The sequence below is a fragment of the Phoxinus phoxinus genome (genome assembly GCF_949152265.1).
Source record: "Phoxinus phoxinus genome assembly, chromosome: 21".
Classification (NCBI taxonomy): Eukaryota; Metazoa; Chordata; class Actinopteri; order Cypriniformes; family Leuciscidae; genus Phoxinus; species Phoxinus phoxinus.
This window is the reverse complement of record NC_136896.1, coordinates 20,990,180-21,112,075: the sequence shown is the minus strand read 5'-3', so window position 1 is coordinate 21,112,075 and position 121,896 is coordinate 20,990,180. Positions and strand designations below refer to the sequence as shown.

At 40.0% G+C, this 121,896-nt stretch overlaps 3 protein-coding genes across 3 annotated transcripts in view; 1 reads left to right on the top strand and 2 right to left on the bottom strand.

Annotated features, from left to right (window-relative positions):
• The first annotated feature begins 1,926 nt into the window (after window positions 1–1,926).
• On the top strand, window positions 1,927–68,957 carry med1 (mediator complex subunit 1). Its single transcript, XM_079595183.1, has 16 exons — window positions 1,927–2,280; window positions 5,287–5,393; window positions 5,524–5,602; window positions 7,234–7,288; window positions 19,869–20,001; window positions 20,102–20,130; window positions 21,959–22,030; window positions 22,135–22,209; window positions 23,118–23,281; window positions 23,398–23,509; window positions 25,667–25,791; window positions 26,057–26,181; window positions 29,208–29,409; window positions 30,534–30,629; window positions 30,720–30,825; window positions 64,468–68,957. Exons 1-16 carry the CDS (start codon window positions 2,187–2,189, stop codon window positions 68,219–68,221), a joined length of 5,328 nt encoding a protein of 1,775 aa, XP_079451309.1. The 5' UTR covers window positions 1,927–2,186; the 3' UTR covers window positions 68,222–68,957.
• Window positions 68,958–74,293: 5,336 nt separating this feature from the next.
• On the bottom strand, window positions 74,294–80,632 carry LOC306989041 (uncharacterized protein; the record flags this gene model as incomplete). The annotated part of the gene is made up of 15 exons (XM_079594360.1): window positions 74,294–74,502; window positions 77,280–77,436; window positions 77,548–77,753; window positions 77,827–77,874; window positions 77,969–78,043; window positions 78,174–78,242; window positions 78,350–78,418; window positions 78,513–78,566; window positions 79,045–79,122; window positions 79,255–79,323; window positions 79,431–79,523; window positions 79,608–79,664; window positions 79,743–80,017; window positions 80,224–80,314; window positions 80,440–80,632. 15 exons carry the CDS (start codon window positions 80,630–80,632, stop codon window positions 74,399–74,401), a joined length of 1,638 nt encoding a protein of 545 aa, XP_079450486.1. The 3' UTR covers window positions 74,294–74,398.
• Window positions 80,633–109,842: 29,210 nt separating this feature from the next.
• Window positions 109,843–121,896, bottom strand: part of cox19 (cytochrome c oxidase assembly factor COX19) — a 24,754-nt gene continuing 12,700 nt past the window's right edge. Inside the window, exons 2-3 of the mRNA XM_079595215.1 lie at window positions 110,153–110,264; window positions 109,843–110,060 (exon numbers count right to left, since the gene is read on the bottom strand). Of these exons, the coding sequence (XP_079451341.1) occupies window positions 109,967–110,060; window positions 110,153–110,264 (206 nt within the window). The 3' untranslated portion in view covers window positions 109,843–109,966. The remainder of the gene's footprint in view (window positions 110,061–110,152; window positions 110,265–121,896) is intronic.

Sequence of the window (121,896 nt, the reverse complement as noted above, 5' to 3'; positions counted from 1 at the left end):
GCCTATGTCATCAAAAGAACCATTCCAGACCCGGAAGTAACTTTTCAGACTTTGATTAAAGGTAAACAATTTTTTTCCGTGTATTAACTTGCATGGATTAATTGTTCACCACAAGACTAGTAATATACGCTAACAAAGTAAATAGGGTCAATTTTGATTTCATGCCGACTTTAACATAAACATTTTTCATATACACGGGTTTCTGTGCAACGTCATCACGTAGATGCGCGCGCATCTAAGAGGCAGAAAGCAACAGTCTTTACGGCTATATCTAGCAGAAGCAGAGATGACGCGGAGCTAAACTTAGTTGGACAATTTCATACTAGTCAACTAACTAACTTTTTACATAATGTTATATTAATATGCAAATGAAACACAATCAAACAGATTCAACTCTGAAATTGCAGTTTATTATTGAGTCAACAAGAATTTACAAACAATGCGAAATCTACGTTAATTACAATGTTCTTTTACAGAACTCGGCATAACATATAGCGGTCTTGCCTCTTGGATGCGCGCGCATCCGGTATTGTTTGTATACAAGAAACCTGTGTATACAATTTAACACGTTTGTAGGTCTATATTATCTTATTTATCATTGTTGCCTTATTTAAGTTGATTTTCTTGTATATTTATTTTTGGACTGATAGTGATAAGTCCAATAAAGTTATGACAGAGTGTCAGTCATTGTGTTCCTATTGGTCAGTGTTGGAGAATCTGTGTAACAACTGAGGCTTAGCCTGACTAAAGCGTCACCATTGGTCCACTAGTTCTAGATTGACAGCTACTCCTCTAGCCAATCAATCGAAGAGGGGAGTTGACGTCACACCAATGCGACTTGTGGCTACTGATGCTTATGTAGGAGTACAAGCTGTTTATATTTGTACAATTTCTTCAATTCCATTATAATATACTAAAATGTTATTTTTCTAATACTTTTATATACTGTTCATTTTCTTATTTGTGCTTTGTTATGTGCATTTATTAAATTAATTATTTTCGCTTGGCATACCAGCGTGATGCACTTCATTCTGAGTAAATAAAACGGCCAGTAGATGGTGGCAAGTTACTGCTCGGAAAAGACCGACGCTCGCGGTGCCAGTCCAGTGCATTAGAGGTGAATGATGGATCATCAGACAGGCATAACTGTAAAAGGTCGTCGTTAGGATGATGAAGTTAACAATAACTTACCATATTGCCAGGTATACGTATACCGGCAACAGGTTGAGTTGCAGGCACACATGCAGTTTAAAGGTGTCCTGCCACAGAAAAATTATTTTGCCAACTGAGTTGATGCTGGTCGTCTTCTCCTGTAGCCTATAACAAGTAAGCATCAGTAGCCACGAGTCGCATTGGTGTGACGTCAACTCCCCTCTTCGATTGATTGGCTAGAGTAGTAGCTGTCAATCTAGAACTAGTGGACCAATGGTGACGCTTAAGCCCGCCCTAATTTACATGAAACTCGAACTGCAACATTTGGGAAAGCAAGCGCAGAACATAGAAAGAAGAGCGAAGAGAAAAACAGCACAAGCGTACAAAAGAGTAAAATATGAGCAGAAAATGCAAGAAAGCACAAAGTACACAGTAATAAAACCAAGGAAAACATACTTTTTAAGAAAGCATGACCATAAGTTTAAGTTTTGTGCAAAATAACTTTTAATGTGTTTAAAGTTTTTATTCATGCTTGTTATTTCTTGATTACCGCTTATTATATTTTGATCCGTGACCACGTTGTTTGCTATTCTGATCATTTTGCATTTTTTTTTTCAGTTTATGCAATATATTTTTACATGTGTTTTTACATTTTTTTATTCACGCTTATTTTTTTTTTTTTACGTGACCGCTATATATTTGGCGGGAATTTGATCCCATAGCAGCCTCCATATATTGAATTGCAGGCAAATAGCCTACAACTCATCGTGAGTAGGCTACCACTTGCAAGTAGGTGGCGATATGCAGACAGGATACAATGCGGCAATAAACAGAAGAAGAAGATGACGTCAGTGCATACTCTCTCTATTAGCCTAAATCTCCATTGTTGTACAGGTTTCCACTTTACTTGATTTGTTCGCGGTCTGTTTTGACTGGGGCTGAACTATTTTAATTCGACGGGGTCCTGATGTACTGTTGAGAGAGTCTTTGTGCTTTACTGGTATTGGGTCAACTCTTGTGTGCGAGTTCTGAAGATGGCGGCGATGCTGAGCAGCAGCCCGGGCGCAGACTCAACCCACAGCGGCATAGCCGCTGGCTCCGAGCGGGTCCGAGCGGAGGACGGATCCGGTACAGCACACATTTCCCTATTTACTTACAACACTCGTTTCACCGGTGTAGACCATTGTAGATTATGTATTACAGACCCAATGGTGCTGAGTAGAGTATCATATTGTTCCGTGTTTTAGACATGTGGCTATTTGAATTACTGTGATAACTTATGTGATCGGTGTTATATTTTATGAATATAGAAATCATTCATTACAATTGTACTATTATGTGGTTACCATGTGATACAATTACTGTACCCTATGGTATGTTAATGGTATACAAACTTATAATAATAAATAATAAAATAATCTATAATATAATCCCTGGTTTCACAGAAAAAAAGTATAAACCTTGTCCTAGATTAAAATGCCCGTGTGAGCTAACTGAAACAGCTTGCACTGGCACATCTTAAAATATGTCAGTGCCATTGTTTTGTCTCCTAATGTTTTTCTTTTCTTCTAAGGAGCGTTTATAAAAGCTATTTAAATGTCATAATTAAACTAAGACCTAATCCTGGCTTAATCTAAGTCCTGTCTGTGAAACATGTTATTTTTACATCATAGTTGCAGATTTTTTGACATTAAGTTGTTCAGTCTGCAGCATTCGTAGCATCAAATGTTTCAAATCAGCAACATTATGGGGTTTCATATATGTTCTGAAGCCGCACAATTTTAGACAGCCCCATTCTCAAATATTTTTTTTGGCCTTCATAGGCATTTCTGGCTGTTATACGTGATGTCCAAAATGCTTAAAGGGTCAGGTCACCCAAAATGAAAATTCTCTCATTAATTACCCTCATGTCGTTCCAAACCCTTTCTGTGCCTCCATTGCAATTACCACTTTCAAGGCCCAGAAAGCAGTGGTGTGCGGTGGTAAATGAGGAGGCAAAGTCCAAGACATTTTATATCAAATGTAAATTTATATCTGTTACACTTAATTTTCTTGGTTAAATAAATATCATAAATAATATAAAAAAGAGACCAAATACAATTCTATTTTGTATTTTTTTGCAATATCTATTCTAGGCTATGTAATGTTCTATTTATCAAAATCAGGTATAAATTGAATCAAGTTGGTGTTTTTATAAATTTTTACATTTATTCCAAAATAATAACTAAAGGCAGTAACAATGTAAACAAAATATTTTATTTGTGAACTAACGTTCAATATAAGTCAACATATTTTCTGTAGTCATTAAGCTTGTATACACTGGTCACAGACACAAAGATGTACTTTAATTTCATCAAGCTGATTGCTCACTAACCCCCCCCCCCCCCCCCCCCCCCCCCCCCTACAAATTTGTGGTGAGTTTTGCAGGGAGGTGGGTAACGTTAGTTAGCATTATCGTTCACTTTAGCTAGGCTACAGTAGCCTTTATTATGGTATGAGTCATATCAAGCATTTTATGATGCCACTGTCAAAACAATATTTAGCCTAGGCATACCTCTTCATTACAAGTGCCCAGCCATGTTGAGTGATTCCTTCAGAGTGAACATCTGACTGCAGTAGATGTGAAAGATATGAATAAAAATGATGTTATATCAGCCAGTGCACATACATGCATTTAGTTCCTGTTTTCGGTCGAAGTCCAAAGTAGTCGATTGTCGAGTTCACGCGCATAGGTTTAGTTACTTAGATCACGCGCGTGAACTCGACAATCGACTACTTTGGACTTCGACCGAAAACAGGAACTAAATGCAGGTATGTGCGCTTGCTGATATAACATCATTTTCATTCATATCTTTCACATCTACTGCAGTCAGATTCACTCGTGTTCACTCTGAAGGAATCACTCAACATGGCTGGGCACTTGTAATGACACATCAAGGATGATAAAGGAAATAAAAGCAGGTTTAAAACGTGCCCCATTCAAGTCAATAGGGTGCAAATTTTAAAAAGAGGATAACACGGTGTAGGCAACACCGGTTTTTGTCGTTGTTCTCTGTCTTGACAGCACTCCAAATATACTAAAAATTGAGCTCAATGTTAAAATTGACCGGAGTTCTCCTTTAAGAAAATACATTAAATGTTATTAAAATTAAGGATGAACTATAACTTCATGAATAAAATGAGCATGGACCTCAACCTGTCCTGTCAGCAGAGTGTTATGTGTCATAAAGGGCTTTGAAATAAACACTCAAACTACACAGTGAGTGACTGAACAGTGAACACGCATGCTAAACCATCTCATTCACTATAAAATTCACTGGAGGATAAAGTTTGTGTGGCCGTCGTCAGATTTGGAAGTCGCTCAAAATGCTCTTTCACGGTTGTGGGAGGCTTCAGTTGACTTCAGTGAGGCGCGGTGGTTTATGGGATGAGTAGTTCCTTCGCTCGGAAATGAAAACCGATTTTTTTTTGGATTTTTCCCTAAACCTAACTACGTATATGGGTCTCGTCTCCAAATCGAGAACGCGCTAGAAGTCTACTTTGGGCCAATCATAACGTTCTTATGGAGATGACGCGACTACTCCGCACTATTTACAGTAAGGCAAGCTGCTTTCTAATAGTTTTTCTATGTAAATATGAGCTAGGTGGACCTCTTCGACGTGTCTCGCAGCTTTTTCAGCATCGCCCTCGAGACCCTACCTTTTCCATTCATCAGCGCTGCGGGTCTGCTTTTGGATACTATTATGAGTTTTTAAGAGCAAAAATGCGTTCTGTTTGAACATCCCCTTATGCCTGTCACTCAGATGTTAAATAAAAAATAACAAATCTAATTCTACAGATAGTGAATGAAATTAAGACACAGGCGCATGCGTTTAGAGATAATTTCCGATTAATTGCATCACAGAATTTATGTGTGAATTCTGATAATTTTATGGGAATTTACTGGGATTAGTGTGTGAAAGTGGCTTGTGTCAGTTGTCACATATACAATAACGGGAAATAATCCCAAAGACATCTTGACTCCAATCAAAGAGAAAACTTGGTTGAAGAAAAACAGTCACACAGAGTCTTTTAAGATTACATTCCCACAATAATTGTCCTATTTTTTGTAATTTTGTTTGCATTTGTTGACAGAGTCAGAGAAACAGAGTCGTTTGACGGCACTACTGGAAAGGCTCCATGGCAAACACAATTCAACCCGGTCCTGGCAGGAGACCAGTAAAGTGGTGCGGCAGGCAATGGTAAGACCATCTGATAGAAGAGCTTTTTGGAGAATCATAGCATATCTATTCACAGTTTTTATAAATGTTGGTCATTTTTTAATAACACTTTGTTTTTTACATCCCTTTGTCTGTTTTATTGTCTGTTCAGGAAAAGCGTGGTGTCATTAATACAGCTGGAAACCCACTGCTGCTCAACTGTTTAGAGACACTGCAAAGGGCACAAAAAGGTGCATTTAATCAATACGTTTCTATGTAGATTTAGTGCACATATATTAATCACCAATACCGATTTGCAGGTTTTATGTGCTTTATAACTGAAATGCAGAACTGATATTTATTGTTTTGTTAGTTTTTTGACAATTAACTTAAAACAGCACTTAACTGAACAAACTGTTTTATTTAACACTTTTTATTTTATTTTATTCTTTTACTTTTTGTACTTGCTGTGAGTTCTGTAATATCACTCTTTCTGGCATACAAAACAATTTTCTACATCAATACATAGAGGAGTCTAAAAGAGTGCAAAAGAAGTGCATTGTCACTTATGTCTTTTTTAAATAAAAGTAAACAATCAGGTAACAAAAAGCATGTAAAAATTATTCTAACAAATAAAAATAAAAACGCATAAAACAATTTAAACCGCTGAATAAAAAACTATTGCTACTATAGTGTAGTTTAGTGCTCCCAGTTACATTCTTTTTATTTATAACAATACGCAAAATAAATTTACAAAGTCTAATGTTTTCAAAATGAAGAACATAAATAAATTATAGCTGCATGCAGCAATGGCGGGCCCAAGCCCCGGTGCCACCGCCACCCTGGTGGCTTTAGGGCAACTGTGCACGATGGGCTATATCAATTTAAACCCGGTAAATATAAAAGAACCATATCAAAGTTGTCTTAATACGCCACATTTACTGCAGCGGCTGGTGCCACTATGACCGTGAGTCATACAACAGCCACATCCATGAGATAATTTAAGTTTAGATGAATTTCATGTCATTGAATGACATAGGTCACTTTGAAATGCATGCAAAGTAATCTTTTGCTGCTCAGAATTTAAGTACAGTAGTTATCTTAACATCTTTTTGTATTTCTATCAAACTAATTATTAAACTAAGTATACAAAACTACATTGTTAGTGCCCTACAAATGAACTGGTTCTGTGCATTTATAAAAACAAAAAAAAAGACAAGGCCTAAGAGATGTCTTATCCTTTAATGCTGGCCAAAGCACACAGCAATGAAAGGGTTAAACTCTTGTCAGATTGTAATTCATCACACACACACCATAAACGCATTCAAACAAAAATAGCCGACTTCCTGTTGGTTGGAGCTGTAAATTAGAAAGTTGTCCGGCTCGATGAGAACAATAAATGTAAGTTTTGTGACTAGGTAAAACTAAAACTAAAACTTTTCGGCTCATATTTTCTGCTGGTTTTCAGCCGTTATGCTGTTTTCGGCACCTGAAATTTCAGTGCATTCCTTCTAAAGGAGCTACAGCAATTAACTAAAATCTGTATTTTAGTTTTAATAATAGTTTTGGTAAATGGATAATTTGGAAATTAAACTTTAATAATATAAAGTGGAAAAAAAAAACATTTATAAAAGTTTGATCTTCAGATTTAGAAGTATAATATTGTGATGCATTGAAAAAAAATCTCTTTTTGTCCACCCTTATTGTTGCTCACTGTTAGTTAGCTCACTCTTATGCATAAAATGTGTTAATGCCTTATTCTGTTAGGTTACTTTTTCTCTCACTACAAAAGGTGTTTTAAATATATCATGACTGTTTGATATAATTTTGAATATCAAATGATATCCTGAATCTCCTGTTTCTCTGTTTCACTCATCATCAGTATCTTCGTTGCCATCAATGACGGATCGTCTGGAGTCCATTGCTCGGCAGAACATGTGAGATGATATACTTTTTTTTGCTCCCCATCTTTTTGTATACACATTTACTATGCCAAAAGTACTCAACCTCCTAATTTTTCCATGTCTGGTAGGCTTGATCTTACTGCTGTTTACTATCACAGTGTTTCCCATAGGTTCAGAAGGTTTACTTGTGGTGGTGGGCAGGGCGAAGTGGCGCAGCGCTTATTGAGCAGGTTCAGAATAAACTAGTCAAACAAAGATTTATGAACTCTTTATTACAGAAAATACTCAATATCATTTAGAAATTCATATTATGCATAAATTCATATTCATAAAATTATACTACAAGGATGAATACACATTTTCATAATGAAATCTTTAGATTTCCAAAACTATTTCCAAAGTTGACAGTTTCTGTCTGAGACGTTCTATGGCCTGCCTATGGATGGGCTTCAAGGGCAGGTCCGTTTATACTAATCCTTAAGCGTGATCTCCTTGAAGTTTATTTTGCATGTCAGTTTTGATCTGAAATGGAAACAAACTTGCATAACCATTTTGGAAAATGGCACAAGAGAAAATTAACTGACAATTTTCTAATCGTGCTTTCTTGCATTATGGTTAAAAATCACTTGCCCTTTTCATTGCTGAGAAGTCTTGCAAACAATTTAATATTGTTTAAGGCCATATCTAGTATAGCCTACATCCCCAATAAGGTGCGAGTTTGGTCTTTTATATCACTGTATTAGTCCATTAAAGGGTTACTCCACTGTTTTTTCATATTAAACTATGCTCTAACATTTGTTGTTATTTGTGACATTTTCATGGTTAAAGTCTTATTACACTGTATTCGTTACAAACTCTGCTACAATAATATGTACCGTAATTTCCGGACTATAAGCCGCAACTTTTTTCCCACGCTTTGAACCTCGCGGCTTAAATAATGACACGGTTAATATATGGATTTTTCCCGCTTTCAATTTTTTTTCAAACACATTCTATGACGTGCTCAGTTTTTTGGCGGCATGAAGCTTTCATTAGACCAATGAAATTGCCGTTAAGGTCAAACAACTTTTTTGTTTACTGTTTAGATTAAATCGAGCGCGCTCAAACTTCCCATCATTCTGATCACGGTAGTCATTTTGTCACCCTCATCATGGCAAAGGCATGAATGCATATGAAATGCATATGATGCAGCTTTCAAGTTGAAGGCGATTGATCTGGCTGTTGGAAAAGGAAATAGAGCTGCTGCACGGGAGCTTGGTATTAATGAGTCGATGATTAGACGTTGGAAACAGCAGCGTGAGGAATTGACTCAGTGCAAAAAGACAACTAAAGCTTTCAGAGGGAAGAAAAGCAGGTGGCCCGAACTAGAAAATGAGCTCGAAGACTGGGTCAACACACAGAGAGCAGACGGCCGAGGTGTTTCAACTGTGCAGATCCGACTGAAAGCCAAAACAATCGCCACCGCAATGAAGTTTGAGGATTTTAGAGGTGGACCATCGTGGTGTCTCAGATTTATGAGACGTAAATTTATGAGAAGGCATTGCACGTTTTGGACAGCATGAGGGCCCAAATAACAGATTCAGTGAAAGAAGCCATCAAGAGGACAAACTCAATTCCAGCTGTGATTCCCGGGGGCACAACAAAGTATTTGCAGCCACTCGACATCAGTGTAAATCGTGCATTTCACGAGTTTACATGTTAATGAAATCTGATGTAATATTATAATGCGTATTTGGCTTGCTGTCCGGGGGGAGGGCTCCGAGCTCAGAATTCGGCCCGACTCCAGAGTACTCCCCCCATAACTTTAGAGATCATAGGTATCTATGAACGGACCCAGCCGAATGTGGGGTGAAGGGGTGGAGGTGGGATGCTGAGAAATTAGTCATGAGACAGGAGGTAAGGAAAGGCTTTATTTATACTGGCTCCTTCTTGTGCTGATTGGATGATTACCTGAACATGCTCCTCCCGAACTTTGTTACATAAAACTTCATTTAAGGTGGCGCTCCGTGTTCAGTGGGAGGCTTGGATGACAAGTGGGGAGAAATCCTTCACTAAAACGGGACGCATGCGAAGAGCAACTTATGGTCAAGTCTGCCAGTGGGTCCTGACAGCGTGGAGCATTGTCAAAAAATCCACGATCATCAACGGGTTTCGAAAGGCTGGACTGCTGCGTGTTGAAGAGGGCTCAGCGGGGGATTTGCCTCCGGATGAAAGTGACGAGAGCGACAATGAAAACGGTCCAATATCGGATGAAGCAATTCTGAGGCTATTCAACTCCGACACCGAAGGAGATGACTTCAATGGTTTCAGTGCACAGGAGGAGGAAGATAGTGACCAATGACTTTCGTGGTAGGCTAACGTTACTGTTTACTGATAATTGTTTCTATTTTATTACAAGCCGTGTTTCGTTAAAGCCTATTTATTTTTATTACAAGCCGTGTTTCGTTAAAGCCTATTTATTTTTATTACAAGCCGTGTTTCGTTAAAGCCTATTTTTATTTTTTTTACAAGCCGTGTTTCGTTAAAGCCTATTTTTTTTGTTACAAGCAGTGTTTCGTTAAATCCTATTTATTTTTGTTACAAGCAGTGTTTCGTTAAAGCCTGTGTAAAGTTCATTTGTTTCAATGTACCGGTAGGCACCTGCAGCTTATAGACATGCGCGGCTTATTTATGTTAAAAAAAAATTTTTTTTAATTCAGTGGGTGCGGCTTATATTCAGGTGCGCTCAATAGTCCGGAAATTACGGTAAGCAGCATGTATGTAAAATGTTGTAGTTTTGAGATAATAACATTTATGCGTGGTTTGTGAAAATGGCAAAAAAAATAAGTCACTGTATAAGGTCATGAAACCCAAACTGATTATTTCTTCACAAGACTTTTGAAAATTGTATTGATTTAAAATTTGTAAGACATGTCTTGTGTAAGAAAGCTTTATGCGAGTAGGCGTAAACCACCCCATGAATATTGAGTGTTTCACACCTGAGAGAGACAAAGACCCTCCCATAATGGCCCTATTAGGAGCTCTCAGGCACTATCATTACATTACCTTGCACAAAGAATGAGGAGATTTAAAAAAGAATTGCTTTTTGATTGTTTTGATTTATTTTCAACACAACATAATTCAAAGATACACAACAAATGCCAAAAAAATCACATTATTTAACACACTGAACTAAAGACAGAGACTTAACCAGTCACACACCTTTGTGCCATTCCTGAAACATAGTACATACCTGTCATTTCCAAGGTGTTTGATTTTTCACTTTACCATGTTCTGCTCATGTTGAAGTCAGCAGGACTGGTACCTAAAAAAAAAAAAAAAAAAAAAAAGCTGTGAACATGCTGGTATCAAGAGTAGAGGTCGACCGATTCATCGGTTTTGCCGATTAATCGGCACCGATTGTTGACTGGTGGAACTATCGTTATCGGCAAAAATATATACCGATAGTTTTTCCTGGTTGCGTCCATTGCTGGAGCGGCTGAGAAGCGCGCGCTGTCATTCATTACAGTGTAAGAGCTGAGAAGGGTCTGCTGGCATGATGCAGTACAAGAGCGGCCTCTAGAGGTGTAATAATAACTCATGCCTCGTGTTGTTTATTTCGACACGTGATTCTGCGTGCTGCACTGAGAGCACATGCTGCGTGGAGAGCGCTGACATCAGACGCGCGGTTAAAGCACCGACAGCTCAAATGTATGTATACAGTACATTGTCATATCATTATAAAGTGATAAATTTGTTGACTAAATGCTGCATTAGTAGAGAAAGAACAGCACTACAGTATGTTTGTTTGCCTTCGAGGCTGAGAGGACGTTAACATTAGTAGTACCTCAAGCGGTTAAAACACTGACAAACATAAACGTAAGTCCGACCCGAATGTTTAATGTCACAATTGTTACCTCTATATTTGCATTAGTTCATATCCAGCTGGTCACTTTTATGCATTAAATATGCAGAGAAGTTGCATATTTAAAGCTAGAGACGTAAGCAAACTGATATGTTCATACAGCCGACAGAAACATAAACGAATCAGAAAAGCATTCGATTTCGGTTATTTTTTTTTTCTTCATCTTCACTTTAATACAAATTTTGTTACTTTTTTATTAATTAAGTTGGCTTGAAAAGAACAGTTAAATAGTTAAATTTTGAATGTAACTGGTTTTATTTGTTATTTAGAGTATTACTTTTTGTTTCAGTTTGAATGAATGTCTTTTATTGACTTAAATATTTATTCACATTTATATATTTATTTCATTTAGCATGTTTTCATGGTTCAATACAGTTTTTTTTATTTTTATAATAAAGTTCAGCACTGTTTTACTTGGAGTGTTATGTTTGTTTTTATCCAGTATCAATTTTAAAAACTATCGGTTCATTAATCGGTTATCGGCAAGTATGGCCCAACCTAGCTATCGTTATCGGTAAAATCCACTATCGGTCGACCTCTAATCAAGAGAAACGAGGGCTGCGCGATTTTGGGAATAGCCTACATTTTAGATTTGTTCTGGTTAAAATTTCTTTTAAAAATGTACAAAATACACACACACACACACACACACACACACACACACACACACACACACACATATATATATATGTACATAATTTTTCTGCCCGGCCCGCGTCCGAAAGAGCAGGAGCCCGGCCCGCGTCCGACAGGCATAAAGATACTTATGTCCGAGACCGACAGTTAAAATCCCTCTTTTTTTTTTTCATACTAATGACACATGTTCGTTTGTTTGTGTGGAAAGGCCCCTTTTATTAAGCAACTGTAGGAAGGCATTCGGAAATGTCAACAGATGAGCGCATCTGCGCGCACGGAGCAACAAGCGCTCTTAACACAGGCGCGCATGCACGTGTTTCGTTGTCCCCGCTACATAAACAAATTTCCGCACACAGGAAGACAGATGTTATGGTAATATTTTAATCACAAAAATGAACGTTTGCATCAAGTGAAAGCATCAGGCACATTGGCTACCTACATAATAAGCTGTTTTAAATTTAAAATGTTCAATGCCTTATCGTGCTGATGTGGGGTCGGGTATCCATCCTCTATTTCAAACACACAGCGCGTGCAGAGAACATTCACTGAAGCATCGAGCAACAGTTCCACTGCAATGTGAAGTTTATGCAACAATAACACCAACTAATATAATTCAGAATTATTTCTTACCTTAAATGGGTTTATTTCATTTTTTTGTATGTCCTAATTTGGGGAACAGACACAGTCTCTATATGATGATATCTAGGTGAAAGAGTCTCTATGTGATGGGATTTATCTGACCTCAGTGACGCGAGACAGCTAGCAGACGGTTGGTTTATCCAAACTACACTCTAAAAAATAATTCAGGGGCTTAGTAAATATCACAGTAATAATTAACTTTATTAACTCAATAAAATCTCTGAATTTCATTTACTTTTTTTCACTAAAATAAATTAGTATTTGACTAACCAATTATTTATTTTAAATAAACTTAATATATTTGTAAAATTTCAATAAAAATATTTGAGAATGGAGAATTAAACTGATTTGTTTCAAGAACCCAAAATATTACTTAATTTAAATCAATATTATTAATATATTTAACACACACTTAAGAAATCGAGTAAGTTTACTCAATTAAAACAATGCACCCCTTCCCCACCCGCTGACATGACGACATCTCAACAGTTGAGTGAGCGCGGGCTGTTTAAACTCTTCAGTCTCCAGAACAGTTCTCTCTTCTCAGCGTTGCAGAATTGCTGCATTTCCTCTGTGAAATTCAGGTTTGTGTATGTTTTATTTTATCTATAAAATCATTACTGTGCTTTTAAATCATTTTATTGAATGCAAAACAACATACAGAGGCGTAATGTGACACCTAAATGAGTCGCGCCTGTCTTTTCGCGTGATTTAAATGCCTCGCATAAAACACACAACTTTATTCCTAATGATAATGAATATAATTCATTTGGATGATAAAATGTCCTCAGAACTGTGCACTGTTTTGTTTATTGGCAGGATATGGAGTCAGTCGCTCGCAGCATCTTTCGGCTATGAGTGAAACGCAGGACAGCGGTATGAAGTCCGCAGAGCGAGTCCATCTCCGGCACGAGAACCAGCGCTGATCCGGTGGATATTGGATAACAGACTGGTTGATTACACTTGAATTAGGCTACCTGAATGTTTAAATGTTTAATTTTTACTTCTAAAATATTTGTTAAATGTAGGCAATATTGTATACATGTTAAAACAGTGTAAAATATGCTGTATTGCTGTAGGCTACTCATCGACAATAAAGGCCAATGTCATGTATACCGGTGGTGGTTGTATGGACTACTATTTTACCAAGGTTTAGTGGAAATACAAAAGTTAATATTACTCATAAATAAAAACAGTTAATATTAGGCTACTCATTGTCTTTTAAAAGTTTAAATGTTAATGTACGAGATGCAGTTACTCAGTTCATACAGTATATTTCATTGATTTCACAGCAATTTTTGTTGAGTAAATCAAAGTTAAACTTTAGTGTATAGTGAAAACACTATTTATTAGCAAGGTAAAATAGATCAGCAGTTTAAGATGTATTTTAAAGAGAAGTGTTTTTTTCATTATGTGCTTACTAATTTAAACAATACTTTAATGATTACTCTAACATAAAACTAATATCTAACTAGGCATTTGTCGGTATCAAATTTTCATCCTGAGATTAATTGATTAATAGCTTTTATCACGGTATACGGTATTATCACGATATTTTAATTGCACAAGAAACAGGTTAAAAAGATAACTTCAGTCTATTAGGACTCCCTGGTAGAAGAGATATTGTATCTCAATGGGACCTTCCTGGTAAAAAAAAAAAAAAAAACTGTTGTCCACTTAGTAACTTAAATAACTTTTTAAATAACAAAAAGTACCTCACACAATTAAATAGAAATAAAACAATACACAATACTAATATATAAAGGGAGTAATTGTATCAAACAGAAAGTCCAAACCGCAAAAGAACTAGGCTACTTTAGTTTTAAGTAGATTTAAGAGCAAAATAACAACTGTAAAGAATCAATGAATGAGTCTGTAAAAACTTTAATAACTTTTTAAATAACAAAAATGAAATGCAACTAACTATAAATTACACAATATAAAAGTAAACTGAGCAATTATATCAAAGAGAATAATGTGCAAGCTGCAAATGAACAACATTGATTTCCTTGGCTTGGCCCGATGAGGGTCCAGATGAAGCCTGATGCTGGAATGCCTCTATGGCCTCGTTTACACTGTCAGTGAAATGAGTCAAGTCAAGTCACATTTATTTATATAGCGCTTTTTACAATACAGATTGTATCAAAGCAGCTTCACAGTGATAACATGAAAATAATACAAAAAAAAAAAACAATTTCATCATCGTCCACCTTTAAGGCAGATCTGTAATATTGTTGAATATTAAATGTCCCCAACTAAGCAAGCCAGAAGGCAAGGCAACAGCGGCAAGGAACCAAAACTCCATCAGGTGACAGAATGGAGAAAAAAACCTTGGGAGAACCCAGGCTCAGTCGGGGGCCAGTTCTCCTCTGGGCAATGAGTGAACAGTGTATGATTATGATTCAGGAGCATTACAATACTTTACAGCACATGTCTATATCTAACACAAACACATGCACACCCACATTCTTACGAATTGCAGCAGATACAAAAGAAAATGAGGAAAGAATGAGTTTCTAGCAATATTTGCACTTTATATCAATATATCAATGAATTATTTAACATTTCTATTGTTTCTTAGGCAGGGTTTTTTCTATTGTTTCTTAGGCAGCTAAAGTTTTTAGCTGGGGGTTCGTTAGTTAGCTTAGACGGGCTGGATCCCACTTCATTGATGGTCCTAGATTGTTGATTGGGGTCTGGAGTGTTGAGTTTTGTGTGGAATTATGTTTGAACGAATCATCTGGAAGATTCATTTGTGTTTGGTTCGCTCTCAAATCCTATATATTCCCCCCCTCGTTAAGCGATGTGTTGAGATGAAGACATCGGCGAAAGCTGGAAAAACACAGTTGTGACAGACTTTCTGACCTTCTGTGCTTTCTTTGGTTACAGTAGCACACACATGGTTCTTGAGTTTAGAGCTCATTTGGTGGTTTCTTGGCGAGTGATTGGTAACCAGGATGGTGTTGGCTATGAGAGACCCCTTTGTTCAGTGTTGTAGAACAGGTGGTCGTCATCTTCAGTAAAGGTGTACCAGATGATCATTGGACTTCTGTTCCATCGCTAGTCATAACGAGCATGATTCATCTTGTCGGTCATCCATGTTTAGCTTGTTTTCGATAAACACTTTCAGTTGCCTCATAAGTTTTTCCATGTCTTCTGAGGGTAAACGGTCTTGTTCTTGGGCGTACTCAGTGTTGTGCTTAACTGAGTGGTGCCGAGGTGTGTTTAGTTGTTGATTACTCACATTAACTGCTTTTGAATGTGTTGGCTTATGGCACCTGGATGTCCAGTTTGCTTTCTTATTTGTTTCCGTATTGCAGTTCTTTGGATAGGAGACTCTGTTCTGCTCAGCAGTGGTGATGCGGAGGGAGGTCTCTCCCTTCTTGGCTCTGGTTTCTGTTTGAGAACATGCTTGAGTTCATCTCTGACAGCGTAGAGATCGTCATTGGCGTCATCTCACTGTCGAGTCAGATGGTCCATTTCAGTACTGTACCTTTCCAGGTGGTCTTCCAGAGCATTGATTTTAGAGTTTTTGTCTTTCATGTCAGCTTTGGCTTTCTCTAGTATATGTTCAGCAGACTGGAGTTTGTTTACCAGGTGCTTCTGGATACGGATGTTAACCGATGACCGTTTGACCGATGGTTGATCGTATCAACGTTAACCGATCAAAGTTGTCTGTAGTCGGTAAAAAAAAAAAAAAGTGATCTCTAAATTAGGCTATTATAGACAGTGGACTAAACACTACTACAGTTAGCCATCTTATTCCAAGATCTTTTTGTGTGAAGTGAACAAATCCCTCACACTCAATTTTTCACAACTCGCCTGTTTGTACTTAATAAACCAATAAAAACATTTGGCGCGAGGTCACAGGGTTTGGGTTTGCACATTCACAAGGTTTTCTTAAAGTAAAGGCTACAGGCTAAAACACTCGAGGTTAGAGCCAAGGCAGACGACAGGATGAAGCGTGCAAAGAAAAGTAGTGTGTGGTACCATTTCACCAAACAGAATGACACCGATGTAAGTTGCAACTTGTGTGATACAGTGCTTAAATATGGAAATATATTACATCTACATTTCAGTGGTAACAGATAAGGTGATGATGATCATCATCTTTCTTTATTATTGTTAGCACTACCTCAAACTAAAGCGGCGTCTCTTCGGTTCAGAGCTGTCATTTTCTTAAATGAGCCGCGGCAATGTTTCAAATGAGCTTCTAACGCTAGACAAACGCCTTTATTTTCAACGCGATCGACATGTACCCAAACCATTTCGAAACTAAGGAGCTATTTGTCCTCCGATTACATACAAGCTCCTCGGTGTGTGTGTGAGCGGGAGGCTCAGCGAACAGAGTTGCGAGATTGCAGGCGCGGATCGAAATGGCTGTTATTTAAAATAGCGTAGCATATTTTAAACTAATTGGTTAACCGGTTTCAACCGGCTAATGAGGCTCGGTGGTCGGTCAAGAAATGTTTTAGTTTTCGCCCTCCCTACTTCTGGACAGTCTTTAATTCTTGTTTGTCACATTCAGTGACTGCAAGGGCTTCTTGGAGCTTGTCAACTTGTTTCTTTGTTTCTTGCTCCACTTCGTCGGGCACTTTGAGTTTGTCTTGAGCTTTCACTTTGAGCTGGTCTGTATAACATTGGTTGTGCATCAGCTTTCTCAGGAACTCAGTGGTCTGACGCTTGAAGTCATCCTGGAGTTTCACTGCCAGCTTGTCTATGCAGCTTTGTGCACGTGTCAGCTCCTCCTGAAGGTGGGTGATGGGCTTGTCGCTTAGTTTTAGCTGGGTTGTGAAGGTTATGCTCAGGGAACTGGTGATCTTGGCTAGTTCAACGTGATTGTGGTTCTGGCTTGAATCGTGTGTCAGGAATCTTCTCAGAATTATGATTATTATTAAAAATAATAGCAGTTCAATTGTCTTTCAATCTTTGTAGTGATGCAGTCTGTAATGCCTCTAAGGCAGGCGTCCACATCTTCCCTTTGTACAGTGGGGTTTGGCGTCTGCGGCTTTTTGGCAAGCAGGGGAGAAGAGACTGACACAGACGTGTGGGGTGTAAGCCTATATGTGGTGGAACAGCTAAGTGTCATTTCAGTGATTGTACACCAATTGTGAACTGTGGTGACGACTAAGTGTTGGTCTCAGTGTAGGCAGGTAGGCTAATTATGTGAAGACTTCCTTTTGTTTAAAATGGTTAAAACAAATCTCAATGGAAATAAACTTTTTTTTCAAAGAGAGAAATATGTTTTATAAATATTTTTTATCATTGAAAGCTGATTTCAACTAGTGATGTGAGTACTTTGTCACTCAACTGAGTAAGGGAAAAAGAGTGAAAGGTTTAAAACCAATTTCAATGAAAAGAATAATAAAAAAGAATAATTCTTAACTGGGAGAATTTTTTTTTTCTTCAGTAAATACTTCCTATCAATGAAAATCAGAAAATTTCCAAAAAAGGTAAACAATATTATTGTTTATGTTTGCAAGGAAATTAATAAAACATTTTACAATAAATTTAGCGCCATCACGCAAGGTTCCCGAAGTCTCCTCTGCACTGTCGAAGTTGACACTGGCATAGCTTTAGTTGCATTAAACTGTTCTGTGATTTCTGGTGCAGTTAGCTTTCTGTTACATAGGCTGGATATTCTTATAAACTTGTCCTCTGATTTTGTTGTTGATCGTGGTCTTCCAGTTCTTTTCCGGTCACCATTCTTCCCCGTTTCTGTATGCTTCTTATTGGTGTATGCTACAGTTGTGGGCAAGGAAATGCCTTCATTCTTCAATGTAACAATAGCTTGCCTATTCTCTCTTGTTAGTTCACATTTGCCTCCCATGGTTGCCACTGAATGTTATAAAAACCTGCAAATATGACCCTAACCTGGGGTAAAACACCCACTATTTGACAAACCATTAAGCCCTAATTCAATTCAGCTGGACACAGCACAGTCAGTCAACTGTGACTGAGACACTTCACTTTTATAGCATTATACCTGTATACAGGTACATAAGAACTTCACTCATTTACAAGCATAATTTAGGCCATCACTGGAAAAGTTCAAGAATTCATGTTCTTTCATTTCAAATAGCAGATCAAAACTATCAATCAACTATTTTCAGTAGTATCTTTTCACTCATCTGCATAATTTAGTAATATATATGAAAAACATGGGGTGTCCAAAAACTTTTGACTGGTAGTGTGTGTATATATATATATATATATATATATATATATATATATATATATATATATATATATATATATATATATAGTATAAGCTCAGACTTTATGAGAATCATGCAAACTTTATATTATTTCTTATAATCGCTAGCTATTAATAGTCTGACTCTGGTGGCCAATTTTTTTTTTAACACTATTTCTAAAGAAACACAACAATGTACGTTATGGCCCCGTAGAAGCAATTTTGTAAAAACAGGCTAACGATTGTGTCATAACCACTCGACTCTCTGTCGCACAGTCGAGAAATTACCGTTGACAGGCGGAGAAGCTCGCAAGCAATCGGGGGGACGTGGAGGCATAAAGTCCAATAAAGTCAAGGGAGAAGCCCATAGAGAGTCATAAAGTTGATCCTGCTGCTAGCTCATGGACAGCTAATACTCACGCTCTCAGTCTCTGCGAGATTCGGAAGGGAATTATTCAGATTTATCTTTGCACAGCTACTAGAAGACTTACAACTGTCAGACAGGTTGCTCACGTCACATCTACGTCGTCAAGCTCAGTTTGAGCCTGTGCAGTACGCTCAGCCATCAGGAAGTGAGTGCTTCTAATTGACTTCACTTTTCTCCGTTGAAACCTATGGGGTCGCTGTGTCCGTTTCTTTTACTGTCTATGCTCCCAATGGATTATTCAGATTGTCACACATTCACACATTATCAAAGATTCCAAGTACAAGGATTTAATGTGGTGAGCAGTTTTTTTCTGTTTAAAGATTATTTAAAGAGCATATGAAGGATTATTTTATCTGAATATTTGGTATCATCAGTGGGGTTTGGCATATTTGTTTGATTTATTGTATTTGTTTTATTTAATATAATAATTCAATAAAAGTTAGTACAAGTTCAAACTCATTCATCTATCTCTATTGGTTTTGTGACAACACACAGTCCATTTTAGCAGCATAAAGTTGGTTGGTTATATAACTAAAAGCGGACGTGGATATAGCATGCAAGTGATGGAACAGAGAGTGAGGCTTCGTTTGTTATTGTTCGAGTGATTTTCTGAAAACAAAACAATCCTCAATACAGGGCTTCTTATGAAATCACAATGATTACTAGATACATGTTTTGGAGCCTTGGTGTCTTGCATAACATTACTAGCATGTTCTGATTTATTTCTACTTGATTTTACTTGACCTAACTTCAGAACTTTGCTAAACGGTATGTTTGGTCTTTCTTGTGTTCTCGTGCTATGTGCCTGCAGGTTGGGATCTCACCTGAGCCCCTCACGTACTGAGTGCTATATCACCTCAGATATGTTTTATGTTGAGGTGCATTTGGATAAAGCAGGAAAGCTTGTGGATGTCAAAGTGGCCCACCATGGTGAAAACCCTGTGGTGAGAGGAAGACTTGTGGTTATTGTGAATAGAATAATAAAGCAGTTTGTCTATGCCCTGTGATCTTACTTTATTGTGATTTTGTCTCATTGTTATGTAGAGTTGTCCTGAGCTGATACAGCATTTACGGTAAGCAAACTATATAAGGGAAATTACATTTTTCAGCAAAGTGGAATATGTATTTATGCTTATGTAGCCTAGATTGTTTACTTGCTGCATAGTGACTCAAAAATCTCTTTAGTAAATGATTGCACCCAGTCAAACACACTGCACACCAAATCGTATATGCTTCGTCACAAACAGACCAGCCTAACAAAGAGGTTTTGATATCATAGCTATTTTTTGTCATTTACTGATGATGGATACTGTAGAATGCTTTGTCATTTGACAGCTAAAATGTTATCTGCTCTATTGCATTTCCTTAGTTTACTAATGTCCCCAAAGTAATGGATACTAATTGAGATTCAGATCTTGTGGTGCCATCTCAAAGAGGCACAACATCTCTTTCTCTGACCTCTTCCTGGTCTGTTCCATGCTGGTGGAATGATCTGCCTAACTCAACCAGAGCTGTATCCGTGGCCATTTTCAAAAAACGGCTGAAGACGCATCTTTTTTGGCAACACCTGATCCATTAATAAGAACACTTTGGGCCCTATCTTGCACCCAGCGCAATCGACTTTGTACACCGACGCATGTATCATTCCTATTTTGCACCCGCGCACAGTGGATTTTTCCCTCCTCAGACGCACGTCGGTAAATTAGGGAATGAACTTGCGCTCCCAGGTTCCCTGGTGCTATTTTACAGTTTAAAAAAACAATTCCGCCACTGACCAGGAAAAACCTAGTCTAAAGACAGTGGCGCGTTGCATGTTAGTCATATGCTATTTTAAGGGCGCGTGCTTGGCCATTATGTAGCGTGTGAACAACGCGCATGCACTTTAATTATCTAATCTAAACAGACGCAGCAATTTTCTTTTTTGCAAATCATACATTATTACAAGGAAAAATATTAACACACGAGGGAAATCATTGTTGTGTCCATAAAGATGTGAAAAAAATAGGCATAAATCTTACACAAAACCCAAATTTTGCCTGTTTAACCCGAAGCTAATTTGGGTGGGTTTCTCCTATTCCCATACAAAGTCACTTCTCTGTCTTTTACGGCCCTGACGAGAACGTCGGTCTCCTCGGTTGTGAACCGCTCCTGGCGTGCGCCTGGCAAATTTATATAATAGCGTTATAATAGCAATCCGCCATGGAACAAGCGCGCCTGCTCTTAAAGGGAATGTGAGATGACACTCTGATTGGTTTATTTCACGTTACGCCCAAACCACACCTATGAATAATGAAGCTACTTCAGACCAACCCATTTTAGATTTGTATTAGGCGCAAGAGTCATATATTCCACCGGTATAATAGCAACAGCGCCCGGGATCCGCCCACAAAGTTACTTGCGTTTTGCGTTTGCTGATTGCATTTCAGATCGTTAAAATAGGGCCCTTTATCTTCTATTCTATATATATTATCTTTAAAAAATACATTTTAAAAAGTACATGTACTGCGTTAGATTAAACTGGGAAGGGTCATAGCACTTGGATATCGTTGTCCTGTTGTTAGTTTCACTGCTTCTATTGTTATTATTTGTAAGTCACTATGCATATGGTGTTAGCACTTCTAAATGAATAAGTGTAAATGTAGATGTGAGAAATTTATTATGTCACTGAATAAATATTTTGCTTAGAAACAAACCAAGCTGCTGTTATTTTGAAAGTGCCCAGAAAGAATGTGCAACTGTAATGAGACAACTTGCCATCATAAAGTCATCTATGAGCCAGTCAGATTCAAGAATTCAACAAGTTATTTTATACAAGTTGCAACAACTGTAGTAAAGTTGTCACTGTACAAGCACACAAAGCAGTAAATGTATTTACCATAACATTAACCTTTATTTTTACAGAGACAAAAATTTTGATGAGTTTTCCAAACACCTGAAGGGTCTGGTTAACCTATATAAGCTCCCTGGAGACAAGTGCGTTCTCTTTTTTTTTTTTTTTTTTAAATGGATCTTTAAACACTTGTAGTTCCTGTTTCTGTTTGCATTTTAATACTTTTTTTTCTCATTTTATTCCACAGCAAACTAAAGACAAAGATGTATTTGGCGCTTCAGTCCCTGGAATTAGACCTCACCAAGATGATGCATATGTTCAGGCACATTTTTTTATATCTTTTTCTATTTGTCAAGAAAACGGTTTCCCCAGTATCGTACACTAGCAAAAAAAGTACAATGACCATTTTTGGACATGGTACAATTGTAATAATATAGACAATAATATTGTGATATTATTATATTATTCTTAAAGTTTAAAGTAACTATGTTAATACCATGGGACATTAATATGGTAATTATTGTATTTTTTTTACAGAAATTGTGCTGGTAGGTGCTAGAGACAGTGGCCAGTTGCAAATTGTTCTCAGAATAAGCCCACATTTTTACTTGTGACTTGAGAAATGAACAATGACATAACTATGAAATAGCTTGTAGAAACCTTGACAACAGATAACCATAGCTGCTTTGTTTTTTAACCATTAGAAGCTGTTATTAATAGCATCCATACAGTGTCAGTCACAAGTTTGTGAACCCTTTGAATATATCTGGATTTCTGCATTGATTACTCAAAAAATGTGAGAAATGTATAGAGAACATTGAGTGATCATGCAAAAATTAGTGGAGAAAGTAAGTAAACCCTTGATTTTAGTATCTTGATCATCCTTAAGCAGCAAGACCTCCACCAAATGTTTTATGTAGCTGCTTGTAAGACTTTTGACCAATTTGAACCATCACTCCCCATAAATTGGTTTGTTTATCTATATTTCTGGGTTGGTTATCTGTATTTAGCGCTCAAGGTCAGGACTCAGAAGGCACGCGCCGAAACGCGTTTGTGCAAATAAAAAGACTATTTATGCATAGTGCGGCCTCTCTCCTGTTCTAAATGTTTGTAAATAGTATCATTTTAGTATCCCTGTCAGTTGACATTCAGTACCATAGTGTACATAAGAAAAATACTGTACTCTTTGTTCTTAAAAGGTTATAATTACTCAAGCAATTTATATCATAGGATTGCCACCAATGCCAACACTGTGGAGACCATACTTCATGGTAGTGTGGGTCTGTTGACGGCGAGGAGCGGCGGTCATCTAGTATCTCTACAGTGTTACGTTTCTCCAAATGATATATTTGAAGAGGGAACAGGAGCCCAACTGAACTTCACTGATGTCAATAGTAAGAAAATGTTTTATTAATCATATCAACAAAATAGTTGAATGTTCATTTAAGTGTCAATCTAGTGTTTATTTACTTCAAGGTCATTGATTATTTTCTCCTCTTGTATTATGCAGTTCCCCGTACTTTAGGCGTGAGTGTGTCAGTGACTGTTGAGGGCACAACATCGGTTTACAAGCTTCCCATTGCTCCGCTTATCACAGGATCCCATCCAGTCGACAACAAAGGGTTAGATCTTTGGGGAATTAAAGGACAACAATGAAATCAACAATAATGACAATTCTGGTGTAACTACCATGGTGTAATCTTGTGTAATCTCTTCCATGCAGGGTTCCCACGCTTCTTGTAAGTACTTGAATTTCAGACACATCATGGATTCAAGGGCTGGAAAGTATGCATAAACAAACATGGGTCCTTGAAAGTCCTTGAAATAAACATGAACTAAATTTTGTTAGAGTAGCTTTGTGCTATTACAAAAATTGGCCTTTATGCGCTGCCAGAACGAAACGCCACTAGTGAGGGGGAGGGCTATTATACTTGTAGCTATTTAACTTGCTCAGTTTTAGGGAAATGCAAATTAAATGATGCTTGGCACATTATTGAGCTACATAAAAATTGGTTAAAGGTGGGGTATGTAATTCTCTTTTTTGGCCATTTTTTCAAAATCACTTAAAATCCTATTCCTAACCCACTTACAGCCACTGAGTTAGAAGCACTGAAATAAAAATTAAGCAATTTAATCATCTGTGGAACGGGCAGGACTCGAAAAACTTCAGCCAATCATTTCCAAGACCACCTAGAATCATTGGACAGTAAGTGCGTCAATCAATCGGTCGTACCATCCCCCCCTTCCCCCATCCATGTCCATGTTCTTTGAATGGGTGGAGTCAAAGGAAAGAAGGTAGGACCATTTGAGTTGTGTATTTTCAAAATCTGCCAGCCGTTTTGCAAATCACATACCCCACCTTTAATCAAGGTTCCAAAAAATATTGGCCCAGTTTCACAGACGGGGCTTAGATTAAGCCTGGATTATGCTTTAGTTTTTACATACCCCGGTCAGAGCACTTAGGTCCACTGACCAGTTGCTTTTAGACTGTCCAAGATCTAGACTGAAAACTAGAGGGGACAGAGCTTTTTCAGTAATCGGTCCTAAGCTCTGGAATTCTCTTACTCTTAATATTAAAGCAGTTAGCTCTTTCGAGAAATTTAAATCACTTTTAAAAACTCTTCTTTTTGCACTGGCTTTTAACTTAAGCTGAGCTGTGATATTCTTAATATTGTTTGTAATCATAGTTTATTTTTGGTATATTTTTATATATTCTTTTTTTCTTTCTTTCTTTCTTTTCTGTTAATTGTTATGCGTATGCGGTTTCCTCCCAGGTTAGTGACATCACTAAGTCTAAAATTTGCATAAACCCCGCCCCCGGAACACGATTTATAGATTATCAAGACAGATAATCAATGCTAATCAATGACTTGAAGATAACTACACATAAGCTACATAAATTCATCAGCTAACCAAATGTTGTCTACATGTTGTCACTTCTTGAGTCTCCATCTTTGTGACTCCGGTTTAACCATAAAAGGCTAAACGTTTTTGAAATTTCCAGTGCATGTCTGTGTGAGGTAATAGGAGCTATTGGAGCTCCGCCCTCTGTGCCGGGAGCAGCAGCTCATTTGCATTTAAAGGGACATTCGCAAAAATGGTGCGTTTTTGCTCACCCTCAAAAAGTGACAACTTTAACATGCTATATAAAACTAATCTGTGGGGTATTTTGAGCTAAAACTTCACATACACACTCTGGGGACATCAGAGATTTATTTTACATCTTGTGAAAAGGGCATTATACCACCCCTTTAACAGCAGGAATAAGAAAGCTGCAAACGGCATCTCTCGTTCACTCTACCAGCCTTCTCTCCTCAATGGATTTAAAAAGTCATATGCACCTTAAATTTGATTTTAGTTGTCAGTTTATGCCTTAACATTACTGCAGTAATGATAGACAGTCCAGGTTGGCAGTAACAAACCCATCTTTATTGTCTTTATTGTACTTGATATAAAACAAAAGGTGCTTTAAAAAGTCCTTGAATCTGATGTTCATGAAAGAGTGGGAACCTTGTCCATGGAACGCAGATGAGAAAAGCAGAATTTTGCTGCATACTTGACCACGAGCTATTTATATCATAAATATCATGTGAAATGTTTAAATAGAAGTTATTTAAAACACAGGATTTTACTGCTGTAAAATGTATTGATTTATAATAATTATTTACTGTTAAGTATTTATCCAAGTCTTTATTCTTGCAAGATATTTGAAAATCAATATAATGTGATGTTTGGAGTCATGTCATATAGTTATTTAATAACTGTTTTTTTTTCCCTAGGACTCCATCATTTTCTTCCGTAACAAACTCAAACTGTGTAGATTTACCAGCGTGTTTCTTCCTGAAGATGAATTGCTTGATGCCATTCTCTGCATTATATATTAAAAAAATGGGCAGTTCTACAGGTATGAATATAATATTGTCTGGATGATTAGCTGTATGATTGATCAAAAGTTAGTTGTTTTGAAACAAAACATGGATGACTGTTATTGACTTCTACATTAATGTAGTTATTATTAGTTATTATGCTTCTGATATTAACTGGTCAATCATATGATGTATCACAAATTTTGATTAAAATAAGAGTTAATAATATGAGAATGACTCATGTGTGTCTGTGAGACTGCATGACCTTAGCTCTACTTCACAATTTTTTTAAAATCTTTTTAGGCATCCCTGTTTTTGAGACTGCACCCACCTTGTCCCCACTATATGATCTCATCATTAAGAGCCAACTGCATGAGGATGGAGGGGCCAGTCCTCCTGCTTTGGCCCAAACAATGCGTTTTTATGCAGTGAGTATTAGACACCACTGGGGTTTTCGTTTGTATAGTTATTGTTTGTTTATTTCATATTAGGTCACTTTATATCTAGCAGTGTCTACCGGTATATTGACACAATATACTGTATTTAGACCTGGGGTCGTATGTATAAAGCCACTTGGAGTCAAATTTTAGCCTTAAGTGTGTCAAAATTTTAAGAATTATGTAACTTTACTCTTATTCCTAGTCTATAATAATTCTTGATTGAAGAAATTCTTGATTCATAAAGGTTACTATGGGTCAAGAAGACTATAGGTCTCATCTACTAAATTAATTAAAGGGGACCTATTATGAAAAAATCACTTTTATATTGTTTATTTATGTGTCTGCAGTCTGTGTGTGTACACAACCACCACATCGTAGTAAAATCCATCCACTCCGTTTATTTTTCCCATAAATTTGAAACAGTCTCTCAAAATGAGCCATTCAGGAATGTGCTCCAATGTAGTGGTCTGCACTGGCTTTTAAACTGACGTTGAACCCGGCCCGTACCTGAGATCGTTTGACCCGACTGGTACTAAGACTGAACCTAACCCGAACCTGAAATCCGTCGCTGTAGAGATGTAGGCTACATTTATTCTTGCTACCATAAGCCAAGCCAGCTTTGTAAGACCTACACTGCACGTAACCGCTGAGCTGTTTATTGGTTGGAATGACAAGATAATATCGTGAAATGTTTAAAACATTTAAATAGACAAATCAAGTGGTAGAAAATGTGTATGATTAATTAGAGATGGCAACGCAGCTATTTGACTTGCTATCGTGCTTCATTTCATTCATATAGTTTACTTGGTACTCATTCATTCATCATATTGTACAATGTTTTAAACATTTAAATACACATATAAAATAGTAGAAAATCTGTATGATGTAGTGATTTAGTTGATCGCAGACTACCTTTGACAAAGCTGATTTCTGACATATGCGAGAGAACATTTAATTTAGATCAACTATTTGATTTACGGACGCGCTGCGCTCATTTCATTTATAGAGTTGTCAGTCATTTGTGTATCATATTAGTCTTATCATATAGCCTCTCAAGGTTTAAAACATTTCAATATACATATCAAATAGTAGAAAATGTTTGATGCAGTATTTTATTGATAGTATAGGCTAACAAAGCTCTTGACAAAGCTTTGATTTCTAAGAGACACAGAGACAGCAGCACAGCTATTTGATTTGCACTGTACTCCGTTTACACTTATTTACTTTACACTTATACACTTACACACACATTATTGCGTAGTAATTTTAGAGGTTTATGTATGATGTTGTGCCATCCCCTGGGTCACCTGTCATGTAAACACGAGGAGTGACTGTGACTGATGAATATTTTTCCTATTACTTGGTAGAATTTGTTGCAGTGCTGCTTTGCCTGCATCATTTCACACTGTAATACATTTTCCCTTAGTAATTGTTTGCCTTATCACACTCATAGTTAAGGTCTGGGTGCCATCTGCTGTGTTGTGACCAAAAGAGCGTGTGAGAGCGGGAGCACAAGCTCAAAACAGTTCTGTTAAAGGGATAGTTCACTTTGAAATTAAATTTTGGTATGTTTTAGCTTACCTCAAGGGCATCCAAGATGTAGGTGTCTTTTTTTCCGCAGTAGTTTCAATTTTGATATTTTTAGGTCAAACCGTTTTTGTCTGACAGTCATATCATGCAGGTCCACGGTCACTGTCTCAAAGAGCATGCACAGAGTCCAAATTAAAACAATTCCCATCGTCCAAATTCAACAATTCCCCATCGTAAGTACACATTGATGGCCTAAGACACGAAACGAGCGGTTTGTGTGAGAAAACGAACAGTATTTATATCGTTTTTACCTCTTGTAACACAGCCACGTCCAAGTGATCTGAGGGCGCGGGCGCTTCCTTCTGTGTGACGTGTACGCAGACTGGTGCATAGATATACACTAGATTGTGCATGCTCTTTGAGACAATGACCATAGACCTGCATGATATGACTGTCAGACAAGAACGGTTTGACCTAAAAATATCAAAATTTAAACTACGGCGGAAAAAAAGACACCTACATCTTGGATGCCCTTGAGGTAAGCTAAAACATACCAAAATTTAGTTTCAAAGTGAACTATCCATTTAAGTGGTTTATTTTATTCTCACCAAACTTTTTCAACATGATGAAAATACATTTAAAGATGCTAAATTGTGAACGGAGGTTGACGGCGGCCATTTTTGGGTTGACATTGTAGTCCTTAGTTCGTGCCACCTCAGTCAGTCCTAGACTATATAAAAACTTGCTTTTAACTTCTCTATAAATACTTCTCTTTTAAATTATCTACAAAAAAACGTGGCTGGAGTATTTTTCCAAATAAACGCAGGGCTCATCAAATACCACACCAACCAAATGTCACATTCTGCTTGTACAAAGTCAACAGATGACAACAAAAAGCATAACGGAAATAAATTATTTAAAACAAGAGCCAGAGCAAATATTTTACATTGTATCAACGTTTTATATACAAAAAACACAGAAACAAACTATCTGTGAAATGAGCTACTAGTAACACTTCCATGGATATTCCGTATCATAGCAAGCAAAACTTCTCAACTGAAAAAAACGCTGCACTGCAATAAGGCTCTCAAGCATAAGGCTCTCAAGTTAAAAATGCTTTGGTGGACACAAGGCCTTAAGTCAAAAGCTTAAGTCCATTCTTAAGAGCATTTTTGAGAAGTTTTATACATACAGTATGGCCCCAGGTCAGACAAATGTTCTTTTACGCCAAATTTGATTAGGAAATCATTTAATCCAGAAATCTGTCAACTACCTTATATTCTGAACAGAACATGAATCATCTAATATATTAATAAAAATTCTGCACATTTAAAAGTTTGTGTTGTATTTTGAACACAATCTGTCCCTTTTATGACAGTTATGAAAGTACATCCCTGTATAGTATAAAGTATATAACGTATAAAGTATATCATTATTATGATTTTCATCTAATTCTTTAAATGTTTGTCTTTCTATCCAACTAGTCTTTACCAGGCCAGCAGCATTGTTATTTCCTAAATGGTGATGCCCCAGTACAGGATGGGAGGTGTCTTCAAGGAGCTTTGGTTTCAAAGATTCCCTTCAGACATCCTGCTCAGGTGCCTGCTCTCCTAGACATTATAAGACACCAGGCTGCTTACAACACGCTTATTGGCAGCTGCGTCAAAAAGACCTACATTAAGGAAGGTGGGTGTGTTGTTTTTCGTAATAATTATGGCTGTAGGAGTTGGGGTGGACAAAGTAATATATAATTAATGTTAAATAGTGTCCGCTCTCATGAGATAAAGTCATATCAGTTTTATTCTACATGATATTGTACACGGTGGCTACCATGTTAAGATCACATGACAAGCTGAGTACTCACTATATAGAACTATATATATATATATAGTCTTTATATATAGTCTTCATATATATATATTAGGGCTGTCAAAAGATTAATCATGATTAACCGCATCCAAAATAAAAGTTTGTGTTTACATAATATGTGTGTACTGTGTATAATTATTATGTATAAATACACACACATTCATGTATATATTTAACAAATATTTGCATTTATATACTGTATATACATTTATATAATTTATATTATGTATAAATATTTTATATATAAATTACACATTTTTCTTAAAAATATACATGACTTTGTGTGTTTGTATATATATAAATAATTATACACAGTACAGACAGATATATTATGTAAACACAAACTTTTATTTTGGATGCGATTAATCACGATATATTTTTTGACAGCCCTAATATATATATAAGGTGGTAATGTACTTTTAACAGGTCACACAAGTATTGCTGTTTTTCAATCTATATGTGAAGGTAATGGAAAGGTATATTAGGTATTAGGTATATTAGGAAATACAATGAATAAATGTTTTTATTATCTCTTCATGTGCATTATGAACATCATGCAAGTATTGTATATTAGGAAATGCCTGTCCAAGTCCAAATTTGTCATTTTAATTTGCTTTGGTGAGTTTCTGGCTGAAATCAACTATTGTAATACTAACTTAATTATATATTCTGCTCATAAATGCAAAAAGAGTTTTGCAAATAATGGTAGCACTTTATTTTACATTCCTGTTCCCCATGTACATACTATGTACTTATTATAGTAATTACAATAGCTGGGTAATAACTAGGTACTAACCCTGAACCTACCCCTAAATGTAACCTTAACCCTAAACTTAACCTTATTTTACCCAGTACTTTCTTAGTCAAGTATATTGAAAGTACATGTAAGTGCATGTACTGTAAAATAAAGTCCAACCCAAATAATTTAATGTTTTTAACAGATACTCCTGGACTGCTGCAGTTTGAAGTGTGTCCACTAACAGACTCAAGCTTTAGCGTGTCATTTCAACACCCTGTAAATGAATCACTAGTATGTGGTAAGGAAAAATATTTACCTCTCACAATTTACATTTAAGTTATCAGAGTTGCCTCTTCTAAAGTCTGACTCAGTCTGTTTTTGCTCTCAGTGGTGATGGAGGTGATTGATTCGATGCAGGTAGCCTGTAAGCTCTATAAGGGTTTATCTGATGCTTTGATCTGCACTGATGACTTCATTACCAAAGTAGTCCAGAGGTAGGTGTAACAGGTGGCATTGAAACTATGCTTACGTGAAGACTTTTTGCGTTTGTGCTCCTCATACATGACTATAATATATCAGTTTAAGCATGCATAGTGGCAAGAAAACAGTTGTCCTCGCAACCTTTAAAAAAATATATTTACATTTACATTTAGTCATTTAGCAGACGCTTTTATCCAAAGCGACTTACAACTGAGGACTACAGCAAGCGAGTCATCGTGAAGAGGCAAAAATAACGCAAGAAGTGCTCAAAATACAAAGTTCTGGCATTACTCAGAGTAGCATAAGCCAAAACAAGGGAGGATTAAAGAGAAGGGTTTTATTTTTATTTTTTTTATGTCAAGTGCTCACGGAAGAGATGAGTTTTCAGTTGTCTTTTGAATGTGGTCAGGGATTCTGCATTCCGGACGAGGGTAGGGAGATCATTCCACCAGCAAGGAACCGTGAATGAGAATGTTCTGGAGAGTGATTTTGTGGCTCTCTGTGATGGTACCACGAGCCGTCGCTCATTGACCGATCGCAGGCTTCTGGTAGGGATGTAGACTCGTAGGAGCGAGTGAAAGTAGGAGGGAGCTGAGCCTGTGGTCGATCTGTAAGCAAGCGTCAATGCCTTGAACTTGATGCGAGCAGCGAGTGGTAGCGGTGCAGAGAGATGAACAGAGGAGTGACGTGGGCCCTTTTGGGCTCGTTGAAGACAAGACGGGCTGCAGCATTCTGGATCATTTGTAGAGGTTTAGTTGCACATGATGGAAGACCGGCTAGAAGAGCATTGCAGTAATCAAGCCTAGAGATAACCAAGGCCTGGGCGAGAAGTTGTGTTGCATGCTCAGTTAGGAAGGGCCTGATCTTCCTGATGTTGTGCAGTGCAAACCTGCATGATCGAGCTGTCTTTGTGATGTGGTCTGTGAAGGTCAGATGCTCATCAAATGTTACTCCAAGGTTTCTGACCGACCTTGATGGGGTGATTAAAGTTGAATCTAGCTGGATAGTGAAGTCGTGCTGTAGAGACGGATTGGCAGGGAGGACGAGAAGCTCAGTCTTTGCCAGGTTGAGCTGCAGGTATATAACCTGCAGTATATAAATGGTGTATATGCAGTATTATATAAATGGTGAATGCTAAAATTGAGAAATTGAAATTAGAACCTAATTTTGAAATGTGATATTAGGGGTGTGCTATATCACAGTTTTTGATCGTGGATGATGAAAATGCCTCCACGATCTGCTTTTGAAGAAATATTGTAGTATCGTGCTGCAGTGCATTTTATCAGTTCAGTTTTGGCGCTTCCATCTCAAAATACTCAACGCGACATACATTCACACATCACATGTTAACGCAGCGGTAGAGTTACACTCACGGGACACTGCAGTACATAAAAAATAATTATTTGCCTGTACATTAAAGCTTTCCCAGTTAAAAATTGTATTTGCATGCTGTTGCTAACATGTGCTTTTCTGAGCGCATGCACCTGAAGCACACACACTAAAACGTCAAACAGCACCTGAATACTGGACTAAGTTATATTTCAAGTCTTATTGCGTTAATACTGTCAAATACATACACACAAGGTTTACATAAACACAGTTGGTGAAAGTGAAAGCACACATACATTTGAGATAAAATAGGGCGCGTGTCATATGCGTGTCCATTAGATGCGCCGGTCTTAAAGCGACAGTAGCCTACATTAAACATGTTACCGCTTGTCCTTAAAGGGATAGTTCACCCAAAAATGAAAATTTTGTCATTATTTACTCACTCTAATGCTGTTCCAAATCTGTATTCATTTCTTTGTGCTGAACAAAAAAAAAAAAAAATATATATATATTTTGAAGAATGTGGCTATCCAAACAGTTGCTGGTCCTCATTGACTTCTATAGTATATATTTTTCCTATTGAAGTCAATGAGGACCAGCAACTGTTTGGTTACCCACATTCTTCAACATAACTTTTATTTTCAACAGAAGAAAGAAACTTCAGGTTTAAAACAACTTGAGAGAGTAAATGATGACAATTTTCATTTTGGGGGGAACTAATCCTTTAATGTTAAAGGACAATTCCGGTGAAAAATTAACCTAGGGGTAATTAACACATGGTTACCTAGTTGATCGTTCTCTGGGATGCGTTTTCATGATAATCGAATGTAAAGAGTTTTATCTCTAAAAACATATTAGCTTATAACGCTAGTATATGGGGCATATAATAGGTAAAAGTAAATCGCTAGTTAATACCACTAACAAGGCTCAAAATAGCCTCACACTAACGCGGTAGCATAATGATTGTTCCTACATGCAAACCGAAGCATTGAGAACTTTGTAAGTGTACACAGACAGTTTAATAAGTAGATACTTTATAAAGACAGTACATTACGCGTATACAGGCAAGAACCATCTTGGAAAACAGTCTCGACTAGTCGAGCCACGAACGCCGTGGTACGTTAGTTTTCACAAACGTAATTCCTATCGACCAGCTCACTTAGCACGGCATTCGTGGCTCTGTTTTTAGAGATTTTAGAAACTCTTTACATTCGATTATCATGAAAACACATCCCAGAGAACGATCGACTTGGTAACCATGTGTTAATTACCCCTAGGTTCATTTTTCACCAGAATTGTCCTTTAATAAAATAACAAAACACACAGAGAAAATCACTCACTGCTCTTGACTGAGAACTTTAATAGTAGCTTTAATAACAATCATTGTATAATTTATACAGTGATGTCTATGTAGTGTATATTTTATGTATATTTCTATTTTATATTTGTTTATTTAATTTCTTTTAATTTGAATGCTACTGTTAAATACACCTACTGTAGCTGAAAAAAGAAAGCACTGTTTATTTCATTTGTATATTATGTTGTGTAGCCTATTTTTATTTTCGCCACTTTGGCCTAATTGTCTGCCATTCTTTTTTTATTTCATATTTTGTTAGCACGGCTTAGGCTTTGTTTTTAAAATAGGGAATTTAGTTTGGATGTAATGCTCAGTCACTTGCAAAATAGTAAAAACAACATGAAAGAGAATCGTGATAAAATCGTGATTTTCCTGAAAAATAGAAATAATTCAGCTCCCATTTTTGCGCATACTTTCAAATAAGAACTTGCATTCATGTCCTCTGTGAAACCTCTCCTGTGAAAGAGAGGAAATGCATTAAAATACAAAACACAAAGTATAATATAAATATAATTAGGGCTGCAACTAACGATTATTTTAATAATCGATTAATCTGTCGATTATTTTTTCGATTAATCAGATAAAAATAAAAAAGCATTCATTTCCAACCCTTTATTCAAAAACAGAACTGACAGTGCAAATTCACAGTGCAAAAAAATCTTCAGAAAGTGCACAAACAGGTTGTTTCTTGAACATCCCTGAGCTGTTAAAGTAATATTTTTTTTTTTATTGACTAACACAAAAAACATACACATGTGCTTTACATCTGACAAATATATAGGACTTTTTTTAAAAATAAAGTGCACAAAAAGATGTATATTTTTGTTTAAGGGACCTGAGCTGTCAGAACAATAAATATTTTTTTAAAAATAAAGAAAAATACAAATCAGAAAACTTAACAGGATTTGTTTAAACATCAGAACTTGTTCTCCACACTACACTCACAGACGCACACACTCACAGACGCACAAATTCTCACACTCACAGACGCACACACTCACAAAAAAATACAATGGATTGACCACCTCGTATGGTGTGTATTTTGCAGCTCATTCTTTCCGAGCATAGAGTGAAGTTTTTCTGAGTTATTTAGACTTAGAGTAAAGAATGTAAAATTCAGTGCTGCCCGGACACAGTCGGTCTCTCTTGCGCGCAAATAGACTCGGTCTCTATCGCGCGCTCTCAGATGCACTCGGTCTCTCTCGCGCGCAGACACACTCGCGCGCAAACACACACTATATCGCGCGCTCTCGGACACACTCGGTCTCTCTTGCGCGTGCAGACACACTCGCGCGCAAACACACGTGTCTCAAGCGCCGTGTCGCTCGCGGAGTTTGCTTCGCTTTTGTCCAGTCCGGCGCCTCATAGCTCTGCACTCAACTAAACATTTATCAGGGCCCAAGCCCTGAAAGGGCGCAGAGCCCTATTGTTCTTCTAAGGATTTTTTGTTATTAGGGCCCAAGCCCTGAAAGGGCGCAGAGCCCTATTGTTCTTCTAAGGGTTTTTTGTTATTAGGGCCCAAGCCCTGAAAGGGCGCAGAGCCCTATTGTTCTTCTAAGGGTTTTTTTAGGGCCCAAGCCTTGAAAAGGCGAAGGCCCTATTGTTTTCCAAAGGATTATTATTTATTAGGGCCCAAGCCTTGAAAAGGCGAAGGCCCTATTGTTTTCCTTCGGATTATTATTAGGGCCCAAGCCTTGAAAAGGCGAAGGCCCTATTGTTTTCCTTCGGATTATTCTTCTTTATTATTTATTATTTATTATTTATTATTATTATATTACTACCTTTTGGGCACTTTTGGGGGCCTTAACGTGCTCAAAAACTCTTGAAACTTTGCACAAATGTCAGAACCCGCGGCCATTAGAGCCGGACTGAAGCTGGGACCCGGGCGTGGCAGGGGGGCTCGACAGCGCCCCCTGGAACGCGGTCCGAAAACTTGGTCCATAAATCAAACACGCTTGCGTGTAATAATATGAAACTCGGTACACTTATAGATCTCATCGGTTCATATATCCTTCGTGCTCTGACTTTTTACCCCAGCCCAACAGGAAGTCGGCTATTTGGCGTAGTTTAAAAAACACATGCAATGGAATTTAAAATACTCCTCCTAGACGATTCAACCAATCACCACGAAACTCGGTGTGCATGAAGTCAAGACATGGAGGATGAAAAATTGCGAGGGGATTTTTGATATCTCAAACGGTTTGGCCGTGGCGAGGAAACGAATTTATGGCGAATATTGGAAACAGGAAGTGTGTTATAACATCCTCATACATTAATTGATCTTGATGAAACTTCAGCAGTGTGTTCGCTGTAAGAGGCCGATCACATGGATGTGACTATTGTGAGTCAAAGTTATAGCGCCACCAACTGGCAGCAGGAAGTGTGTCACTTTCAAAATGCTTTGAATTCACCCTCTTATTTTTACCCGATTTGCTTCAAACTTTATGTGTATAATGTAAACACACGGCAGATGTAGACCTGTGAAAGAATTATTGATATCTTAAATACTGTTGCCATGGCAACGCTTTAAACTGTTATATTCTTTTTGGGTGCATTTGAGGCTCTTAACATGCTTCAAATTGCATGAAACTCAACATGCATATCAGATTTATTAGGTACTAGGTATGTGTGAAGTTTCAGAAACGGGCGCGGTGGAGGGGCTCAGTAGCGCCACCTTTAGTCAAAAATGGGGTATTAGTTTTACCTACAGTAACAAAAATCGGTATCTATATTTATCTCCCCGAGCCGGACAACTTTCTAATTTACAGTCATTAGCTCCGACCAACAGGAAGTCAGATATTTTGGTTTGAATGTGATTTGATGGGAATTTTGCCAGTCTCTCTCAGTGTCTGTGTGTGTGAGAGAGGAGGGGGGCTTTATTTTAACCCTTTCTCTGCTGTGTGGGAATTCTCGGGCACTTTTGGGGCCCTTAACGTGCTCGAAAACTCTTGAAACTTTGCACACAGGTCAGAACCTGCGGCCATCAGGGCTGGGCTGAAGCTGGTACCCGGGCGTGGCAGGGGAGCTCAACAGCGCCCCCTTGAACGTGGTCCGAAAAACTTGGTCCATATATCAAACACGTTTGCATGTAATAATATGAAACTCGGTACACATATAGATTTAATCGGGCCGAACAACTTTCGTGCTCTAAGTTTTACGCCAGTCCAACAGGAAGTCGGCTATTATGGGTTGTATGAAAATGCATGCCCCTGGAATTTGATATACTCGTCCAAGAAAAATTATCCTATCGCCACCAAACTCGGTCAGCATGAAGTCAAGACATTGAGGACGCTAAATTGCGGACGGATTTTTGATAGCTCGAACGGTTTGGCCGTGGCGAGGAAACAAAATTATGGCGAGAAAAGAGAAACACGATGTGTTATAACATCTTCATACATTAATTGATCTTGATGAAACTTCAGCAGTGTGTTTGTTGTAAGAGGGCGATCACATGGATGTGACTATTGTGAGTCAAAGTTATAGCGCCACCAACTGGCAGCAGGAAGTGTGTTACTTTCAAGATACTTTTGACTAAAGTGGGGGGGTTATTTTTACCTACAGTCACAAAACTCGGTCTCTATATTGTGCTTATCGATCCGGACAACTTTCTCATTTACAGTCATTAGCTCCGACCAACAGGAAGTCAGATATTTTGGTTTGAATGTGGTTTTGTCTCTCTCTGATTTGTTCCCCCTGCCATTCTCTCTGTGTGTGTGTGTGTGTGTGTGTGTGTGTGTGTGTGTGTGTGTGTGTGGGGAGGGAGGGAGGGCACACACACAGACAGCCCCCCCTTTTCTGTGTGTGTTTGGAGGGGAGCAGAAAGACTCACACTGATACAAGCTCTAAAGCAGACTTCTTCTCGACAGTCAAAGCGGGGTTACGTTATTGCCCGTCGTGCACAGGAACCCGAAAGGCAACGGGGTGGCGGCTTTTTATATATATATATATATATATATATATATATATATATATATATATATATATATATAAATATATAAAAATAAATATAGCTGCAAGCAGCGATGGAGGGCCCAAGCCGGTGGCAGCGCCAGCCCGGTGCCTTTAGTGTAACTAAAGGCACCAGGGTGGCGGTGCCACCGGCTTGGGCCCGTAATCGCTGCTTGCAGCTATATTTATTATTATTATTATTATTATTAGGGCCCAAGCCTTGAAAAGGCGAAGGCCCTATTGTTTTCCTTCGGATTATTATTAGGGCCCAAGCCTTGAAAAGGCGAAGGCCCTATTGTTTTTCTTAGGATTATTATTTATTATTATTCTTCTTCTTCTTCTTCTTCTTTATTATTATTATTATATTACTACCTTTTGGGCACTTTTGGGGGCCTTAACGTGCTCAAAAACTCTTGAAACTTTGCACAAATGTCAGAACCCGCGGCCATTAGAGCCGGACTGAAGCTGGGACCCGGGCGTGGCAGGGGGGCTCGACAGCGCCCCCTGGAACGCGGTCCGAAAACTTGGTCCATAAATCAAACACGCTTGCGTGTAATAATATGAAACTCGGTACACTTATAGATCTCATCGGTTCATATATCCTTCGTGCTCTGACTTTTTACCCCAGCCCAACAGGAAGTCGGCTATTTGGCGTAGTTTAAAAAACACATGCAATGGAATTTAAAATACTCCTCCTAGACGATTCAACCAATCACCACGAAACTCGGTGTGCATGAAGTCAAGACATGGAGGATGAAAAATTGCGAGGGGATTTTTGATATCTCGAACGGTTTGGCCGTGGCGAGGAAACGAATTTATGGCGAATATTGGAAACAGGAAGTGTGTTATAACATCCTCATACATTAATTGATCTTGATGAAACTTCAGCAGTGTGTTTGTTGTAAGAGGCCGATCACATGGATGTGACTATTGTGAGTCAAAGTTATAGTGCCACCAACTGGCAGCAGGAAGTGTGTCACTTTCAAAATGCTTTGAATTCACCCTCTTATTTTTACCCGATTTGCTTCAAACTTTATGTGTATAATGTAAACACACGGCAGATGTAGACCTGTGAAAGAATTATTGATATCTTAAATACTGTTGCCATGGCAACGCTTTAAACTGTTATATTCTTTTTGGGTGCATTTGAGGCTCTTAACATGCTTCAAATTGCATGAAACTCAACATGCATATCAGATTTATTAGGTACTAGGTATGTGTGAAGTTTCAGAAACGGGCGCGGTGGAGGGGCTCAGTAGCGCCACCTTTAGTCAAAATTGGGGTATTAGTTTTACCTACAGTAACAAAAATCGGTATCTATATTTATCTCCCCGAGCCGGACAACTTTCTAATTTACAGTCATTAGCTCAGACCAACAGGAAGTCAGATATTTTGGTTTGAATGTGATTTGATGGGAATTTTGCCAGTCTCTCTCAGTGTCTGTGTGTGTGAGAGAGGAGGGGGGCTTTATTTTAACCCTTTCTCTGCTGTGTGGGACTTCTCGGGCACTTTTGGGGCCCTTAACGTGCTCGAAAACTCTTGAAACTTTGCACACAGGTCAGAACCTGCGGCCATCAGGGCTGGGCTGAAGCTGGTACCCGGGCGTGGCAGGGGAGCTCAACAGCGCCCCCTTGAACGTGGTCCGAAAAACTTGGTCCATATATCAAACACGTTTGCATGTAATAATATGAAACTCGGTACACATATAGATTTAATCGGGCCGAACAACTTTCGTGCTCTAAGTTTTACGCCAGTCCAACAGGAAGTCGGCTATTATGGGCTGTATGAAAATGCATGCCCCTGGAATTTGATATACTCGTCCAAGAAAAATTATCCTATCGCCACCAAACTCGGTCAGCATGAAGTCAAGACATTGAGGACGGTAAATTGCGGACGGATTTTTGATATCTCGAACGGTTTGGCCGTGGCGAGGAAACGAAGTTATGGCGAGAAAAGAAAAACACAATGTGTTATAACGTCTTCATACATTTATTGATCTTGATGAAACTTCAGCAGTGTGTTTGTTGTAAGAGGGCGATCACATGGATGTGACTATTGTGAGTCAAAGTTATAGCGCCACCAACTGGCAGCAGGAAGTGTGTTACTTTCAAGATACTTTTGACTAAAGTGGGTGGGTTATTTTTACCTACAGTCACAAAACTCGGTATGTAAATTGTGCTTATCGATCCGGACAACTTTCTCATTTACAGTCATTAGCTCCGACCAACAGGAAGTCAGATATTTTGGTTTGAATGTGGTTTTGTCTCTCTCTGACAGAGTTCCCCCTGCCATTCTCTGTGTGTGTGTGTGTGTGTGTGTGTGTGTGTGTGTGTGTGTGTGTGTGTGTGTGTGTGTGTGTGTGTGTGTGTGTGTGTGTGTGGGGAGGGAGGGAGGGCACACACACAGACAGCCCCCCCCCCTTTTCTGTGTGTGTTTGGAGGGGAGCAGAAAGACTCACACTGATGCAAGCTCTAAAGCAGACTTCTTCTCGACAGTCAAAGCGGGGTTACGTTATTGCCCGTCGTGCACAGGAACCCGAAAGGCAACGGGGTGGCGGCTTTTTATATATATATATATATATATATAAATAAATATAGCTGCAAGCAGCGATGGAGGGCCCAAGCCGGTGGCAGCGCCAGCCCGGTGCCTTTAGTGTAACTAAAGGCACCAGGGTGGCGGTGCCACCGGCTTGGGCCCGTAATCGCTGCTTGCAGCTATATTTTATTCTTCTTCTTCTTCTTCTTCTTTATTATTATTATTATATTACTACCTTTTGGTCACTTTTGGGGGCCTTAACGTGCTCAAAAACTCTTGAAACTTTGCACAAATGTCAGAACCTGCGGCCATCAGGGCCCGACTGAAGCTGGGACCCGGGCGTGGCAGGGGGGCTCGACAGCGCCCCCTGGAATGGGATTCAAAAACATGTCCATATCTCAAACACGCTTGCATGTAATAATATGAAACTCGGTACACATATAGATCTCATCGGGCCGAACAACTTTCGTGCTCTAAGTTTTACGCCAGTCCAACAGGAAGTCGGTTATTATGGGCTGTATGGAAACGCATGTTCTGCCATTTGAAACACTTCTCCCAGAGAATTCATCCGATGTCCACGAAACTCGGTGTGTATGAAGTCAAGACATGGAGGATGATAAATTGCGAGGGGATTTTTGATATCTCGAACGGTTTGGCCGTGGCGAGGAAACGAATTTATGATTAAAAAAGGATGCATAAAGTGTTATAACTTAGTTATAGTTTTACCTACAGTTACAAAACTCAGCGTGTATATTGATATTATCAAGCCGAACAACTTTCTAATTTACAGTCATTAGCTCCGACCAACAGAAAGTCAGATATTGTGGTTTGAATGTGAATTGTGTCTCTCTCTGTCTCTCTGCTATTCTGTGTGTGTGTGTGTGTCTGTCTGTGTGGGGTGGGGAGGGGAGGGGGGATCTGTGTATGTGTGTGTGTGAGTGTGTGAGGAGGGGGGCTAGTTTAGTTTAACCCTTTCTCTGCTGTGTGCAAAATCTCGGGCACTTTTGGGGCCCTTAACGTGCTCGAAAACTCTTGAAATTTTGCACACAGGTTAGAACCCGCGGCCGGGCTGAAGCTGGTACCCGGGCGTGGCAGGGGGGCTCGACAGCGCCCCCTGGAATGGGATTCAAACACTTGTCCGTGTATCAAACACGCTTGCATGTAATAATATGAAACTCGGTACACATTTAGATCTCATCGGGCCGAACAACTTTCGTGCTCTAAGTTTTACGCCAGCCCAAACAGGAAGTCGGCTATTGTGGGTGGTATGAAAACGCATGCCCCTGGAATTTGAAACACTCTTTCTAGAAAATTCATCCAATCGCAACCAAACTCGGTCAGCATGACGTCAAGACATTGAGGATACTAAATTGCTGACGGATTTTTTATATCTCGAACAGTTTGGCCGTGGCGAGGAAACGAAATTATGGCGAGAAAAGAGAAACACGATGTGTAATAACGTCTTCATACATTAATTGATCTTGATGAAACTTCAGTAGCGTGTTTGTTGTAAGAGAGCGATCACATGGATGTAACTAATGTGAGTCAAAGTTATAGCGCCACCAACTGGCAGCAGGAAGTGTGTTACTTTTGACAAAAGTGGGGGGGTTAGTTTTACCTACAGTCACAAAACTTGGTATGTATATTGTGCACATCGAGCCGGACAACTTTCTGATTTACAGTCATTAGCTCCGACCAACAGGAAGTCAGATATTTTGGTTTGAATGTGGTTTTGTCTCTCTCTGCCTCTCTCTGACAGAGTTCCCCCAGCCATTCTGTGTGTGTGTGTGTGTGTGTGTGTCTGTGTGTGTGTGTCTGTGTGTGTTGTCTGTGTGGGGAGGGGAGGGAGGGCACACACACACACACAGTCAGCCCCCCTGTCTGTGTGTGTGGGGAGGGGAGCAGAAAGACTATGAACAATTGTGCCATCTAGTGTTTTATACTATGTATAAATGTGTTTTTTATTTTAAACAAGTGTTTTAAAGTACACTAATTTCAATTAATGATATGCTGCATTTTTAATATTTAAACATTATCAAAGTTAGGATGTCATTTTTTTTAGTTTCAAAAGTTATCTGTCTCTGTCTCTGTCTCCCTTTGGCTGTCATTACCCTCCCCTCACTCCCACAGTCTCACTTATTTCTTTCTGTATCAAATAATATTACCATAAACAAAAAGTTTGAGTTTCTTTTTCAATCAATGTATTATGTGTAACTTAAAAATAAGCAAAAAGTTTGAGGTCAAGACATGAAAACTATGAAATATAATATAGTATTAGTAAAAGAGTGCAGTATAGGGTTGGATGAATCAGATAAATAACATATTTTGGTAAAAAAACATTTGGTTAAACAAAATCGAGTGATACATATGGCTATATTGCCCTCTCGACAGTCAAAGCGGGTTACGTTATTGCCCGTCGTGCACAGGAACCCGAAAGGCAACGGGGTGGCGGCTTTATATATATATATATATATATATATATATATATATATAAATATAGCTGCAAGCAGCGATGGAGGGCCCAAGCCGGGGGCACCGCCACCCCGGTGCCTTTAGTGTAACTAAAGGCACCAGGGTGGCGGTGCCACCGGCTTGGGCCCGTAATCGCTGCTTGCAGCTATATTTATTATTATTTTTTTTTTTCTTACGACTATTCGGGCACTTTTGGGTCTCTTAACGTGCTCAAAAACTCTTGAAACTTTGCACAAATGTCAGAACCCGCGGCCATTAGAGCCGGACTGAAGCTGGTACCCGGGCGTGGCAGGGGGGCTCGACAGCGCCCCCTGGAACGCGGTCCGAAAACTTGGTCCATAAATCAAACACGCTTGCGTGTAATAATATGAAACTCGGTACACTTATAGATCTCATCGGTTCATATATCCTTCGTGCTCTGACTTTTTACCCCAGCCCAACAGGAAGTCGGCTATTTGGCGTAGTTTAAAAAACACATGCAATGGAATTTAAAATACTCCTCCTAGAAAATTCAACCAATCACCACGAAACTCGGTGTGCATGAAGTCAAGACATTGAGGATGAAAAATTGCCAGGGGATTTTTGATATCTCGAACGGTTTGGCCGTGGCGAGGAAACAAATTTATGGCGAATATTGGAAAAAGGAAGTGTGTTATAACATCCTCATACATTAATTGATCTTGATGAAACTTCAGCAGTGTGTTCGCTGTAAGAGGCCGATCACATGGATGTGACTATTGTGAGTCAAAGTTATAGCGCCACCAACTGGCAGCAGGAAGTGTGTCACTTTCAAAATGCTTTAAAATCACCCTCTTATTTTTACCCGATTTGCGTCAAACTTTATGTGTATAATGTAAACACACGGCAGATGTAGACCTGTGAAAGGATTATTGATATCTTAAATACTGTTGCCATGGCAACGCAGCAAACTTTAATATTCTTTTTAAAAGTTTTTGAGACTCTTAGCATGCTTGAAATTGCATGAAACTCGACAGACACTTTACATTTATTGCCTAGTACACTTGTGCAAAGTTTCAGAAACGGGCGTGGTAAGGGGCTCAGTAGCGCCACCTTTAGTCAAAAATGGGGTATTAGTTTTACCTACAGTAACAAAAATCGGTATTTATATTTATCTCTCCGAGCCGGACAACTTTCTAATTTACAGTCATTAGCTCCGACCAACAGGAAGTCAGATATTTTGGTTTGAATGTGATTTGATGGGAATTTTGCCAGTCTCTCTCAGTGTCTGTGTGTGTGAGAGAGGAGGGGGGCTTTATTTTAACCCTTTCTCTGCTGTGTGGGACTTCTCGGGCACTTTTGGGGCCCTTAACGTGCTCGAAAACTCTTGAAACTTTGCACACAGGTCAGAACCTGCGGCCATCAGGGCCGGGCTGAAGCTGGTACCCGGGCGTGGCAGGGGAGCTCAACAGCGCCCCCTTGAACGTGGTCCGAAAAACTTGGTCCATATATCAAACACGTTTGCATGTAATAATATGAAACTCGGTACACATATAGATTTAATCGGGCCGAACAACTTTCGTGCTCTAAGTTTTACGCCAGTCCAACAGGAAGTCGGCTATTATGGGCTGTATGAAAATGCATGCCCCTGGAATTTGATATACTCGTCCAAGAAAAATTATCCTATCGCCACCAAACTCGGTCAGCATGAAGTCAAGACATTGAGGACGCTAAATTGCGGACGGATTTTTGATATCTCGAACGGTTTGGCCGTGGCGAGGAAACGAAGTTATGGCGAGAAAAGAAAAACACAATGTGTTATAACGTCTTCATACATTTATTGATCTTGATGAAACTTCAGCAGTGTGTTTGTTGTAAGAGGGCGATCACATGGATGTGACTATTGTGAGCCAAAGTTATAGCGCCACCAACTGGCAGCAGGAAGTGTGTTACTTTCAAGATACTTTTGACTAAAGTGGGTGGGTTATTTTTACCTACAGTCACAAAACTCGGTCTGTATATTGTGCTTATCGATCCGGACAACTTTCTCATTTACAGTCATTAGCTCCGACCAACAGGAAGTCAGATATTTTGGTTTGAATGTGGTTTTGTCTCTCTCTGACAGAGTTCCCCCTGCCATTCTCTGTGTGTGTGTGTGTGTGTGTGTGGGGGGGGGGGGGAGGGAGGGAGGGAGGGAGGGCACACACACAGACAGCCCCCCCCCCCCTTTTCTGTGTGTGTTTGGAGGGGAGCAGAAAGACTCACACTGATGCAAGCTCTAAAGCAGACTTCTTCTCGACAGTCAAAGCGGGGTTACGTTATTGCCCGTCGTGCACAGGAACCCGAAAGGCAACGGGGGTGGCGGCTTTTTTTATATATATATATATATATATATATATATATATATATATATATATATATATATATATAAATAAATATAGCTGCAAGCAGCGATGGAGGGCCCAAGCCGGTGGCAGCGCCAGCCCGGTGCCTTTTTACGACTATTCGGGCACTTTTGGGGGCCTTAACGTGCTCAAAAACTCTTGAAACTTTGCACAAATGTCAGAACCCGCGGCCATTAGAGCCGGACTGAAGCTGGTACCCGGGCGTGGCAGGGGGGCTCGACAGCGCCCCCTGGAACGCGGTCCGAAAACTTGGTCCATAAATCAAACACGCTTGCGTGTAATAATATGAAACTCGGTACACTTATAGATCTCATCGGTTCATATATACTTCATGCTCTGACTTTTTACCCCAGCCCAACAGGAAGTCGGCTATTTGGCGTAGTTTAAAAAACACATGCAATGGAATTTAAAATACTCCTCCTAGAAAATTCAACCAATCACCACGAAACTCGGTGTGCATGAAGTCAAGACATGGAGGATGAAAAATTGCCAGGGGATTTTTGATATCTCGAACGGTTTGGCCGTGGCGAGGAAACGAATTTATGGCGAATATTGGAAACAGGAAGTGTGTTATAACATCCTCATACATGAATTGATCTTGATGAAACTTCAGCAGTGTGTTCGCTGTAAGAGGCCGATCACATGGATGTGACTATTGTGAGTCAAAGTTATAGCGCCACCAACTGGCAGCAGGAAGTGTGTCACTTTCAAAATGCTTTAAAATCACCCTCTTATTTTTACCCGATTTGCTTCAAACTTCATCTGTATAATGTAAACACACGACAGATGTAGACCTGTGAAAGGATTATTGATATCTTAAATACTGTTGCCATGGCAACGCATCAAACTTTAATATTCTTTTTTAAAGTTTTTGAGACTCTTAACATGCTTGAAATTGCATGAAACTCTACAGACACTTTACATTTATTGCCTAGTACACTTGTGCAAAGTTTCAGAAACGGGCGTGGTAAGGGGCTCAGTAGCGCCACCTTTAGTCAAAAATGGGGTATTAGTTTTACCTACAGTAACAAAAATCGGTATTTATATTTATCTCCCCGAGCCGGACAACTTTCTAATTGACAGTCATTAGCTCCGACCAACAGGAAGTCAGATATTTTTGTTTGAATGTGATTTGATGGGAATTTTGCCAGTCTCTCTCAGTGTCTGTGTGTGTGAGAGAGGAGGGGGGGGGGGCTTTATTTTAACCCTTTCTCTGCTGTGTGGGACTTCTCGGGCACTTTTGGCGCCCTTAACGTGCTCGAAAACTCTTGAAACTTTGCACACAGGTCAGAACCTGCGGCCATCAGGGCCGGGCTGAAGCTGGTACCCGGGCGTGGCAGGGGGGCTCAACAGCGCCCCCTTTAACGGGGTCCGAAAACTTGGTCCATATATCAAACTGAATATTGCATGAATTAGTATGAAACTCGGTACACATATAGATCTCATCGGGCCGAACAACTTTCGTGCTCTAAGTTTTACGCCAGCCCAACAGGAAGTCGGCTATTATGGGTTGTATGAAAACGCACGCCCCTGGAATTTTATATACTCCTCCAAGAAATTTAATTTGATCTTCACCAAACTCGGTCAGCATGAAGTCAAGACATTGAGGATGCTAAATTGCGGATGGCTTTTTGATATCTCGAACGGTTTGGCCGTGGCGAGGAAACAAATTTATGGCGAGAAAAGAGAAACACGATGTGTTATAACGTCTTCATACATTTATTGATCTTGATGAAACTTCAGCAGTGTGTTTGTTGTAAGAGGGCGATCACATGGATGTGACTATTGTGAGTCAAAGTTATAGCGCCACCAACTGGCAGCAGGAAGTGTGTTACTTTCAAGATACTTTTGACTAAAGTGGGGGGGTTAGTTTTACCTACAGTAACAAAACTTGGTATGTATATTGTGCACATCGAGCCGGACAACTTTCTAATTTACAGTCATTAGCTCCGACCAACAGGAAGTCAGATATTTTGGTTTGAATGTGGTTTTGTCTCTCTCTGCCAGAGTTCCCCCTGCCATTCTGTGTGTGTGAGTGAGTGTGTGTGTGTGTGTGTGTGTGGAGAGGGGAGGGCACACACACAGACAGCCCCCCCCCCCCCCCCCCCCATTGTGTGTGTCTGTGTGGGGAGGGGAGGGAGGGCACACACACAGACAGCCCCCCCTGTCTGTGTGTGTGGGGAGGGGGGCAGAAAGACTCTATTAAAAATAGGTATATTGTGCCATCTAGTGTTTTATACTATGTATATGTGTTTTTTTCTTTTAAACAAGTGTTTTAAAGTACAGTAATTTCAATGAATATATATACCACACTTCATAGGAATTTTCGGTGTTGTGTACTTACAATGGCTGCTGATTTCATGTGTCCGTTAAGTCCATGAGACTGTAGGGTGTCTAATTTTTAATTTTAGGTTTCAGAAGGGTGCTCACGCATACTTTGTGGTTGATATGTGCCCTCGATGCGCACTTTTGCAGAACCCACACTGATGCAAGCTCTAAAGCAGACTTCTTCTCGACAGTCAAAGCGGAGTTACGTTATTGCCCGTCATGCACAGGAACCCTAAAGGCACCGGGGTGGCGGTTTATATATATATATATATATATATATATATATATATATATATATATATATATAAATATAGCTGCAAGCAGCGATGGAGGGCCCAAGCCGGTGGCACCGCCACCTCGGTGCCTTTAGTGCAACTAAAGGCACCGGGGTGGCGGTGCCACCGGCTTGGGCCCGTAATCGCTGCTTGCAGCTATATTTATATTTATTATTGTTCTTCAAGGGTTTGGGGGCTTTTGGGGCCCTTAACATACTAAAAAACTCTTGAAACTTTGCACACGGGTCAGAACCTGCGGCCATTAGAGCCGGACTGAAGCTGGTACCCGGGCGTGGCAGGGGGGCTCGACAGCGCCCCCTGGAACGGGGTCCGAAAACTTGGTCCATAAATCAAACACGCTTGCATGAAATAATATGAAACTCGGTACACTTATAGATCTCATCGGTTCATATATACTTCGTGCTCTGACTTTTTACCCCAGCCCAACAGGAAGTCGGCTATTTGGGGTAGTTAGAAAAACGCATTCAATGGAATTTAAAATACTCCTCCTAGACGATTCAACCAATCATCACGAAACTCGGTGTGCATGAAGTCAAGACATTGAGGATGAAAACTTGCGAGGGGATTTTTTATATCTCGAACGGTTTGGCCGTGGCGAGGAAACGAATTTATGGCGAATATTGGAAACAGGAAGTGTGTTATAACTTCTGCATACATTAACTGATCTTGATGAAACTTCAGCAGTGTGTTCGCTGTAAGAGGCCGATCACATGGATGTGACTATTGTGAGTCAAAGTTATAGCGCCACCAACTGGCAGCAGGAAGTGTGTCACTTTCAAAATGCTTTGAATTCACCCTCTTATTTTTACCCGATTTGCTTCAAACTTCATCTGTATAATGTAAACACACGACAGATGTAGACCTGTGAAAGGATGATTGATATCTTTAATACTGTCGCCATGACAACGCTTTAAACTTTTATATTCTTTTTGGATGCATTTGAGGCTCTTAACATGCTTCAAATTGCATGAAACTCAACATGCATATCACATTTATTGCCTAGTACACTTGTGCGAAGTTTCAGAAACGGGCGTGGTAAGGGGCTCAGTAGCGCCACCTTTAGTCAAAAATGGGGTATTAGTTTTACCTACAGTAACCAAACTCGGTACGTATATTCTTCTCTTCGATCCGGACAACTTTCTAATTTACACTCATTAGCCCCGACCAACAGGAAGTCAGATATTTTGGTTTGAATGGGAGAAGATCTGAGAATTTTGCCAGTCTCTCTCAGTGTCTGTGTGTGTGAGAGAGGAGGGGGGCTTTATGTTAACCCTTTCTCTGCTGTGTGCGACTTCTCGGGCACTTATGGGGCCCTTGACGTGCTCAAAAACTCTTCAAACTTTGCACACAGGTCAGAACCCACGGCCATCAGGGCCGGGTTGAAGCTGGTACCTGGGCGTGGCATGGGGGCTCGACAGCGCCCCCTGGAATGGGATTCGAACACTTGTCCATATATCAAACACGCTTACATGAATAAGTATGAAACTCGGTACACATTTAGATCTCATTGGGCTGAACAACTTTCGTGCTCTAAGTTTTACGCCAATCCAACAGGAAGTCGGCTATTATGGGTTGTATGAAAACGCATGCCCCTGGAATTTGATATACTCCTCCAAGAAAAATTATCCTATCGCCACCAAACTCGGTCAGCATGAAGTAAAGACATTGAGGACGCTAAATTGCGGACGGATTTTTGATATCTCGAACGGTTTGGCCGTGGCGAGGAAACAAAGTTATGGCAAGAAAAGAAAAACACAATGTGTTATAACGTCTTCATACATTTATTGATCTTGATGAAACTTCAGCAGTGTGTTTGTTGTAAAGAGGCCGATCACATGGATGTAACTAATGTGAGTCAAAGTTATAGCGCCACCAACTGGCAGCAGGAAGTGTGTTACTTTCAAGATACTTTTGACAAAAGTGGGGGGGTTATTTTTACCTACAGTCACAAAACTCGGTCTGTATATTGTGCTTATCGATCCGGACAACTTTCTGATTTACAGTCATTAGCTCCGACCAACAGGAAGTCAGATATTTTGGTTTGAATGTGGTTTTGTCTCTCTCTGACAGAGTTCCCCCTGCCATTCTCTCTCTGTGTGTGTGTGTGTGTGTGTGTGTGTGTGTGTGTGTGTGTGTGTGTGTGTGTGTGTGTGTGTGCCCCCCCCACCACCACCACCACCACCACCACACACACACACACAGACAGCCCCCCCCCCCCTTTTCTGTGTGTGTTTGGAGGGGAGCAGAAAGACTCACACTGATACAAGCTCTAAAGCAGACTTCTTCTCGACAGTCAAAGCGGGGTTACGTTATTGCCCGTCGTGCACAGGAACCCGAAAGGCAACGGGGTGGCGGCTTATATATATATATATATATATATATATATATATATATATATATATATATATATATATATATAAATATAGCTGCAAGCAGCGATGGAGGGCCCAAGCCGGTGGCAGCGCCAGCCCGGTGCCTTTAGTGTAACTAAAGGCACCAGGGTGGCGGTGCCACCGGCTTGGGCCCGTAATCGCTGCTTGCAGCTATATTGTTATTCTTCTTCTTCTTCTTTATAATAAAATTTTTTTCAAGGTTTTTGCCACTTTTGGGGGCCTTAACGTGCTCAAAAACTCTTGAAACTTTGCACACTGGTCAGAACCCGCGGCCATTAGAGCCAGACTGAAGCTGGTACCCGGGCGTGGCAGGGGGGCTCGACAGCGCCCCCTGGAACGGGGTCCGAAAACTTGGTCCATAAATCAAACACGCTTGCATGAAATAATATGAAACTCGGTACACTTATAGATCTCATCGGTTCATATATCCTTCATGCTCTGACTTTTTACCCCAGCCCAACAGGAAGTCGGCTATTTGGCGTAGTTTAAAAAACACATGCAATGGAATTTAAAATACTCCTCCTAGACGATTCAAACAATCACCACGAAACTCGGTGTGCATGAAGTCAAGACATTGAGGATGAAAAGTTGCGAGGGGATTTTTGATATCTCGAACGGTTTGGCCGTGGTGAGGAAACTAATTTATGGCGAATATTGGAAACAGGAAGTGTGTTATAACATCCTCATACATTAACTGATCTTGATGAAACTTCAGCAGTGTGTTCGCTGTAAGAGGCCGATCACATGGATGTGACTATTGTGAGTCAACGTTATAGCGCCACCAACTGGCAGAAGGAAGTGTGTCACTTTCAAAATGCTTTGAAATCACCCTCTTATTTTTACCCGATTTGCTTCAAACTTCATCTGTATAATGTAAACACACGACAGATGTAGACCTGTGAAAGGATTATTGATATCTTTAATACTGTCGCCATGGCAACGCTTTAAACTTTTATATTCTTTTTGGATGCATTTGAGGCTCTTAACATGCTTCAAATTGCATGAAACTCAACATGCATTTGACATTTATTGTCTAATAGACATGTGCGAAGTTTCAGAAACGGGCGTGGTAAGGGGCTCAGTAGCGCCACCTTTAGTCAAAAATGGGGTATTAGTTTTACCTACAGTAACCAAACTCGGTACGTATATTCTTCTCTTCGATCCGGACAACTTTCTAATTTACAGTCATTAGCTCCGACCAACAGGAAGTCAGATATTTTGGTTTGAATGTGTACTGTTTGGAGCATTTTCCCTCTGCCCCTCTGCGTCTCTGTGTGTGTGTGTGTGAGAGAGGAGGGGGGCTAGTTTAGTTTAACCCTTTCTCTGCTGTGTACAAAATCTCTGGCACTTTTGAGGGCCTTAACATGCTCGAAAACTCTTGAAATTTTGCACACAGGTCAGAACCCATCAGGGCCAGGCTGAAGCTGGTACCCGGGCGTGGCAGGGGGGCTCGACAGCGCCCCCTGGAATGGGATTCGAACACTTGTCCGTATATCAAACACGCTTGCATGAATTAATATGAAACTCGGTACACATATAGATTTAATCGGGCCGAACAACTTTCCCTGGGTCAAGTTTTACGCCAGCCCAACAGGAAGTCGGCTATTACGGGTTGATTGGAGAACGCTTGCTCTCGCATTTGAAACACTTCTCCTAGAGATTTCATCCGATGACCACGAAACTCGGTCAGCATGAAGTCAAGACATGGAGGATGATAAATTGCCAGGGGATTTTTGATATCTCGAACGGTTTGGCCGTGGCGAGGAAACAAATTTATGATTAAAAAAGGATGCATAAAGTGTGTTATAACTTAGTTATAGTTTTACCTACAGTTACAAAACTCAGCGTGTATATTGATCTTATCAAGCCGAACAACTTTCTAATTTACAGTCATTAGCTCCGACCAACAGAAAGTCAGATATTGTGGTTTGAATGTGGATTGTGTCTCTCTCTGTCTCTCTGCCATTCTGTGTGTGTGTGTGTGTGTGTGTGTGTGTGTGTGTGTGTGTGTGTGTGTGTGTGTGTGTGTGTGTGTGTGTGTGTGTGTGTGTGTGTGTGTGTGTGTGTGTGTGTGTGTGTGTGTGTGTGTGTGTGTGTGTGATTTTGGTTGGGTGACAGTTGTAGGTTACAGTTTGACAAGAGTTTATAGTTTAACAAAAGCACAATGTTGTGCTTTATTGCGAGTGTACATAAATATAGAGAAACACTTTGAATGATGTCCTGTGTGAACAAAATGATGGAGTATGTTTTTATGTCTCCATTCGATCGAGCCACACACACACACACACACACACACACACACAGCATTCCAATCTTGACATCGCAGCATGTTCATTATAGCCTTAATAAAATTTTATAATAAAATAGTCAACCTAACATAAAAAAATTACACTGCTCTGTTTAAATAGTCAGTTGTACAGTTCGTACCATTCACAGTAAGCACCGCTCCACTGTGATGTTTCCAAGCATATATATATATATATATATATATATATATATATCTATATCTATATCTATATCTATATATATATATATATATATATATATATTTCTTCTTCTTCTTCTTTTTATTAGGGCCCAAGCCTTGAAAAGGCGAAGGCCCTATTGTTTTCCTTCGGATTATTCTTCATTATTATTATATTACTACCTTTTGGGCACTTTTGGGGGCCTTAACGTGCTCAAAAACTCTTGAAACTTTGCACAAATGTCAGAACCCGCGGCCATTAGAGCCGGACTGAAGCTGGTACCCGGGCGTGGCAGGGGGGCTCGACAGCGCCCCCTGGAACGCGGTCCGAAAACTTGGTCCATAAATCAAACACGCTTGCGTGTAATAATATGAAACTCGGTACACTTATAGATCTCATCGGTTCATATATCCTTCGTGCTCTGACTTTTTACCCCAGCCCAACAGGAAGTCGGCTATTTGGCGTAGTTTAAAAAACACATGCAATGGAATTTAAAATACTCCTCCTAGACGATTCAACCAATCACCACGAAACTCGGTGTGCATGAAGTCAAGACATGGAGGATGATAAATTGCGAGGGGATTTTTGATATCTCGAACGGTTTGGCCGTGGCGAGGAAACGAATTTATGGCGAATATTGGAAACAGGAAGTGTGTTATAACATCCTCATACATTAATTGATCTTGATGAAACTTCAGCAGTGTGTTCGTTGTAAGAGGGCGATCGCATGGATGTGACTATTGTGAGTCAAAGTTATAGCGCCACCAACTGGCAGCAGGAAGTGTGTCACTTTCAAAATGCTTTGAATTCACCCTCTTATTTTTACCCGATTTGCTTCAAACTTTATGTGTATAATGTAAACACACGGCAGATGTAGACCTGTGAAAGAATTATTGATATCTTAAATACTGTTGCCATGGCAACGCTTTAAACTTTTATATTCTTTTTGGGTGCATTTGAGGCTCTTAACATGCTTCAAATTGCATGAAACTCAACATGCATATCAGATTTATTAGGTACTAGGCATGTGTGAAGTTTCAGAAACGGGCGTGGTAAGGGGCTCAGTAGCGCCACCTTTAGTCAAAAATGGGGTATTAGTTTTACCTACAGTAACAAAAATCGGTATTTATATTTATCTCCCCGAGCCGGACAACTTTCTAATTTACAGTCATTAGCTCCGACCAACATGAAGTCAGATATTTTGGTTTGAATGTGATTTGATGGGAATTTTGCCAGTCTCTCTCAGTGTCTGTGTGTGTGAGAGAGGAGGGGGGCTTTATTTTAACCCTTTCTCTGCTGTGTGGGACTTCTCTGGCACATTTGGGGCCCTTAACGTGCTCGAAAACTCTTGAAACTTTGCACACAGGTCAGAACCTGCGACCATCAGGGCTGGGCTGAAGCTGGTACCCGGGCGTGGCAGGGGAGCTCAACAGCGCCCCCTTGAACGTGGTCCGAAAAACTTGGTCCATATATCAAACACGTTTGCATGTAATAATATGAAACTCGGTACACATATAGATTTAATCGGGCCGAACAACTTTCGTGCTCTAAGTTTTACGCCAGTCCAACAGGAAGTCGGCTATCATGGGCTGTATGAAAATGCATGCCCCTGGAATTTGATATACTCCTCCAAGAAAAATTATCCTATCGCCACCAAACTCGGTCAGCATGAAGTCAAGACATTGAGGACGCTAAATTGCGGACGGATTTTTGATATCTCGAACGGTTTGGCTGTGGCGAGGAAACGAAGTTATGGCGAGAAAAGAAAAACACAATGTGTTATAACGTCTTCATACATTTATTGATCTTGATGAAACTTCAGCAGTGTGTTTGTTGTAAGAGGGCGATCACATGGATGTGACTATTGTGAGTCAAAGTTATAGCGCCACCAACTGGCAGCAGGAAGTGTGTTACTTTCAAGATACTTTTGACTAAAGTGGGTGGGTTATTTTTACCTACAGTCACAAAACTCGGTCTCTATATTGTGCTTATCGATCCGGACAACTTTCTCATTTACAGTCATAAGCTCCGACCAACAGGAAGTCAGATATTTTGGTTTGAATGTGGTTTTGTCTCTCTCTGACAGAGTTCCCCCTGCCATTCTCTGTGTGTGTGTGTGTGTGTGTGTGTGTGTGTGTGTGTGGGTGTGGGGGGGGGGGAGGGAGGGAGGGAGGGAGGGCACACACACAGACAGCCCCTCCCCCTTTTCTGTGTGTGTTTGGAGGGGAGCAGAAAGACTCACACTGATGCAAGCTCTAAAGCAGACTTCTTCTCGACAGTCAAAGCGGGGTTACGTTATTGCCCGTCGTGCACAGGAACCCGAAAGGCAACGGGGTGGCGGCTTTTTATATATATATATATATATATATATATATATATAAATATAAATAAATATAGCTGCAAGCAGCGATTACGGGCCCAAGCCGGTGGCAGCGCCACCCTGGTGCCATTCTTCTTCTTCTTTATTATTATTATATTACTACCTTTTGGGCACTTTTGGGGGCCTTAACGTGCTCAAAAACTCTTGAAACTTTGCACAAATGTCAGAACCCGCGGCCATTAGGGCCCGACTGAAGCTGGGACCCGGGCGTGGCAGGGGGGCTCGCCAGCGCCCCCTGGAATGGGATTCAAAAACATGTCCATATCTCAAACACGCTTGCATGTAATAATATGAAACTCGGTACACATATAGATCTCATCGGGCCAAACAACTTTCGTGCTCTAAGTTTTACGCCAGTCCAACAGGAAGTCGGTTATTATGGGCTGTATGGAAACGCATGTTCTGGCATTTGAAACACTTGTCCTAGAGAATTCATCGGATGACCACGAAACTCGGTGTGCATGAAGTCAAGACATGGAGGATGATAAATTGCGAGGGGATTTTTGATATCTCGAACGGTTTGGCCGTGGCGAGGAAACGAATTTATAGCGAATATTGGAAACAGGAAGTGTGTTATAACATCCTCATACATTAACTGATCTTGATGAAACTTCAGCAGTGTGTTCGCTGTAAGAGGCCGATCATATGGATGTGACTATTGTGAGTCAAAGTTATAGCGCCACCAACTGGCAGCAGGAAGTGTGTCACTTTCAAAATGCTTTGAATTCACCCTCTTATTTTTACCCGATATGCTTCAAACGTCATCTGTATAATGTAAACACACGGCAGATGTAGACCTGTGAAAGAATTATTGATATCTTAAATACTGTTGCCATGGCAACGCTTTAAACTTTTATATTCTTTTTGGGTGCATTTGAGGCTCTTAACATGCTTCAAATTGCATGAAACTCAACATGCATATCAGATTTATTAGGTACTAGGCATGTGTGAAGTTTCAGAAACGGGCGCGGTGGAGGGGCTCAGTAGCGCCACCTTTAGTCAAAAATGGGGTATTAGTTTTACCTACAGTAACAAAAATCGGTATTTATATTTATCTCCCCGAGCCGGACAACTTTCTAATTTACAGTCATTAGCTCCGACCAACAGGAAGTCAGATATTTTGGTTTGAATGTGATTTGATGGGAATTTTGCCAGTCTCTCTCAGTGTCTGTGTGTGTGAGAGAGGAGGGGGGGCTTTATTTTAACCCTTTCTCTGCTGTGTGGGACTTCTCGGGCACTTTTGGGGCCCTTAACGTGCTCGAAAACTCTTGAAACTTTGCACACAGGTCAGAACCTGCGGCCATCAGGGCTGGGCTGAAGCTGGTACCCGGGCGTGGCAGGGGAGCTCAACAGCGCCCCCTTGAACGTGGTCCGAAAAACTTGGTCCATATATCAAACACGCTTGCATGTAATAATATGAAACTCGGTACACATATAGATTTAATCGGGCCGAACAACTTTCGTGCTCTAAGTTTTACGCCAGTCCAACAGGAAGTCGGCTATTATGGGCTGTATGAAAATGCATGCCCCTGGAATTTGATATACTCGTCCAAGAAAAATGATCCTATCGCCACCAAACTCGGTCAGCATGAAGTCAAGACATTGAGGACGCTAAATTGCGGACGGATTTTTGATATCTCGAACGGTTTGGCCGTGGCGAGGAAATGAAGTTATGGCGAGAAAAGAAAAACACAATGTGTTATAACGTCTTCATACATTTATTGATCTTGATGAAACTTCAGCAGTGTGTTTGTTGTAAGAGGGCGATCACATGGATGTGACTATTGTGAGTCAAAGTTATAGCGCCACCAACTGGCAGCAGGAAGTGTGCTACTTTCAAGATACTTTTGACTAAAGTGTGGGGGGGGGGGGGGGTATTTTTACCTACAGTCACAAAACTCGGTCTGTATATTGTGCTTATCGATCCGGACAACTTTCTCATTTACAGTCATTAGCTCCGACCAACAGGAAGTCAGATATTTTGGTTTGAATGTGGTTTTGTCTCTCTCTGTGTGTGTCTCTGTGTTTGTCTCTCTCTGTGTGTGGGGAGGGAGGGCACACACACAGACAGCCCCCCCTTTTCTGTGTGTGTTTGGTGGGGAGCAGAAATACTCACACTGATACAAGCTCTAAAGCAGACTTCTTCTCGACAGTCAAAGCGGGGTTACGTTATTGCCCGTCGTGCACAGGAACCCGAAAGGCAACGGGGTGGCGGCTTTTTATATATATATATATATATATATATATATAAATAAATATAGCTGCAAGCAGCGATGGAGGGCCCAAGCCGGTGGCAGCGCCAGCCCGGTGCCTTTAGTGTAACTAAAGGCACCAGGTTGGCGGTGCCACCGGCTTGGGCCCGTAATCGCTGCTTGCAGCTATATTTCTTCTTCTTCTTCTTCCTCTTCTTCTTCATAATACATTTTTTTCAAGGTTTTTGCCACTTTTGGGGGCCTTAACGTGCTCAAAAACTCTTGAAACTTTGCACACGGGTCAGAACCCGCGGCCATTAGAGCCGGACTGAAGCTGGTACCCGGGCGTGGCAGGGGGGCTCGACAGCGCCCCCTGGAACGGGGTCCAAAAACTTGGTCCATAAATCAAACACGCTTGCATGAAATAATATGAAACTCGGTACACTTATAGATCTCATCGGTTCATATATCCTTCATGCTCTGACTTTTTACCCCAGCCCAACAGGAAGTTGGCTATTTGGCGTAGTTTAAAAAACACATGCAATGGAATTTAAAATACTCCTCCTAGACGATTCAACCAATCGCCACGAAACTCGGTGTGCATGAAGTCAAGACATTGAGGATGAAAAATTGCCAGGGGATTTTTGATATCTCGAACGGTTTGGTCGTGGTGAGGAAACAAATTTATGGCGAATATTGGAAACACGAAGTGTGTTATAACATCCTCATACATTAATTGATCTTGATGAAACTTCAGCAGTGTGTTCGCTGTAAGAGGCCGATCACATGGATGTGACTATTGTGAGTCAAAGTTATAGCGCCACCAACTGGGAGCAGGAAGTGTGTCACTTTCAAAATGCTTTGAATTCACCCTCTTATTTTTACCCAATTTGCTTCAAACTTCATCTGTATAATGTAAACACACGGCAGATGTAGACCTGTGAAAGGATTATTGATATCTTTAATACTGTCGCCATGGCAACGCTTTAAACTTTTATATTCTTTTTGGATGCATTTGAGGCACTTAACATGCTTCAAATTGCATGAAACTCAACATGCATATCACATTTATTGTCTAATAGACGTGCGAAGTTTCAGAAACAGGCGTGGTAAGGGGCTCAGTAGCGCCACCTTTAGTCAAAAATGGGGTATTAGTTTTACCTACAGTAACCAATCTCGGTACGTATATTCTTCTCTTCGATCCGGACAACTTTCTAATTTACAGTCATTAGCTCCGACCAACAGGAAGTCAGATATTTTGGTTTGAATGTGTACTTTTTGGAGCATTTTCCCTCTGCCCCTCTGTGTGTGTGAGTGTGTGTGAGGAGGGGGGCTAGTTTAGTTTAACCCTTTCTCTGCTGTGTGCAAAATCTCTGGCACTTTTGAGGGCCTTAACGTGCTCGAAAACTCTTGAAATTTTGCACACAGGTCAGAACCCGCGGCCATCAGGGCCGGGCTGAAGCTGGTACCCGGGCGTGGCAGGGGGGCTCGACAGCGCCCCCTGGAATGGGATTCGAACACTTGTCCGTATATCAAACACGCTTGCATGAATTAATATGAAACTCGGTACACTTATAGATTTAATCGGGCCGAACAACTTTCCCTGGGTCAAGTTTTACGCCAGCCCAACAGGAAGTCGGCTATTACGGGTTGATTGGAGAACGCTTGCTCTCGCATTTGAAACACTTCTCCTAGAGAATTCATCCGATGACCACGAAACTCGGTCAGCATGAAGTCAAGACATGGAAGATGATAAATTGCCAGGGGATTTTTGATATCTCGAACGGTTTGGCCGTGGCGAGGAAACAAATTTATGATTAAAAAAGGATGCATAAAGTGTGTTATAACTTCGTTATAGTTTTACCTACAGTTACAAAACTCAGCGTGTATATTGATCTTATCAAGCCGAACAACTTTCTAATTTACAGTCATTAGCTTTGTGCATTAGCATTAGGATTGTGTCTCTCTCTGTCTCTCTGCCATTCTGTGTGTGTGTGTGTGATATTTTGGTTGGGTGACAGTTGTAGGTTACAGTTTGACAAGAGTTTATAGTTTAACAAAAGCACAATGTTGTGCTTTATTGCGAGTGTACACAAATATAGAGAAACACTTTGAATGATGTCCTGTGTGAACAAAATGACGGAGTATGTTTTTATGTCTCCATTCGATCGAGCCACACACACACACACACACACACACACACCACACACACACACACACACACACAGCATTCCAATCTTGACATCGCAGCATGTTCATTATAACCTTAATAAAATTTAATAATAAAATAGTCAACCTAACATAAAAAAATGACACTGCTCTGTTTAAATAGTCAGTTGTACAGTTCGTACCGTTCACAGTAAGCACCGCTCCACTGTGATGTTTCCAAGCATATATATATATATATATATATATATATATATATATATATATATACATATATATAATTAAAGCTGCAAGCAGCGATGGAGGGCCCAAGCCGGTAGCACCAGGGTGGCGGTGCCACCGGCCTGGGCCCGCAATCGCTGCTTGCAGCTTTAATTTGTATTATTTTTTTAAACATCTCCGCGTCGCGCGACACAACGAATCGATAATGAAATTCGTTGCAAACTATTTTGATAATCGATTTTTATCGATTTTATCGATTCATTGTTGCAGCCCTAAATATAATATATAATAAAAAATATAAAAAGATAACAAGAAAATCTCCATAGAACACAATTTGCTTATTAACTGCTTTCTCGACGCATCAACTCTCATTGCTACCTTCTAGAGAAATACCAGTGTTTTATGGCGATCCTCTTCAGTTTGAATTTTGTATACAAGCTATGCATACATGTATACAAAGAGCCAAATTCCTGGATAAAGTGCAGTTCATATAAAAACAATCACAGATAGCTATAGATCCAGTGTTTGACATTCTGGACACCTCCATAAAGGTACCCGTGAAAGCCAAAATTAAGGATTCAAATCAAATGAAACTATAAGAAAAAGGAAGTAGTTTTGCTACAACAGTGACAAACTTTGGGCAATCTTCTGAAGCAAGAGTACCTTTGAATATTCTTGTTTGTTTTGTTATGGTGATCATATAATACAAGTATGTGAGAAAATAAAAGCAGCACCTAAAAAAAGAAAGGGTGACATTTTTAAAGGCCAAAGGACTTTGTTTTGGATGCTTTGCCTAGGAGACACATGAGTGTGAAATGTCAGACGTATGACTTGTGAAATCTGCCAGCAAAAACATTAAACTGTTCTGCACCATGCTGAGAAAAGAATACCAGACAAAAAAGACAGAAAAGGAAAATCACAATGAAGCTACACTTAGCAGTGCTTTGGTATCTTTGGGAAATCACAGGGACACTAGGTCTGCTAACATAGTAGTAAAGAGTAAAGATGTCAAAAGCAGGGGGGGGGGGGTATTTATTGAATAATTTTCAATAATTAAAAAAATTGCATTTTTGCACCAAAATTGCACTAAAAATTGCATTTAGCCTCTGATAACATCAAATTCAGAAACTGAGAAAATACAAGTGTGGACTAACGTTAGTTGTGTTTTGATTAATTTTGTCACTTTGCAAACTCCATGCAAAAAAGGTTTTTTTTTTTTAATTGTTTTGAAGAACCACACTTGTTATATGACACATGCACAAACAAGTTGGACACAGAGGAAGGAACCATACACACTCAAATTTGAAACAGAGGTTTTGGATTCCTCATGCTAAAATGCTGCTGTGATAAGGGATTGCATTACTTGCCAGCGCTTGCATGCACTGAAAGGAGAACAGAAAATGTCTGACCTTCCTAAAGGGATTTCAATCCATTGCAGCGTAGTGCATTACCAATGGTTTGCTTGGTGACTGTGGTCTCAACTGCCTTGAGACCATTAACAAGCTCCTCCCGTGTAGTTCTGGGCTGATCTCTCACCTTTCTCATTATCATCCTTACCCCATGAGGTGAGATTTTGCATGGAGCTCCAGATTGAGGGCGAGTGATGGTTATTTTGTATTTCTCCCATTTCTTCCAAAATTCTACTCAATTGTAATTTCTGTGTAAATCCTCTGAGCAGCATTTAACAGTTTCTAAATGCCACTTCAGGTGTAGCTTTGATACAGTATCTTCCCGCAACTGACAGAGCACTTCCTGTATTATATTGTATTACAATGGCTCTTTAACATTAACCACTAGGCTTACTGCATATAATTATTTTTTTTAGAAACCTCACCTTGACTTTGAGTAGTGTATATGCCAATGTTACTTCATAATGATACATGTTGTTCTAGTTGATGTGATTTTGTAGATATAGGGCCTTGACTCAATCCCTGGGCCCCACTCACCTAATATATATACACACAAAGTTTTGGCATGAAACTCTAGATGGTGCAGGCTAATAGGTCCTTTTACTCACCTGTTCATAATCACATTGTTATCTATTAGGGTGCAGCTGATTGGTTCCTGCCGTCAAAGAGATGTGTTTTTAGTCTAGATTTGAACTGACAGAGTGACTTAGAACTGACTTAGAAAGACTGTTCTAAAGTTTCGGTGCTAAATAGGAAAAGGATCTACCACCAGCAGTCAATTTTGATATTCTAGGTATTATCAACTGGCCGGAATTTTGAGATCGCAATAGACGTGACAGACTATAATGCGTTAAGAGCTCGCTCAAGTACTGCGGAGCTAAACCATTTAGTGCTTTGGAAGTAATCAGCAATATTTAAAAATGTATACGTTGTTTAATAGGGAGCCAATGCAGTGTTGACAGAACCGGGCTAATATGGTCACACTTCCTGGTTCTGGTAAGAACTTGAGCTGCTGTGTTTTGGACAAGCTGTAGTTTGTTTATTAAGCGTGTCGAGCAACCACCCAGTAGAGCATTACAATAATCTAGCCTTGATGTCATGAATGCGTGAACTAATTGTTCTGCATTTTTCATTGATAGCATATGACGGTTTTACAGATACTAAACACGTGACTTTCAAAATGGTATCAAAGAGCACACCCAGGTTCCTAACCGACGACGAGGACTTGACAGAGCAGCCATCAAGGGTTTTGACAGTATTCTAGATTATTACGTTAGGATGTTTTTTTTGTCCAATAATTAGAATCTCTGTTTTTTTTTCTAAATTAAGTAGTAGGAAACTGCTAGTCATGCCGTTTTCTTATATCTGCTATGCATTCCGTTAATTTTGTGAATTGATAAGTTTCATCAGGGCATGAAGATATATAGAGCTGAGTATCATCAGCATAACAGTAAAAAACGAATGCCATGCTTCCTAATGATATCTCCTAAGGGTAGCATGTACAGAGTGAACAGCAACGGTCCTAGTACTGAGCCTTGTGGTACACCATACTGGACATTTGATTGATAAGACATCTCTTCATTTACTGCTACAAACTTATTAAGTTTGATCAGCGTTGCTTATATACATCACAGAGAGACTTAAAACTTCCTTGTAAGGTAGCAAAAACATGTTGCTTTGAGCTTCTTAAAATTGGAAAGTATATGTCATACGTACACGTCATGCTTAAACATGGCGCAATCCACTATCCCTCTGTGTATACATTAGTGGTACATTTGCATCAGTGGAAACATCCCTTTCCCTGCAAAGAGCATGCCAACTGTCTTAGTGAACATTGCATTGCAGACATACCTGTAAGCAAAATATAGCCACCAGCTCTCTGCTCAGCACACATGTACAAACATAGTCTGACTTCACAAAATACATTATGAAATTATAAAGAAAATGTCTTCAGAGAGCTGTTTCAGTACTATGGTATGGTCTAAATCCTGATTGAAAATCCTCGCAGATATAATTTCTTTCTAAATAGGAACATAGTTGTGAAGATACTGCCTTTTCTAGTATTTTTAACAGAAAAGGTAGATTCGAGATCAGCCTGTAATTGACTAATTCTGTAGGGTCAAGTTGCGTTTTTTAACAAGCGGTTTAATCATAGCCAGCTTAAAAGTTTTTGGTACGTATCCTAGTGACAAAGATGAATTAATGATATTAAGAAGAGGATCTATGACCTCTAGAAGTATCTCTTTCAGTAGCTTAGTCGGTATAGAGTCTAACATGTTGTCGATTTAGATGATTTAACAATTCTTCCTCTCCTATAGAAATTAATGAATCAAATTTTTCGTCAGGGAAACTACAATGCACTGCCTGATGCAAAACTGTTGTAGACGGTTGCATAGTTATAATTTTTTTCCTGATATTATCAATCTTGTAAGTAAAGAAGTTCATAAAGTCATTACTGCTGTGCTGCTTGGAAACGTCTGAGCTTGAAGCTTTATTTTTCGTTAGTTTTGCCACTGTTTCAAATAAATAGGGTTTTGTTTATTTTCTTCTAATAGGGTTGAAAAATAAGCATATCTGGCAGCTTTTAATGCCTCTCTGTATAAGATTGTGCTCTCTTTCCATGCAATGCGAAATACCTCCAGTTTTGTTTTCTTCCAGTTGCGCTCCATTTTTCTGGCTGCTCTTTTAAGGGCCTGAGTGTGCTCGCTGTACCACGGCGTTGGACTATTTCCTTTAATCTTCTTTAAGCGTAAAGGAGCAACTGTGTCTAAAGTGCTGGAAAAGAGAGAGTTTAAAGTTTCTGTCGCAATATCGAGTTCGTCTAAGCTTTCTGGGATGCTGAGATGATGAAATTGATCAGGAAGATTATTAATAAAGCAATCTCTAGTGGAAGAAGTGATTGGTCTAACATATTTGTAACATGGAGTCGGCTTTGCAGCCTTGGCTAAATGAAGTTTACACGAGACCAGATAATGATGTGAGATGTAATCGCTTTGCTGCAGAATTTCAACGGCATCAACATTTATTCCTTGTGATAATATTAAATCTAGAGTATGATTACAACAATGAGTAGGTCCTGACACGTGTTGTCTAACTCCAATAGAGTTAAGAATGTCTTTAAATGCCAATCCAGAAAGTCAGCTAATTCTACGATAAAGTCTGTATGGTGGCCTGTATACAGTAGCCAGCACAAATCTCAAACGTGATTTATAATTTACACTAGATATTGTTATATTAAGCACAAACACTTCAACATAATTATATTTGAAACTAGACTTCTTAGTAATTCTGAAAATATTACTATAAATTACAGCAACACCTCCCCCTTTGCCTTTCAGATGAGGTTCATGTTTATAACTGTAATCTTGGGGGGTGGACACATTGAAAGTAATGTAATTGTTTGGTTTTAGACAGGTTTCTGTCAAACACAGCACATCTAGGTTATGGTCTGTAATCATATCAATATGTACTTTTGAAGTGAGAGATTAAATATTCAGCAACCCAAGCTTTATCAATTGTTCATTTGTATTATATCTGTTTTTTTATTTGTTGAACAGCAATTCAATTTTTAGTTTGGAAATGTTTTGTATTTCCTAATTCGGGGAACAGACACAGTCTCTATATGATGATATCTAGGTGAAAGAGTCTGCATGTGATGGGATTTATGTGCTGCTCATGTGGACAAAGTATGCTTAATGACTACTTACTGGAAAGTAGTGAAAATTAAGGTCTTAATAATGTGCCTTTAAATGGTAATGAGTCAGAAAAACTTATCTGTTGTATCTATTTTTCCCTTCCTAGATGCATGTCCATTCCTGTGACTATGCGCGCCATCCGACGCAAGGCAGAGACCATTCAGGCAGACACTCCAGCATTGTCCCTTATAGCTGAAACTGTGGAAATTATGGTGAAGAAGAACTTGCCCCCAACTGGCAGCCCAGGTTACATGGGAATGGGTACAGGGCCAGATGGGAGCAACCCAATGGGTCTTCCTGGTTTAAGTAGTGGGTCCAGCAGTGCTGGAAGCAACAATGTAGGGGGAAGCAGTTCTTTCCAAGGCCCAATCACGTCCCTTTTCAACATGAGTCGTACTGGTCAGGGAGGCTCCTGTATGGACACCATGGTACAGGTTGGAGGCCAGCAGCAAGCAATGCAACAACAACAACAACAATCTCAGAGCCATGGTTCAGATGACTTTAACAAAGTCACTCAGAATCCAATCCTAACCAGTCTTCTGCAAATAACTGGCAGTGTTGGGTCCAGTCCTACTCCCCAGCCACCTCAGCCCCACCAGACCCCACCAACTACCACCTCACCAGCAAGCAACACCAAAAACCACCCTATGCTGATGAACCTACTGAAGGATAATCCCTCACAAGATTTTGCTGCATTGTACAGCAGTAGCCCTCTAGAAAGACAGAACTCATCTGGGTCCCCGCGGACAGATAGCCAAGGGCAGTCTTGCCCTGGCACCAAGGGCAAGAAAAAGCGTCCAAGAGGCTCTGATAAAGGAGTAATGGGTGCAGGTGGTGGAATGAGCATGAAACAACAATTCCAGCAGCAAGTGGGAGGCATGACCCAACAGCATCATCACACACACCACTCTGAAGATGATTTCCACCGAGAGCTTTTCTCTATGGACGTTGATGCCTCCCAGAACCCTATTTTTGATGTTAGTCTTCCAGGTGATGGACTTGACACTCCTCATAGTATCACTCCAGCTCCAAGTCAGTGTGGAACACCTCCTTCAGGTCCTGGAATGCCATACCACCCACACTGTCATGTCCAACCCCAGACACAAGTCCAGTCTCAGCCACATGGATCCATACCCCGTATGGTTCGCCTTTCCAGCTCTGACAGTATTGGGCCTGATATTAATGACATTCTGTCTGATATTCCTGATCAGGCCAACAAAGGAAGCAATAGCAGTCATGGCCAGCACCTCATGGCTGGTGAAGAAGGAGGTTCCTTGGGAACTCCACTCAGGGATTCTTCCAGTTCAGGCCAAGGTAGCACAGTGTTTGAGGCAGACCTGTTTAATGCAAACAGCAATGAAAATCCCTTTACGGATGCAGCAGACCTGATTGCAGAAGCTGCTACTGCAGCAACACCCAATAGCGATTCTTCCTCAACTAATTTCTTCCCAGACACAGACTTCAACCCAGAGCTTTTAACTGGACAGGGAAGCTTTTCACATACCTACTTTGAAGACAGCTCCCCCAGCCCTGACCCAGATCTTGAACTGGTTAAAAGTTTTAGTGGAGGAAGTCAGCAGAACACTCCTACAGGCACACCTCAGAATCCTGCCTCACATGGCCAAAATACTCCAGAGGCTTTATTGAAAGACCCTTTTGAAATGGGTATTTTTGGTGGGAATGGTTCTGGAGGAAAGCCAATACTGGTTCCAGCATCAGATATGGCAGACTCACACCTTTCTCATACTAGTGGGGGCCAAAGTCCACTCATGATGGGCATTGTGGTAGCTGGTAATGATTTTAAAAGTGATGATACAAAAGTAAAACAGCAGCATATAAGGGCAAAGGAAGATCATGGACAAGGAAATTCTGGAACAGGAATGGGGAGTGTATGCTCTTCTGAAATGAAGCCGGTAAAACGCAGTCGCACTCCTTCAAGTGAGGGCAAATCAAAAGACAAATCATCAAAACGCAAGAAGCTGGATCCAGATGGCAAGTCACCTTCACACAGCTCAGGGGGTCGACCTTACACTCCTCCTTGTGGGAGTGCCACTTCCGGAGGATTAGTAAGTGCAGGTGGATCAAAATCCCCAGGGAGCTCAGGCAGGTCTCAGACCCCACCAGGAGGTGCTACTCCACCAATCCCCAAAATCACTATACAAATACCCAGGACTTTAACTGGAGGAAAGACATCATCTCATGGAGGCTACACATCAAGTAGCTCAACAATCGGAAGCACTGGTAGTATAAGTGGCACAAGCAATAGCAAAAGTCACCATTCCTACTCTTCCTCTTCTTCAGGGAAGATTAAAAGTAGTAAACTTGAAGGCTCTGTTGGGCAAGGCAATATTCCCAAACCATCAAGCATTGTAGGTATTGGAAGTGGTATGCCTTCTCAATCCAAAGGATCTTCCATGGGAATGGGCACAAGCAAGCAATCCTCCTCTCCCATAACAAAGCATGGTTTGTCAGGCTCATTCAGTGGTGGCGGCAGTGGAACAGGAAGTGGAAACAAAAATAAGCCCCAAGGTGGTAAGCCTCCTGGCTCACTCATGAACCCTAACATCAAGCCCAACATATCACCCTCACACTCTCGTTCTGGAAGTTCGGACAAGCTGTCCTCTCCAATGAAACTTCAAGGCCAGGTGCCTGGAACCCCACCCTCATCTAAGGCTAAATCCCCTATTGGCTCGGGCAGTGGAGGATCAGGAGGGTCCAAGTCCTCTTCCGGTTGTGGAATGAGTAACCAAAAACTGTTAGGCAGTAGCTCATCCACAAGCACTTCTACATCTTCTACTTCCTCCGTAAGTTCCTCATCATCATCTGGCTCCATGCCCTTTTCTTCAAGTGGTCAGTCACAATATGGGAACAGTGGTGGGAGTTGCAGTGGTGGTGGGAGTGGAAACAACCCTAATGCAAAGGGAAAGTCCCCAAGCCGAAACAAAAAGCCATCTCTAACCGCAGTCATTGACAAACTAAAGAGTGTGGGTAGTGGGGGCATAGGTGGGGAGGAGAGTGAAGGCTGTGGTGGCACTGCAGGTGGGGTAGTGCCACAAAATACTGGTCCTACATCCTCCAAGCATTGTATGTCCTCCCAGGGAGGTGAGTTTCTGAGCAAGCGTGACAAGATAGACAAAGATGGCAAATCCAAGGTTTCTGGATCAGGGAGCAATTCTGGTGACAAGAAGATGGTTGATTCCAAAAGCAGCGCAGTGACTGGCACTGGTGTGGCAAAGATTATTATTAGCAAGCCAGAAGGGGGCTCTCCAAGCATTAAATCTAAAGTAACTCTTCAGAAACCTGGAGAAATTTCTGGAGATGGTGCCATGCGTTCCCAGCACTCAGGCCACAAAGCATCACCCCTTTTTAGTGGCTCTACACCAAAACATGACCGCAGCTCCCCTAGCCACAGTCGTTCCCCTGGGTACACGCCTATCAATCCAGACAGTGAGAGTGAGTCTGGTAGCAGTTCAGTTGCTGAAAAGTCTCATCAGAACAGTCCTAGCTCTGATGATGACCAATCCATGAGACCACACCAACCCATTCAAGACTACATGAGTTCCATATCCATTAACCAGAGTGAAAAACACAAGAAACATAAAAAAGAGAAGAAGAAGCAGAAAGAGCGGGATAGGGACAGAGATCGAGAAAAAGAAAAGAAGAAGTCAACCATGTCTTGTGGGCCCTCCTCTCACACAGCGAAGACAGATGGCTGGTCCAGATCCCCTATATCTTCAGAAACTTCAATGTTGTTGCTTAGCTCTGAGCGGTCCTCACGTCCAAGTCCTGTGTTTATGCATACAGAGGATGATGATCTCATGGACTCTGCCTTAACTGGCAATCTAGAACCTTTCAAATAAACAATATGACTTTAGAAGAGGCAAACGAATGCAGCTGACTTTTACTATAAAATTCTTTTTTTTATTACAATTGGAAACAAAATATTACAAGTATTGTGATAATTGTACTATGTCACCATTTTTAACGTGGGCTTAATTCCTGCAAATCATATATATTGCAAAGAGGGCGTGTTCTGGTATTTTGATGAAAATATCTTCAGGTTCTCAATTTTTATTTGGGGAAAAAATTAAATGTATCCATTATTAAAATAATTTGACAATATATATAATTTTTTGTAAGACTTTTAATAGATATTTAGTAGCTATATATTTTGTTTTCCTTTTCTATTTGTAAGCCTTAGCTTTATTTTGCATTTTTCCAAAAAAGTATTGCAATATACACTGTGAAATCAATCTTGTCATTTATTGTGTTATTTAGTTTGCTTAACTGGACATTATCTAAAACATGATTTATTAAAAACATAATTCTTTGATTTTAGTCTTTTAATCCTAGAGAATTTGTATATTTTTAATGTCACATTATTTTATATATCTACCATCACTTTTTTATCACAAGTTTATTTTGGTAAATAGGTTAAGATTTGTGTAACAGTAATTCATTTCACTGTTCGTCTTTTCTGTAAAATTAAGTTTTACAAGACTGAAATAAATGGCAATGGAAAGTTTTTGGCATATTGCCTATTTGGGTCTGCAACATGATAATGGTAGACATGGCTCAATACCACTTTTTCATGTCCAATACAGAGACCAATACTGCAACCTTAAAGGTAAGTATGTAGTTCCTGCGACACTAGTGACACCTAGCGGAATTACAAAATTAAAGCATATTTTGCAAATGCCCCTCTTACCCATCGCACATCCCCCAACTCAAACATCACAAATACAGTTATTACACTGCATCGTTCTTCTTCAGACATTGACTTGTCACCATCTGAACAAGCCCATTATAGAAGTTATGAACTATGAACCATTATGAACTTATCACTGAACCTGCATACACTACTATATCTGTTCTTTTGTTTTTCTTTCTTTTTTCCATGTATTTATAGTATATATACTATACATACATAGAAAAAAGAAAGAAAAACAAAAGAACATACTATACATACATGGAAAAAAGAAAGAAAAACCAAAGAACAGCAAAATATCTGTATAGATATAGTAGTGTATGCAGGTTCAGTGATACGTTTAAGTAATAGTAATTATAGTAATCATTATTAATAAAAGATTTCTGGTGATGTTGTGGAGAGAAAAAAGGATATAGATATAAACTGAAGACAATTTGAAACACTCATAGTAATAATTATAATAATTTTAACAATAGTATTAGTAGCAATAATAATAACATCTTAGCTTTGAGACTTTAGACCGGTCAATAAATTTTTTGCAGATCTCTCATTTTTAGTGAAATTATTTTGTGACACCAGATTTTTTTTTTTTCATTATATTTGTTTTAAGGGGACACGAGCAAAAAAGTTTGAGAACCACTGTTAATGCAATATGATGAAATGGAGCATAATTATAGGTGTTATTTGTCAATGCACAATTCAAAAGGTCAGGTCTTGCATGCAACACTAACTCCCTAACTAAGCAAAAACAGGAAAAAAAGATTTTACAAAAATAAAACTGGCACCCACCTCTCCCTACGGCTTCTAACTTCTTTTGAGCATCCACAGTAATGAGTGGCTGGTCTCTCTTCCTCCGCACCTGATAGTCGCATCACAGGCGCTGCTGGTGCGCTTATGTCTGCGTCTCATATTGACGTTATAGGGGTACCCTTTTCGTTGTTAAAGATATGCCATCCATCCCAATTGTTTAGATCATTGTATAATGCTAAATGTAAACTGTCTGCATATTTTGTCTGTTTTTCTGTAAACAGATTTGTAGCTTTTATCCTCCATACAGTATGTCATGGACAAGGGTGTTGGTTTTTATAAATGATCACATTTTAGCACTGACATTATAAAAGTATACAGTTAATTTCACACAAGCAATAGTTTTTAACTTAATATACAAATGAAATAAACGGTGCTTTATTTTTTCAGCTACAGTATGTGTATTTAACAGCATTGAAGAAAGTCATTAAATTATATGAAATATGAAAATAAAACACAACATAGACTTCACTGTATAAATTACACATTGATTCTTATTAAAGCTGCTATTAAAGTTCTCAGTCAAGAGTGAGGGATTTGCTCTTTGTATTTTGTTGTTTTATTAACAGGGAAATTTTTAATTGTCATCATTTAGCCTACTCTCTCAAGCCGTTTCAAACTCAAATAAGTCTCCCTCTTCTGTTGAAAATAAAAGTTATTTGGAAGAATGTGGGTAAACAAACAGTTGGGGACCAGCGACCGCCCGGTTAGCCACACTCCTCAAAATATCTTCTTTTGTGTTCAGCACAAGAAAGAAATGAATACATGTAGGCTATGGAACAACATTAGAGTGAGTGAGTAAATAATGACATTTTTATTTTTGGGTAACTATCCCTTTAAGGACAAGCGGCAGCATGTTTACTATTAGGGCTACTGTCTCTTTAAGATCTGCGCGCGACGAGTCTAATATACACGCATTTGACAAGCAGATTTGTTTCTTATTTTTTTCTACTGATCTTTCACTTTAGACATAACCAACTTTGTTTATGTAAACCTTGTGTGTATTTGACAGTATTAGCGCAATAAGACTCGAAAGATAACTTAGTCCAGTAACAGGCGCTGTTATACAGGCTTTTAGTGCATGTGCGCGTCGGGGGGTGTAACGTTATTGCGCTCAGAAAAGCGCTCGTTAGAACAGCGCATCAGCAGCGAATGACATGTTTAACCGGCAAGGCTTTAAAGCACATGGAAATAATGAATTTTTATAAACTACAGTGTCCCGTTCCTCTGCATTTCATGTGAATATACGTCGCGCTGTACAGTATGAGACGGAGGCGCCAGAACTGCAAACTGATAGAATGCGCGATCCTACGATATTTCTTCAAAAGCAGATCGTGGAGACATTTTAATCATAATATGTGACATAATATTTGACGGTGCCCAGGGCCCCTTAGATGCCCTGCCCAGTTGCCCTAATGGTTAATCCGGCCCTGAGTGTTGCCACAATTACTTTGAAAAAGTAATCTGATTACTGATTACTCCTTTAAAAAGTAACTTAGTTACTTTACAGATTACTTGATTTTAAAAGTAACTAAGTTAGATTACAAGTTACTTTATTAGTTACATTCAGCAGATACCAACAACACCCCCGCCGCCTCAACATAAAAATGACAACCGGTTTTGCCAACACTCACTTTATTCGGTTGTTAAGTCGTGACGTAACCACTCTCCGATAATACTGTTTCCGGGTCCAAAGGCCGGGTCCTACCTACCTACCTACTGCTTTCGCCCGAGTTTGACCACTCTGCAGTGCTGTGTCCCGTGTTGTTTAAATAGATCGGAGTTTAAAAAAGCAAGTGACATTCAACTGTCATTTTACCACTTTTCGTGTGACGAGAAAGAGAAGAGGAAATGGCTGCAGTTGATAAGGTAAGTTAAAAATATTAAACGAATGAAGAAACTTTGACTAGCAAGGGTGCCTCTCTAAAGAAAGACGTGATCTTAAATAAATGAACAGGTTCCGCTATTGTTATTGGATCTGGACGTGCGGAGCGCTTGGACCCGGAAGAGGCTAAACGTCATGCATGACGTCAGACTTAACGACCGGATTGGAAGTGCATTTTTACCAGTAATATCAACATGTATCTCCTGACATTTTAAGTTGAACAAACTATTTCCTGAAAAAAATACATGTTTTTATTAAAAAAAATTGTAAACAAAGACAGTCTTTCTTGACTTCACTTAACATACATGTTTGTTTTTTTAAATAAAATAATGACAGTCTTTCTTTTTTAATATATATATTTTTATTGAAGGAGGAACAGAGTGATGCCTCACATATGTAACGGATGTGGAAGGACACACTCACACATGAGGTTCAGCTCGAATTTATCTTTTTTTTGAAACAACAAGAAGAAAGACAATTTACATTGGCTGATGACAGACTGCAGACATTCATATGGACCACAGCATCGACACTTGAATCTGCTCGTACCACTAAAGGCCCTTTCACACCGGACACATAACGAAAAAGCGAAACGAAAAAGCGAAGAGTTCGCGTGCGAATAGTTTGTGTCCAAACCATTCACATCAGCCGCGACGCGAATTTGCGACATTCAGAGCTTCAACATTCCAAAACATTCGCGCCGACAGCTGAGAAAACATGGATACGTCATCATCATCATCCAGTGAAGACGAGCTGATCATTTTCTTTAAAAGACAGAACAGGTTTTGGGTGCACCCCATCTTAAAGAACAGAGTCTGAAGGGGAGTAGCTATGCTAATCTTATACAGGAGCTAAAACTTTATCATGGCCGGTTCCGCACTTACTATCGGGTGTCTGTGGGACAATTTGAGGAGCTCCTTCAGACAGTGCTGTGCATCTGACGAGACAAACCACAAACTTCAGGAACCAATCGGTCCGGAGCAGCGTCTGGCAGTCTGCTGAGGTGAGCTGTCCTCTTAAAATCATCAGGGCAACGTTTACATGCAATCAAATAAACAATCCACTGTATGTGATTGGCTGAAGCCTTTTCTGTCGCCGCAAAAGTAAAAAAAAAAATCGGCATCGAAGCAAAAAAAATAAAAGTTGTTTTTTCGCCACAGCACATTCGCATTCGGTGTGGAAGCACTCATTACACAACAGCTGATCAAAAAATAAAACCATCGCGCGAATTATTTGTGCGTCAAAATCGCGTCCAGTGTGAAAGGGCCTTAACTCGTATTATTCACATTTCACATTACCGGTAAACACATAGTAATGATATACAATGTGAAAAACTTAACATAATAAATACTTAAAATAAGTACACCAATGTAAATGTAGCCTACAGAATAATTAATTGCAGACAACATCAGTAATTCTTGATTAATTGTCAAATAACGTTTGTCAACAATTATAACAGAATAAACACGAAAGCAACATACCTTTTTTTTGGAAACAACAAGAAGAAAGACAATTTACATTGGCTGATGACAGACTGCAGACATTCATATGGACTAGAAAGATAGAAATGACACATTCACTCAACTCATAATACAAATAATCGTCAGATAGTTAAGACAGATGCAATCGTCACGAGAAATGAATCCGTGCTCGCACGTGTGACGCACATGGAAATTCAATACATTATAACACTCTCAACAACCGTGTTAAAGTGCTAAATGCATTATCTATCTGTTCACATACATGTATGAAATATATTGCGTCGATTCATTTTCACAATTAATTTGTTAATGCGTCAGAGCATGAAAAGCCATACATACCCACAGCATCGACACTTGAGTCTGCTGCCGTACGGCAAGAGAAGAGCGACAAAATCCAATATCTGCAGTACCATTATTAGCCACAGGAGAGGAGCCTTCGAACACCAATAAATACAGCCAAATGCCTTATTTTATGAAATTCACATACTCTTTAAATCACATGTTCTTTTTAACCCTGTTACACATACAGAAAGAGTTAACAACCCAGATAGCACACACACGTCGGGCCAAGGGTGTAGATTTGGTTTGAACATTGGGGGGGTTTTCATGTGATCATGGTATAAATATTGGGGGGGTTGTGGGGGGGTTGTAATGCATAGATTTAATTATTGGGGGGGTTATGTCCCCCCCAACCCCCCCACAAATTACGCCCCTGCGTCGGGCAGACATCTGTGTGACGTCGTCGTTATCATCTGGAAGACGTAATTCTAAGGGCGTTTGCTCATCTGGAATACGTCGCATAGACGTCATTTTCAGATGTTCAAATGACATCCATTGGACATATTAGAGACGTTAACAATTAGAATATTATGTCTGTTAGACATCTGATTTATGTAGCATAGATGTCGTTTTTAATTAGACATTTTAGACGTTCCCTCACATTTATTGATAAAAACTACAGCTGAATTATATGTAGGCTATGTCCCCATCCACATGATATAACTAAACCCAAGTATTTTACACTCGGAATGAAAGCACACAACAGTTATCTGTGATTTGAATGTTTTTATTAGTGTATGAAAATAACCTTTCATTTCTTCTTATTATTTAAAAATTCTCGAACAAACGATGTATAAAAAAAAAGAACACAATGGGTTTAAGAGGGCATTCTCCCGGGAGCCAAGCGGAGATAATCCTTCACGTGCTTTTCAGCCTCTGCTTCTGTTGGCGACGGAAGTACAGGATTCTTCATCGCTGCTCCTATGTGTTCAAAAATGTAAAACAAAATAAATTTAACAAATAAAACTTTTTTTTTTACAGTTAATCAGCAAAATAGATTTTATTGTGTATTGTGGAATAGGCTATCAAATTGTCTTAACTGCGTCTGCATGCTTCAAGTGATTCTCAATTGTAGCGGGCATGGGGTGCAATATATGATTTAATATGAATGGCGTGCATCAAAATCTTTTGTTTATTTGTGATAATCTTAGCACTTTATTATTATTGTCTAACCTGTATTATGACTGATATTTATAAATCACCTCTCTGGTTCCAGAGATGGCTCTTATCATTCAGCACTGCGCGAAAATGATAATTTCCAGGTTCTAATTTGGCCCTAGAAAACCAGTAAAATCAATTTTTTCCATATTAATTTGTGAACATTTAAAATGTTTAATAAAGGGGCAAAAATTCATAAACAAAAAATCTGAAAATACGTCAATATTTATTTATTTTTTGCGCAGCAGTCGGTGTGTTGGCACAGTTCTAATTCAAATTTGGGCGTTCAGCGTTTTAAAAATACAACAGCCGTTCATTTTTCGTGTTTCAATTACGGGTTAAAAAAGGAAAAACGAATGGACGCAAAAAGTAGCCTATATTCGGACCCCGCACAAACCCTTGGATATGCATCAATACAACCCTGTATTCAGGGATGTAGTGGAGGCTAAACGCCGTTTGCGCACAGGTCTCCCAAAATTCTGAAATGGCGTTTACCCACCTCCAAAGTAGGTTTATCCACCTCTAAATTGCGTTTATCCACCTCTAAATAGCCTATAGTTCCTAAGCCATTTTAAATGTAATTTTAGGTTCATATTGTTCATTATTAGTTTCATTGTTAAATCTAAGACAAAGTCTTTCATATTGCGCTGCATTAGCCGCGTTTCCATTACCCTTCAAATTGCGCAAATTGAGAATTAGAAATACGCACAATGGAAACACGTAAATTTCGCAAAAACTCTCGTTTATCGCAAAAAAGTTTTTATGCTCACATGAGGAGCTTTTTCAGGCAATTCGGAAAAAGAAATATTTCGCAAAACTGCAATGGAAACAGGTTTTGCGCATTTACAGTCGCCTGTCGACGTAGCTGATGCGGTGTGTTCGGACAGAATACGAGACAGTTCTGAGATTATCACAAATAAACACAAGATTTTGACGCATATCCAAGGGTTTGTGGAGCGGAGTGTGGAACGCGCACTGCATGGCACGGAGGCGCGGGCGCGAACACTTTTCCTATCCCATCATCAGTGAAACAATACTCTATCATTTCTGGTCATACAGAAAATAATAATACATTAGGCTATTCGTAACTACTTTTATTTGTGTAAACTCACAATAGCAAGAAAACGTTGTGCTTTTGTAAAATAATATAAAACAATCAGGCGCGCATGATCTTCGTGAACTGGAGCGCGAGAACTGAAACAAAATAGCCTAGCTTGAAATAAAACGAACAAATTCAAATCGAAAGCTAATACATTCTGTTTAATTAATCCGTATGAAAGGTGCATTTCTCTCTAAAGGCGCATGAAGTCACGCCCAGTCTAAAATTCCGGCCCGAATCCCTCTTATTTATTTTACTTTACAGGATTAGAGACGATCAGTGATCAGAGAAGGGCTCATTCAGCCCATCAGGCAATTGTTTAAGCATGTATCGGTTAGAAAACGGGTATTTTTAACATGAAAAGTTGCTTAATGCACCTTTAAGACAGTATGTTTGTCATAAAATAATTTATGAATTTTTTATTTTTATACCTAACCTTTTACAGTTTTGGAAATGGTTGTGTTTTATATATATATATATAGGCTATATATAGTAAATGTATTTTTTTTTTAATTCTGCGTTATTTAATTAAGTAGAAACTTTAAACTTGGCTATGCTATTGTCTTTCATATAATAAGTTTCAGACTCAATATATATATATAGGCCTATAGTGTGACTGCCCAAATTAGTCAGGGTCGAATATTATTTTTTTGTCAAATAGAAATTAGAGAGAGGTGCGAAAGATCACAACCACCAATTGGGTTGAGACGTTCAATGTCCTGTAATAATAATACATTAGAAAAATATAGAATTTGTTTTGTGAAGAACAAAATATCGTACTCGCGTCTACTCCAAATATGGGGATTCAGGAAATCGACTCTTTTGGACTACTGCGCATGTGCTTCCAAAGATCCTCATCACACTTGGAAGACACCTGTCCCAGCGGGAAAACTAGGTGCGTAGCTAATTTGATTAATTGTCATAAGTATGTATGATCAGTCAAATATATTTTTGATTTTATATCAAATACATTTAATAGATAAAGTTCTAACTTAATTAAGGTTGCGACGAATATGTGTTTCTGTGGTTTAATCATGTAAAGTTTAGCGTTTGCGGTTTGTTGAAGTGGATTAGGTCTAACGTTATTCCTTTAAGTTCTAATAGTTCCTTTAAGTTCTAGTTACAAACTGTTCTTTAAATTTAAAAGAGTAATAGACGACAGACTTGCTGTAAAATATTACGAATAAATGACTATAAACGTGCACACATGCACTATTATTCAACGGTTCTTTCCCTTGTCACCAGTTTTACCTCATAAATGCCCGAATGTCGAAAAAATGTAAAACGAGTCTGTAAAACAACATTTAACACCGTTTAAACAGCATATGGCTGCTATATATATATATATATATATATATGTGTGTGTTTGTGTGTGTGTGTGTGTGTGTGTGTGTATATAGCCTATATATATATATATATTTGTAAGACATTTTGGATGTACCTATTAAGAGTGATCCAATATTTGTTTTCATTAACCCTCGCTTTTGTCCCCTTCCGCACCAGTTCAATTGTTTGGCTACAGGACCAAAGACCTTGGAACAGATTCTCCATACTGTTTTTTTCATTGTGTGTCCTCCACTGATGGATAATCTGTTCACCTTAAAAAATAAAAGGTAATATCAAAACATTACAAACAAAACACAAATAATATACTGGACACAATTTTCTTCATTACAATTGTTAAACCTAAAAATGTCAATGATTCTCACCATCTTTTGCATCATCCCTCTTTCAGATAATTGTCTTTCCAGATTGTCTAGGTCTTCCATGGATGTAAGAGGAAAGACATCATCCTCACTGTCCACCACCGGCATTGGAACATTGGAACGGCCTGCAAGGGACTGGACCACTGAAGTCAGGTGATTCATCTTCATGTCCAGTTCATGCAGTGTCTCCAGAATCACCCTCTCAACAGCTGCAATAGAGTAGGTTTATCTGGGAGAGTATCTTTATTAAACTTAAACATTTAGAACTTCAATTTAACGTACGTGTACATTGATCAGAGATGCAACTCCATCGCCGCACACCAGGAGCACCTGCAAGCACAAAAACTCTTAACAGGGTTCCTACACATTTACACATTTCCTACGCATTGCTCATATTCCAATGCCAGTGCGAAGGTTCTGTTACCTTGAATGTTAAGTGAGTGCTCTTGGGCATCTTGGGGCTCGTCTGTCTGGGACAAGCTCACTGGAGCAACTGGAGCTGAGAAAGGTGAAGTTGGTAAGTTGCATTTGCTAACATGACAGTGCATGAAACTGGTACACGAGGGCTCTTAAGTAATACCTCAATAATGATTTAAATTGACAGTTTTAATATATATATATATATTTACTCTGCATTCTTTCCTGATGTGTAGATGGTCTTGGGTGTTGATAGGGTCTCGGGACGGAGAATGTGTTCTCTAAGTAATTATACAGAAAAAAATGTTTGTATTACTTTGTGTTAGGCTGTGACTCGTTTGCAATTCATGTGTTTTGATTTCCTCCATACCAATTTATGCTCTTTTACCTTGAATGGCAGGTGGGTGTTCATGCCAAGCATCCCGTGGGTGTTCATGCCAAGCATCCCGTTGGTGGTCTGCGTGAGAGAAGCTCTATCTTAGATTAACTTACTTGACATTACAAAAGGTACTCGTTCTACTGCTATGTTTGAGACAAGACTCATAACTTACGTGGTGTTCTTCCTTGCGTGGAATCTGAAGGTCTCAGGACAGAAAATGCATTCTCTAATGGATTGTACAGAAAATGTTGAATTAGCATGAGGTTGTCTTTTGTGTGCAGTGATTTGTAGGGATGGGCTATATATTATTGTTTTATGATATACCGGTAAAAATTCTCTTCAAGATAGGAAATAATTAGTCTTCCCGCGATAACAACGATAAAGCCTTTGATGCATTTCTGTTTAAGACCCATTCGCAGCTCACATGCAGCGCGAAAACAACCGATCATCTCTTCCTTCTAGTTCCTTTATAGCATCAAATAAACATGAATGAACTTGAGGAGTGTTGTCTTAACCCCAGAAAGGCGTCAGTACACTCCGTTTTTCAAGTTCAAATCCTTCAACGTTAATCTACTAACACTTCTGACTGCTCTGTCGGACAAAAAAGGGCGGATTATGATTGGTCAGAGCGGCTTTCAATCAAACTCCCTACGAAGGGTCAATTGTAAACAATATGCTTTGTTGTATTAATGCTTTTTTTTTACCTTGAATGTTAGGTGAGTGATCACCCCAAGCATCTTGGGGCTCGTCTGTCTGGGACAAGCTCACTGGAGCAACTGGAGCTGAGAAAGGTGAAGTTGGTAAGTTGCATTTGCTAACATGACAGTGCATGAAACTGGTACACGAGGGCTCTTAAGTAATACCTCAATAATGATTTAAATTGACAGTTTTAATATATATATATATATATTTACTCTGCATTCTTTCCTGATGTGTAGATGGTCTTGGGTGTTGATAGGGTCTCGGGACAGAGAATGTGTTCTCTAAGTAATTATACAGAAAAAAATGTTTGTATTACTTTGTGTTAGGCTGTGACTCGTTTGCAATTCATGTGTTTTGATTTCCTCCATACCAATTTATGCTCTTTTACCTTGAATGGCAGGTGGGTGTTCATGCCAAGCATCCCGTGGGTGTTCATGCCAAGGCTCGTTTGCCTGGGAGAAGCTCACTGGTACATCTGGAGCTGAGAATGGTGTAATTGGTAAATTTTGTATGTAATTAAAATATTTACATGACAAAAATAACAGTTTTAAAAAGGTAAACTCACAATTGCTGAAGGATTTTCCTGCTCTATTTGATGTGAGCAGGGGTCTTACAACAGGACCTGGGGGGGAAAATAGCACTAAACAGTTACATACACCTACTTCTAGCAACCATTTAACTGGTTTCATTGTATTTTTACCTTTTGTCTTGATGTTTGCTGAAGGGGCTTTTGGTGCAGGCGGGGCTTTTGGGGCAGGTGGGGCTTTTGGTGCAGGCGGGGCTTTTGGTGCAGGCGGGGCAGGCGGGGCTTTTGGTGCAGGCGGGGCAGGCGGGGCTTTTGGTGCAGGCGGGGCTTTTGGTGCAGGCGGGGCAGGCGGGGCTTTTGGTGCTGGCAGAACTTTTTCTTTATTAATTTTTTTTTTTTTTTTTTGTGGGGTATCATGAGGCTCATCATCTGATGTATAGATTTTCTTTCTAAGAGAAAAATCATGGTATTAGATTATTTTACAAAGCAGGATTAGATAAGTAATAACACTGCCCGCTTGTCAACTAAAGAAAAAATTGACACCCCAAAAAAATTATTACAATATAATTTCCTTCCCCAAATGTTGCTCCAAGCCATTACAATATTACATTTAAGTGTATCTATTCTTACAGTAAAATATGCTTTGACAACTTACTTGTGAATTCTTTTTCCAGGCATTTCCGTTTCTGAGATGTCAGAAGTGTAGCATGCCTTTTTCCATTTTTTTAAAATGTTGTCAAAAGATGCTGAAAGAAACGAAGTACGTGAATTTAATTCATGCAAGCATTAAGCCATGGGATGTCATGTATTGGTGATTTTACAAATTTTTTTTGTGATAATGTTCATTTACAGTGTAGTTTAATCTGCTTACCTGATTCGTGCAGAATTCTGACCTCATGTTTGCTCCACCCTTTGTCTGGCTGTGGTGCCTCCATCATCCTGACGCTCTTCAGCAATCTGTCCAAGTCTTTGAATGGAGGCCACCAGGAGTGGCCATCTGAGTACCAGGACTTTGCTATAGGTCCAGTTGTCCCTTCTCCCACAAACTCCACTATCAGGTACATGTTTCTTTTTCTTTTTCTTTGTATTTTTTTACTGCAACAACCTAGAGCCCCATGATGTTTGAAGACGTTTCTTAAATTTCAGTTCATTTTCAATTCAAAAATTTTTAATGATTCAAATGTACAAAACAAACACGTGTAAAAAAAAAAATTTTTAATTATCGTGTGTGTAAAAGAGGCACTGCAACAAAACAACGGTCATAAGGAACTAAGAAAGCTTTCCCCTCAATGTTCTCAAACTTGCAGAAATTGGTTGTTCTTGAGAGGTCATCAACTAGATGAATACCAAGTGCTGAAGATGGAAGGGGATAGTCAAAAAAAAGTTCATGCTTGTTGAAGGTACTGTAGGCTACATACATTTCATCCCTCACTGAAATTATATTTTGCAGCTTTGCAACTTTACCCCCAATGTAAACAAAACTGTTAGCCTGGTCCAGTTTCAGAGTGTAAGAGCATGTTTTTAATTCTTTGTACTGTGAAGCTCCCTGAAAAGATTCGGGTAGAGGGCCAGCTGTATGTAGTTTTCTGAGCATCTTTGGGTTGTTTTTCTTTTTTTCTTTGCTGCAGCTTTGCATCTCGGAGAACCTTCTTACAATTTGACTTAACGGACATGTAGGTTTCCGCAGGAGTCTCTTCAGCTTGTGCAGGTAATCCTCGAACTTGAAAGCGCTGAAGTTGTCGAGTACGCCATGACATTTTGCATCTTCTGCAAGATGTACAAGAGAGTGGACGTTGTAGGACAGAAATTTGGGGCCATATAGCTGTCCAAAGTGTGTGACAAAAAGTCGCAGGATATCATTGGCATATTCAATGTGATCTCCAATTAGGCTGTTATTGCTCAGGATGAAAATTCCCACAAAAAACAACAGGAAGTTTTTGTACACCTCTGTGCCAAGGAGATCTTTCAGCATAACAGGGCCTGTGTACAATAAAAACTGTCTGAACTCGGTCGCCTTCCATCGATCTATTTCTTTGAGTGCCCTTGGTTTGCGTGCAAATTCCATGGGAACATTTTTCTGGGCACCAATCAACCTTTCTGTCAGCACAGTGACTTGGAATCCTGACAGCCTGCAAGTAAGAGGACCCAGCCGAAGCCACAAGTGGAGAAGCCGTCTCATGACTCCAAGGCACACAAGGTGCATATAATCTAGGGGGAATCCAGAGACCATGTCCAGGGAGGTTTCTTCCAGAGGTGAGGTGCCATGGTGGTGATCTGAATCTGTTTTATTTCGGAAACTCTCATTATTTCTAAGAGGCATGTCATTTCTAGGGAAGGTCATCCTGTTCTCCATGTAGACGCCATCTTGAATGCACTTTTCGCACCCATGGTAGCCTGTGTGTCCTTTCACCTTTTTAAGAAAAGCCCGTGCAGGTGCGTCACAAACCATTGAGGTAAGCTGTAATGTTAAATTGACTCCCTCAAATTCAAAACCATTGCCTAATTCTTTTAGTTCACAGATGAAGTCTTTGAGATACTCATCCAGTGAGCTAGGTTTACTAGCACCACAAAATAAACCTATTGTCACAGGTTCCTCCTGCAACAAGTTTTGCACAGTTCCGAGAATAGGCCAGAATTGAGATGTTGAGCTCTTGTAGAGAGGCAAACCATCAATGTTCACCTGGAGCTCCAAATTGCTCATGTTCCTCAAAATGTCGATGTTCTTATAGAGTACCCCTGAAAGGGATTGCAGTAGGCCAAAATGATAATACTGGCCACCAGCCTTGCTCTGTATTTCATTGCTGGAACGCACTGTTCCTAACAGTGTCCTGGCATCTTTTGGCAGATTCAAATCATGCTCACGGAGGATTTGGAGTAATGAATTTAGTGCCACATGTGTAATTTTATGTTCTGTGGCCCAGGTGGCCAAGTCATCATCCAGGGAACTTGGATGCAGTTCAGACTCTGTGTCTGTGTCAGATTCACTGCTATATAGAGCACTTGCCATGGTGACGTATTCAGGCTCATCAATATGGGAAAGACAATCCATAAATTCATCATCGTCGTCATCCACGGTGTTGCTTTTGTCACTGTGCATGCTACCATACTCCTCCCTCCTTGATGGTGATGATACTGATTGCATTGACTGCAGTTGTTTGTCAACTTTAGCTTTGGCTTTTCTTCGCAATGTCCAGTAAGATTGTTTTTTGCAAGCCATGGTGCTAAGACATTGACATAAAAAGTGCATTGTAATAACCTGTCTAAGCCAAATGCAGTGGTTCTCAACTCCGAACCACTGGCTTAATGCATTAAAGTCAATGAGTGTACATACCTTGTTAACTGTTAACTGTGGCTACTGTCGTTGAGTGAGTGTGGTTGACTTTAGTGAACTTTCTGTGTTGGGGAAACAATCATTAACTGTTAGTTTTGTCATTTTATGTATTAAGTATTGAACCTAAATGTGTGCCTAAATAGTATACAAATGCTTATTAAACGTGTGTGGTCATTTATTTTTAGATAATGTTTATTAATCTGTTTAATTAGTTACTTTGTGACTAAAATTTAAGTGTCAATCTCTCTGGTTAGAAGTAGAGAAACTACAGGAATCAAGCCCTCAAAGAACCGTTGATGAATGTTGGTTGAGGTTTAAGAAAACTGAACTCTGAAGAATGTTCAGCCAAAATGTCAATATATACATCTATTTATGTCCACAAATGAGTTTAAATAAAGGCTTTTTAAACTTATATTCCTTTTGAGTGCCTCAGAATTACTGTTTATTTGATATACATCTATTTGATCAAAATACAGTAAAATCAAAATTGTATTTTTACAATTTAAAATAATTTGATGTAAACATTATTTATTTCAGGGATGATGGTGACAATCCCTTGATAATAAGAAATGTTACTTGGGCATCAAATCATATTAGAATGATTTCCAAAGAATCATGCAACAGAAGACTGGAGTAATGATGCTGAAAATTCAGCTTTGCGTCCCAGGAATTAATAACATTTTAAAGTAGTTATTTTAATTTGTTATACAATTTTGCCGTTTTACTGCATTTTCTTATTAAATAAATTGAGTCATTAGTTAGTATGGAGTATAAATAAGACAGATTTTTTTGTTATAGCAAGATAATTTCTTCTTGCTGTCTAAATGCATTTATGTATTTTATATTCTTCAATCGAATCTTCAGATGAGAGTATATCGCTTAGTCTCTCGCGAGAAGTGAATTCCGATTATCTGTTTCAGGGCATGCGATTGGCTGTTCGCTGCTGTCACGCTTTCATGTGCGCGCGCGCCTCCGCCCCGCGGGTCAGGACAGGAGTCCGAGTCGATGGACGTTTGTGAGTGTGTCATCGTCATGAAGGTAACTTAATCGTGTTTAACACGACTTGTTAATCATGCATATTAACAAATAGTATGTTTTGCATAATGACCATCATGTTTAGTGCTTGTGTAACTTATTTCGTGCACGTTTGTGTTATCCGGGCCGCTCTCCCCCTCGTGCACACATCGTCCCTACTTTGGGCCAATGGCGCCTTTCCACCGCATGGTACGGCTCACTTAACAGTTAATTCGGAGGAGTGAAAGCTATCTCGGACAGCCGTTGAGTGTGCAAAATGGGAGTGATTTTACACACTATAGCGTCCACTAATGTTTCGAAAACTAGTGTTAAGTAACGTTAGAACAGCGCTTCACATTTGTACGTTAACTTTTCATCTTCTAACCAGGGGCGTCCAATCTTGCTCCTGTTGAGCCTTTGTCCTAAAGAAATCGGCTTCAACCCCATTAAACACCTGAACCATCTAATAAAGCTTTTATTAGGTGTGTTGAGGCAAGTTGGAGCTAAACTATAGGAAAAAGCGGCCTCCCAGGACCGAGTTTGGACGCCCCGGTCTAAACCAATCAGAGCAGCTTTTTTTCCCGCTCCGTGTTGTCGTCACTCACAGCTGTTTTGTGAGGAAAGGAAAATACGCACCCTAATCTTTTCCGGTATTTTTTGTTTGTATTTGTGGTTTATTGTGTCTGTGTGTTATATTAATGTATAATAATTCTTTATAATAAACTTCAAGATGTCAAAAGGCTGCTTAATTCATACTTACCAACAACTTGACGAACTGACGACAAACAAACTTAAAGCCGGCTAATAATGAATTAATAAAACAACACTAGTAAAAACACATAACGAATGATATGATACAAAATATATACAGTTAATTGCTAATTACAGGATGTTAATGTGGGATAATTGATCAAAATGTCGAGGGTACAGTAGGCTGAGGAAATAATAACGGTCATCTGATGCAAATTATAACGTCATCGTGTATATATAGTATAAGGTCACGTGACATTCATTCATTTTATTTTATTTTTTTCTGAGCTAGATACGGGGAATCCAATGTCCTCATAATCAGAGTGTTTATTCATTTTGCTACATTTTAATAGAGAATTAAAATAAATTGTTTTATTTTTGTCCTTGCTTGTATGACAATTCACCATGACATCACAACAGTAACAGACGTTCTTCCGGGTGGCAAAAGCCGAAGCGTTCCTATGGCAACGCAAGTAAATTGATTGGAAGGGGCACCCACCTTCAGCAGTGAAAAAAAAAGTAATTAAATTTTATGCGTTTTTTATCACAATAACTGCATTTAATGATACAAGTAAAACATATTATAAATATGTAATATAGTAGGCCTACACATAATTAGCAAAATACTCAGATAGCTCTTTTTTCTAGCCAAAATAACGTGATATATTATTGTCATTAAATGGCTTTCCTGAGGTAAATGTTATGTGACATAATTCGCCTTTGGCTAAGCCACGCCCTAGAATATAGATTGACCAATCACAGCGCAGCCAAGAACGAGCTCCCACAGAGGGTCCGACACTTTTTCACGGCGCTCCATTGACTTCAACGCAGGCGGCTCATATTTTTGACCTCGGCAGGCTATTACGTCGTCGTTTTATAAAAAATATGGTTAAGCGTTGTGCCTGGGGCATTTGTAACACAGATACGCGTTTCCCAGAGAGGTTGGAGGGGGTGTCCGTTTTTTCCCCTTCCCAAAACCGAAGTTAAATACTGACAAGTGTCGTCTTTGGATTAAACTGTGTGGACGTCCTCAGTCAGCGAAACCCCTCAAGATCAACAACACACTTTTGTGCTCTAAGATACATTTAGCTTTTAACCTTACTGTGCAGTTATACTAGTTAGACAGTTTTATGCTGGTTTAGGTTATGATTTCGGTTCTCTGCCCTAATTGTTGATACGCTAGCACACGCTGCTAATAAATACAACTTTTTACTCGCGTAGTCCGTTTGCTTTGTAAATAATAACGATTATAGAAGTGAATAGAGACCTACCCAGCTTTGCATGACAGTGTTTCTCCTGATATTGTTAGTCACAGCCTCCGTCTCGATTAGGATATGCTGTGGTTCATTTTTTGACTGTGACCATTATGCTTTTGTCTCTATTTGGATGCCTTGTTGTTGCTTGCGTTTCACCGTTTGTCTTGAATAAAGCCTTCAAACGCACACTGCAGCCCCTTTTGCCTACTTCTATCGGACACTTTATTTGCTGCTTTATAAAAGTTTGATAAAATTTCATCAGGAAGAGCCGTCACAGCATAAGCCGTGTTGATACCAAACCAGAGCCCAGATGAAGTTGTCGGAGGTAGCAACAGTAACTAAGGGGGGCGGGGCTTAGCCAAAGGTGAATTGTTCTCCAGCTGTTATATTGACCTCTTTGCGTGGTTGAAAAACACTGATTGGTCAATATTATGTATGAGGAATATACATTTCGGTAAGTTGAGCGAGAAAATGGATGTTAGAGCGTGTGAAAAGTGACAATGCGAAAATTTACTAATATTAGTCTCGAATTTCCCCGGCTGAAGAAAAAAAATGCTCTGCTATGATTTTGTATGTGTCGTTATCTTTTATTTTTGAGTGACGTAATATCCCTTTCAATGTTTATAAAAATATATTTATGAGTTGGTTCTTTAACTCTTGCTTTTATATTTTTAGGTCACGGCAACCACAGGTAAATCCATGCATGGCTCTTCACTACACATTAATATAATTAAAAGTTTTTCTATCCACCTTTTTCCTGGCTAGTCTACTGTGTTAAGAATCATGGGTGACGCTTCCAGTTTTGGGAACTGCCATTCAAAAAAGACAGAAATCATCCTTTTTGAGAAAGTAGATAAAAAAATGCTGTAAAGAAAGGGTTTGTAGTTAGTTACTTTCCACCGCTGTTAAAATATTATGAAAAAATTAAGTTCCTAAATTTAATTTACGGAAGCAATAAGCCATGGAAGGTCATGTTCTAGTGACTTGACCTTTTGTTTTAATACTGATTATTTACAGTGTATTTTGTTCTGCTTACCTGACTCGCGCAGAACTCCTGTCCTGATTGGCTGTGGTGCCTCCATCAGCGACTGGTCTTTGTATGGAACGTGAGAGGTCATCATTTTGCTTTAGATCTTGACTCTTCTCCCACAAACTCCACTATCAGGTACTTAATTTTGTTGCTGCAGTAACGTTGATGTATTTAATATATAGATTTTCACAATTAACAATGTATCTTGCCGTTCAAAACGTTTCCAGAAGGATTAACTAGTGCTGTAGCTATCGATTATTTTAGTAATCAAGCATTCTACTGATTATTCCATCGATTAATCAAGTAATCAGATACAAATTGTGGTAATAAAAATAGATCCATCATCCAAGTGAACGACAGCCTTTAAAATGACTTAAAAAACATAGGTAACACTACATGAAATATGGTTCATTAGTTAACTACCTTAGTACAATACTTCTACAGCATTTATTAATCTTAGTTGATATTAATTTCAACGTACTAATACATTGTTAACAAATAGGCCTAAAACCTTTGTACTGTGTACTAACAAACAAAAAATGAAACTAACATTAACAAAGATTAATAAATAGTTACAAATAGGGGTGGGCGATATGGCAAAAATATCATATCACGATTTTTTTCAGGAATATCACGATTCTTTTTCATGTTGGTTTTACTATTTTGCAAGTGACTGAGCATTACAGCCAAACTAATGTCCCTATTTTAAAAACAGCCTTAGGTAACAAAATATAAAATAAAAAAGAATGGCAGATATTAAGGCCAAAGTGGCGAAGATAAAAATCTTTGTCATTATTTTCTTTATTAAATATTAAGAACAAAGATACACAATACACAACTTAATATACAAATTAAATAAACAGTGCTTTATTTTTTAAGTTACAGTAGGTGCATTTAACAGCATTGAAGAAAGTAATTAAATGAACACGTATGCAAATAAAACAACATAGACTTCACTGTATAAATTACACATTGATTCTTATTATCATTTACTCTCTCAAGTTGTTTTAAACCGATTAAGTTTCTTTCTTCTGTTGAAAATAAGTTATTTGGAAGAATGTGGGTAACCAGACAGTTAATGTACTCCAGTGACTTCTATAGTATATTTATTTCCTATGGAAGTCAATGGGGACCTGTCTGGTTAGCCACATTCTTTATATCCGGGTTCCGGGAGAAAAGTCAGTAAATTCGAGTAGAATCACAGGCTTCGCTTATCCCGTGCGAATGCGCCACACGAAATTCAGATGTCGGTGGGGTAATTTCTAAATCACACGAGGTCCATAGATAATACTAATCCCGTACGAATAGGGCTTATGTAAACCTTGTGTGTATTTGCCAGTTTTAGCGCAATAAGACTCGGAAAGATAACTTAGTCCAGTAACCAGGCGCTGTTAGACAGGCTTTTAGTGCCTGTAAACTTCGGGTGTACGCGCTCAGTAACAGGGTTTTCGCGGGGTCCTAAAAAGTAAAAAATTCTGAACTTAACATTTAATGCCTTAAAACGTCTTAAAAACGGCCAGATTTTCATCCGAGGTCTTAAATTTTATTTAGTCAGGTCTAAAAAATAATTTACCCTCGTTCATTTCCAGAAACTTGTGTGATACAGTGCTTAAATATGAAAATACATTACAAATACATTTCAGTGGTAACAGATAAGGTGATGAAATAAAAAATAAAGCATAAAGCCAGGGACACACTTACTGTAAGGCCGGTTATGAATGTAATTTGATACTTATGCCTAGTGTTGTCAAAAATTTCGATAAATATCGATACTGAAATATCTGAACGGTACCAATACTAATTTCCCGAAGTATCAATACTAGCAGAGCGGTCACTTTCACTTCTCACCAAAGGCGCGTTGACAAACACCACACGTGACACACTCGTCTCATTCGCTCTGGTTAAATAGCAAAAGTGAATGGAATGGAAACATGACCGGCTTTGGTTGATTGATTAAGAACACCGCGAGTGGGCATGTCGGAGAATAGTGCGGACACGCGCTTCACACTGCGAGCGGGGAGAATAGCGCGGACACACACTTCACACTGCGAGCGGGGAGAATAGCGCGGACACACACTTCACACTGCGAGCGGGCTGCGGGCACCCAAAAGATTGTTTGACTATCAATAATCCCTCACATCACTCATTTTTTAAAATGATTTTATAGGTGAAAACAGACTTAAGGAACAGGCTCCAGGGGTACCATTTAGCAAGCATAGGCTACGCTCAGCATCAGGTGTGTTTGTTGTTTGGACAGACCTTTCCCCACTGCTAAAAAAATCCTAAAGGAAACACTAACTCTTCTCATTTTAACTTTTCTGAAACATTAACCAAGATGGCCTAGTATTGTTGTTGATATGAGTCTGTGTTGTCTCATTTTTTTTCACCGTAATTCTTAAAGTTAACATAATCTGACTGAGGAATCTAAGACAAGTAAATATTTTAACTGTGGTCAAATGTAAATTAACTTGTGCCTATTTAACTTTATTCAGAAAATTATTATTTAATTCTGCAATTTTCCTTCATTAGCGATTATCATCAATTTGATTACACAGATATTAATTAAACTAAACAGCTAGACAATGGCATCTCTGAATTCAATAATGAAATGCCTTTAACTGAAAATTGAATGTTTAATCTTATTATTATACATTACTGACACTCTATCCTCCAATTTGATACTGTTAAAGTAGGCTATATTTTAATCTTTGATAACAGTAGGTTATACAAATACAACGGGTCATGTTAGCCCTGGTCCAATTAAAAAATATTAACAGATAGAACTCAGGATATTTTTGTTCATGTAAAATATACCTCATTGTCATGTTCTAGACTTGTTATATTTAGCTTTAAATAAAAAAAATACCCCCTTAATATTGTGGCAGTTATTTTCTCTGTGGTATCGAAAATGGTATCGAATATCGATATTTTTCAAGGTATCGTATCGAAGTTAGAAATTCTAGTATCGTGACAACACTACTTATGACTGATCATGCACGCGTTTTCAGCGCGTTCAGTCTGTGTTCACAGCGGTGTTTAAAATCTGCTGCATTAACAGTCAGAGAACGTTTCTAGTCGTTAAGTGTGTGTCCCAGCATTACTCTGCTATCAGCGGCTCAAACCTCCGTTACTAACTCTACAATGACCTTCTGGAATTAGCAATGGAACATGGGTTTAGATGCGCAAGGAATTAGTCCTACATACAAGAGCGTTTTAATGACAAAAACTTTACAAACGTCTTGAAATACATCATCTGAACAATATTTCGAGGTGTGGTAACTGTAGTATAACGGCCACTCCGCTTCGCGTCGTGACCGCATTACCACCTCGGGTGTGCATTATTTTTCTAATAATTCAACCGCCTGAAGTCAATTATTCCTTACACTAGGTTAACACCTTGCCGTTTTATTTTTATTTATCAAATTATGTAAGTCTCAGGAAGAACAATAGGGATACTTTAGCTCACAGCTAAAGTTATTGCAGAGGCCAGACAGACTCACGGAGGCGATTGGCATCTTACAACTCGCACTTTATTCCCCAATCGAACTCGTGTAACTGTCTATCACACGTTCTACACAGCGGTACTTGATAAAGAAAATAAGATAAAAATCAGAATCAAACAGAAAATATAGCTGCAAGCAGCCATTACGGGGCCAAGCGCAAAAGCAGATGACGAGATATGCCTACATGGCTGAAAGTGTGAGACAAACTGCAGCAAGGAGCAATTAAAGACATTTGAAGATGAATTTTGGCAAAATGGTTGAAAAATCACATACAATAACTAAAAATATGATTATCACTTTCGACCAATAGGTGGCGCAGTTACGAAACTGATGTGATGTGGTCAGAGTGAAGTGACAATGACACATACAAAGTTTGGTGTCAATATGTCAAGGCATTGCAGATATAAAGCCTGAATAGTCATTTTGGCATCATGCCTCAACTTTGCCACTGCGGTATACGAAAACGGTTTCGTCTATCGACACGAAATCCATAACTTTTACTCGGCACGGTCTGGAGATGACACGATCCGATTTTGGTGAAAATCGGACGTTCGGTCTAGGAGGAGTTCGAAAAAGTAGGTTTTAAAAGAAAATAAAGATGGCGGACAGGAAGTTTGGCTGACTATGGCAAAATTGGTATCTATGTTTTCAGCATAACCCAAGGAATCTATTGAGATCAGTGTCATTACTATAGGCAAATTTATTCAAAAGTTATTAGCATTTTTGGAAATTTCATTATAACTTTTGACCAAAAGGTGGCGCTGTCTCATAAATTTTTGAGTACCTTTAGGGCGTTGTACTGGTGACCCATACTGAGTTTCGTAACGATACGTTCATGCGTTCATAAAATACAGCATTTTAGCACATAATTCAAAATGGCCGACAGCCAAAATGGCCGATATGGGAAAATTGGATATCAGTCAACTCAGCACGACGCCCTGAATCTAACGAGACCACTTTTGTGATTTTTGGACAAACCGTTCAGAAGTTATAAGCAAAAACATAAATTCTTCATATCTCCGGACCAGTAGGTGGCGCTGCGCCGAAACGCAGCATGTAGCCTCAAGTCATGCTTGTGATGACATGTACCAAATTTGGTCTGAATCCGACAAAGCGTTGTGGAGATACGGCCTTACGTCTGTTTTCGCAAGCGCTACGTAAAATTTATTTGCGCGGTATTCGAGAACGGTAATTCGAATCAACTTGAATTCCATAACTTTTGGTTATCAAGGTCTGGAGATGATCTGGTTAATTTTTCGTGAAATTCGGAGCAACGGCCTAGGAGGAGTTCGAAAAAGTAGGTTTTTCGGAAAATTCAAAATGGCGGGAAAACTATTATGACGGAAAATGACGTCATATGGTGCAGTCGAATCGTCATGAGCTCAGGAATCAGAGGAAAAAAGAATTTTGTTTCTAGCCCTTGTGGTTCAAAAGTTATTAGCATAAACATGAGTGAAACTTTGGACAGCTGGTGGCGCTAGAGGGAATGAGTTGGAGACTCCAAATTTGCTATGGTGATAGTACAGGCTGTCCTCTATCACTGTGCCAATTTTCATAAGTTTCCCGCAAACGGTTCTATAGGCTGCCATAGACGCCCAGTCGGAAGAAAAAGAAAAAGAAGAACAAGCAGCAATCACCGGGGCCAAGCGCAAGCAAGACGACAAGACATGCCAAAGTGGCTGGGAGTGTGAGACCCACTGCAGCAAGGAGCAATTAAAGACATTTGAAGATGAATTTTGGCAAAATGGTTGAAAAATCACATACAATAACTAAAAATATGATTATCACTTTCGACCAATAGGTGGCGCAGTTACGAAACTGATGTGATGTGGTCAGAGTGAAGTGACAATGACACATACAAAGTTTGGTGTCAATATGTCAAGGCATTGCAGATATAAAGCCTGAATAGTCATTTTGGCATCATGCCTCAACTTTGCCACTGCGGTATACGAAAACGGTTTTGTCTAACGACACGAAATCCATAACTTTTACTCGGCACAGTCTGGAGATGACACGATCCGATTTTGGTGAAAATCGGACGTTCGGTCTAGGAGGAGTTCGAAAAAGTAGGTTTTAAAAGAAAATAAAGATGGCGGACAGGAACTTTGATTGACTATGGCAAAATTGGTATCTATGTTTTCAGCATAACCCAAGGAATCTATTGAGATCAGTGTCATTACTATAGGCAAATTTATTCAAAAGTTATTAGCATTTTTGGAAATTTCATTATAACTTTTGACCAAAAGGTGGCGCTGTCTCATAAATTTTTGAGTACTTTTAGGGCGTTGTACTGATGACCCATACTGAGTTTCGTAACGATACGTTCATGCGTTCATAAAATACAGCATTTTAGCACATAATTCAAAATGGCCGACAGCCAAAATGGCCGATATGGGAAAATTGGATATCAGTCGACTCAGCACGATACCCTGAATCTAACGAGACCACTTTTGTGATTTTTGGACAAACCGTTCAGAAGTTATAAGCAAAAATATAAATTCTTCATATCTCCGGACCAGTAGGTGGCGCTGCGCCGAAACGCAGCATGTAGCCTCAGGTCATGCTTGTGATGACATGTACCAAATTTGGTCTGAATCCGATAAAGCGTTGTGGAGATACGGCCTTACGTCTGTTTTTGCAAGCGCTACGTAAAATTTATTTGCGCGGTATTCGAGAACGGTAATTCGAATCAACTTGAATTCCATAACTTTTTGTCGTCATGGTCTGGAGTTGATCTGGTTCAATTTTCGTGAAATTCGGAGCAACGGCCTAGGAGGAGTTCGAAAAAGTAGGTTTTTTGGAAAATTCAAAATGGCGGGAAAACTATTATGACGGAAAATGACGTCATAGGGTGCAATCGAATCGTCGTGAGCTCAGGAATCAGAGGAAAAAAGAATTTTGTTGATAGGCCTTACGGTTCAAAAGTTATTAGCATACCATTTCTGAAACTTTGGACAGGTGGTGGCGCTAGAGGGAATGAGTTAGAAACACCAAAATTGGTGTATTTGATGTTGGGAATGTCCTCTGTCAGAATGTCAAACCAAAACAACTTTCCCGCATACGCTTCTATGGGCTGCCATAGACGCCCAGTCGGAAGAAAAAGAAGAAGAAGAAGAACCGGAACAGATACAATAGGTGCCCGCACTTTCAGTGCTTGGCCCCTAATAACCCGTGGACATGGGGTATCGAGGCGCATAGGCCTACAATACACAGACAGTTCAACAGGGAGCGCGCAGCTCTTAAAGGGGCCACACCTTATTTACACTCAGTGGACAGCTTAAAGGGGTCATGACATGGGTTTTTTTATTTTATTATGTTCCCTTAGGTGCAATATAGTATTACTATAGTTTTTTTTTACAAAAAACTTTTAAAATGTAGTGATTTATGACCTTTTCCCACCCTGTTTCTCATCATCTGATTCAAACAGTCTGTTTTGGGGGTGTTTCCCCTTTAAGAGTTCAGTGTTAACGCCCACTGTTATGATTGGCTAACGTCAGTGCCTATGCATCAATTATTAACGCCCCCAGCCAGAATATTTGCGGATTCGGCGTATTTAAAGTAATTTAAAGTTTTAAATACATTACTTACAGTTTGCGTCGTCGTTGTTGAGCCCAGAATAGTCGGCACGGACTTATCTTTGAGCAACAGTTTTCTGGCAAAGCCAGCATCATATTGGGATTTGTTCTCAAAACAGTCATCCTTTAAACGTAACGTTATAGAACAAACGCTTAAACTAACACTGCCGTGACTGAGACGTCCGCAAAAAATAAAGTGCATCCATTTTTCCCTGACGACTGGATCTTTCACAGCGTATTCAAAGATGTTGTTTGTCCACAGCCAGGAACAGCACATCTGCGGCATCGTAATTTCCCTGTACACAGACCCACTCGCTGTCCGTCGACTGAACACTTGTGAGGCGCGCAGCGCGACAATGATACGAAATGAGCGTAGTTGTCTTGCGCTTAAAGCGTAGTTGTCTTGTGCGGGAGGCGGTCATATGCAAACGCTGGTACGTCACTTCGTACCGTGACGTCACTTCTTACCATGGATCCAGAACGAGCTGTATTTAGAGCTTGATTAAATAAATTATTTGTTTATAATGGGGAGGAAGTCTTAAGCTATGAAACTTGCAGGACGTTTTAATGGTACAAAGACCTCTTATATACCAAAAGATCAAGGCAAATTTGGTTTATTTGTCAGCTTTCACAGCCATACTGGTAAATGAGCAAAACAAAATATATTTTTTTATTAAATACTGTGAGATTTAATCTGATTTCAATGCCACAGTTGTGTAGTATCTATTGTTGACCGTGTTGTTCATGTTTCTACATTTAAAATGGTGTTGACGACCCAATATTGTTTGTGAGAAATACGTATATTTAAACCCACAGTAACTTTTACTTATGAAATGCTCTAACATCTTTTTCTTTTCTCCACCAAAACAGCTTTAGGAGATGGTTCATACTAAGATGCAGATCTACCTCTAGTCCACCTTCATTCCCACACCCACCTGGCCATCAATGTTTAATTAAATATGCAATAAAATATGTAGTCAATAACCAGTGTCTGCCATGCACAATCTGTTCCTTTTTCATTGCAAATGTTTTGGATTGTTCTATTAAAGCTCATTATAATCTTTGAGACCGGTATTAGGGTAGCTGCAACACTTCCTAGAGAAGGGAACTATCGTGTAGGTGTTCTGACAGAACTCGTCCAGCAGGTTGTGGGTCATATTGCTCCAAGATCCTCCAATCAGCACCAAGTCATCAGTGAAAGCCAGAGTAGTTACTAAACCTTATTTGTGACTATATTCAGCAGTTACTAGATTAAATTGTGTCCTTCCTTTTATATATATATATATATATATATATATATTATTTAAAGATGGTAAAAGTTAAATAAATTCTCTGGAAAGTAAATGGCATTAAATCTGTGAGGTAATATGAATCAAATGAACGTGTGTATTGTTTCCTCCTAGGGCTTCTTCCTCATACATACAAGTGTTTTCCTTACCATTGCCACTTGCCACCTTTGTCTTGCTCATTGAGAGTTTTATTTATATAATAATTTATATAATTATTATTATTTATATATTCTGATTTGTATCCAGTAAGAGGATAAAGTTGCACTTAAATCATTGAAAGCTTAATTAAAATAAATCCATGTTGTATTTATGCTTAGCTTTATTTTTTTCAGTACAGAATAATAAAATAAAAATGTCCCTCGTAAATATGAATGTAGTAAAACAAAATGGATCAATGAAACTGCATTTACAATGCAAAATCTCTTAAAGGTAAAACTACTGTTTTTTTTCCCACATGTACTGGTAAGGGAAAAACGCAACAATGGTTTTAATGCTTGTCAAATTGTACGCTAATAAACTACGAACAATGAGCCATCAATGTATTTGATATAAAAAAAAAAAATCCGTGTTTACATGCGAGTGGCACAATCCACGTGATAATAGACCGCCGGCCGCGTCTGCTGATCTGCTCGATCCTACATGCAATTTCAAATGTTGAAGACTCATCGTATAGACATCCTATAGAGGTAAGGAAGACGGCTCAGTAACTATTAAAAACGGTCGTTCGAACGCGATGTTTACCAGATGCTACGATCTTTCACAGACGTCTCCGCGATGTACGTGTGCTATCTGGGAATGCTCCTTGTTTTTACAATTTCCCCCCTACCCACAACCCACCCACTGAACAGAGAAAGAAAAATAAATAAATAAATAATAAAAATATAACAAAATATATAAACAGTAAAAAAAAATAAAAAAAAACAGAATCTCGAAGTTCTTATATTATTACAAACAGTGAGAAAATATTTGACAGCATTGTTAGCCCATTGTGTCTGATTGTGTTAACTGTTCCAATGTGCACAGGCCTTTTAATAACAATATTAGCTTTAGTTTGGGGGAAGAGTTACAACCTTTTCAAAATATGAAATCAATGGGGTCCATACTGAATAAAAACGTTTGGTGGATCCTCTAAGAGAATATTTAATTTTCTCCAGTTTCAAAAACAGCATCACATCATTAAGCCAAAGTGAAACTAAAGGTGGTTTACTTGATTTCCAATCAAGTAATATTCTTCTCCGAGCCAAAAGACATGCAAAAGCATATGCGTCTTGACAATTTTTGGACATGACCACACCTTGTACAGGTACTCCAAAGACAGCCATCTCGAAACTAGGCCTAATATCCTTAACATATGCCTCAGACAAAATTTTAAATATAGCTGTCCAGTAATCTAGCAGTCTGGGACAAGACCAAAACATATGAGCCAGGTCTGCTTTAGCAGAGTGACAACGCTCACATGTATCAGCTACATTTGTGTAGATCTTAGACAGCCTAACCTTGCTGTAATGAAGTCTATGGAGTACCTTGAACTGGATTAAACCCAAGCGAGTACAGGAGGTTGTTCCATTCACTCTAAATAATGCATTATTCCAGGTTTCCTCTGATATATCAACTGCCAAATCCTTTGTCCATTCTGCACGGATTTTGTCTAGATTCATATTTTTTATTGACATTAAAGTATTATATACATTAGAAATTACACCCCTCATTACATTAAGGGAATGTTTAAAATTGCATCCAATCCTGTACTGGAAGGAATGGATGGATATGTGGGACAATGATTTTGGATTAGATGACGAACCTGAAAGTATCTAAACAGGTGTGATCTTGGCAGATTATATTTTGAGGAGAGATTAGAGAAAGGGGCGAAAAAATCATCAATAAAAAGATCGCTAACTTTGACAAGACCTGACTGTTGCCACTGACTGAAGACTGAGTCCAATTGAGCTGGGAGAAATAGGTGATTTTTGCATATAGGGCTGGCTATGGATAAGTCTTTGAAACCAAAACATTGTCTAAATTGAAACCAAATCTTGAGAGTATTTGCGACGACTGGGCATTGAGTATACAGTGAAATGCAAAGGGGCAATTTAGATAAAGCTAAAGCAGGAAGGGATGATGAAGTACAGGAGTTTGCCTCTGAAATACACCAGACATCTTTGGGGTTCTGAAGCCAATAAAGTACTTTTGAGATATTTGCAGCCCAATAATAATACCTGAAATTAGGAGGCGCTAATCCACCTTGAGACTTTTGTCTTTGGAGAAATTCCTTCCTAATCCTAGGTGTTTTTCCACCCCATATAAATGATGAGATAAGTCTGTCAAAGTTCTGAAAAAAGGATTTTGTTAAAAATACTGGAATGCATTGAAACAAATACAAGAACCTTGGTAAAAATGTTTTTTTTTACACAATTAATTCTACCTGCCAGAGAGAAAAATAGCAAATTCCATTTTTTTAGGTCTAGTTTTAACTTGTCAATTAGATGAGCAAAGTACAAAGTTTTCTTTGTAAAGGTTAGGGAATCCTTGTGTGATGTGTATCCCTAAATATCTAAAACCCGATATAGACAACTGAAAAGGTATATCGGTATTCTAAATATTGAGGCCCTTACTGTTGTTTATGGGGAAACAAACACTTTTCGAAAAATTCAGTTTATAGCCTGAGAAAGTTCCAAATTGTTTCAATATTTTAACTACCTGTGGAATACCTAAGATCGGATCAGAGATATACAACAGCATATCATCGGCGTATAAGGATACTCTGTGTTCTATGCCCCTACTACTGATGCCAGTAAAATGCTGTGAGTGTCTTAATGCTATAGATAGGGGCTCGATGGCTAAAGTAAAAAGTAAAGGACTAAGTGGTTGTACCTTGTCTTGTACCCCGTGATAGGGGAAAATACTTTGAACATACTCTATTTGTAATTACAGATGCTTTAGGGGAAAAGTATAGTAACTTAATCAATGAGAGAAGAGAAGTACCAAAACCAAATCTTTCCAGCACAAAGAATAAATATTTCCACTCCACCTTGTCAAATGCTTTTTCAGCATCTAACAATATGACTACCTGAGGGACAGGGTCCTGAGAAAGTTTAGACGAGTGTATTACCCCTAACAATCTCCGGATATTACTAAAAGAATGTCGACCTATGACAAAACCTGTTTGGTCTTTTGAAATCAAGTTCTCTATTACTGTATCTAAACGTAAAGCAAGGATTTTTGCCAATTTTTTTACATCAGAGTTTAAGAGAGAGATTGGTCTGTAAGAGTTACATTTCAAGGGATCCTTTCCAGGTTTTAGTAAAAGTATAATGTTTGCTTTATTCAAGGTTTGTGGCAAGCTACCCTTTTCCAACGAGTCCTTAAACATATCAAGAAGAATATGGGCTAATTTATCTGCAATTTTTTTTGCAGATTTTTTTGCTCTGCATTAATGTGATCGAGTTTAAAATTTCTATTTGTATGGGCTGATCCATGACAGTCTTTCTTGACCTGACTCCAAATGTTTCTTAAAATTTGATGTAGTGTTTTTTTTTTGTAGCTAGATAGCACTTTGTCGCCACCAGATTGTACGACGAACCTTAATATTGTCATCTTTAGCTGACAAAAACTCAAAATAGTGACGGGGTGATGCGGTAGGTGACGCGTTCATGTAACATGTAAGGGTGGCGCTGCCAATAAAGCACCTACAAGCTCACAAAGAACCGGCAAAAGTAATGATTATGAAAATGTCTAATATAGCAAGAAGACATTTTAATTGTTTATTAATAAACAAGTGTTTTCTGTCAGTGTCGGCTGCAAAGATGATGTTGACGATGCTAACTCGCCATCTTCGCAGTAGGCCTAAGTAGTAAACGCGCCAGAGAGAAATGCACATTTCATACGAATTACACAAGCAGAGAGCAGTCTGTTTTCGTTTTCGAATTGTTCTGTTTAAAAGTAGACATTTCAATCTAAAAATTAGTTGAGTGAGTCTTCTCTCTGCAAGGAGATCCTGAAGGCGTTCGGTCATTTCAGTGCTCTCTTTCCTGCAATATGGGTTGGAATGAGGGCTGTGCCCTCCACCCTCAAAATGATGGCCTCTATTTTTTGACGCACATGATGCAGTAGCATGGGAAGCACATACTGATCGTCAGGTACCTGAGGGAGCAAGGGAAATTAATCTGCTTTGCGGCCCTCTTTATCCTCTTGATGCTAATATCTCTGGTGCTGTTGCATTGCAGAGCCGTGGGAATGCTATAACTTCTTGCTTTCCTGTATTCTGCTTCAGCTCTCTTTCCCTTGTGTGACGAGCGTCCTGGTATCTCATCAGCGTCGCCCTGGAAACGGAGGCAGAACACCTGCACTTCCTCGTTACCGGCTGATCAGTCCCAGCTGCAGCTCGTCAGCCGGCAGCATTATAAGCCCAGCAGTTCTTGCCACAGAGAGTTCGACCTCCAGAAAGACTGCAGCTAATCTCTCTCTCTCTCTCAATCCCTGTAGACAGCAGCGTGTGACCGGATAGCCGCCATCGAGCACGAGCACCCTGCACAAGGATCAAGGCGGAGAGCACAGACTGCACCAGCGCACTTCTACACCTGTTTGTCACCTTTTCACCATTTGTGTGTCAATAAATCCACCCTCTGGGCATTTATTGAAACAGTCCTTGTCGTGTGATTCTTCACCCCGTGACAAGTGGTGGAGAATGCGGGCAAGTCAGTGAAGAATCACCGACAAGCAATATCACCTTCTTTGACTGTTCTCATCCCTTTTCCTGGATTTTCATCATCTGTTACATGTGTGCGCTCCTCCCTTTCCCCAAAATGGAAGAACTCCTAATGCATCTCACCGAGGTCAGCATCCGCCAACAACAGATAGTGGAACACCTGGCCACGCGGCAAGGACAGACCGAGCAGGAGCTCGCAGCTCTCCAGGCTGCCGCCGCCCCACGCGTTCTGCGACCAGATGCCCAGGTACAAGCAACCAAGCTGCTCCCGAAAATGACCCCTCATGACGACGTGGAAGCATTCCTGCAGGTGTTCGAGAACACAGCAACCATGGAGAGGTGGCCTGAGGGTGACTGGACACGGGCTCTGGCACCCCTACTGACCGGTAAAGCTCAAGCTGCCGAGCTCACGCGGCTCGCGCATCACTGGTTGCTGGACGGATCCCCCTCGGCCGCCCAGGTAGCAGAGCGCGTGGTCATCGACCGTCTCCTCCGGGCTCTTCCCCGCTCCCATCGACAGGCGGTCGGGCATGAGAAATCCGACCACAATGCTCGAGCTCGTGGGGGCCATAGAACTGGCGGATGCGGCCCAACAACGGGACGCTGGGGAGAGAGCGCCACCGTTTCCCCGGAGGGTGGGCCAGGAGCGATGTGCGCCGAAGGGCATCCAGCGACACCAAAGCAGGCCGGCGGTCCCCTCCCCACGGGATGAGCCCATGCCAACCGAGCCGCCAACACCTCCTACTCGAACCTGGCTGACCGGCTGCATCGTGCACCATGACCTTTCCGCTGGGGCCCCTGAAGCGGAGGTAAAGGTTAACGGGAAACGGTTCCGGGCCGTTCTGGATTCTGTCAGCACCGTCAGCCTGGTCCAGTCTCACGTCCTTGCCCCTCGCACTGAATACAAGTCGTTCCTGCCGATCACCTGTGTCCATGGAGACACTCGGCACGTCCCAGCCCGCCGTGTGACCATCGCCGCCTCTCCAGGATCCTGGCCAGTGGAGGTTGGAGTAATGAAAGACCTACCGGTACCGGTGTTGATCGGCTGAGACTGGCCCGGGTTTGACCGCCTCCTAGCTTCTCTCACCCAGCCTGCCAACCCGGGGAGCGGCCGTCGTAAACGGGTGCCCATGAAACGACATCATCAACGGCCCGTCCTTCTGGCCTCGGATAGCGGGAGAGATGGTGAGTCCCCCTCTCTAAATCCTAATCTTTTCCTTGATGTGTTCCAGCAGGTGACGGGAGGGGGCTCGTTTGGCCGGGAACAACGTGAGGACGACCGGCTGAAGCATTGTTGGGCTCAGGTTCGGATCCTGGACGGAAAAGTTCAGCCTGGGCCCCATCCTCTCCCGCATTTTGTGGTTCAGAAGGGCCTGCTATACTGTGTCGCGCAGCGGAGGGGGGAGGAGAAATTACTGCTGGTGGTGCCTCGTATGAAGACGGAGACCGTGCTGGAATTGGCACACTCACACCCCATGGCGGGACATCTCGGGCCGGCCAACACGGTCCAACGGATTCGGGACCGGTTCCACTGGCCGGGAATGGACGCCGAGGTGAAATTGTTCTGCCAGACCTGCCCCACCTGCCAGGTAACGTCACCCAGGAAGCCTCCCCCCAGCCCGCTGATACCGCTACCCATCATCGAGGTGCCCTTCGAGCGCATCGGGATGGACCTTGTGGGGCCGTTGCCTAAGTCTGCCCAGGGACATGAATACATCCTGGTGATCGTCGACTATGCCACCCGGTACCCAGAGGCTATCCCCCTGCGGAAGGCCACAGCAAAAGCCATCGCTCAGGAGCTCTTCCTGTTGTCTAGCCGAGTTGGCATCCCAGCGGAGATCCTGACCGATCAGGGAACTCCCTTTATGTCCCGGCTAATGGCTGACCTCTGCCGGCTGCTGAAGGTGAAGCAGTTGAGGACCACGGTCTACCACCCACAAACGGATGGTCTGGTCGAACGTTTTAACCAGACTCTGAAGCAGATGCGAAGACGGGTCGTGGCTGAAGACAGGCGTGACTGGGACCTCATGATCCCCTACGTCCTCTTCGGCATCCGTGAGGTTCCCCAAGCCTCAACTGGCTTCACCCCGTTCGAGCTCCTCTTTGGTCGACAACCACAGGGCCTCCTGGATGTGGCGAAGGAAGCCTGGGAGCAGCAGCCAGCAGTTCATCGTTCAGTCATCGAGCACGTAAGGGAGATGAGGGAAAGGATTGACCGGGTCATGCTATTAGTCCGGGAACACCTAAGCAAAGCGCAGCAGGCTCAACAGCGTCACTACAACCGGGCGACCCAGCCACGGGAATTCCGTCCCGGCGATCGGGTCATGGTCCTAGTCCCCACAGCCGCATGCAAATTCCTTGCTACCTGGCAAGGGCTGTACACAGTACTGGAGAAGATCGGCCCGGTGACTTATCGAATCCGCCAACCAGGCCGGCGAAGAACGGAGCAGCTGTACCACGTCAACTTGCTGAAAAAGTGGGTTGGGACTAGGGACCAGCTCGTCGCCCTTGCCTCTACAGAACCCATAGTGGTAGACACCAATCCCCATCTCTCGGCCGCCCAGAAGGGAGAGCTGCAGCACCTGATCGGTCAGTTCTCTGATGTGTTCTCCCCTCTTCCCGGGCAGACCAACATCATCCAGCATGATATCCAGACGCCTCCCGGAGTCATCGTCAGGCAACGGCCCTATCGGGTCCCTGAAGCTCGTCGGCGAGCTATCGAGGAGGAAATACACCAGTAGTGTTGTCAAAAATATCGATATTTCGATAAATATCGATACTGAAATATCTGAACGGTACCAATACTAATTTCCCGAAGTATCGATACTAGCCGAGCGGTCACTTTCACTTTCACTCTCCAAAGGCGCGTTGACAAACACCACACGTGACGCACTGGTCTCATTCGCTCTGGTTAAATAGCAAAAGTGAAGTGAATGGAAAGATGGCGAGGGCGGCGCCCCCGCGACCGGCTTTGGTTGATTGATAAAGAACACCGCGAGCGGGCATGTCGGAGAATAGCGCGGACACGCGTAAAAACACACCGCGAGCGGGCATATCGGAGTCGGAGAATAGCGCGGACACGCGCTTCACACTGCGAGCGGGCATGCCGGAGAATAGCGCAGACACGCGCTTCACACTGCGAGCGGGTATGTCAGAGAATAGCGCAGACACGCGCTTCACACTGCGAGCGGGCTGCGGGCACCCAAAATATTGTTTGACAATCAATAATCCCTCACATCACTCATTTTTTTAAATTATTTTATAGGTGTAAACAGACTTAAGGAACAGGCTCCAGGGGTACCATTTAGCAAGCATAGGCTACGCTCAGCATCAGGGGTGTTTGTTTGTTTGGACAGACCTTTCCCCACTGCTAAAAAAATCCTAAAGGAAACACTAACTCTTCTCATTTTAACTTTTCTGAAACATTAACCAAGATGGCCTAGTATTGTTGTTGATATGAGTGTTGTCTCGTTTTTTCACCGTAATTCTTAAAGTTAACATAATCTGACTGAGGAATCTTAGACAAGTAAATATTTTAACTGTGGTCAAATGTAAATTAACTTGTGCCTATTTAACTTTATTCAGAAAATTATTATTTAATTCTGCAATTTGCCTTCATTAGCGATTATCATCAATTTGATTACACAGATATTAATTAAACTAAACAGCTAGACAACGGCATCTCTGAATTCAATAATGAAATGCCTTTAACTGAAAATTTAATGTTTAATCTTATTATTATAAATTACTGACACTCTATCCTCCAATTTGATACTGTTACGTGCTTTTTTGTTATAGTAGGCTATATTTTAATCTTTGATAACAGTAGGTTATACAAATACAACGGGTCATGTTAGCCCTGGTCCAATTAAAAAATATTAACAGATAGAACTCAGGACATTTTTGTTCATGTAAAATATACCTCATTGTCATGTTCTAGACTTATATTTAGCTTTAAATAAAAATAAAAAAAAACTTAATATTGTGGCAGTTTTTTTCTCTGTGGTATCGAAAATGGTATCGAATATCGATATTTTTCAAGGTATCGTATCGAAGTTAGAAATTCTAGTATCGTGACAACACTATACACCAGATGCTTAAGTTAGGGGTGATCGAGCCTTCACGCAGCCCATGGTCCAGTCCGATCGTCCTGGTCCCGAAACCGGATGGCACCCTCCGTTTCTGCAACGACTATCGCTGCCTGAATGAAGTCTCTCAGTTTGACGGCTACCTCATGCCGCGGGTGGACGAGCTTCTGGATCGGTTGGGAAGGGCCCGGTTCATCTCAACGCTGGACCTCACAAAGGGTTATTGGCAGGTACCCCTTTCAGAAAATGCCAAACCTAAAACTGCTTTTTCCACCCCTAGTGGCCACTGGCAATACCGGACCCTTCCCTTCGGCCTCCACGGGGAACCCGCCACGTTCCAGCGTATGATGGACATCCTCTTACGGCCCCATCAAGCGTATGCTGCAGCCTACCTGGACGACGTGGTGGTCCACTCCGTTTCGTGGTAGGATCATCTAGAGAGATTGCGGAGGGTGCTTTCCGAACTCCGGAGGGCTGGACTCACCGCCAACCCCCGCAAGTGCCACCTTGCACTCCCAGAGGCAAAGTACCTGGGGTTCCAAGTGGGCCGAGGACTGATTTGCCCGCAGGAGAAAAAGGTGGAAGCCGTACGCTCCGCCCCGAGACCGACGACGAAAACCCAGGTACGAGCCTTCTTGGGGTTGGCGGGGTATTATCGCTGCTTCATCCCTAACTTCTCCTCCTTAGCCGCCTCCCTGACAGATCTGACCAGGAAGGGGCAGCCGGAGAAGGTGCAGTGGTCGTCAGCATCGGAAGAGGCCTTCCAAAGGATCAAGGAAGCCCTCACGTCCGAGCCTGTCCTCCGAGCCCCAGATTTTAGCTGCCACTTCCTGCTGCAGACGGATGCCTCCGACACGGGACTGGGAGCCGTCCTGTCACAAGTGCAAGAAGGGGAGGAGCATCCTGTCCTGTATATCAGCAAGAAGTTGACCCCAGCCGAGAGAAACTACGCCGCTGTGGAAAAGGAAGCTCTAGCCGTCAAGTGGGCAGTCCTGGAGCTGCGCTACTATCTCCTTGGCCGAGCGTCCTGGTATCTCATCAGCGTCGCCCTAGAAACGGAGGCAGAACACCTGCACTTCCTTGTTACCGGCTGATCAGTCCCAGCTGCAGCTCGTCAGCCGGCAGCATTATAAGCCCAGCAGTTCTTGCCACAGAGAGTTCGACCTCCAGAAAGACTGCAGCTAATCTCTCTCTCTCTCAATCCCTGTAGACAGCAGCGTGTGACCGGATAGCCGCCATCGAGCACGAGCACCCTGCACAAGGATCAAGGCGGAGAGCACAGACTGCACCAGCGCACTTCTACACCTGTTTGTCACCTTTTCACCATTTGTGTCAATAAATCCACCCTCTGGGCATTTATTGAAACCGTCCTTGTCGTGTGATTCTTCACCCCGTGACACTTGGTAAACTGTATGCATGTATGTATGTATGTTAGAGTAGTTTAAGCAGTGGTGGGCGGTGCATTTCACACCTAGGCCTTCAGTGGTGTCGTAACTGAATTAATCCACCTCTTAATATGTTTTTAATAGCGCACAGACTCTTTATAATTGTTGTGAAATTCTGGTTTTATTTTGCACTGGCAGTTATAGGGTTAATGCGGTGAGTAAGTTAGGCTGGTGCGTTCCTGTTGTTTTGTGTTCCCATAAAAAAGTTCAGAAATGGAGCCTCCCTTGTCTGTCGTTCTTTAATTTTTTATTATTTTTTACACAAAATCCATCCTTATTTCTTTCCTCAAGACTTCGATTATACTCTGTTGTACAGGTTATCTGTGCGTTTCAGTTCCAACAATGAGTCTTTTCTACAAAGGCTAATGCTGAAAGTCGAGTCTGTCCCATTGTATTTCTGGCATAAATTGAAATTCGCTTTAGGGCTGTGAGTGGTCTGCTCGACAGAATCAGTGGACAAAGGGATAGTCACCGCAAAACATGACGATGTGTACAGAGCTGCCCCATGCTCTCACAGATTTTTGAAGGAAATCAAAGAGATCAGCGGGACTTTTGCCTTCAAAATCAGACATGGCATACAGTAGTCAGTTAATTCTGTTTTTACCCTGACAGATTGAATAGTGTTCCGTGTCTCTGCATTAAGGTCGAGGAGGGAGAGAAACATTCATTTGTGGGTTGAAAAACAATTAAATCTACAGGTATATGATACAGTTAGCTAGCTCTGACTTCTAGTAGGTCTACTAGTAGGCTACGCGCTAGTGATGTATGTCTCGAGACCGGTCTTGGTCTCGAGACGTGGTCTCGGTCTTGTCACAGCCTTGACGGTCTTTGGTCTTGGTCTTGTCTAGGTCTCGCTGTCTCAGACCGACATTGTGGTCGGGGGATTTAGCAATACAATACTACAATATCCACGACGACACAGCGTTCGATAATGCAACATTATTATTATTTCGCGCCCTTCAAATGCAACCAATCACATGCATGTATTTTTTTTTACAAAGCCGTTTCGCCTATTTGAACAATGTATATCTTAATGGTCCAGCAGTAAAACTTTCGCCAACTGTGTCAGAGGTTCTGGGTTCTAATCCGCACTCGTATAGTTTTTTTTTTCTCATCAAAACCGATTATGTTCATCAGTGGTTGTATATCAAGCAGCGACACGTTTGTGTGCATTATGTTTTGTGATTTCACCAGAACGAATAGAGAGTATCCGCAATGGATTGAAGCGCGCGTCCGAGTGAAGACAGTGCGGCGTGTGCGCGAGCCACACGAGAAAACACTGTATCCGCGCCACTGATCGCAGTGCAACGAGCACTTTGATCACTTGATTTAAAAATCGCATATCAGTGACATGATGGGTTTTAACTTCATTCAAGAAATTTTGGGTAACTGCACAACTGACAGATGACTTTGAGCCAACGGTGTGTGTGTGTTGTTTGATTACAGTATTGTATTTAAGATGGTGTTAGACTAAATAAATGGTCTTAAATATCATCTGCATATCTCCGTTGTGTTGACTAAACATTAGGCCTTATCCAAGTTTATAATTGTGTATCTTTAATTTGATGTTACGATTTCATCTACACATTCAGTATAATTTCAATTGGTTACATATTTATCATTCTTTAGACAGATGGAGGCGCAAGATGGTGTTGGAGGAGTTTGATGTTTTTGTCAGATGAACCAGTCAGTACCAGTCATGTCAGTCCTCAACAGTACACAAAAGTTAAGGGAGTCTAATAGTGCAGTAACAGCCATCATGCAATTGCTACACATAGTTGATCTCACCCAGTCTGCAAAAACATTTACAGTGAGCTCACAGTCACACACATGACATGGTCTGTCTCTGTATTGTTCTGCCTGTGTAGTTGAAGTAATACTGTCTAATATGTATTGAATGTAAACTGCGGCTGAACCCTAGTATGCTGCTGTTCTTGAATTCATACAGGTTATTGCTTAGCTTCAACACTAGTCTGTTTTTTTTTCCCCTCCGGTCTCGACTTGGTCTTGGTCTTGACTTGGTCTGTCTTGGTCTTGGTCTTGTCTTGGTCTCGATACCCTCTGGTCTTGGTAGTGGTCTTGGTCTCGGTTTATGCGGTCTTGACTAAAAGTCTACTACGTGCTCTGACCATCTTAAGGTTTGGAATTAAGGTTTATGATGCATCGCTAATCGGCAGTATTAATTACAGTATAGAATACCTCAAAATACTATATTGTCTGCCTCCCTTCAATATAAAGCCACATCGGATCCAAAATGGAATTGATATCAAACACTCAACTGACGTTATGAAGTGAGTTTAAAATCATGTAATGTTTAGCGCGTTTTTACTTTTCAAATGCACATTTTAAGTGTCTCAAACTCGGTGCTTACAGAGACCTTACTGAACCGATCGAGCTGATCCTCACTATATCATTGTTCAGCACGAAACACCTGTTTGAGCAGATATTCATGAACAGTATTTCACAGTAAACACTGGTCTTAACATTCTAATATTCATCATGTTACAGTGTAAACACTTATATTATATCGTAGTACTGCATTTTATTTTAGAGCATAAAAAAAACATCCGTGTGTTGTACAACATTTATATATATATCGCATGAAAATGAAATCTAAATGTTAAATGTTTAAATATATATATATATATTTAAACATTTAGCATTGAAAGGTTGCTTACCTGCCTCAAGATTTCATTTTTCAACTACCCTATTTTCCAGACTATAAGTCGCATTTCTAAATAAATTTTGCATTTGAAATATATTTCTAAATAAATGCGACTTATAGTTCAGTAGTGAGACTTATATATGTGTTTTCCTCTTCAAGTCATGAAGAGGAAAAAACATATATAAGTCGCACTACTGGACTATAAGTCGCATTTATTTAGAAATGTATTTCACAAAATCCAAGACCAAGAACAGACATTTAATCTGGAAAGGCAAGTTATTCAACTACACAATAGCACACAGAACAACAGGCTGAATAGGTGTCCGGTTAACATAGCACATTAACAGTTATACAGCTACACAAGAGCATAAAGAAAATATACCTGGGAGGCTGAATAGGCTAAATTAACATTAGCCAGCGAGTCCAACAAGCAAGTTACCGGTAAGCAAGTTCACCAAGCTCCCGCGATCTCAACCCACAACACTGAATCCATTGAATTCTTCCTCGGTGTCGCTTCTGAACAACTCCTCCAACTAGAGCGCCCTCTCACGGCTGTAGACTGTAATGTTTTCTCTTGGTTCATCTCAGTCAGTATGAATTAATTTTGATATATAAGTCGCACCTGACTAAGTCGCAGGACCAGTCAAACAATGAAAAAAAGTGACTTATAGTCCGGGAAATACGGTAGTAAAATGTGTAAAAGTTTATGTAGCACGCTAACTTGAATAAATTACTTACTGATGATATCCTCCGCTAGATCAAGCCACGCATCGCATTCTTCTTCTGAGGTAAACTCAAGGCTTACAGCAAGATTTATTTTCCAAACTTGATGAAAAGCAGAGGAATGATGAAGCTTGATTCCTTGTTTATGGAGGATGATGGGGGCGTTTACAGATTTGCGTGGCTCACATGGAAGATTATAAATCAATAATCTCAACAGCTTTAAAACTACTGATATTTATACATTTGTTTAGATGAAAGGTTTCAAACTAAATTATAGCATAATATTTTATTTTGAATGTCTTATTATAAAAACAGCATTTTATAGTTATGAGTTTTCTAAGTCTGTTCATTTGTGTGGACAGTTGCACCACCTGACATTTTGGGGATTTAAGATACCAAAACATAAAATAATATTTATTATTTATGAAAGTACTGAAAATGAATTCAAACAAACTGTCTTATAAAGTGATAGATGTCATGAATTTATCAAATTACTTTAAAAGGAAATAATGCACTTGGACACAAAAATATGCATGTCATGTCATTGACCCTTATATCAAACATTCATATATTTACATATTTTTGTGTTGTAAATATTTGTGCTACGTTTCACTTGTGTTGTTCAGACTACATTTAAACCAAAAAAGTGAATGCTTTTAAATGCAAAGTTGACAAGATTCCAATGAAGTTATTATTTACATAAGATTTATTATATATGATCAAGGCTGTTCATAGCGGTGATGAAAACTAAGCACACTATTTATTCCAGATAAATATTTAAAGCTCCAGTAATAAGAACAAACTTCAAATGATTACAACCTTTTTAACAGATCATTCTACAAAACCAAATCTCCAAAATTTTGGGGTCTGACAAGATGATGATTAATCACATACACACCCTGTTTTTGTTTTTACAGATGCTTGTTAATACACACTTGCTTGTTAATATGCGCAAAGCATATACCCGATTTTCAGGTGATATGAAGGGAGAGATAAAATAAAACTAATCAACAAAATGTTAACATCAGCCCAAATTATATTTTGTTTCATTTTCTTCCGTCGAATCCTCCAAGTCCTTAAAGCCAAGTTTTTCAAGGGGTTCCTTTGCCATTAATTGTCTGTAAAGTAAATACAATGTTTACAATTAGTTCCTAATGTATTTGACCTGAAATGTTCAACTTCAGGTTAAATCATGTCAGGAAAAACTCACCTGTCCATCCTGCACTCCAGATACTCCTTTGACTCTATCCGACAGCACGAGTTGTCAAAATGGTTGTCTCTGAGGCATCGCATATATATCTCTTTGAATGATTTACATTCACCTATGTACACAAAATTGTGCAAATAAATGTGAATTCAAAGTCTTATACTGCGTCCCAATTTGCATACTATCGATCCTAAATAGTATTAGTTTTTCCCAAATCGTAATATGTTGAAATTAGTATTTTAAAGATACCCGGATGAATTCCTGTTAGAATTTGAAGAGCAGATCCTTGCACACTCAAACGGCTAACATTGCCAACAACCCATTGCGCGTTGGATGGATGAGGATTCGATTAGAACTACAAACATTAATAAAAAGCGTTAAAAAAAACTACAAACGTGGTGGATGGACAAGGCCGATGGTTAAGTAGAAAGATTTGGGGGAAATTCCAAACTGCATTTTGTGCCCTTGAAGGGCACTTCGGGAAGGGAACGCCATTTGTAGGGGTGTTCCAAGTGAAAGTGAACAACTGGATCCCTTCACGGAGGGTCCTTCCACAAGGGCGATAGCGAAGGGTACATGCCATAGTCACTTCAAGGAAGTAATTCGATAATTTATGGTCAGGTGGCGGCAGGGGCTCAGTGGTTCATGTAAGTTGTCTACAAACCAGAAGGTTGGTGGTTCTATCTCCGGTTCCACCTGACCAAGTGTCGAGGTGTTAAAGAGCAAGACACCTAACCCCAGCTGTTCCCGACGAGCTGGATGGCGCCTTGCATGGCTGACAACGCCGTTGGTGTATGAATGAGTGAATGAATGTGAGGCAATATGTAAAGCGCTTTGGTGGCCATGGGTCTGTTAAAGCGCTATATAAATGCAGTCCATTTACCATGTGACCCAGCGAATACTTGTGATTTATTTTAAAGCTATAGATGGCGGGTCGAGTTTTGCTTTAGAAATATGAAACAATAAACTGTAAAATGTCTACTTTTTTTATGTGTCCACTCAAAGGCGTCACTAGGCCCTTGTTAGGGGGGCTTGTTATAATCATATTCAGCGCATTCTTCATCTTTAATCTGCAGCGGTGCCGAGCACAGCGCACGTCAGAAACAGAGGACAGGGTGTGTGTGTGTGTTTATCTGAGCCTCATTGGTCTGTCACTGCTCGTCAATGTCAGAATATTTGAGATGACCAATCAGATCAAAGTAGATGAGCTTTGTTCACAGAAGCTCCTGAGCGCGAATTTTAACAGCGCGACTCGACGCTTCAGTTTACGGTCAAGTGCGAGATAAGATGTAAGTAGTAGCTAAACTAAACATTTCATATTTGACATTTTTTTAGGTCATAAATGTTAAACGAATAACAAAAAGAATCAGGCAAACTAATAAACTTTGGTCTAATTTCACCATTTTGAACTGAAAATAAGGCATATATAACGTGACGTAACGTAAAAAGAATGTGATGCTGATGAGGAGAAAAAAAAATAATCAGCTGCCCACTGACATGGTTTTAAACCTGTTGTTATCCAATTTTTTTGCCCTTTAAAACATCTTAGAATGTACAAATGTAGATCAGAGAAATCAACATTTTCTCGGTGGAGCTCCCGAACCAGTTTTGGAAACCAGTGTTTAATAAAGAGCTTTTATAAACTCTAGTGATTGTAATTAATGATTAATTAATCATTAGCTAACAATCATTATGTTGTGACAACTTATTGAGGCACATCATTATTAACTCATCATCTAGTAATTGTAGTAATTGACACACTACTAATGTTGTAATTAATAATGTATTAATGCATATTAGGCTCATTGTGGTAATTAACAAATTAATGAACAATAATAGTTAATCAAATAAGTGATTATGGAATTAATCCACAATTATATATTTAATTAATAACAATTCATATATGAACTAATATATTAACCAGACAGACTCTTCATTAGTTGCTAATGAGGCAATCATTAATGAATAGCTTAGATAATCATTAGTAATACATTAATTCAGTATGATCTGTGCATTAGTTAAGCATGAATTAATGCTTATTAGTGCACCCTTATTGTAAAGTGTTACCATTTATATCAGCAACATATTTCTTTATATCGCCCAGCTCTAAAACGGCTCAATATTAATGCTTAGGCCAATATTACTTTTTGTAAAGCTGCTATAAAACGATGTGAATTGAGCGCTATACAAATTTTTTTGACTTGACTTCACTTGATATAGACCTAGGTATATATATCGTGGCCACGAATGAAGAATTCGTTCCCCAGATTTAGCAGCACGTATAGGCTATATTACACGGTGTGTCTGCCTTAAAGGGACTGTTTGTTGTACAGTAACTTCATTTAACTTATTAAGTCGTATTAACTGTAACTCGTATTAAGTTAAATGTGCTCTAAGCGATCTTGCGCGTTTTTTAGGCCAAAACATTTTTTTTTTTCACATACCACAAACCAGGACTCAACAAAAAAAAAAATCCCCACTGGCCCCTGGGGCCAGTAGATCAGAGTTTTGTTGGCCCCTTCTATATTTTTACTGGCCCTGAAAGAAATATAAGGAAAAGCATGGGAAACCATTTCTGGCATATCAGAATGGGTGCTGAACATAATAAAACGAGGTTACTTGCTGCAGTTCGCTCCCAGACTGAGACCAAAAAGTGGCCCTGGACTTTCTGACCCACAGCAGCCCACCACATCCCACATCATAACACATTGGCTCATTAATGTGCAGAATAATTTTTAACACTACTTATAGCATAAAAATATTACACAATACAAAAATAAATGTTATCTAAAATTTTATTTTAAATAACACAAACACATATTAGATAATATTTGTAAAACAAAGGGAAACAAACAGAAGAACATTAAGACACGCAACAATATTAATATAAAACTATCAAGACATTAACATTTTGCATTAACATGAATCCTCATGGCATAGGCTACTATTAGGCTATCATGTGATATTAAACTTGCTTCTTTTCTTCCAGCTTTTCATCCATAGACAATTATTTGCAATTATCTGCTCAGATAAATTCGCAGTAACGGATCAATATCTCTCTCTCTCTCTCTCTCGCTGTAAAATTAAACGTGAAAGGGGGCGTGTTAACCTATTAGGCTACATTTTTAAATTACCCCAAGGAGAATAATTGCTTCAGTGTATATAACTATTGTTAGGTCATTTGATCTAATGTTATCTAACAAATTGATATACACTTTATATGGAAATTTAATCTAAATTAGCTTTGGTACCGAAATTGGTACCGAGAACCGTGGATTTTCACAGGTATCGGTACAGAATACTGAAATTTTGGTACCGTGACAACACTAGTTGCACTGGAACAGATTATAACATGCTTATGTTTCGTCAGATGAAATCCTGCAGGTGTCTGTGTTTCTCCGTCCATGCAATAAATGCACATCCTTGAATGAGCACGGATTTCTAGTGCATTTACTTGAACTTCATAGGTAATATATCTATGGTTTGACCCATTTGAGATGCGGCCAAAATCAGAATTTAAAATGGACTGAATAATAAAGCTTTCTACAAACTTGACGAGCGATGCCGCGCTGACGGACCACAGACAGACTGTAAAAAAGAGTGACTGACATGTATGCACATAAATCACGGTCACACACACACTCTCAGAGTAATATTGTAAAGTTACTGCATAATACATTTTCAACTAGCAGAATAGCTGTACAGAATCACAATACACAGTCTCACTTGTAGCTATGTCTTTTAACTATTATAATATTTACAAGGGCATAAACAGGACCTTTTAATTGGCATTCTGATTTTAATCATCAACTGTCACTTTAGCGCGAGGCCCTGTGGAGTCACAGACTTGGTACTGTGAGTAGCATATAGCATTAGCTCCCAAGCCTGAGCTAACTCCATAATGTCGAGCTAGGCGTGGTTTCAGATAGGCAGGCTTCTCAGCTCCGTATCTTTGCCCATATTCTGTTATCCGGGAGTGACGAGCATAGACAGTATATAAACTGGACACAGCGACCCCATAGGTTTCAACGGAGAGAAATGAAGTCAATTAGAAGCACTCACTTCCTGATCGCAAGGCGAACTGCGCAGGCTCAAACTGAGCTTGACGACGTAGATGTGACGTGAGCAACCTGTAGGTCTTCTAGCAGCTGTGCCGAGAGAAATCTGAATCATTCCCTTACGAATCTCGCAGAGACAGAGAGCATGAGCATTAGCTGTACATGAGCTAGCAACGGGAGCAACTTTATCACTCTCTATGGGCTTCTCCCTTGACTTTATGCCTCCACGTCCTCCCGATTGCTTGCGAGCTTCTCTGCCTGTCCATACGGTAATTTTTCGACTTGTGCGACAGAGTCGCGCGGGTATGACGCAATCGTTAGCCTATTTTTACAAAAACTGCTTCTATGGGGCCATAACGTAAGATACAAGGTAATGGAGCCTTTTATACATTTTCGTGTTTCTTTAGAAATAAACAATGGACAAACGGTGTCTTTAAACGCCTCAGATGTAAAGTTATTCGCTGTCAAAGTGACGCCAAAATGAATGGGAGTCAATGGAATGCTAACAGCAGGTGGGGGTCCGCTAGCCAATGGCGGCGCCCAGGTCGGCTTCAATGTCTTTCGAAACACTGCCCCCCTGGTGACGAGCAGTGACGCGAGGCCAAGATGGCGATGGCCAGCTCCGCCCACTTTAGGCTTCAAAAATGCTCTTCAGAAACCTAAGGTGACGCCACGTACACTACGTCAAATTTTTTTTTTTTTTCAGTATATGGTGTAAATGCATCTGGTTGTTGAAACCATATGTAAATTTTACCCCAAACAAAAATGCTAAAAATTAAACGTGTGAAAGCGTGTTATAGGCTATATGTCATGTTATAGCCAGATATGACGACGCTACTGCAGCACGCATCACCGAAGCTGAGCATCGATTCATCAAGCCAACGTACAAACTATCGCAAATCAAAGTGAAAGTAAGTCACAGCCGCTTAACACACAATCATCTTCATTAAAAGTAAAGAAATGAAATGATCTTAGGGCTGTTGCCGCTCTCTCTTATTGCGGTCTTTGATTTAAAAATTTTAGCTGATGATCAATAAAATGCAGCTCATAACTGTTGCTTTCGGTGACGTGAACTCCATTAAATCTGCAGATAGCGTAGGAATTGAAGATCTGATTTATATCCGTTTTGCAAAAACACATTTATGTGAGCAGGTGTAAATGGAATCGTTTTGATAAATCAGATAGCTATCTGATCTGAGAAAACACATGAAGCGGCCAGGTGCCCTGATGTTTATACTTGTGCGCTGGTGTGTGCGTCGAGCCGGCAAGTGTGTGTGTGTGTGTGTGTGTGTGTGTGTGTGGGGGGATTGTGTGGTAGAGCGAGGGAGAAGTGAGAGAGTGACGGCGATTAGCTTTGGAGCGAGTAGCGACTAGAGTCATATTGAGAGAAACAAAGTGTCTTCTTTCTGACCAATCTGGGAAATCTGTAGCATGAAAAGTTATCCCTCTCCTTGATTGCATGTCGTTTATGGAGAAGGAGAACCAGGAAATGAGTCGGGGGAAATGCAACGCTACCAAGCGAAGTGTATTTTTCAAGAGGTGCATGTCGGACGCATCATAAACAAAATATCGCAAAATTATCAGAAGACTTTCAATATAATATCGGGCAAAGTGATCACGATATTGATTCGATTTATCGTGCACCCCTACCTAGTACATACGTTTTCTTTGTATAAGTTTCACATCAGCATTTGATTCCGAAGCGATCTCTGTATATGTCATTTGTCTATTTATTGTTGTCTGTCAAAGTTACACTCACAATATATATATACATATATCGCATATTTATATATATATTAGGGCCGGGACTCGATTAAAAAAATTAATCTAATTAATTAGAGGCTTTGTAATTAATTAATCGAAATGAATCGCATTTTAATCGCATATAAATATTTGACCTGAGAACAGTGAGAAGTATTTTTTTTCACATGGATTTTTAGTATACCATTGAATAATGACTGAATACATAAGCTTAAGCAACAAAATATTGTTTATTTTTGTTTAACCAAGTCCAGCAGACCAGTGCTATTTTTGCCATTAAGTGTAACGTTAGCAATAGCCGTTCCGAATTCCTTGTTGCACAGCTTGCACACAACCATGCTCTTATAGGTTGTAAATAGTTTTTTCTTTGACACTGGTGGCTCATCCGATTTTGTTGTGTTATCCTCCTCGTCCGTCTCTCCCCCAATTCCACACAATAGATGTAAATAGAACGTTTTTTAAAGCTAGCTAGCAACTGCTCACGCTGTTTAGTCCTGGATGTGTGTTGATCATAGACTGTAAAAAAAATAGGTGTTGATGCGCGCGCGCGCGCGCGACCGACCGACCGACCGACAGCGCAGACAGTTGCCTGACAATTTAGACAATTCGTGTCCCGGGAAAGAATATACATTTTCCGGGACTGTCGCTCAAAAAAGAGAACAATCCCTGGAAAACCGAGACGGGTGGCAACGCTAAAAAAAGTTATCGTTTAAATACGGTCTATGGAGTTGTGAACATATGGTTGTGAACCATAGACAGTATATAAACTGGACACAGCGACCCCATAGGTTTCAACGGAGAGAAATGAAGTCAATTAGAAGCACTCACTTCCTGATCGCAAGGCGAACTGCGCAGGCTCAAACTGAGCTTGACGACGTAGATGTGACGTGAGCAACCTGTAGGTCTTCTAGTAGCTGTGCCGAGAGAAATCTGAATCATTCCCTTCCAAATCTCGCAGAGACGGAGAGCGTGGGTATTAGCTGTCCATGAGGTAGTAACGGGAGCAACTTTATCACTCTCTATGGGCTTCTCCCTTGACTTTATGCCTCCACGTCCTCCCGATTGCTTGCGAGCTTCTCTGCCTGTCCATACGGTAATTTTTCGACTTGTGCGACAGAGTCGCGCGGGTATGACGCAACCGTTAGCCTATTTTTACAAAAACTGCTTCTACGGGGCCATAACGTAAGATACAAGGTAATGGAGCCTTTTATACATTTTCGTGTTTCTTTAGAAATAAACAATGGACAAACGGTGTCTTTAAACGCCTCAGATGTAAAGTTATTCGCTGTCAAAGTGACGCCAAAATGAATGGGAGTCAATGGAATGCTAACAGCAGGTGGGGGTCCGCTAGCCAATGGCGGCGCCCAGGTCGGCTTCAATGTTTTTCGGAACACTGCCCCCCTGTTGTGAACGCTAGTTGGTGCTCCAGTATAATCGGTCCGCCTAAACCTATCCAGTTAGAAATGTTCCGCGGTGCAAAAATAAGTGCGATTAAAATGCGTTAAAAATGTTTAACGCGTTATTTTTTGTGTAATTAATTAATCTTAATTAACGCGTTAAAGTCCCGGCCCTAATATAATATAATATATATATATATATATATATATATATAATATAATATATATATATATATATATATATATATATATAGATATCACTATGGCGAACAAGCAAGATTACAAGCGTTGTGTTGTTCCCTGCCCTCGTTACATCACGGGTGGGGACACACATCAGTTTTGTGTCGCTTGTTTGGGAGTGGAGAATGCCCAGTCAGTCCTTGAGGGGGCTGACTGCGAGCTTTGCGAGCTGCTGTCTGTGAGGACGCTCTGCTCTCGCCGGGCGTTCATTGAGGAGGACGGTTCAGTTCGCGCTCCCCGAGGTGAGGGTCCCGCTGCTGCCGAGGCACAGCGGCGAAACGCATCTTGGGGTTCGCAGATGGATCTAGCAGCGGGGTTTGAAACGGGATCCACCCTATCTCAGCCTTTACCTGCTGGATCCAGTGTCTCTGCCCAGGGGGAAGCCCGCCCTGCGGTTTCTTCTCCCCGGGTTGAGGCACCAATGCTGCAGCTAGGGCTGGGCGATAAAACGATAACGATAATTATCGCGATATAATTTTTCTCGATAAAACGATATCAAGAGTTCGATAAATGTTCGATAATGTTTTTGCGCCAAAAGCGGAACGAATCTCATTTGAACCGCGCGCGCCACACGGACCGTTTATCCGCTCGGCTCAAAGTCCAAACGGCAGCGCAGCGCGAGTTCACTAGAGCAGATGGGTTTACTCTGATCGGTCTCGGACACGAGATCCAGTGAGAAGCGCTTGAATTCAGCGAGGAACACACGTCTCAGTGATTTAAAGGCAGATGAAGCGGCGCTGACGAACAGCAGAAACACTGTGCGTGTGCGCAACGATACAGTCAGAAGCTTCTCCGTCTAACGTACACATTCCCATCATTTACCACGGATTTAACGTTACTGTAACGTTAGCCTAGTAATATTAACTGCACCATGAAATGTGGGATATATATATATTGAATTGTATAATATTATTAATGTAGACAATGTATTAAAGGACTAATGGAATATAATTACAGTTTTTAATAATGTATTTAGGCTACTGGTTTTCATAAATACCATATAACCATAAAGTTACATTTTATCTGCGGTTATCATGATCTAAATGCATGATGCTGGATGACCAATGGTTCATTTTAATAAAACTAAAGAATATTACATTTTACCAAATAAAAATAATGTTACTTTTTTTAACAGATGTTACTGTTTTTGTTAATGAACATAAATTGTATAAAGTAAATCTGCATCCTAACTCAAGCTAATATTACTAAAATTAAGATATTTATGTTGTTAAGGAAAAATGACAAATGTTTGAATGTTCTACCTCGGATTTGTGAATGTTCACCTGTTTGGCAAGTGTTTGTCATGATATGTTCTGACAATAAAGAGTAGTTTAAAAACACAACGCTCTGGTTTCTACAGCTTTCACTTAGGAGTACAAATCTGTCTTTAAACTTGAAATAAATAAAGATTTGACATTTATCGATAATTATCGATATCGACTGATATAAAAAAAAATATCGTGATATCTTTTTTTGGCCATATCGCCCAGCCCTAGCTGCAGCTATCCAGTTCCGAGGAATTGGACGCTGTTAGTATTGATACAGGGGATTATGAGTCTTCACCAGCTCATACCTCTAGTGATGAGGAGCTTATGGAGGTTTTATCTCACACTGTAGCTAAATTAAATATTGACTGGCCAGCCGATGATTCTGATTGTGATTCAAGGAAAAGTTTACTAGATGATCGTTATTTCCCCATCTAGATCACAGCCTCCTCGTCGGGGACTCCCGTTTTTTCCCGATCTCCAGACTGAGGTGTCGAAATCGTGGAATAATCCGGAGTTTTTAATCCTCAAACATCCAATTACAGTAATGTTAAGGGTATTAAAGATTTTGGTTACATGGCAATGCCTCAGGCTGAAAAGACGCTTGCGAGCTATCTCTCTCCTGAGTCAGCGTCATCGCTGAAAGCCCCAACATTACCCACCAAGCCATTAAAAGCTACATCATCGCTGGTGGGTAAAGCGTATTCGGCAGCAGGTCAGGCAGCAGCGTGCTTACATACTATGTCTATTTTGCAAGCTTATCAAGCTGACCTGCTAAGGGACATTGATCAATGTGAGGAAGTTAGTGCTGACGCAATTCGAGAATTGCGTCGCGCAACAGATTTATCTTTCCGGGCCACCAAGGAGACGGCCAAATCAGTGGGCCGGTCTATGGCAGCCTATGGTGGCCACAGAGCGCCATTTATGGTTAAATCTTTCTGAAATTAAAGATAAAGATAGATCTGTTCTTCTGGACGCCCCGCTTTCTCCAAGTCTGTTCGGCGATGCTAAAAATTGTGTTGTTGATAGGTTTCAAGAAACAAAAAAGCAATCTGCAGCGTTCCAGAAGTTTCATCCTTGCCAGTCTGATGCCCCCGAGCTCCTCGGCCGTCTACGAGCTCCTCACAGCACAGAGTGCAACAGAAACGTAGCGTCACCGCGCGGGCTCCTCCACAACCTGGGGAGTCTGGGTGGCGGTCGCAAGATCTGAGGGCTGTCATATCTAAGAAGGCTTGGTCTAAGAAGAAGTCCTGACGCCCATGGTGTCCATGAAGTGACTGTTCAACCAAATCCAGAGGCCAGTCTTGAGAGACTGGTTCCCTTAGTAGAATTTCTGGCAGCGTGGAAACTACTGCCAAATATTTCTCAGTGGGTCCTGCGTATAGTAGAAAAGGGTTACAGAATTCAGCTCGGTTCTCGTCCACCCAGATTTCGAAGGGTCCTTTCCAGCAGGCTCTGGTTATGGAACAGGAAGTACTGACACTTCTACAAAGAGGAGCTATAGAGAAGGTTTCTCCAACCAGCAGAGAGTCAGGGTTTTACAGCCGTTACTTCATCGTTCCGAAAAAGGATGGAGGGTTGCGTCCGATTCTAGGATTTTTTATTTTGCTTATAAAAAGCTAGTGCGACACGCAGTGGCGTAACTTCGTAATGATGGGCCCAGTGCAGTGTTTCCGCTACATTCATTCAGCCGTGGTGGGCCGCCACACCAAAAATCCTCCCGCCACGGCTGCAGCTTCTCAGTGAGCTCCGATATTGTGCATACTATTGCGTTATTGTTAAGCCCCACTAAAGGCATAAAACACATTGTAAAGCACCATAAAGTTTTCGTGCACTATATTCCAAGACTTCTAAAGTCATTCGATAGCATAATGTGAGGTAAAAATTAATATTTAAGTCGTTAAGTTAAAGTTAATGGAAACTCATCTCTCCTCAGTCATTCTCCATTCAGAACTCAAACAGCGCGTCGCGTTCGGTTACGAGTAACACGATGACACTCTTCAAGATCAATGTTCACATTATTATACTTTATTTGTAGATAAAGGTCTATGGTTTGCATAAAATGACTATATCTTACTTTTTGCTGGAGTTAATTGCGTTAGTTCTGTTAGATTACAGCACTGGAGTAGAGAGCACTATGAATTGTTCTTCATGCGCACTGTAACTGAAATGTAAAACTGTTAAAAGAAAAGGCTCAATAAATTGTTGCATAGATATAATACAGTAAGCATCAAATATCTCTTCGCTTTGTGCTTTTAACTTTTCAATGCGACGCGCTGCACGCTGTGACTTCGAGTTGCTTCAAGTGCATCATTCGGCGCACGGGATGCGCATAATCGCTTTGCCGCTGTAAATTGGAACCTTTCATATTATAACTAGAAAAACTATTTTTCGATTAATCGTTTTTTAAAATGTGGTCAATTCAATATCGATTCTCAAAGGCTATGAATCGATTTTTTCCCCCATATTTATTTATATATCACCCAAAAGCCAGTATTAGTTTTCATACACTTCATAGGCTTGCAGCCTCCATGTTACTCTAATGCAGTGAGATTTTGTGTTTGTTTTATCTTAAACATAAAATAACCTGATCCTGTTTGATTAAGGCATGAGACTGTTCTGACTTTTTCAATAATCGATTTTTCATCTTGCATCAAAATCCTGTCTATTCATTGTATGCATTTGATATGGTTGGGTTCTCTTTTATTGTACCCAAGTGTACCTAAAATAATAATAGTTTAATATACTGGCTCTTAATTTCTTTTTATTAATTAACCACTTGTAAACTTAAGTTCACTGTTCTTTTTTATAAATATAGGTTTTGTGTTAAATCTATATTCATTGAGTCGAATCGAGAATCGAAATTGTATCGAATTGAGAGCTTGCGAATTGAAATCGAATTGGAACATCTGAATCGATACCCATCCCTAATTATAATACTTAGGGGAGGTTTAAACACCTGGGGCAAGGGGGCGTGGCCCATGGGAATATCACTCATGGGCGGTGCCCGCTCCCCCTGGAAAAAA

What these genes read in the sequence shown, in the direction of transcription:
- med1 (XM_079595183.1), top strand. Translation starts at nt 2,187, where the DNA reads ATGGCGGCGATGCTGAGCAGCAGCCCGGGCGCAGACTCAACCCACAGC. An exon ending in ACTGCAAAGGGCACAAAAAG is followed by an intron (nt 5,603 to 7,233) that starts GTGCATTTAATC and finishes ACTCATCATCAG; the next exon opens with TATCTTCGTTGCCATCAATG. An exon ending in GAGCTGATACAGCATTTACG is followed by an intron (nt 20,131 to 21,958) that starts GTAAGCAAACTA and finishes TTATTTTTACAG; the next exon opens with AGACAAAAATTTTGATGAGT.